The sequence below is a fragment of the Colius striatus genome, chromosome Z (genome assembly GCF_028858725.1).
Source record: "Colius striatus isolate bColStr4 chromosome Z, bColStr4.1.hap1, whole genome shotgun sequence".
In the NCBI taxonomy this organism is placed as follows: domain Eukaryota; kingdom Metazoa; phylum Chordata; class Aves; order Coliiformes; family Coliidae; genus Colius; species Colius striatus.
Genome location: NC_084790.1, coordinates 33,108,468 through 33,252,646, shown reverse-complemented (window position 1 = coordinate 33,252,646; position 144,179 = coordinate 33,108,468). Strand labels below are relative to the sequence as shown.

The 144,179-nt window shown below is 42.8% G+C and overlaps 3 protein-coding genes across 9 annotated transcripts; 2 read left to right on the top strand and 1 right to left on the bottom strand.

Annotated features, from left to right (window-relative positions):
• Window positions 1–54,573: 54,573 nt before the first annotated feature.
• GNE (glucosamine (UDP-N-acetyl)-2-epimerase/N-acetylmannosamine kinase) lies at window positions 54,574–95,152 on the top strand. Of its 6 annotated transcripts, none has more exons than XM_062018504.1 (12): window positions 54,574–54,679; window positions 69,377–69,585; window positions 75,644–76,095; window positions 77,175–77,327; window positions 77,761–77,973; window positions 78,628–78,715; window positions 81,196–81,406; window positions 84,886–85,015; window positions 89,261–89,482; window positions 90,456–90,638; window positions 92,070–92,186; window positions 92,820–95,152. In XM_062018504.1, exons 1-12 carry the CDS (start codon window positions 54,629–54,631, stop codon window positions 93,053–93,055), a joined length of 2,265 nt encoding a protein of 754 aa, XP_061874488.1. In that variant the 5' UTR covers window positions 54,574–54,628; the 3' UTR covers window positions 93,056–95,152. The 6 variants fall into 6 exon arrangements, with proteins under 6 accessions (XP_061874488.1, XP_061874491.1, XP_061874493.1 ...); XM_062018508.1 differs by lacking the exon at window positions 54,574–54,679 and adding an exon at window positions 63,403–63,493; XM_062018505.1 differs by lacking the exon at window positions 54,574–54,679 and adding an exon at window positions 66,041–66,105.
• A 6,545-nt stretch (window positions 95,153–101,697) lies between these two features.
• CLTA (clathrin light chain A) lies at window positions 101,698–116,678 on the bottom strand. Its single transcript, XM_062018563.1, has 5 exons — window positions 116,357–116,678; window positions 109,083–109,120; window positions 106,893–107,010; window positions 105,810–105,921; window positions 101,698–102,141 (listed from the first exon to the last, which is right to left on the bottom strand). The coding sequence occupies exons 1-5, from the start codon at window positions 116,571–116,573 to the stop codon at window positions 101,970–101,972; spliced, it is 657 nt and encodes a 218-aa protein (XP_061874547.1). The 5' UTR covers window positions 116,574–116,678; the 3' UTR covers window positions 101,698–101,969.
• Window positions 116,679–129,572: 12,894 nt separating this feature from the next.
• Window positions 129,573–138,204, top strand: NANS (N-acetylneuraminate synthase). 2 transcript variants are annotated; one of them, XM_010209274.2, is made up of 6 exons: window positions 129,573–129,733; window positions 130,852–131,067; window positions 133,321–133,420; window positions 133,660–133,814; window positions 134,771–135,037; window positions 136,129–138,204. In XM_010209274.2, the coding sequence occupies exons 1-6, from the start codon at window positions 129,602–129,604 to the stop codon at window positions 136,336–136,338; spliced, it is 1,080 nt and encodes a 359-aa protein (XP_010207576.1). In that variant the 5' UTR covers window positions 129,573–129,601; the 3' UTR covers window positions 136,339–138,204. The 2 variants fall into 2 exon arrangements, with proteins under 2 accessions (XP_010207576.1, XP_061875254.1); XM_062019270.1 differs by having other exon boundaries at window positions 130,840–131,067.
• Window positions 138,205–144,179: the final 5,975 nt, after the last annotated feature.

Genomic DNA, 144,179 nt, shown 5'->3' with positions numbered 1-144,179 from the left:
AGTAAGTTGACCTGCATAGTTGACTAAAGCTGTCCCCAAAGCATCTGATTGTTGCAATAACCATTGCAAATAAACTGCTGTTACTGGTAAGCAAATAAGGGTAAAATCTGACCCTGTCAAAGTTAACAGTCTCTGTCGAGCCTTGATAACAAGGGATGCAAACATTTCATGCTGTGTCGAAATAGTTTTTGTAGCTTGGTTGGGTAGAAAAATCCACTCAATAATTAACAAAGGGTCCGGTTTCTGGTTGTCCCACTGAAAGATTAACGCATGAGGTTGCTGCACAGGGTTTAGAATGATGAGTTGAAAAGGCAACTCAGGTGCATACCGCTGCGCTTGTCTGCTGGTAATTGCTGTGGCAACCTTTTGTAACGCATCCATAGCTGCACTGTCAAGGCTTCGTGGAGCGCACAAGTTTGTGTCCCCTTTAAGCAGTTGGAACAATGGATTCAAATCTGCATTTGTAATACCAAGTAAAGGCCGCACCCAGTTAATTGTTCCCAACAATTTCTGTATATCGTGTAAATTTCTTACATTAGCTCGTATCTGCAAAGGCTGGGGAACAACAGTCTGTGCCCTAATACGCCATCCTAAATATTTCCAAGGTGGTAACTTTTGTACCTTTTCTGGCGCGACACAGAGGTCTGCTGATTTTACAGCAGCCATGACAAGGGCTACGGCTTCCTCCATGATTTCCTGGCGCTGAGCGGCCACTAGAATATCATCCATATAATGATACATTAATACTTCAGGCATTACAGTTCGAACAGGGCTAAGCACTTTTGCTACAAACCATTGACATATTGTGGGACTATTTTTCATTCCTTGTGGCAGCACAACCCAGTGGTATCTCTGTAAAGGAGCTTGCATATTGATGCTAGGGACTGAAAAGGCAAATTTAGGGGCATCGTCTGGATGCAGTGGGATATTAAAAAAACAATCTTTTAGATCAATGACAGTTAAATGCCAATCACGAGGAATCATGGTTGGTGATGGTAGCCCGGGTTGTAGGGCTCCCATGTCCTCCATAGCATCATTAATTTTTCTCAAGTCATGGAGCAAGCGCCACTTGCCAGTCTGTTTTCGGATAACAAAAATTGGTGAATTCCAAGGACTCGTAGAGGGAACAATATGTCCCTCAGAGAGCTGTTCTGCAACTAATTCTTGGAGGGCGTGAAGTTTTTCTATAGGCAGGGGCCATTGATCGACCCAAACAGGAGAATCAGTTTTCCAAGTTAATTTTAGGGTTTCACGCCCTGCAATGGCCCCACCTAAAAAGGCTTTTGGGTAGTTTGAATAAACATTCCCCATTGAGATAACACGTCTCGTCCCCATAAAACCATAGGGACAGGCAAAACAAACGGTTTAACAGAAGCTGTTTGACCATTCGAATCCTGAATCTGAATCAAATCAGAGCTTTGTCGGCTAGTTCGATAGCCCCCTATCCCAGCCAGCGCCTGAGAAACATTTGCTAGTGGCCACTGTGGGGGCCACTTAGCTTGGGAAATGACTGTAACATCCGCCCCTGTATCAATGATCCCACTTAACACCACTCGGTGATTTCCGCGAACTAAAGTACAGCGACACATGGGGCGCTTCTGGGTGATAGATTGGACCCATAAAATCTCAGGCACTCCTGTAGAGCCAAAAGCTCCCTGTCTTTGTTTCGGCTGGCCATCAGACCGGAGGCTAGTTACTTTAGGGATTAAGATCAGTTGTGCTATTTTACTATCTTTTGGTATGGTACAAGGTGGAAACGGAGTCCAAACCATGATTTTAATTTCCAATTCACTATCAGAGTCAATTACTCCTGGCAATACAAAAAGACCCGACAGGGTAGCAGACGACCTTCCTATTAATAATGCTTGAGTCTGTGGTGGTAAAGGGCCAGTAACTTCAGTAGATAACAGATGAACAGAGGAATCAAGTAAAGTTACTGTGTGGGAGGTTGCCAGGTCCAAGCCGGCACTCCCTGGGGTTGCTGGGCAGAGGTCAGAAACCCTCCGGTCTCCTGCTCTCTCCCCTGCATATGAAAGGGCGCCGGAGCTGGTCGCGGAATTTGTGTCTGCACGCGCCGCGGATTCGCGTTCAGCTGCCGGTTTCCCTGTATGGGACGCCCATTCACATCAAACTTAGATTTACACTGATTAGCGAAATGCCTACCCTTTTGACACTTAGGGCAAACATTAGGCACTGAGGGTTTCTTTCCACTGCCGTTATTACGACAATCCCTTTTGATATGCCCTGGTTGTCCACAACCAAAACAGTTTCGTTTTTCACCTCCCCCAGGTCCCTGCATAGCTGCAAAAGCGGCGGCCATAGCCTCATATTTATGGTCCATCGTGCCAATCCTGTTACAAGCCTCTATCATTTCAACTATCGTGGGGTTTTGATTCGGGAGCGATTTTAAAAGTTTTTTGCAATCAGCGTTAGCATTTTCTACTGCTAATTTCAGCAATAGGATCTCCCGAGCTTCGGCATTATCTATTTGCCGATCTAGAGCCTGTTTCAACCTATCAATAAATTGCATGTATGGCTCTCGGGGTTCTTGAGTAATGTTAGTAAAAACCTTTTGAGGTTTCTCAGAGTCAGGGATTTTCATTAAGGCCCTTCTCGCTCTTTCTCGAATTGCTTCTAAGGCATCTCGGGGAATATTTCTTGCCTGAGTGGCAGGGTCTGCGTGTTGCCCTGTCCCAGTAAGGTGTTCTATAGTCAAAGCAGCTAGAGCAGCATTAGCATTTCCCACATATTCCCTTAATAGCGTTTGTAATGCCGTTCTCCATTGAGATTCCCACATAGTATATTGTGTTGGAGTTAACAGCAACCGTACAAGAGATTTCAAGTCATGCGGGGTCATAACATACGTATCAAACACAGAGGACAGCAAGCTTACAAAATAAGGAGAAGAGAGCCCATGCTCCGTAATCGTACGGCGCAGTTCCTTTATGACCGAGAAAGATAAGGGTTCCCATTGAGCTGCTCCCCCTCTTCCCTGATAGACTACAGGAGCCACTATAGTCTGAGCTATTTCTAATTCCCCCTCTTTCAGCGCCTGGCGCTTGATTTCTCCCCAGACGTCATGAGGATCGGGGGGGAATAGATCAGGCTCCTTTTCAGGGTTTATGGGTCCGGGGTCAAGAGGGTCATCCTCAGGCGGGCAACCCACAGCACAGGCAACTGGTGGTGAGGAGACTTGCGGAATCGGCACAGCTACAGACTGCGAAGCTGGTGGTGCAGAGGGCGTGGGGGGCTTTTCCTTTTCTTGACTCTGTGCTTTTATCGTTTCATAAATTAGCCTCCATCGTGGGAGCATCCGCTGAGCCTCCTCGTTTCCAGAGGTGGCTGCATCCCAAAGTTTCACTCCCACCTCATCCCAAGCGTCTTGAGTAAAGATCGAGGAGGCCGTAATAGTAGGAATTTTTACCTGGACCCACTTTAGAATTAGCTTAAGGTCCTGGCCTGAAATAGTCTTTTTGCCATGCTTTTCAAGCAGGGCTTTCATCAAGTCATATACGTCTCTTTCTGGGGAGCTCATCTGATTCCCCATTTCCCAGTTTCCCGCAGCTCACCTCTCGTTCCAGACGGGGGTGATTGGCCGGCCTCTCCCGCTTTGTTTCAGCAGCTCCTCCAGTTCTGCAGGACTCGCAGCCGGCACCGTAAAGGCGTTAATCTGTCTCCGACAGCGTCTTCACATGAATCACGTCGGGGTCACCATTTGCCGCGATTGAGAGACGGAGACATAGCTTGATGCAAGCAAATGTCCAATTTTATTGTACATGTTCGAGACATTTATACTTTTTACTGTCAACGCGTAACAAAATGATTGGTTACTAAAATAATCATCACATACATATTGCAAAAACTGAGCTCCTTATAGGTTGACTTAATTAGCTGATTTTTAACAAAAAGATCATTAATCTATAAGACAAGACAAGCCTCAAGATTTGTTTCTCAAGGTCATAACATCCTGTTAGTGAGCAGGCTGTTCTTGTTCCGCCACCGCAACTCCCTTGTTCTCTTGCCATATCCCCGCTTCACCACATGTACTTCTTCATATCGATAATTTTCCACTGTCCTTCGGCATTCCCTCCTTATCTTATCCTGTAGGCCTAAAAAGACTCAAATCCCACTCAGTCATTAACACAGTACCACCCACAGGCAAGGGGCTATGATCTGGTAGCAATTGCAGAGACTTGGTGGGACAGCTCACATGACTGGAAAGTGGTCATCGATGGCTGTGTCCTTGAAAGACAGGCCAGCCAGGTGAGGTGGTGGAGTTACTTTTTATTTGAAAGAGCAGCTGGAATTCTGTCCAGGTGAAGAGGAGGAGCAAGTTGGGAGTTTGTGGGTTAGAACTAAGGGTCAGGCTAGCATATGTGACATTGTAGTAGGTGTTTATTACAGGCCACCTGATCAGGATGGGCAAGTTAATGAGGCCTTCTACAGGCTGCTGGGAGCAGCCTCAAAATCACAGGCCCTGGTTCTCCTGGGGGATTTCAACTACCCAGACATCTACTGGGAGGCCTACACAAGTAGTCACTTACAGTCCATGATTTTCCTTCAGTGCCTCAATGATAACTTCTTGATGCAAATGGTGGATGTGCCAACTAGGAGCACTGCCGGATCTTGTACTCACAAACAAGCACGATCTGGTTGAAGTGATAAAGGCTGAGGGCAGCCTTGGCTGCAGCAACCAAGGGATGGTGGAGTTCAGGATCTTGTGTAGTAGGAAGAGAATACAAAGAAGGACTTTAGCAGATACAACTTTGGCCTTTTCAAGCAATTACTAGGGGACATCTAATGGGACAGGGTATTAGAGGATAAAGGGGCCCAAGATAGTTGGTCTCTATTCAAAGACCAGTTTTTCCAGGCTCAGGATCAGAGCATCCCAGCAGGTAAAAAATCAAGAAAGGGAGTCAGGGAATTGTTTGGTAAACTCAAGTGGAAGAAGAGAGTCTATAGATCATGAAAGGAAGGGATGGCCACTTGGGATTAATATAAGACTGTTGTCAGAGGATGTAGGGAGGCAGTTAGGAAAGCTAAAGCCTCTTTGGAGTTGTACCTTGCAAGGGAGGTCAAGGACAACAAGAAGGGCGTCTTCAAATATATTTCAGATAAAACTAACACTAGAGGTAATGTAGGGCCACTGTTGAATCAGACAGGTGCCCTGGTGACTGAGGATAAAGAGAAGGAAGAGTTACTGGTAGATGACCAGTGTTGGGGCAGTGCGTGAGGAGCTGCCCCCATGGGAGGCCCCATGCTGGAGCAGTTTGTGAAGCACTGTAGCCCATGGGAAGGACCCACTTTGGAGTATTTCCTGAAGGACTGTCTCCTGTGGGAGAGACCCCAAAATGTAGTGGGAAGTGTGAGGAAGCCTCCACCTGAGAAGAAGCAGCAGCAAGATCCATTCATCCACTGCACCTCTGGGGGGAAGGAAAGGTCTTGGGAAGAGGAAGGGATGGAGGGAGGTATTTTAAGATTGGGTTTTATTTCTCATCTCCCAGTTTTGATTGTTTCATTAATAAATAAAAGCGTTTCTCTCCAAGTTGAGACTATTTTGCCTGTGATGCTAATTGCTGAGCAATCTCCTTGTCCTTATCTTGACACACAAACATCTCATTATATTTCTCTCTTCTGTCCAGTTTAGGAGGGAGAGTGATATTAGAGCTTGGTGGGCATCCGGCAACCAGCCAGGGCTAAACCGCCACAGCATTATATGAGAAAAAACAATCCCTCCTGCAGTTAGTGAGAGCTTCTCTATCCACTTCAATGAGCTTTGAAGGAGAGTTAAAAGAAGTGAAAGATCTGATCCTGTTACCAGGAAAGAAACCCACAGTCAGCTGCCTTAGAAACCCTTAGCTTCTGCGCTACCTGGGTGTATTGAGTTTGTGGGGGGGTCATTTTTTGGTAACAAGGAGAGGAGGCTGCAATGGTGGCCTCTGTAAGAAGTTGCTTGAAATTTCATCTGACACTTAGATCCATCTCCGCAGCTGAGCCAATTGAGCACCATGGAGATCACTATTTTAAAAGGGGGTCTTTGCAGCAGAAGGGTTGGAAAGAGTGGAGTGTTACCGTCCAGACCTTAAAGGAAGGAAACAATGAAGTGTGCTGGAGCAGAGACTCTTTCCGACATCACATGGTGAGACAGCAGCTGTCCCCTTGCAGCCCACGGAGGGTCATGGTGGAGCTGAGATCTGCCTGCAGCTTGTGGAGGACCCTACAGCAGAGGGGATGGCTGTGCCCAGAGGGGCCGTGACTCTGTGGGGAGGTGGCATTGGAGCAGAATGTGCTTGGAGTTCTGCTACTGTGGAGGAGACCCTCAGGGAGGAGTCTGTGAGGAGCTGCAGCACTCACGAAAGACTCATGCCAGAGGGGCTTGTGAAGGACTGTACCCTATGGGAGGGAACCTGCGTTGGATCAGGAGGAGAATGTGCGGAGCCTTACTCCTCTGAGTAGGAAGGAGTGGTAGAGACCATTTGTGAGGGACTGAAGGATTATTCCATTCCCTGTTCCCTTCACTACTGATGGGGGAGGATGTAGACATGTGGGGAGCAGGGAGCTGAGCCCAGGAAGAAGAGAGGGGTGGGGTAAGGAGATCTTCAAGGGCTAGTTATATTTTTTTCATAATTCTAATTCTATTTAGTTTTCTGTCTGATCTGTTTCTAGTTGGTGGTGGATTAAATTGTATCTTGTTTTCTTCTCCAAGTTTAGTAGTCTTGTTTGTTTTGCCCAGGATGATTATTGGAGAGATCTCTCCCTTGTCTTTGGGGGTTCCATGAGGTCTTTGGTTATATTTTCTGTTCCCCATTCCAGCACACTGGGATGGGGGAGAAGACTGAGTGAGCACCTGCATGGTTCTTTGTGGCTTAAACCACAACAATGCTTCTGCTGTCTCTGAAATGTTACCTTATCAAGATTTAGTAAAGCCTTGTCAGCTGTGTTTATATGGTCACATAGGAAACTCAGCTTCACCCAGCTTCTAGTTAGCATAGCAGCTAGCACAAAATAGAACTCGGAAGCCAACAAGCTTCACACTACTGATATTTACATCTACATTGACATTTGAAAAAAAGTAAAATTGTTCCTGTCACCCACAAAAGAAGTTTGATACCTTAGTGTCCATGTCAGGGCCTTAAAGGCACCAGTGATCCTGCCTGATGCTGCCCAGTCCCCTGGGGCTCCTCCTACCTGCCCATGCCTCCCTGCTGGCAACAGTGCCATAGGCCTCTGCCCCAGTGACACCACAGCAGGATCCATCTTCAGCTCCTCACAGCCCTGCCTTGCCCAGACACAGTCTCCACTGTGGGCCCACCTTTAGGCCTATTATAGGCCTGTTCCACTGCCCTTGCTGCTTCTGGCTGGGGTAATGGGACAGGCCTGGCTACCAGGCCCTGCACTGCTGGTGCTATTAGGTCCCAGCCCCACAGCCCCAGAGATCAGCTTCCACAATGCTCAGGCAGTCTGCACAGGCAGGCATGGTGCCTGTCCCCTTGTCAATGCTGTTCTGGGCTGGGACTCACGACACCTGAATTCTGCTCTGAGTTCCTGAGCAGCCTGTGGTATGCTCCTGCATCCACACTGGAAAAAAACAGCATGGCCATCTGGTCTCCTCTCTATAATGTTCCAAGCTCTCCTATTAGGGGGGAAAAAAAAAAAAAGGCATGACTATTATCAGCTATTCTCTCTGGAACAGCCAGAAACAAATTACTCTTATTCTGTACCAGTGAGTCACCCCCTCCTTTGGATAGTGGTAAGCACAAGACAGAGGTGATGATGCAATCTCTAACTCTTTCTCATTTCCCATCTACTAAACAGAAGAAGGTAGATTGTAATGCTAGACAAAGGTTATGGACCATTTTTACAGGAAGATATCATGAGGGCAATGGTCACTGGCCTGTGGTTGAGCAGCCAAAAGGATAGAAGCCAATTAAATGAACACTGGGAGAGCACACAGAGCTAGACCTCTAATATGCAGTCCTGGAAATACAAGAGCAATCTCTGCCTGCCTAGGTAGAGATCTCTCACTGACGTCTTTGGCTGTGAAAAGGACATAAATAGACAAGGGGCTTGTTTCCCCAAAATCCTCCCAAGGGGCACCTCATCTTCTAGTCACAGAGAGGAAAAAATGTATTTGTAAAAAAGCATTTTCCAGAAATTGGAGAAAGAGCAAAAGAAGTAACTCAGCTTCAATTTATCTTCAAAATTAATAACTCTGTATTTGCAACAGGACTCTGTTTATATACTCAATAGATGAGTGAAGTTATTTGGACTCTAAAAATTAATCTAAGTAACTAATCTGTTATTTGAATGACCCAGAGCCAGAATAGATGCTCCTTTTTCAGTCTGCTTTCCTTCTCTTGATTTTCCCTTATACCCAGCAGAAAAACAGAGGGGAACAATAGTTAAAAGCCTTCAGCATTTGCCTGGACACACAAATGCAATGTTTACTGTCAACATATACTGAAAGCAGATGCCAGTGGGGGTGGCTGTAAACATGGTATTAGTCATATGTATATAAAGGTGCCACTGAAGGGGAAAGTGCAGTGGTAAACATGAACATGCCTTGCACGGTGCAAAACTACTAAGAATGTCTTCAGAAGGCCATAAGGTATATATTTCAATGCCTTCAGGAGACCTGAGGAAGGTCAACAGTTCTACAATTGACTGCAACTCATGACCAATAAGCAAATAACCTTAAGTGCCACTCAGAAGCTTTTGAGCTTGGGAAGTTCAGCGTTATCATTGGACTTGGCCTCTATGGGAACCTTCAGGCATTTCTCCACCTTATCTCAAACATAAAAAGTTGTGGTGGGTTCAGAAGTCTTTGCCCTTGCAGAACAGGTATGCAGCTCTGCAAGCAGAGCCAGGCAGTGATCAGGAAGGTAGCTCACCTAGACAGGAAGTGTTACCAACATTCAGGCAGCTAGGATCCAGTAACAAAACATCTACTACAAAGAGGAAAAACAGATGGGTCATCATCATAGGAGACTCTTCTGAAGGGAATAGAGGGGCCAATACACAGACCCAACACATTTCTTATGGAAGCCTGCTGCCTTCATGGCTGTCAAAAACATCATAAGAAAACTCTCTAGCCTGGTATATCCATCAGACTGTTATACATTATTGAAAATTGTGGCCAGAAGTCCATTGGCTGTCAAAGGAGACTTCAAGGCCTTGGGACATCTGGTTAAGGGATCAAGAGGTTATCAAGAAAGACAAGGTAAGTAACTGGAAGAGACAACAGTTCAATACGTGACTCCAAGCCTGGTGTTACTGCTAGAATTTTGGGGCATTTGATCATGGGGCAGTTTACAAGGCACCAGGGCTACTTCAAAGGGCTGTGAACACCTGTCACAAAGAGGGAAAAGAATCCTTGGACAAGAGATAGCAAGGCTCATTGGGAGAGCTGTAAACTAGATTTGAAGGGGGAAAGGGGCAAAACAAGGTTTACCAGAGAAAACCCTGAGGGCAGCATGCAGGCATCTGAGGAATGGTTTGCTGCCAACATCCTTGAATCTGCAGACTCAGTGAAAGTAGGAGGAGAACCTTGCGTCAGCAGGGAGGCAAGGGTCAATGTGTTGGAGGCCACAGAAAGGCCTGAAAATAGTCACACAGAGGTCAGAATTTCTTCCTCTCAGTGACCCATCTGAAGTGCATCTACACCAATGCACACAGCATGGGCAACAAACAGCAGGAGCTGGAAGCCATTGTGCATCAAGGGAAATGTGACATCATCGCTATTATGGAAATGTGGTGGGATGAGTCACATGACTGAGGTGCTGCAGAGGGTGGCTAGAGACTCTGCAGGAGGGGTTGGCAAGGGAGGAGAGGTGGAGGGGTAGCCTTCGGTGTTAAGGAGTATTTTGGCTGTTTTTGAGATCAATGATGACGATGATGATGTTTCTGGATAAGAATCACAGGCAAAGAAAATAAGACTGATGTCATAGTAGGAGTCTGCTATGGACCATCCAACTAGGTTGAAGAGGTAGTTGAAATATTGCATAAGCAGTTGGGAAAACTCTCAGGATCGCTGGCCCTCATTCTCATGGAAGGCTTCAACATACTGGATGTCCAATGGAAATACAGCAGAGAGGAAACAGTACAGGAGATTCCTGGAGCATGTGGAAGAAAACTTCCTGACACAGCTGGTGAGAAAGCCAATGAGGGAAGACACCTTGATAGACTTCATGTTTGTAAACAGAGAAGGTCTGGTGGGAGATGTGATGGTTGGAGGCCATCTTGGGTGTAGTGATCGTGAAGTGATTGAGTTCTTGATCCTCAGAGAAGCAAGGAAGGAGGTCAGCAGAACGGCCACTTTAAATTTTTGGAAGGCAGACTTTGACATGTTTAGGAAACTGGTTTCCAGATTACCTTAGGAGGCAGTTCAGAATGACAAAGGAGTCCAGAAAGGCTGGATACTCTTCAAGGTGGAAATCTTGCAGGTGTGGGACCAAGCTGTTCCCTTGTGCAAGAAGATGAGCCAGTGGGGCAGAAGACACCTCCTGGCTGAACAGGGAGCTTCTGCTGGAACTCTGGAGAAAAAAGAGAGTTTATGACCTTTGGAAGAAGAGTGAGGCAACTCTAAAGGGCTATAAGGATGTTGTGAGCTTGTGCAGGGAGAAAATTAGAAGGGCCAAGGCACATTTAAAACTTAAGCTAGCCTCTGTTGTAAAAGACAATAGTAAAAGTTTCTATAAATATAATAGTAACAAGAGAAGGGCTAAAGGGAATTTTCATGCTTTAGTGAATGCAGGGGGAAGCTTAGTGACCAAGGATGAGTAAAAGGTTGAGGTATTTAATGCCTTCTTTGCCTCAGTCTTCATGTTCTAATGCGTTATTCTCTGCGTATCTGTCCCATTGAGCTGGAAGAAATGGGCAGTAGACAGAATGAAGCCTCCTTAGTCCAAGGGTAAATGACATGTGACCTGCTCCTCCACTTCAATGCACACAAGTCCCTGGGGCTGGCTGGGATCCACCTAAGGGTAGTGAGCAAGCTGGCAAAAGTGCTCACCAAGCCACTTTCAAACATCTATCTGACCTGGCTTACCAGGGAGGTCCAAGGGGACTGGAGGTTGGCAAATGTAACACCTATCTACAAGAAAAGCCGGAAGGACGATTCTGGGAACTACAGTCCTGCCAACCTGACCTCAGTGCCAGTGAAGGTTATGGAAGAAATAATCCTAAGCACCACTGTGAGGAACGTGTAGGGCAACCAAGTGTTCAGGCTCAGTCAACATAGCTTTATGAAGGGCAGGGTCCTGCTTGACCAACATGATCTCCTTTTATGATAAGGTGACCTGCTTAGTAGGCTTATGGAGGATTTTAGTAAAGCTTTCGGTACCACCTCTCACAGCACCCTCCTGGAAAAACTGTCTGCCCTTGGCTTGGATGGACCTACTTTGAGATACGTGGAAAAAGGACTGGATGGCCATGCCCAGAGTGGTGGTGAATGGAGTTAAATCCAGTTGGCGGCCGGTCACCAGTGGTGTTCCCCAGGGCTCAGTGTTATGTTTAACATCCAGTGATCTGGATGAGGGGATTGAGTACACCCTCAGTCAGTTTGCAGATGACACAAAGCTAGGCAGGTGCATGGATCTGCTTGAGGGCAGAAAGGTTCTTCAGAGAGACCTAGACAGGCTAGAGCAACAGGATGAGGCCAACTGTATGAAAGTCAACAAGGCCAAGCACCGAGTGCTGCACTTGGGCCACAACAATCCCTGTTCGGAGAACAGAAGGCTGAAGGGAGACCTTATCACTCTGTACTTGAAAGGCAGCAAAGGTTAATCTCTCAGGTAATGAGTGATAGGATAAGAGGAAGTGACCTCAAGTTGTGCCAGGGGAGATTTAGATTGGATATTAGGAAAAACACCTTCACTGAAAGGCTGCCTGGAGAAACACTGTTTCAGACTGCTCAGGGAGGTGGTGGAGTCATCATACACGGAGATATTTAAAAGTCATGTAGATGAGGTGTTTAGGGACACAGTTTAGTGTTGGACTTGGTGATGTGAGGTTCGTGTTTGAACTCAACAATCTTAAAGGTCTTTTATAGCTGAAGTTATTCTAGGATGCTATATGTCTTCATATGGCTCTGATAAAAACTTCTAATCAAGCTGAAGCACTTAGCTATCTTCCACAAAATATTTGTCTCTGCTTATTACTGGTGCCCACTACTCCTAAGCCCTGGTCTTATGATTTGCAAGACTAGTACACTCTGGTAAAAGAACTGCCCATTAGTCATAAACTAACTGGTTACATACCTACTCCTCCTTTAAAGGTATCCTGGGCACTGGAACAATTAGCAAGACACATGAAGGTAAATGGGAAGCACTACATTGTGTGGGCACTGCTTACAAAAATGAACAGTTGCAAGTCCCAGGTGGAAATGAATTGAGTACCTTTTTCTATGTGTACATTGAGCTCGATTTATTACCAAGGTGTTAAAATGACACAGTCTGCAGAGAACTCAGATAAAATAAAGTTCTGATTATAACAAAAACTTAATTGTGTTATCATTCTATCAAGGATTCCTAAAGAATCTGCTTCTATCCATAGTGTTTTGTGACACTAGTATGACAGGAAAGCATTAAGAACCAGTAGGGAGAAAATTCCTTATTCTTTTGTATTGCTTTCCAGTGTGCTAGGAAAATAAATGGGTTTCCGCCTGTCACATCATGAACACTACTAGTGGAACAAAAAAATGAAAGCAGTTGAGATATCCTCTGAATTTGAGAGATTACATGAAGCATGGAAAGAAATGCACCTTCAGTTCCCCAACAATTTGCCTCAAGAGGGCTTGTTTAAAATGGAAACAGACAGAATACAGACAGAGATTAAAAAGACTAGGAAAATTTAATTTTCCCTACATATGCCCTGGGTTTCATGAGGAAAAGGAAAGGCTGTAGTATTCACCCTATAAACTCTTTTTTCACAGAATCTCAAGGGTTGGAAGGTGTGGAGGAGTGGTTAAGGGAGAATGGACATGGACCCCAGGGTATAATGTTAGGCCCGACGGGGCAAGGCAATCTGAGTTCTAGTTATATGAATTTAATGTACAATCAAGACCAGAGTCAGAACCATGGTTAAAGCAGTTGCTGTCACATAGTCAGTGCAGACAGCAGGCCGCTTTCTGCTCCTTCAAGGTCGGGCTGTTTTTAGCTAACAGCTCAAGGTCGGGCTGTTTTCAGCTAACGAGCTAACAGCCCAAGGTGGAAAACAACTTTGGGGGAAAAACAAGATGGGAAAGTGTGAGGGAGCTTGCTTATCGCAGAAACCGCAAGTAGGATGAACACAAGAATGTAATCTATTAGCTGCTGTTGCTGAGCTAGCTTTGAAGCTGCTGGATATAAGTTAGAGCCTGCTCTCAATAAAGCGAAGATTTCTGCTATCACTCACATTGAGTAGGACTGATTTCTTCCCACCCAGCTGAGAATCGGACCCTGGGTTGATCGCCGCATGAAGTAGGCTTGGAGCTGTTTTTTCAGGCTTCGAGCCTGGGTGTTTCAGGCTTCGAGCCTGGGTTTTTCAGACTTAAGAGTCTGGTTTCAGACTTAGAGTCTGGTTTCAGGCTTCGAGCCTGGTTTCAGGCTTTGAGCCTGGGTTTTTCAGGCTTCGAGCCTGGGTTTTTCAGACTTAGAGTCTGGTTTGCAGACTTTGAGTCTGGTTTTTCAGGCCAAGAGCCGAAAACTTCGCGGCAGGAAGGAACTTCAAAATATCATCTAGTTCAAAAGCCCTGCCTGTGGAGGAATGGTTAAGGGAGAATGGACATGGATCCCAGGGTATAATGTTAGGCCCGCTGGGGCAAGGCAGCCTGAGCTCTAGTTATATGAATTTAATGCACAATCAAGACCAGAGTCAGAGCCATGGTTAAAGCAGTTGCTGTCAGGTATACAGCAGGCCGCTTTCTGTTCCTCAAGGTCGGACTGTTTTCAGCTAAAGGTAGTAAACAACTTTGGGGAAAAACAAGATGGGAAAGTGTGAGGGAGCTTGCTTATCACAGAAACCTCAAGTAGGATGAACATGGAAATGTAATCTATTAGCTGCTGTTGCTGAGCTAGCTTTGAAGCTGCTGTGTATATAAGTTAGAGCCTGCTTTCAATAAAGTAGAAGATTTCTGCTATCACTCACATTGAGTAGGGCTGATTTCTTCCCACCCAGCTGAGAATCAGACCCTGGGTTGATTGCCGCATGAAGTAAGCTTAGAGCTGGTTTTTCAGGCTTTAAGCCTGGATTCAAGCTTCGAGTCTGGTTTTTCAGACTTCGAGTCTGGTTCATTTTTCAGGCTTCGAGCCTGGTTTCAGGCTTCAAGCCTGGTTTTCAGACTTCGAATCTGGTTTTTAGGCCAAGAGCCAAAAACTTAGCGGCAAATGGCGCCCGGACAGGGACCCTCACTGGGTGTTACCAGGTAAATAGCCTGCCTGTGGGGAGCTGAGACTTGAAAATCCAGAGGCAGAGGCAGTCGTCGGAGGTGGAAGCCTGCTGGATCCCAAGCAGAGGTTGCTGTACCCGGGGGAGTGACTACAGGTTGCAGTGAGATGAGGAGCCAGCAACATGGATAAGGAGGTAGCACTCTCACTTTTACATCACTTTTTAGAAAAGCGGGAGATGAACTTTAAACTGACTGATTTGTCTGGTCTACTTGTATATGGTAATTGTAAAGGCGTTTTTAAGGACTCTGAGAAATATTTTTATGAGGAGGAGTGGAGAGCATATGGGACTTGTCTTTGGGACTTGGTTATAGACGAAGACAAAACTGCTCAGAAACTGATAAAACCATGGAGAGAGGTCATTAACTGTCTGAAGAGATATAAGATGGAAAAGGATTTGGCTGCTGCTGTAACTCAGCAGCTTGATATGCCTGAGACTGTAGCGGAGCCGCTGGACTGTTTGGTATTGGGACTAATTATGTCTCACCTCCCTTTTCTGCTGAGTAGCGAGAAATTGGAAACCTTTCCTGGGAAGCCACTATTAGTGGTGATAAGGACAATAGTAAGATCAGTAAAGAATTAGGTCTCGTTTGGAGAGACGTGATAAATACTTTAAAAGAAATGCAAGCAGAACAGCGTGTGGCCATGCCTGCAGCCCAGGCGTTGACTGTTGCGCCGAGGCCGAAGGAGACAGACAGGGGAACGGACAGGCTCCTGCAGGAAGTATTAAAGAAACCGGAGCGACAAGAGACCATCGAGACGCCACTGAAAGCCAGCCCGATGCACAGCCCGTCGCCGCTGAAACACAGCCGGGTGCAGCCCGTCGCTGAGCGGGGCGTGCTGGGGGGGGGGGGGGGGGGGGGGGGGAAGAGTTCTCCTCTACACAAGAGTTTTTTGCAAATTCAGAGAGGCGAAGGGGCTTCGGAGCAGATCCCCCGCGGGAAAGCTGCTTCCCATTCGAGCCCAGCCCGCCGAGTTACCCCTGGGACGACTCGCAGAGGAAGCGGAGAGGAGTGGGAGAGCGCGACCCCGTGTTAGACTGGGCACCATCGGGCACGCGACGGAAGAAAAAGAAAACACGGGAGAGCGTAATACCGACTGCGCCGCCAGCGCCGGGGACGGCACGGAGTGAGCCAGAACCCCCCCGGCCCCTTCCATCCGCAGCCGCCGCCGCGCAGCCGCTTCCCGCGCCCGGTCAGTGTCTCCGGTGCCCCCCCACACACACCGCGCCGACATCACCGGCCCCAGCCCTCACGGGCCGCTGGGCTCGTCCTTTCCATCCTCAATCCGTTGCCCCAGAGTGTAAAAACTGTTGCCTGTGATGTTATGCATTTTGCTGTAAATGTGATGATGAACAGTGGTTTTCTTACAGTGGAAACTTTCTAAGGTGTTTTAGGTGTCATGAATGGAACTTGGAAGAAAGAACATTTTGGCATTGAGAAGCTAAAAGGTGGTTTGTATTTTAGAGTCATTGGTGAAGGATTTTTTTTTTGATCAGGAGTAAAAAAAAAAAATGGATTTTATCATACTGTTGATGCTTCCAATGATTGTGGTAAATGGTTTTAGGCAATTTCAACAACCCAAACAAAACATGTGGGTTACACTGGCCAAAGCAATCAATCAGTCTACAATATGTTTATCAATGGCCACTCCAGTTAATCCTTTTTCTACCTGTTTGGTGGGAGTTCCATCAGATGTGGCACAACGACCTGTACCAAATGCATTAAAAACAAATCCCTTAGTTAGGGGTAATGGCAAAGTTGACAACTGGGATTTGATCATTTCATGGTTGCCAACAATGACAACAGAGCCACAGGAGTTAGAATTATTGGGATCTATAAAGATGGATTTTTGTGTTATGTTTAATTTTACCAGCAATACCAAAACATTTGAGACAGAATGTGGATCCCATCCTGGGCGTGTATAAGAACACAACATCTTGGTGCAATTATACTTCACCAAAAAGATCCAGGTCTAGTCTTGTGCCTATTCAGTTACCAAAGGGAATTTTTCTGATCTGTGGGGACCAGGCATGGCCTGGAATACCCTCGAGATTACAAAGGGGACCGTGCAGTTTGGGACAACTGCCGATCTTGATGCCTAATCACACAATGATTTAGAAACATCATTGTCCAAAACAATTTGTATATGTATTTACTGGCAAATGTGATGACTATGTTACCTTCGGTCTCCCTCAGCAATAATAGCAACTAGTATATTTGCTCCTGGTGTAGGAGTATCTGCTTTATTAACTCAGCTATGCAAATTAGGATGCTGGCTTAGCAAACAAAGTAACCAAACCTCAATGATATTAGAAGGCTTGATTAGTGATGTAAGTAGTATTAGACATGCACTTGTGTATCATTATATAGATGATATCCTCATTGCTCAGGAGGGGGCATTTACAGATCAAGGGGGAGATCTAGAAACCATATTACAAACACAGGGATTTACTGTTGCTCCTGAAAAGGTACAAAGACATCCAGCATGGCAGTATTTGGGCTGGAGTATTACAGAGGCTCATATTAGGCCGCAAAAGCTCCATATTCATACCAAGATAAAACCGGAAATGATGCACAAAAATTAATGGGGGATTTGCAATGGTTGCGTCCTATTGTTGAAATCACTAATGACATGCTAGAACCGCTGCGCCCCTTGTTGAAGGGAACAGACCCGTCAGCAAAAGTACAGCCGACAGCAGAACAACTGCAAACCACCGCTGAAATTTCTGACCTCATTACTACTTGGCAAGTTGATCGTCGTGATCCAGATTGCCCCATTGATTTGACCATTTTGCAGGGCAAAGAACAGTTTCTTGGTGCATTAACACAGAGCAAAAAATAAAAAGAGAGGCTAGTCATCCTGGAATGGCTATTCACCACATTACAGCCTAAATGGACAATTGAACAAAAAACTGTGGGCTTAGCAATGCTTATTAGAAAGGGACGCACTCGAATTTTACAGGTGAGCGGCCAAGAGCCAGGAACAATATATGTGCCTATAGCGAGAAGAGATCTGAAATGGATCATAGCAACATCAGAACCTCTACAGCTTAGTTTATTGTCATCTGCCCAAAAAATAAACATACAGTCCCTAAAATCTAAGGTGTTGGCGTGGATGACACAACAACAGTGGATTATTCGTCCTAAGCTAAGTGAGCAACCTTTGTCAAACACCGTTACAGCATATACAGATGCAGGAAAGAAATCTCAACAGGCGCTAATAGTCTGGGAAGAGGCAGGACAATGGAAACACCAGCTATTACATGCCAGGGAAATGGACTCTTTACAGACTTTAGAACTTTTTGCGTTGTTCGGGCCCTTGAAATGTGGTGGTGTAAACCTTTGAATATTGTAACTGACTCTTTTTATGTTGCATGAGTTGCTCAGCAAATAGAAGATGCTCGCATTAAAGATGTGCGCAGTCGACGCCTTTTTGACCTACTTAGAGCCATGCAGGCCACTATCCGGCAGCGCACATCTCCATATTGTGTAATACACATCAGAAGTCATGACATTGGTTTAGGAGCAGGAAATGCTAGAGCGGACAAGCTGGTAGCTTTGGGAGTGCCTGTAAATAAATTCAATCAGGCAAGAGAAGCCCATGCCACCTTTCATCAAAATGCCAGAGGCTTAAAGAGAAGTTTTGACCTCTCAATAGAGGTTGCTTGAGCAATAGTGAGGGCTTGCCCACAGTGTAGCCACTACAGCCCAGGGTTAGGTCTGGGGGTCAACCCCAGGGGTCTGGGACCATTAGAATTGTGGCAGATGGATGTCACTCACATTTCTGAATTTGGAAGGCTTAAATATGTTCATGTAACTGTGGATACATTCAGTAAGTATATATGGGCAATGGCTCAAGCAGGAGAAAGGGTAACGCATGTAATCTGACATGCCACTGTCACACAGGAACTTGTCCAGGTGGGTTTTGAATGTCTCCAGAGAAGGAAACTCAACAACCCATCTGAGCAGCCCATTCCAGTGCTCTATCACTCTCACAGTGAAGAAATTCTTCCTTGTATTTCTTTGGAACCTCTTATGTGCCAGCTTATACCCATTGCCCCTTGTGCTATCATTGGATATCATTGAGAAGAGCCTGGCTCCATCCTCCTGACACCTGCTCTTTACATATTTGTAAGCATTAATGAAGTCACCCTTCAGTCTTCTCCAAGGTGAAGAGCCTCAGCTCCCTCAGCTTTTCATCGCAAGGGAGATGCTCCATTCCTTTCATCATCTTTGTGGCCCTGCACTGAACTCTCTCCAGCAGCTCCCTGTCCTTCTTTAACTGAGAGGCCCAGAACTGGACACAATATTCCAGATGCAGTCTCACAAGGGCAGAGTAGAAGGGGGGGAGAATCTCTCTCAACCTACTCACCACCCCTCTTCTAATACACCCCAGGATGCCCTTGGCCTTCTTGGCCACATTGCTGGCTTATAGTCATACTGCTGTCCACTAAGACCCCCAGATCCCTTTCCCATACACTACTCTCTAACAGTTAATTCCCCAATCTGTTAATTTTTCCCAGATGCAAGACTCTACACTTGCCCATGTTGAATTTCATTAGATTTCTCCCTTGCCCAACTCACCAGCCTGTTCAATGCCCTCTGTTCCCTCATTGAGATCATTAATGAATATATTGAACAGTACTAGTCCCAGCACTCATCCTTGATGGACTCCACTAGGTACAGGCCTCCAACTAGACACTGCCCCATTGATCACCATTCTCTTCCTTCTTCCCTTCAACCACTTAACAATCCACCTCACTACCTGATCATCCAGCCCACACTTTCTCAGTTTTGCTGCAAGACTGCTGTGGAATATGGTGTCAAATGCTTTACTGAAACCTAGATAAACCACATCCACTGCATTACCACCATCTATCCACCTGGTTATAACTTCTTAAATGGCAAGGACTTCCCCCAGCACCCTCAGCACCCATGTGTGCATCCCTTTGGGGCCCATGGATTTATGTACATCCAGATTGCTCAATTGATCTGTAACCCAGTCCTCATCAACCAAACAAAAATCCTCCTTTAACTTGACTTTTTCTAGAGTCTGGGGCTCCTGGGGACAGTCCCCAGCAGTTTAGACAGGGGCAAAGAAGGCATTCAGTAACTCTGCCTTCTCTGTATTCTCTGTCAGCAGGGCAGTTGCCTTATTCAACAGTGGGCCTACAGTGCCTCTAGCATTAGTTTTATCTGCAATGTATTTGAACAAGGTGTTCTTGTTGTCCTTGACCTTCCTTGTAAGGTACAACTCCAAAGAAGCTTTAGCTTTCCTAGTTGCCTCCCTACATCCTCTGACAACAGTCTTATATTAATCCCAGGTGGCCATCCCTTTCTTCCATGATCTGTATAGTCTCTTCTTCCACTTGAGTTTGCCAACAGTTCCCTGTTTAACCAAGCAGGTCTCCTGGCTCCTTTTCTTGATTCCTCTCCTGCTGGGATGCTCTGATCCTGAGCCTGGAAAAAGTTATCCTTTAATAGAGACCACCCTGTGATATGTGATGAGGACCATGGTGAAGCAAGTTGTCTCCCTACTGTCCATGGAGGGCCACCAGGGAGCAGAGTTCCACTCACATGGAGGACCCAAAGGCAGAGCAGGTGGATGCCTGAAGGAGGCTGTGACTCCATGGGAAGCTCACCGTGGAGCAAGTTTCTGGCAGGACCTAGGAGTCTGTGAGGACAGAGGAGCTCATGTCAGAGCAGGTTTGCTGTCAAAACTTGTGATCCTGTGAGGGACTCACGCAGGAGCAGTCAGTGCCTGAAGGATTGTTCTCCTGGTACATGACCGGTGTTGGGGCAGTGTGTGAGGAGCTGCCCCCGTGGGAGGCCCCATGCTGGAGCAGTTTGCAAAGAACTGTAGCCCATGGGAAGGACCCACTTTGGAGAAGTTCGTGAGAGACTGTCTCTCTTGGGGAGGGACCTCTCAGTGTAGCAGTAGGAAGTGTGAGGAGGCCTCTCCCTGAGAAGAAGCAGCCACAAAGTCCATCTGTAATGAACTGACCCCACAGTCAGAGAAGAAGGAGGCTAAGAGGTGTGCCAGACTAGAAACGCCCCTGCATCCCACAGCAAGAAGGCAGCTCTGGCCCTGCAACCCAGAGAAGGCACTGGTGAGACTGACACCCACCCACATCTCTGGGAAGACCCTACAACACAGAGATGACTGTGCCTGGAAAGGCCAAGGCTGTGTGTGGAGGAGGCCATGGTGCAGGCTGAGGTAGGCTGAGGGCTGGCCAGGAAGACCCACACAGGTGGTGGTGAGAAGCTGCAGCCTTGAGATTAACCCATGGTTGAGAGCTGCATGCAGGACTGCCTGACATGCAAGAGATCCTGTGCTGGAGTGGGGGAATGTGAGGAGTCCTCCTGTCCCAAGGATAAACAAGCAGTGCAAGCCATCAGTGAGGGACTGATGGCAACCACCATTCACTGCTCCCAGGGTCAGAAGGTGGAGATACTGGGATCAAGTGCCTGAGCCTAGAAAGAGGGGAGGGGAAGGTGGTCTTAAAGATCATGCTCTTCATCATTATCTTATTCTGTGTTGGTTCTTGTTTACTGTGCTTTTGATTGGTGGTGGCTTAAATTAATGTTGTTTTCTTCCTCAAGTCAAGCAGTGCTTTCTGCTTTGTCCGGGACAGTAATCAGTGACCGAACCCTCTTTGTCCTTGGGGATTTACCTGAGGCCCTTGTTACCTTTTCTTTTCCCCATCCCAGCATGGCTGATGTGGGGAGAGAGTGAACAAGTTGCTCCATGGTCCTTGTTCCTAGCTGGGCTGAAACTATGACATCAAGATAGAAGCTTGGAGGGACAGAAAGAAGCCCAGGAAATAGTATTGATAATCCCAAATCAGCACTGATCATGGTGTGATACTTCACAGCTCAAAAGTGTTTCACAGGCTTCGCCCTGTAACTTTGGGGAGTAATTGGGGATGAATACTTACACAAATGAAATGTTTTGATCAGTTTTGATCACTCCTGTGTTTGTGAGTCATAAATTAGGTGACCTAGGGGCCATCAAACTCACTCAGAAATTTATCTGACTTCTTTTGCCTCTCAAATCTGGAGGAACAAGTTCAGATATGTAGAAAGAATAATGTTCACTCCTGATGCAGGGAAAAAAAGCTAGGGTTGTCATTTCAGCTAGCAAGTATACTGAGGAAGCCACATGAGACTGGTAGCTGCTAATAAAGTAATCCCTCCATAGTCCTCAGTTTAATTCTGGAGTGTCACGTGAAGTGCTCACAAAACCTGGTATCTTTACAGACATAATTGATGGTTCAGCACCAGTTTATTCACCATTCCTCAGAAGACTGAGCAATTACTCTTCCTTTAAAGTAGGGAATTCCCTAAAATGCTCAACTTACTAGTGGTTTCCACAATGATAGAAGCTTGCGTTAAGAGGTAGAAGTTGAGCCACTCTTTCTTCCCTATGGCAATTTCCTGTTTTCATCTTCCTAGCAAGCTTCCAAGAATTGTAGAATTTTTGTGGTTGGAAAAGACCTTTAAGATCAAGTCCAACCACTATCCTAACACTACCAAGCCCACCACTAAACTATGTGCCTAAACACTTCATCTTACTGCTGCGCTGATGCTTAAAGCTGAAATTGCAATTTGAGTGTTAGTAGAATTCATTGCTGAAGAATGCTATTAGAGCAAAACATCATACATTTAAAGGAAAGAGCAGGTAGATATTTGCATGAGACATCATGTTCATGGAGTTTCCCTAGCTAAAAACAGCAAGAAGCTGGGTAATCCTCTCAAGAAATACCAGATATATGTGCCTGTTGTTATTCTTAGCGCATGCTTTGTACATGATTAAAGACAGACTGCCCAGCTAGAGGGGCCTTCATCTGAGGTTGTTCCTGGATTGTTATTCTTAGATTTGCAAGGAGAAATTGAATTGGTCTGCAGAGAGTAGACATATCTAGGAAAACTAACTCAGCTACAGTCAAAAAAAGAAAAAAAAATTGTACTAAAACAATTTCTAACAGAAAATTCTGGCCATGTCTATCAGCTTGAAGACATGTATCAGCAGGAGGCTACCACAGCTTAGCAACAATTATCAAAATGCTGGTCTTTCCACTGCTCTATGAGGATAATAAATTATGTGAATAAGACAAATGTTTTAGTCACCATTAAATTACATAAATTGTTACAGGAATGCCCTACTGTTCCTTCTAGAAAGACAGTAATTCCTGTTCATCTGAAAAACATGTAAAATTAGTAACACAGACTAGAAGGCTGGATACCTGTCTGTCACCAGTTCTCCTTTGTAACTGGCAAACTGAATAGGCTATTGCAGGCCTGATACAGGACTGAGGCTTCTACATCACTGCTCCCTGCTGTCTGTGTAGCTGATAAACAAACACCTGAACTCAAAAGCAACATGCAGCTTTCAACTATGAGATACTATCCCATCTCCACAACTGAGCTTCATTTCTAATGTATCCCACTCACAACAACTTGCACAGCAACACAGTGCTCACATAATTTGTGGGACAGTCACATGTGGGTTCATCATGCCTATCCCTAACAGTAGACAGAGTATTATGGCAGGTTATCCACTTGTAGTGGGTCTGGGATGGTAGCGATTTTCCACAGCAGCTCCTGCAGTGTTGTGCTTACTGTTGGTATCAATATTATGACTACTGCTCTCACAGCATCAGGGCTGTCCCTCCAGCATTCCTTCCCCCACCTTCACCAATAGCTGTGGGTGGGCATGATCTTGGGAGGGACCACGGCCAGAACAGCTGACCCAGGCTGACCAAGGAGATATTCCATACCATATGACATCAGCTCAGTAATATAAACTGGGGGAGAGGAGCAGGAAGGGGAGGCGAGATTCATTTCTGGCCTTCCCAAAGCAACCGCTACATGTACTGAAGCCCTGCTTCTCGGGAGGTGGCCAGACATCATTGCTGATGGGAAGTACAGAGTAACAGCTTTATCTGCTTTTGCTTTGCTTCCCGCGCACGCGGCTTTGCCGCTTATTTATTAAACTGCTTTTATCTCAACCCACGAGACTCCCATCTTATTTTCTCCCCTTCCCTGGCTTGCTGAGGAGGTGGGGGATAAAGCGGTGTGGTGGGCACCTGGCATCCAGCCAGGCTCAAACTACCACACCACTAGAAATTCCTGAGTGGATGTTGACTCTGGAAAAGGTACCAACTCCCAGATGAATGACTGAACATATCAGACAGTCCGTAGAGCATTCATTGCAGCCTCCCAATAGCACAGTCCTGAGAAGGATCAGCACGTGGAAAGTCAGTGTTTTCCTCTGCCTTCGTTTGAGTCAGTGACCCAGTTACCTTCTTCATTCACTTGAAATGCTAAAAGATCAGGGCTTCAATATCCTATTTTGTAAGGCAATGACCATGTACAGGAAGTAAGTATAGGCTACAGACAATCATAAATCCAGCCTCTCCACAAATGATAAGATTACAGTGTAGATATAACATCACAAGCAACTCAGCTCATTCCTCATCACTTGCTACATCCCCAGAATTATATGGAGTGTGACTCAGAGCTCCGCTTCTTATGATTAAAATACCTGGTGCTGGTATTTCTCAAGATCTGCTATAACCATCCAAGGGAGGAGAGATGGGTTTAATGGAACATTTTCCGTCTGAGCTCACTGTGATAGAGAAGCACAAGGATTCCGTCTTAACACTGAGCCCAGCACTGTCCTGTTAAGGCAATACTTCTATTTCTGTCACTGCTTCAAGGTCACTTGAAAATTAAGATGAGAAACAAACACCATGATGGCATTTCCTTTGCCTACTCACTATCCCTTATCCCCATGCTCAAAATTTGTTCTGCTTTGCAGATTCCAGACACTATTAGAAAGGACACAGCACCCAGCTGTGTGTTATTCCAGTTGCAGTGAAACACTATGAGAATCAGCTCTGTGGAGGAAGAAGGCACAAAGCAAAATCAAACAGTTCAAGCGGTATCAAGACTACAAAACAGAATATAAGTTCTAGGAGTTTAATACTTCATACCCTAGAGAATTCCCAGTAGAGACTCTTTCTGCTATGATAGCAGCGCAAACATCCTCTGAAACCAAGTACAGGAGTAAACAAAATCATAATAGCAACTTCTAGGTCACCGAGGGAAAAAGAAGAAAATTGTCCACAGTATTCACTAACTGCAGGACAAATAACTAAATATTCCTGCTTATTGCAAAAGACTGCGTAGAAATCTTCCTTCTGCTGCAGACTTGGATGTGACACTCACTGTGTCATGGGAAACAGTTTTCTAATAGATGGCTTTTGTTGAGTAACTATGCAGATTTATTTGCACATGGAGGACAAAAGAGCAGAGAGGCAGTTTCCATATAAAAGACAGTTGTGGACTTAGCAGGCTGAATGACTTCACTTTCGAAACATACCTTTTCAGAAATAAACCGTGTAAGTGGGTGTGTTTGTGTATGTGCATATGCCTGTACACACATACGTGCATACTTAATTGAAAAGACACATAAGTACAAAATTTGGTAGGTAGCCAATCACCTGTTCAGATGACTTATCAGCATATATACCTGAGGTAAATTTTCAGAGGAAAGATGTTTCCTTACCTCCTCCCAGTCCCAACAGGTTCTAAGAAAAAAAAAAAGGGGGGGAAAGGCCTTATCATAGATCTTCAGCTTGAAGCTATCACCTCCACATAACTTTCCCTACTTAAGTATTTCTTATCAGTGAGAAAGTAAATTTTCCACTTTCTCCTTAGTGTACTCCAAAACTCTTCTGAAAAGTACTGTCTTCTGCGCCAGGAAGTCCTTACCACTTATATATTGAAGGAACAGGAATACATTGATCCTGTGCAGTCTAGAAGGAGTGAACTGGTTGTACCATGACCTCTACTTCCTAAACTCATCTGTATTTTTTGTCCCATGTGTACTCACTTGTGGCATATGTACAGAACTCACAGCTGCCTGTGCAATACAAACTGTTCTGGAACAACAGCTTAGAGGGGCAGAGATGGTGCAGGGATTTTTCTGGATCTCAGTAAGAAATGCCCAACAATAAAGGATGTAATAAAACAGCTGTTTCAATAATAAATAGAGTAATTAGAAGAGGAATAAAGATAGAGAGTAAATCTTACATACCTTCATTTTTTGAGAACCCTGCATTCGTGCAGAATTGAACGTACTATGGGTGGGTTTTCCCACTGCCCACTGTGCAGATCACATCCAAGGAGAGTTTTTACATTCTTGGTCATTTAAGAACTTACATAATTTTCTTACAAACAAAAGAATTCTATTTGTAAAGGATGTTCTCATGAGAACTTCTTGCTGCTCTATTAGTTAATGGCAGGTCCATGCAAATCTAGTAATCAGTGGTGTCAAGTGTGAGCTGCTTGCAGTTTCAATGAGCTGTCTGAGTTTATCCTGCAGCCAAGGGATTGGGCAGCACAACACAAGCATGAAGGCCAAGCTGTATGTGTTGTACAGCACAACACAGGGCTGGTGTGCTTAGGTTAACTGTACTGTGGATCACTAATTCTTCAACATACAATCAATGGTCATCTGACCAGGATCAATACATTCCACCCCTTGATCCACACATAGTTTACCTTTCTCAAATGTTTTATAACTTATGGATCAATAAGATGTTCAGCTGATAGAAAGTTTTCCAACAGGTTGAGATGTTATCTCTGTCATAGTAACCACCCATATATAGCATAAACTCAGCACAGGACATTGGTGCAGATTTCCATACTCTACGCAAGCTAGTGTACAGACTGCTCAAGCCCAAGCTACAAGGCCCAATAAGGCAGACATGGTCTGTTCAAGATCATCAGTTCCTGAAACACAGTGTCTTCTGCAGGGTTCCCAGTAAACCATCTAGTCCTGATACCAGCTCTCCACATTCACCTGTCTGTTTCAAGTTCATTGCTCTAGTCAAGCCTTACAGTTCTATATCATATACAGGTATGTTGCTCTATCTCTTGCTTATTACCCATATCCTCATTATCAGTTTCCATAGAGACACAAAACTCATTCAGTTGTTTTGCTTCAAAACTCCTAAAGCATCATGGCTTCTAACCTCAGATGAAGGTAAACTAAATTAAATTTTCAGGATTCTTATCACCTGATAGGATATTAGAGTTCAAAATAGTCAGGCGATCTTTTCTATCTTTCTATCTTTCCAATGATTAATATTTTGGCAGGCCTTTAATCATCAGACACTTCACCTCCCTGTTGACAGCCTCATTCCACACACTGAAGAGCCTTCTTTGTCTTCCCAACTGAGTGTAAAAACATCAACAGTCCATATTATCAATTAATTACTATGTTATAGCCATTTCAGACTAGTATGAGCAACAGTATAACAGAGAACAGAGGCACAAATGCAGGTATCTCAACAGGGTTTGGGGTCATACTAAAGGAAGGAGTCAAGATCTTAATATCACAATCTCCCCAGTTTTGTTCAGCAGAATTATGAAAATATATCTCAGAAATTTGTGTTTTCTGCTTTAACAGAATGGGTTTTTTCTGGTCAGATCTGCAATGGCCTGCCACTCCTTTATATCGGTTTCCACTACGTTAATTTCTTCAGTTGCAAACTTTCTGTCAGAGCCTCATCTGGACTGAGCATTAAAAGCTTGTATCATCTTGTAGACTTTCTAAAAGAATTAAGACTTTCTTGTAGACAGCCTAAAAGCTGTTCATGTGGAATGCTCTTTCCTCCCTTTTTCAGCAAACAATCTATCAGGAGAAAAATCAGACAACTTCTCTTGAGAGACAGAAGGAGTAGACATCCCTGCCCAAAGCATAAGTCTAAAGCCTCGTTCCAAAAGGAGTTCTTTCTTGCTCTCTCTGAAGCAGACTCTTCAAATAGAGATGTATGCTTACTATCAGTTTGGGTAATGGAGTATTTCAGGGAGGGTCTCAGGGCAGCAGCTTGGAAAGAGTGACTGCACAAGTGCACAAACACTTTTGTTATTCTGCTGTACATCATTCTGGGCTAGGCATAAATACCTACAGCTTCACCAACTCCAAATGGCCTTTAAAAACCTTAGTTAAGGTGCTGTCTGATGTTATAAAGTCGACTTTTCCTTCCTGAAGGACACAGGAAGCCAGCTGGAATGGGTGAGGATGGACACTTCACCAATGCACGCAGCCTGGGGAATAAGCAAGAGGAACTAGAGATCTTGACCGGCTTGAGAGTTGGGCAGAGAGGAACCTCATGAGGTTCAACAAGGACAAGTGTAGAGTCCTGCATCTGGGAAAGAACAACCCCCTGCACCCGTACAGGCTGGGGATTGACCTGCTGGAGAGCAGCTCTGCAGAGACCTTAGAGTCCTGATTGATAATAAGATAAACATGAGCCAGCAATGTGGCCTCGTGGCCAAGAAGGCCAATGGCACCCTGGGATGCACCAATAAGAGTGTGGCGAGCAGGTCAAGGAAAGTTCTGCTCCCCCTCTACTCTGCCCTGGTGAGGCCTCATCTGAAGTCCTGTGTCCAGTTCTGGGCTCCTCAGCTCAAGAGGGACAGGAAAGTGCTGGAGAGAGTCCAGCGCAGGGCCACCAAGATGACCAGGGAACTGGAACATCTTTCATACGAGGAAAGACTGCAGGAACTGGGGCTGTTTAGTCTAGAGAAGAGGAGACTGAGGGGAGATCTTATTAACATTTATAAATATCTAAAGCGTGGATGTCAGGAGGTTGGGACATCCCTCTTTTCTATAGTAGATAGTAAGAGGACAAGGGGTAATGGGATGAAGCTGGAACACAAAAAGTTCCACTTAAACATAAGAAAAAACTGTTTAACTGTGAGGGTAATGGAGCAGTGGCACAGGCTGCCCAGAGGGGTTGTGGAGTCTCCTTCCTTGGAGGTCTTCAAGACCCCCCTGGACATGTTCCTATGCAACCTGATCAAGGTGAACCTGCATCTGCAGGGGTGTTGGACGAGATGATCTGTAAAGGTTCCTTCCAACCCCTACCATTCTATGATTCTATGATTCTATACCACTCCCTTCCCCTTCTACTGAGTATCATTTGGTTTCCTCTAGGAAATATTTAACACACATGCAGCGCCTGTAAGCCCTATAGTCTCCAATGTTCCTCTGTGTCAAAGATGTGATGAGTGAGAAATTACTTGTCTTATTGTGCTGTTTCACCCAGTGCTAGTGAAAAGACAAAAAGAAGCATGAGCTCAATCCTTCAGAATTGTTTTTCTCTTCCTGAAGTCATCCTCAATATCCATGTCCTTTCCTATCAGAGATCTAGACAGGGATGTACAACAGGTTGTCAGCATGTATAGAAGCAGCTGCTTCCCAAAATAGCCCCAAACTTAAACATTTACTCATGAGTTGCCTTGGCATTTGACTTCCAAACCACACAGTTGGTCACTCATATCTACCCGTCTTTGCAGGATGGGGAGTAGAAACAGGAGGAAAAGGTAAAACTTTTTGGGTTGAGATAAGGACAATTTAACAGAGCAGCACAAGGAGAGAACAGGCAGCTACAACAGGAGTATAGGAACATACAAAATGATGCATGCTGTCACTGTTCACCATCCAGAATCTGATGCTCAGTCCTGATTGAACAGCTGCAGTTCCTGGGCAGCAGCTGAGCATGACATCAGCATGTCATTGGCCACAGCCCTCACTGTGTCTCTTGAGAATTAATCCCATCCCAGCTGAACTCAAGACAACCTGGAACAATTTCTCAAATAGATGGCTGTCTTATCGAAAACAAAAATTGGAGAAAAAGTACAAGACAATAGGAAATCAACCTAAGCAAGAGAAGGAAGCAAGACCTCATATGATGACGTAACGATCAGGAAGGGCTTGTTTAAAAATTGAGCCTTTAATGTAGTTGGAATTCAACAATGATTGCTATTCAACAGATTCCAGTTCTACAAACTAGCAACCTAAAGATGAGGCCAGATCTCTTTGGGTATACCTTTCAAGTGTACAGAAAGAAGAGACAGAAGTAACGTAACCTCTCTGATTGTGAAAATAAATCTTGCTGTCATAAGGAAAACATACCACCAAATCCCTTCTGCAAAACTACAGAAGAGAAATGAGTCCTATCGTGTATTTCACCATTTTCTCAGCCATGATCACAGTATCAAAGAACTGACAAATTGTCACAAGACATTGCTGAGAAAACAGATACATTTGGTTCAAGTTTTTCATCACAGTCAAAATCTGATCAGAGGCAGAAATGAAATCTGGTTTTGAAATCATCTAGCAAAATTGTGGCTTCAAAAGAAACTATCCATTTTCATCTTCCTCTCCGCCGCCAATGTCAAAATTATCTTCTCTGTTGTACCAGCAAAAAACATGCTTTCAAGCAAATGGAAGACTAACGTTATGAGAGTGGTTTTTGTCTTGGACAACCGCTTGAACTTAGAGCCCCAATCTATACTAGCTTAATATGCTTGTGAAACTACAGCCTCCACATACCATGGTTTTACCTAGTATAAGAAAAGTCTGTAAGAACACATTGAACAACAGGAAAAACAAGACAGAATTGAAGCTTCAGTAATAGGTGGATTAAAAAAACAATTCACTTTTAGAAATTCAGGTGCAAATTTCAGACATTTCCTGGTATGTGATCAGGAGAACAGCTGAAGACCATTTCCAAGACAATGAATATCCTCCTAAAAGGAAAGGAAATCTGGTTGTAGATTCCCAATGTGCTGTGTTTAGGTCATTCAAACCACACCTTCACATGGAAAGTGGAAGCAAAGGATCACAGAACAAAAGTTTCAAGAAAATGTTTCTCCATTTGTCTGAGATCTTGAAGGCTTTGATAACTTTTTAGTTATGTAAACTGCATGCAGCAGTTCCAACTATGCACTCTAGCCTCTTTAGATGAGTTAGCTTTATGTCATAAATGAGTTAGTTAATTGTATCACTTTTCAGTAGACTGCTTCTTAGCTTTATCGGATGTTCTGTACTGGGAGAGAGATCTTTTGCTTCTCAAAGTCCATTTTGACGTTGCCAGTTTTTGTACATTTAAATCAGATGCAACATCTTGCTCCTGAGTATCCTGTTCTTCCTAGGCCTTATGTCTTTAATGTAAGTAGTTCAACTGAAAAAATTTTGTTTTGCTTTCCTATGTGTTTAAAATACCCATGACTATGTCATTACATTGTACTGCACTTAGCCAAGCAGAGTGTGTGAGGAGAAAAAAGTATCTTCAATCAAGCCACCCAGCACAGGAAATAAAGAGGGGTTTTTGGTGAGGAGAAGAATCCTTCCTTCACAGTTGAGGAGTCATTTAGAGATGAAAAGACAGTGACAGAAACAGGAAAGGGAAAGAGGGGCAGGAAGGGCAGTTAATGAGAGGGAAAAGAGAGAGGAAACATGGGTTCCCTCTGAGAGTCTGACAAAAGAAACAGAGAAACACAGTTAGAAAGAGTCAATGGAGGAAAAAAAGATATACTTCTGGAGGAGAAGGGCAGACAGCACAAAGAAGAGATCCAGAGCAGGAGAGAGGGCAAGACAGCAAGTTCCCTTTTTATCAAGTAATGTTATATCTAGAATTTGTCCACATTTTATCATAAATGCCTGAGAGTTTGTTATTCTAATTATTTCTCTACATTTCAACATTCTTCTACAATAAATACTGTATAGATCTATTAAAGTTCAATTTCTTTTTCCACAAATAGTCCTTTTCTGACTTATGTAAGGAGTTTTATTTTTTTCTTTTACATGTAAGGATCTAATTTTAGTGCCTTTTTCTTCTTAGAAATCAAGCATAGTATCTGAAACTCTCACAAACTCTATTCATTATTTTAGTCACCTAAGAAACCAACTCAAATAGGAGCACAAGATCCTGAGAGGAATGAACAGAAAGAACAGAACTACAATCCCAGACATTAGAAGAACAGAAGTAGAACTGTTTAGAGACCTGCTTGGAAGAATCTCAAGGGAAATTGCCTTGGAGGTTAAAGAGGACTGAGAGAACAGTTTCATCTTCACATCCAGCCTCCTCAGAGCACAAGAACAATTCATCCCAAAATATAGAAAACCAAGCAAGCATGGCAGAGTGCTAGTATGAGTAAACACAGAGAAACTGACTGAGCTCAAACACAGAAAGAAAGCACACAGCAGGTAGAAGCAAGGACAGGCTACCTGGAAGGACTGCAGAGACATTGCCCACTAACATAGGTATGGGATCAGGAAAGACAAAGCTGATCTAGAGTTTGAAGGCCCAGAGGAAAGGTTTGTATAACAAAATAGCCAGCAAAAGTAAGATTAAGGAGACTGTGAGCCTTGCTTAAGGCAGGAGATGTAATGAAAAAGGACACAGGAAGTGAAGTACTCTGTGCCATTTACCTCACTTCTGCCTGGTAGAGCTTGTCCTTATGCCTCTCATTTCTCTAAGCTTTACAGCAGAGCCTGTGGGAGAGAAGCAGTAGCCATAGAAAAGGAAGATAAGGCTAGATGTCACTTAGGCATAAACGAGTGTATGAGTCTATATGTAATGAAGGATGCAAATGTCATTGCAGGCTAACTATCACCTGAATTCCCCATTACAATAAATATTTTGCATTCTGGAAGCAATCCAATATAGGCTGCTAGAACTGTCGAAGAGTTGAGTTACATGGCATACTAGAAAATGTTAAAGGAACTGGATTTGTTTAGCCTGTAGAAGTGAAAGTTGAAAGAGAGGCTTCATTGCTATCTACAACTACAAGGTCAGAAGGTACAGAGAAGATGGATCCAGACTCTTCTCTACAAACAGTATTGAGCACAATTTGGAATGGGAGGATTCCATGGGGTGGGAAATTCCAGTCAGATATTAGGAAAAAATTATTTACCATAAAAGTGGTCAAATATTGAATGACACCCATAGAATTTGAAGGATCTCCATCTTTCATGGTGGTCACAACTCATTTGGACACAGTTCTAAACATTTGGATCTGTTTAGAGATATTTTGAACAGGCAGTTGTATTATATGACCTCTGGAGGTCTCGCCCAACCTTTTATTCTATGGTTCTGTGATGCAATTGGCCATTAGAAGAGATGTAGATAATTCTTGTAGATAAGGTCAGAACTGAATTCTCCTTACTGGGAAAAAAACCAAAAAAACAAAAAAACAAGCCAACATTTTGGCTAGACTCACTCCATATTTACAATCAGTCCTGACAAACCCAGCCCTCAGAAAATACCCTTCCCTTTAGTGTCCTCACCAAAACTGCAGTAGGGCTTGACTTACCGTGCTCATTAGGGTCATTTAAGAGCAAAAGTCCTTGAGATCCTCTTAAGTGGTTACAGATTGTATCTTCTAGACAGAGTTTGGGGAAAACTTGCCACCTGTTTTCTTTTCAAAGCCTGCAGTTTCTTTCTCCTCTCTGGCAGGGAATTATCTGACTTTCAATGCAGCAGGGAACCCTCTGGAATTCCAATGTGTCATGCCTACCTGAAGGAGTGTTCCCAAGGAGGCTATTTCCAAAAGTACACTCTAGCATTTTAATCCTTTCTGCTTATTTGCCTACTATTCATTGCACCTAAGACTTAGTTGATCACTCAAGGGCTCTATTGCAGAAACACATGTGAGCAAATATTGCTTCCCTTACGACCAAAGTGAAAACATGAACAAAGGAGCAAGTTGGCATGTTGTTTCTCTACACAAATAAGTGAAAAAATAACTTGTTATTGCAGCTCATGCTATTTGCTTTAGTATTATACTCTTACAAGTACTCCTACTTGAATTGTACACTAGCCATCATACAAAACCAGAAAAAAATCCCACTCCAATCCTAAAGAGCAATGTTTAAGCATAAGGCAAGAAGCAACCTGGAGAAAGAAACAAAATGGTTTTAGGTAGTCAATGTGAACAGGTGTGGGCTCAGTACACCATCAGCTTCATCAGTGTCAAATGTGTTCATTTTGGCTTCCTTCTGAGAATGTGAAGAAAGATCCTCTCTGGGAATGACTAGGAACAGAAGGAATAGTGACCATGGAAGAAGATACAGATGTATGATCATTCAGGGATGAGATTAGAAAAGCTAAAAACAGCTAAAAGCTAGTGAGGAATCTGATGAGCAATAAGAAGGTATTCTACAAGTACATAAATGAAAGAAATGCTAGGAAAATGTGGACTTGCTGTTAAATGGAGTAGGGAGTCTGGTGTCAATGGAAAAGGTTCTTAAATACATAAATAAATAAATACATCATGAAGGGAGTGCAGAAGGTCTTTTCAGTGGTTCTAAGTGACAGGACAAGAGGAAATGATTACAAATTAAAATACATCATATTTCATGTGCACACAGTAACAGATAATTTTACTGTCAGGGTATTCAAACACTGGGACAGATTCCCCAGAGGTTGTGGAGTCTTTTCAAAATCTGACCAGTCTTGGGCAATCTGCTTTACCTGACCCTGCTTGGGCAGAGAGTTTGTACTGGATGGTCTCAGGAGACAGCCTCCACATTTCTGTAGACAACTATAAGCTAGGGAGGCTGCACAAACTCTGTGATCTTTGTAATTTTTTAGAAAGATGTTTACCTGCTTGTACAGAACTCACAATTTTCTCAAAGCGAAAAGCAAAAGAGATAAAATCTACTGATGATCAGACTGTGATCAAGTACTTGCATGTCACTGCAAGGATAAACTGATGTGTGTCCATGACAGTCTTGTTCCTGTCTTCCTTAAGGTTCACAAAGATGCTTTGGGCAGCCCTGGGTACATTGTAACAAACTACTATTTCAATTGTCTTCTACTTGCTAGGGATTATAAACTGGGTAAAGTCGATTTAGGGGAGTAATTATCTTTGCACACACTCTTTCTAGGATATGATCTTTCATCTCCCAGAAGCATTTATTCTTGTGTAGAGCAACAAATACAGCTGGAACTTGATTTCCCAGTTCTCAGGAGACCAAAAACATCTGTTACTCTCTGTTTGTCTTGGGTGACTAAGAGAGGTGTGAAGGAGCTGAATGAAATTGTATACGATGTTTGTGAGAGACATCTTACTGCACCCTGTATTTAATGTCCCAGCAAACACACCAAGCAGGGAGGGGAGGAAGGTAGAATTCAGGTGACAGTGACTTTCCGAATTTAACGGCCACCGGGTGTCACTGCTACTTCACAAGAGGCCTACACAGTAATGAGTACTGTTAATTTCGGTCTGGAAATCCAGCTGTGCTTCTGTTATCAGTGGCAAAGTCATCAGGGAAGAGGCAATTCAGAGAATTCTACACTTGCTTAAAGCAGGTACCTCTTTTTAAAAGGACTGTGACAGCTCGATGAGGGATGACAGTGAGTAGAAAAGGAGTATGACCTTACAAAGTACAGAAGTTCCTTATAAAGTAGAAATGGATTAGAGGGATTCCAAAATCACACTGAAGTTCAAGGTGGAATAAATGTTAACCCCAGTTTAGGATTTCAAGCAAGGCATCAGAAGAAAAGCTGTCTCTCTTCTGTGGAAGGAAGGGCAATTCTGGAGAGACAAACAGGGAACTGCAGCCTTGCTGTTAGCACGGCTTGCATGTCCCATGACAGCACAGGCTCTGCAAACACCCATACAGACTGCAGCCACATTATTGCTCCATTTGGCCTCTTCATTAGTGAGAGACAGCCTGGGTCTCCTCAGGCACAGCTCTAGCCACTGCACCAGCGTGGCTAAGCCATGGAGCAAATGGTGATTGCTGCTGAAGACCTCACAAAATGCTTCCTGGTATTGTTATTTCCTCATTCCTTGCCTTAAGCCATGTATTACACAGGGGTGCTCAGGACCTTGCTATGTCTTGACAGCGAAGAGATTGCAACGGTCTTGACATGCCCATTACTCAGATGAGAGTGACACTGACAAATTAAGTGTAATGGGATGCAGGACAGCATTCCTGCAATAAATTTTTGTATTGTTTTTGTACCAAAGCAAATCTCAAAATGGCATTCAGTTAGAGTGAGAGGATGAAATTAGCCTAGGTGGTGAATGAATTCAAACCTGGGTGCTACTTCTGAACTCCATAATATGAGAAACCCAAAGTGACTGAGACTGGCATGTACAGTGGAAACTCTTTTCCTCAGAACAGTTCCACCTCTGAAAACCTTTTTTTTCTTTTGGAAGACAAAGGCTAATAATCTAAAAAGTAAGACTGAAATTCTTGATGGAACACTTAGAGCCCACTTGTCAATCAACATGAGCCAGCACGACTTCAGATTTCACTAGTTTGAGTTAGCTCAGCCTTTCACTCCAGCATTTCTTCAGTTTTATTTATGTACAGTATCTGTTTGTCTTAACTAAGGAGTTAACTAGACCATAATGGAGGGTAAGAAATGGGAATATTAACATAAATCCCTCACCTCAGTCAGCTGTTGAACTATAATGTCTCAGCTTCTCACTTTTCCCCCAAGACGGGACTCTGTTCACAGTTCTGCCTTTCCAAGAAATTGCTGCCTGGGCTGGGAATGTGTCTGGGGTGGATCCTCCATGGATGTTCCAGTTTTCTGCCTGCATAAGGGAGTGTGAGGTTGTCACACAAGGATAGTGACCAGAACTGTCCAGACAGTCAGCCTAGCATGGTATGTTGTGGGTGACTCACTGCTAAGGGGCACTGAGAGACCCATCTGTGGAGCAGGTAGGGAGTCAAGAGAGGTGTGCTGCCTGCCTGGAGCCAAGATCAGGGCTGTGGCCAAGAGAGTGCCACAGCTTGTCAGAGATTCAGGCGACTACCCTTTACTTGTATTCCATGTAGGTATGCATGATGTCATGAGGCATGACAGGATCTCCAGGATCAAGAAGGATTTTAAAACCTCGAGGGAGGAGTTAAAAGGTAGAGGAGCTCAGGTTATTTTCTCCTCTATCCTGTTCACTAGAGATAAAGGGGGATTCTGCAATGGAAAAATCAGCCAAGTGAACTCCTGGCTGAGAGGCTGGTGCCAGTGGGAAGGTTTTGGGTACTTTGACAGTGGATCCTTCCTTACGGACTACAGCTTCATAGGACGGGATGGGATTCATCTGTCCCGTAAGGGCACTGGAGTAGGCCTGTCCTAGGCCTCTCCTTTGCTAGCCTATTTGGGAGTAGGCTAGCAAACTTAATAAAGAGGTATTTAAACTAAGGGACTTGGGGAGTGGGGGGAGAAGCAAAATACAACAAGCTGTCCCCTCTAGCTGGGAAACAGGGCAGGACAGGGAATGCAATGACAAATGCCCTTCATCTGCACACTGGGCTGGGATGAAAAAGGCTGACCACCCTGAGGAAGAGCCAAACTGGAGAGTAACCTCCAGCACCTGTCCAGGGAAACCTGTGTGTTTGAGTAAGCCCCTGCGCTGCCTCTACACCAATGCACACAGCCTGGGGAATAAGCAGGAGGAACTGGAGATGTGGGTGCAGATGCGGGGCTACAACCTCATTGCGGTCACAGAGACGTGGTGGGACAGCTGCCATGACTGGAGCACAGCCATGGAGGGCTATGTATTGTTTAGGAAGGACAGGCTGACAAGGTGTGGAGGTGGAGTTGCTATCTATGTGAGGGAGCAATTAATGTGTACTGAACTGTGCCTGGGTGGGGATGAGGGGTAGGTTGAGTGCTTATGGGTAAAAATTAATGGCCAATGCAAGGCAGGTGATATTGTTGTAGGAGTTTGCTACAGGCCACCTGATCAGGAGGAGCATGTGGATGAGGCCTTCTACAAACAGTTGAGAGCTGCCTCACAATCACAGTCCCTGGTCCTCATGGGGGACTTCAACCACCCTGATACCTGCTGGCAAAGCCACACAGCCAAGCACACGCAGTCCAGGAGGTTCCTACAGATTGTTGATGACAACTTCCTGTCGCAGGTGATCGAGGAACCAACAAGGAGGGGTGTGCTGCTGGACCTGGTACTAATGAATAAGGAGGACCTGGTTGGGGATGTGAAGGTTAGAGGCAACCTTGGCTGCAGTGACCATGAGATGGTAGAGTTCAAGATCCTGTGTGGAAGAGGCAGGACACAAAGCAGGACTGTGACCCTGGATTTCAGGCAAGCTGACTTTTCAAAGATCTACTTGGACGGATCTCATAGGATATGATTCTAGAAGACAGAAGTGCCCAAGAGAGCTGGTCAATCTTCAAGCACCACTTCCTCCAAGCCCAAGATCAGTGTGTCCCAGTGCACAAGAAAGCAGGAAAAGGAGGTAGGAGGCCTCCACGGATGAGCAAGGATCTGCTGGGACAACACAGGCAGAAAGCAGCCATCTATGAGAGGTGGAAACGGGCTGGCTTCTTGGGAAGAGTATAGGAACATTGCCAGGGCATGCAGGGGTGCAACTAGGAAGGCTAGAGCCCTTCTAGAATGAAATTTAGCCAGGGAAGTTAAGGACAGCAATAAGGCATTTTTCAAGTACATCAGCAGCAGAAGGATGGCGAGGGGTAATGTGGGCCCACTGCTGAACGCAGAGAGTGCCCTGGTGTCTGAGGATGCAGAGAAGGCCGAAGTACTGAATGCCTTCTTTGCTTCAGTCTTTACAGCCAAGGCTGATCCTCGGGAAGCCCAGTCCAGCAAGGATAACAGGATGGCCAGGACAGCAGAGGGCTTGCCCTGGGTGGAAGAGGAAGAGGTTAAAGACTTGTTGGCCAAGCTTAAGGCTCATAAGTCAATGGGTCCTGATGGGATGCATCCTAGAGTGCTGAGAGCTGGCTGATGTGATTGCTAAGCCTCTCTCCATCATTTTTGAACAATCATGGAGGACAGGTGAGGTGCCTGAGGCCAATGTCACTCCAGTCTTCAAAAAGAGCAGGAAGGACAACCCAGGAAACTACAGGCTGGTCAGCCTTATCTCCATCCCTGGAAAGGTGATGGAACAACTCATTCTGAATGTTATCACTAAACATATGAAGGAAAAGATGGTTATCAGGGCAAGTCAACATAGCTTCAACAAGGGGAAATCCTGTTTGACCAACCTGATATCCTTCTATCAGTGCATAACCAGCTGGCTAGATGAGAGGAGAGCAGCAGATGTCATCTGCCTTGACTTCAGCAAGGCTTTTGACACTGTCTCCCATAACATCCTCATTAGAAAGCTCAAGCAGTGTGACTTGGATGAGTGGACAGTGAGGTGGATCGAGAGCTGGCTGAATGACAGAGCCCAGAGGGTGGTGATCAATGGCACAGAGTCACATTGGAGGCCTGTGGCCAGTGGAGTTCCACAGGGATCGATTCTGGGGTCAGTCTTGTTCAACATCTTCATCAATGACCTGGATGAGTGGACAGAATGTACTTCCCCAGAAGGCTGTGCTGCCATTCAACGGGATCTTGACCAGCTTGAGAGTTGGGCAGAGAGGAACCTCATGAGGTTCAACGAGGACAAGTGCAGAGTCCTGCATCTGGGAAGGAACAACCCCCTGCACCCGTACAGGCTGGGGATTGACCTGCTGGAGAGCAGCTCTGCAGAAACCTTACATGAGCCAGCATTGTGGCCTTGTGGCCAAGAAGGCCAATGGCACCCTGGGATGCACCAATAAGAGTGTGGCGAGCAGGTCAGGGAAAGTTCTGCTCCCCCTCTACTCTGCCCTGGTGAGGCCTCATCTGAAGTCCTGTGTCCAGTTCTGGGCTCCTCAGCTCAAGAGGGACAGGGAAGTGCTGGAGAGAGTCCAGTGCAGGGCCACCAAGATGACCAGGGAACTGGAACATCTTTCATACGAGGAAAGACTGCAGGAACTGGGGCTGTTTAGTCTGGAGAAGAGGAGACTGAGGGGAGATCTTATTAACATTTATAAATATCTAAAGGGTGGATGTCAGGAGGTTGGGACATCCCTCTTTTCTATAGTAGATAGTAAGAGGACAAGGGGTAATGGGATGAAGCTGGAACACAAAAAGTTCCACTTAAACATAAGAAAAAACTTTTTCACCTTGAGGGTGACAGAGCAGTAGAACAGGTTGCCCAAAGGGGTTGTGGAGTCTCCTTCCTCTTCAAGACCCGCCTGGACATGTTCCTGTGTGACCTGATCAAGGTGAACCTGCTTCTGCAGGGGTGTTGGACGAGATGATCTGTAAAGGTCCCTGTCAACACCTATGATTCTATGATGCTATATTCCAAGTAACATCTGGACAAGGAAGCCCTTCAGAATAACCACCACAGCAGGGAGCCCAGGTAATGAAGAGGCTTTCCAGTGCACCAAACTCTCTGCTTTCTATATTCATTTTGGCTTAGTGCTTGTCTCATTGCACTTTCCCAGACTCTGTAAGCTGAACCTTTCTCTTCCTTTTGGCTGCAGAAATTATCTTTTCTTCCTCTTTCTTGCTGCAAGTCAAATAAGCTATCCCCAGGCTCAGTGTGCCAAGGGAGGTTCCCAACTGGCAGGAGCAGAGAGACTCTTATTTTTCCTTGTCTGTCATAAATGCACAACACTTCTCCCAGTGTCTCATTGCTCTGTCCCACCCAGTTCTTCTCAATGATTTACAAGTTAAACTCCAGACATTTTCCATAGCATCTCATCCTGGCTGTGTAATCTCCTTGTTATTCAACGCACTCAAGGATAACTAATGCTTGGAGGGAACAAAGCCTCCTTTCCAAGTCACAGAACTAAGATACACAGTACTGCTTGGGATGACCAGAGCTTTCTCATCTCTTCTCCCTTGGCAGGTTGTAGCTGTCTTTGGAAGTTCTGAGCACAAGGGCTCTTCTGTTTTTTCCACTAAGAGAGGACTTGTCCTTGCTGCAAAAAGGACTGGTGCTTTACCTCCCTCTCAAAATAGGCCTTTCGTTTCCTCTCCTTTTTGTGCTCTGGCAGGTATCTCCAGAAGCCACACAAAGTACTGTCCTCCACCTTCCCTTTGGCTTTGTAACAACAGGAGCTGTATGCATCAGTGTGGCTACACTCAGACTAGACTAGCCACCTTCTCCTGGTGCACAGAGTCCAGAAGTAGAAAAGGTGATTGAACTGTGGAGCTGCAGAAATAAGAGGAGGTCAGCTGTGAAAATCTTGTACTTCTAAGTAGAAATCTAGTCCCATGGGGCTGGCAGCAAGGAAAGTAAACTAGAAAAGCTAAGTTCAGTCCTGAACTTAGCCTCTGCAGAAGTGACTAAATTCTTGTCCCTTTCTCATAAGTAAAATGTTCTGGTAGGGCCTTTCAGTGCAAGTGGGGAGACTAGTCTGTGTGATTGTGGAACATATTCATCTTGTCTGGCACTCTAACACAACAGTCTTCAGCTGTCTGCAACTGGTGTCACAGTTACTGTGAATTTTTAAGAAAATCTCAGGTCCCATTTGGAGAACAATTCTGCTTCCTTAATTTAAAAAAAAAAAATCTAAATTAAAAAACTCACAAATTTTCTACAGCTTGCATTGGAGAATAAGTTTCCAAGGGATCAGAATCAGGCAAGATGAATGTCTGTTTTGAGTACTCTTCAAGTTTTTTTGAAAGCCTGAGGTGGGAGGAACTATGTGTTTACCAGACAAGCAGGAAGACAACTTTCCCAAAACAAAAAAAAACCAAACCAAAACAAAAAATCAATATTGTCAAAAACAAAAACAATCTTGACTCCTAGTAACAAACAGAAAAGGCAAGAAGCAGATTTGCAGTCAGCCAAACTGTCTCATTTTGCTACAATTACCCCTTTAAATTCTTTCAAATTCAATTTATGCACATTGAAACAATCTTCTTGAAGAAGGGACCTGAGAAATCTGTAAAAATGCTCTCTTTCCCTAGTTGACAGCACAGAGTTTTGCTGGCTATTTCCCCATAGTTCTATAGCATTTTTCAGGTCAAAACCACAGTGAACTGATAACTCTCCACAACTTTTGAGGTCCTTTGCACTCAACACAGATGGTTTCTAACTCTTATGTGCCTTCATGGCAGGGATCTGTTCATGTCCTCATGATGACAATGTGGCCTAAATGAGCTCTATTGCCTCTAAAACAACATCCAACTCTCAGAAAACCAGAGCAGCGTTCAGGAGCTTGTGCAGTTTCCACACGCTTGCCAAACTGAAGTTTGTCTCCTCACCACATCCTGTTGTCTTTCATGTGTAGAGAAACATTTGTACTTACATATGGGCAGCTAATGGGCATCTCTAGTGGTACCTGCAAAATTAAAAAGGGACTGACTTATACTCACACAAGGAGAAATCATTTTGTGGGGAAACACCACTGTCGTTTCTCTCTCCTTATGTTGGGACATTCACTGAGAGGCAGGCTTCCATGAGTCTACTTTCTTATAGTTACTCTCTCATTTTTATTAGATTAAGAAAGGGTTAATGGTATCAATGATGTCTAAAACTTACACCAGACCATCACAGACCAGTTGAGCAACACAAATCTAATATGGCAAACACAGTTGTCTGATGACTTAGAATGAGAAATAAATGGCAGAAAAGGGTGAAGAAGGAAGACAGTATCACTGAAAACAGGAAAAAGAAAGATAACATCATTACCTAACTTTGGCAACATTTCCTTTTTAAAATGTGGGTATTTTCATTGCAGAATCCAGTTTATGGCAAAAAGGTCTAGCATGCCAAGGACATCAGATGTTTAGAAAGAATCTCAGTACTCCGTTTAAAAAAGGAGCAGGAGAAAATCCAGTGAAAATATAGATAACTAGCACCTCTAGTTTTCCACAGGAAAAAAGCCACAAGCATAAATACCTCTCTTCCTGCCTAGTCAACACAGGGATGTTCATCTGGAAACAACATAACATTCCTAAAAGTGAATGTGATTTTAGTGGTTTCAGAGACAACCTTAACACAAAAACATGGGGTAGCATAGTTCAACACAGAAGGTATCAACTGAAGTCTAGCAATGCAGTACATATGCCTGGTGCAATCACTAACTTTTCATGCAAGCTATTTAACCTCTCTGGCTTCTGCTATTCCTCTTCTTTTTCTTCTTTTGAAGCAAAACATGTTATGAAAAGGATGGTTATGCGTATCTATAGCATATAGTACAATAATGACAGACTTCTGTTGTACTTCTGCCCACCATTCCTAGGCTATATTTGCAACAACACAGTACACAGGGGACAATAACAGTGTAATTACAGGAATGAGAGTGAGCTTAGAGCAGTAGATTGCTGTCTTAGCTGATGTGAAAATGTACAAAGGAAAGCTGGCACTATTGTGCAATTCCTCTTCAGACTAACAACAGGACCACCTGAGCTTTTTCTTCTGTGAATGCTGGGAACGTGGCAGAGTTTGGTTGCTTTTTACTACAGTCAAACAGAAAACTCTCTCTCTTGTATTAGAAGGAATTCTTTGTGCAGGGTCACTTGATTTGTGGTTTACACAACTGGCTTGTGAGTCACGTTGCCAACTGAACAGAGAACTCACACTATTCAAGAAGCCCGATATGGAGCCTCAAATATGTGGTTGGTACTGTTTGAAGACAGAAGATTCAACTAACTATTCTGTTAAGTCTGTAGTTTTGCCTAAAGTCTTAGCTCTTGAAAGTCATACAATCTGACTTGCTTCTTATTAACCAAAAATTAAGGTTCTGACTTCCACCACTGCAGAGAAAATGTTGGAGAATAGGGTACTTAAAAGACTCAAAGACCCAAAGAAGACAGTAAGAAAGCAAAACATATTTCTTTATAATTTTAAGTAAATATCAAAATTTTTTGAATGCAGAGGATTGGAAATACTTTTCAGAGCAATGAATCTAAAATTGCTTCACAAAATAACTGAAATTTTCTGAACTCTTGCAGATTAGGGGTGCCCAGTTTTGCCCAATTTCTTCTTAGTAGGAATTGAATGATAAGTTCCACTAAGAAACTTTGTAAACAGATTCAGTTTATGGATAATGGTTTCTAAGTTGAGTTTGGTGATACTGTTTGAAAAGAACATGAGAAGGAAGCACAGTTTAGATGCCCTTTCCACAGTGCTTTTGAAATCTTTCCTTTGCTGAATGATGAACTACAACGCATTCACAAACTTACAGTATTTTGCGATATGTGTTCTTGGGGTTAATTATCAGTTGTGAATGTTCTTGGAGCATCTGACATGCAAACTAATCCTAAGACTAAAGAGGTATAAAGTGTAGCCATGTTTAGCCAGGATTTGACTACAGGAGAAGGAAGGAAAGACCCATGGGAGTATCCTGGCCACATAATACCAAACCTCCCATTCTCAGACACTGAAATTTTCTCTAACCTCTTGCTATCTCACTCTGTAGCTGGATGTCAAATCCTACAACTGCATAGGTTTGATTTGGTTAATTACATGTGTTCTTTTCAGTGCTGAGAGAAAGCTTTTTATCTTTTCATGTATTCAAGGACATCACCCTCCCTGAATTTACAGAGACTAGAATACAGCTCAATAAGCCAGATTTGTCATGTCAAGCAGGATTTTAGCAGCAAGCAAGACGGAGCTCATAAATGTTTTCTTAAGCCCCAACTGAGAAGTGGAGTGGAATCAAAAAATTCAAACTTTTTTTTTTCCTAAGGAAACTATTTCAGTGAAAGAAATCATTTGCTTAAATATCTATCTGGTCAATAAGAAATGTTTTGTTTTCCTCTCAAAATGTCAGATATTCATCTTTAAAAAAAAAAATTAAAACTTTTCCTTTACAATCTGTAACAAGAATTCATTGATTCAATTCAGCTGAATCGTAAACAAACAAAAATATGCTTTGCTTTTGCCTGAAACTTTTCTATCTTGAACAAAACTCTTAAGGGCTTTGGATGGCTAGCAAGACAGAATTTTTTATTTAGTTGATGAGCTTATAATAAACCAAAAAGGAAAATATTTTTCAGCTTGGTTGTCATATTAAATTAAAAACATTCTGTTGATTTGAGAGGATGAGTAGTCATTTTGCTATGAAATACTTTCTAGCAACATTCACCAGTCCCAGGTCCAATATAGTTGATCATATACAACTTTGCAAGCAAAAAATAATTTGCTCAGGCTTAGGTCTTCATTCTAGTAACTCCCAGAAATACTATGGGGACATCAAAGGAGCTGGAGTGACTACAGTGAGGATTCAAGTGTGAACTCAAGAGAGGCCAAAAAAAAAAAACCAAACTCAACAAATGGAGAACCAGCCATGCATAAAATAGATGGAAAGGGGAAATACAGACACTGGAGCTCTAATGATATAGACTCAGATAGCTCTGAATACCCCACCAAGTTGTGATCCAGACAGCACAGAAAAGAAGCAACATCCAAATTTCAGTTTTTGATTGGGACATGCTAACCTACATGTTTCCACGGCACAGTCAGCCTGCTGCTGCATTTGGCCCTTATCTCTTGCTCTGATCAGCGTAAGAGAGGAGATGTTACACTCCTGCCCTCCTACCTCCAGCTCAGGAACAAGATGTGGGATAGGACTGCTGCTTTGAGGCTAGCACAGGCAAGCTGAGAGCTGAGATTCTGCTGCTTGTCTAATACAAGCCTGAAGATAACATTTCTCTCAGAACAGACAGAAAAATGCTGACAAAAGACCAGGCTCAGAACCAGGAATTAAACTTCTAAACAAACATTTGCACAGAATTAATGACCTTTAAAAATCAGCTTGCATAGAAAATGTGCATGCACGACTGCCATCAATTTGAGAAATACCTTTTAGTCACCATATTTAAACACAAGATGATGGTCTTAGAACCACTGCATTATGTTCAATAATTGAACAGAGTTCAGCAATTTGTAGATGACATCCACTGCTCTCCCCTCATCTAGCCAGCTGGTTATACACTCATAGAAAGCTATCAGGTTGGTGAAACAGGATTTCCCCTTGGTGAAGCCATGTTGACTCCCCCTGATAACCACTTTTTCCTTCATATGTTTAGTGATAACATTCAGGATGAGTTGTTCCATCACCTTTCCAAGGATGGAGGTGAGGCTGACCAGCCTGTAGTTTCCTGGGTCGTCCTTCCTGCCCTTTTGAAGACTGGAGTGACATGACACCAAACTGGGAGGACTGGCTGATTCCCCAGAAGGCTGTGCTGCCACTCAGTGGGATCTTGACCGTCTTGAGAGCTTGGCAGAGAGGAACCTCATGAGGTTCAACAAGGACAAGTGCAGTCCTGCATCTGGAAAGGAACAATCCCATACACCAGTACAGGCTGGGAGTTGACTACTGGAGAGCAGCTCTGCAGAGTGAGACCTTAGAGTCCTGATTGATAATAAACTAAACATGAGCCAGCAATGTGTCCTCGTGGCCAAGAAGGCCAATGGCATCCTGGGATGCACCAATAAGAGTGTGGACAGCAGGTCAAGGGAGGTTCTGCTCCCCCTCTAATCTGCTCTGGTGAGGCCTCATCTGGAGTACTGGGTCCATTTCTGGGCTCCTCAGCTCAAGAGGGACAGGGAACTTCTGGAGAGAGTTCAGTGCAGGGCCATCAAGATGATCAGCGGACTGGAGCATCTTCCTTATGAGGAAAGACTGCAGGAACTGGGGCTGTTCAGCCTGGGGAAGAGGAGACAGAGGGGAGATCTCATTAATACTTACAATTATTTAAAAGGTGCATGTCAAGAGGACAGGACAGCGCTTTTTCCTGTAATCTCCAGCAATAAGTAACAGAGTAATGGACAAAAGCTGGAACCCAAGAGGTCCACTTAAACAGTTCACTGTGAGGGTGAGGGAGCCTTGGCACAGGCTGCCCAAGGAGGTGGAGTCTCCTTCTCTGGAGTTTTTCTAAACCTGCCTGGATGCATTACTATGTGACCTGATCTAGATGAACCTTCCAACCTCTGGACCTCAGGTCCCTTCCAACCTCTACCATTCTGTGATTCTGTAGCCAGAACAGGACATTTGACCACAAGCCCTGCCCTTTGACTTACTCACTCCCGAATAAAGTATGTTCTGGGAGTTTTTTAATTATTCTCATCTGTATTTTTTCAATAAGGGAAAGATTGGTCTGTGTCAGGTGATACATGCTGCAGATTCTAGCGAAATACTGGTTTTAGCACTAGGCATGTCATTCCCACACAAGTATTACAGATTTCCCTCCCTGATTTTTGCCATACAGCAATACTGCTTCTTCATTGAGACACTATATGCACTTGAGTTTTGTAGCTTAAACAGAATTCTAAGAAAAGGCAGTCATATGGAAACAAATCACATAGACTCTTCTTTACACCATTAGACTAGCTGCAGTGTGCTAAGCAGCAACAATCTGCCATGCAAACTACTCAGTGTTGAGTGAGACTAAATAACCAAGAGGGTGGAGATTGGCTTTGGTAAGAGAACTGTACCTATTTGCTAAAACAACTTTGTGACATAAAGGGAAGAAGGAAGAAAAAAAAGTACTGCTCACTGTGCACTGCCTCCTGCTGTGCCACACCTTACAGTCCTCTGACACAGTGGAAGAGACAACAGTCCACCCTTTGGCAAGTCTCAAAGTCCTGTGGGAGGTTTGTTAATGCTTTTCCTACCTTTTGCCATGCCCAGAATGACTGCTTTCTAATTTTAACAGTTTCACTGTTTTGCTTTGCAAATATATTGTGGTCCCTAAGGATGAAGGAAGGTTTTGGTTGAGTTAGATCCCAACAGGCTAGGCACTTGAGGGAAGTAGAGTTTTGAATCTCAGTATCTTCCAATGCATATTCAAAAATTCCAGTGGTGTCTTTCTACATTTTAAGTGCCAAAGTAGATTTAAAAATGTGCCCTCCCTCAACTAAAATTCAGCAAGACCTAGCTGTTAAAAGTAGCATTCAAAACTAGGTCAAGAATTCAACTAGGCCTACTATGTGTTTCAGCACCCCTGACTTTCTTCATTGTGTATGACTTGCTGGAATAAAACATCTTTCAGTCTGAAATGTTCTGGTCTACTCTCTCAAAGGTGATTTATCTCAAACATGCTCTCCTTAAAACAAGACTTCTATGAAATATTTCAGTTTCACTATTTGGAGATTAAATACAAAGAAAGTTTTTTAAAAACTTTTCAGATACAAGAAATCCTATATATGAGTAATTGCAAAACACATGAAGCACTAAAACTTTTCAGTAAGTTTAATGCTAGGAATGCTTGAAATGTGCACTCTACACATGATTTCTTATCCTTTCTAGAAGTACGCATGGCATTTATGAAGAAGGACACCTTGGGACACTGGGAAAATTATCTCTCAAGTATTTAGAGAGAGATTTAACTCAAGATTCTCTTGTGCTTGGATATGTACAGCAGAGAATGTCAGAGAAGCTTGGGGAAATAAATGAAGTAAGCTTTCACTGCAGAATTTGTGAAGAGGTTTCATTTTTACCCTACGTTTCTGTTTCCTAAACCTTCCCTCAACACTAGGCTACTGGCTTCACCTCAAGGACTCTGCTAGGATCCTCACTTAGGCTAAAAACTCAATGAGGACATAAACCAGACTGTCCTGCAGAGCCTTCCTGTCTGTCTGTGGCAAAGACAGATACCTTCCTCGGTGAGATCTCAGCAGTGTATAACCACAAAGTAGCTCAACTGCAGAGCTGGGATGTCTTCATTTCTGTCTCAGGAACAGATTTCAATGGAGATTCGGAGGAGGGGAAGGAAAGCATTGGACTGAACTACTGCAATGAGGAGCTGTAGTGTCAGTTTCTGACATAGGCTTGCACATGAAGAACCCAGACAGAAGCTTCAGTACTTCTATCAACACAGGTCTGAGGGACAGCAGTGTGCAGAAGGGCAGTATTAACAAAGCAGTTCTCACACATACCACAAGGAGTGGTTTAGCCGTTTCACAGGCCTGGGTCTTTATTGGGATACCATGTCTTGCTATTGGAGCAAAAGTAATGCAAGTTTACTCACATAGCTGCACTGTTGCGAATGTGCTTTGCTGGTACAGCATTCTGTAATTTCAGGTAAGTGAAGTGCTGAGATAAGTAAGGACCTCACTTGTTCTTGAGGTGAACTCCAAAAACCTAGCCTTGATATTTATGCAAGTTTTCTCTTTTTGTTGTAGAAGTATCAGGCACACAGTTCATTGCCAGTACCTTTGCCAAGAACAGAAAGACCCTCTCTGTCCCCTGTTAATCTCAAATGTAAAGTATGAAGTCACCTTCAGGGCTGCTCTCACACAGTATAATCAATGTTGCTACTTCTCCATTTGTAAGAAGATAGCTCTGCCTTTCTGTCTTTAAAGGAAAACTTCATAAGTACTCCTTTCAGTGTGGCTTCATTTTATATTCCCTTCCGCCTGGTGCTCACAAATATGCTCACTCTATTCCTAATGTACAGGAAACACACATAATCTAGGGCTTGTTTTCCCACCCCTGGATTTTCAAAGGTCTGTTGGAGGTGTAGGTACAGTATATTTCATATCTAACACAGTTCAGATTCTCGCCTAAACTCTTATAACAGAATTAGGCTTTCCGCATTCAGGATCGATCTAACAGTAAAAAATAGTCATGAAAGCAAAGCTGTTCTGTCAATCATAGCTTGCAACAGGAAAAACCCAAATAAAGATCTAAAGAAGAATCCAGTACAATCATGTCTGTTCAAGTAGCCTTCTCTTTTGGTCTAGCTTACAGCTAGAAACAAGTAGAATGAAATGGCATGTGATCTAGGATGTGCCTGTAGGCAGCTGTAGTACCATCCTGAAAATTTTCCCTTCTCAATAAAGGGTTTTTTTTCCTGCTATTCAGCACACCTCAAATCCAAAATGAGCCTAGTCCCTAAGCTTAAAGACAGCTGTGCCCAACTCTGATTTCAGTTCTTCTGTCAAAGTCTTATAGGCCAGACCTTCTCTTCAAGAGCACTGAGTCTCAGGCACTTGTCTCAGAGCCACCAAGACTGAATCTCCACCTCTAGAGTATCAAGCAGCAAGGCCCTGATCTACAAGTTAGTTATGCTCCCAGACCTTTTCTACCATGATACTGGAGGCCAAATATTTCAAATTATCTCTTGCTGGTATAAAACCTAAACACACACCTGGTCTTACAAGCACCCATACCAAAAACAGAATAAAACCCGACCAAGAAAAGAAGAACAAAGTAAAATCAACACTGTAAAAAAAAAATCATGCTTAGGAAAAAAATGCAAGAAATTCTTCAATGTGTCATTTGACACACCAAATAAGCCAACACCTGTAAGTCAAACATCATCTTCCTCTTCAGCAGGATCCATATCCTGCCCTGCCCTTTCACAGAGAGATCACCGAGTGGAACAAATTTGCTTTCCGGAGAAGTTACTGCCAAGACACGCTTGAGGATTAATTCAGGTGTTTAAAAACACAGCTGTCTGATAGCACTTTAGAGACCTTTAATCATTCCTCATGGTCTTCAGCTGCCAGGATGTGACTGGTATGATTTTTTTGCATGTCTTCAGTACTTTACAACACTAGTCACAGAATCATGGAATGACTAAGGTTGAAAGCAATCCCTGAAGGTCATATGGTCCAAACACCCAGCTCAAGCAGGGCCATCTAGAGCTGGCTGCCCAGGGCTATGTCCATGTAGCTTTATAAAATCTCAATGGAGATGTTACTCTCTAGGCAACCTGTGCCAGTGCTCCATCACTCTCACAGTAAAGAAGTGTTTCCTGACATTCAGAGGAAACCTCCTATGTTTCAGGTTGTGCCCCTTGCTTGTCACTGGGCACCACTGAAAAGCACCTGGGTCTCTCCTCTTTACATTCTCCCTTCAGATATTTGTACATATTGATGAGATTCCCCACTGAGCCTGCTCTAAGAGAGTACTAACTTTCTCAGCTTTTCATCTTATTAGAGATACTTCAGGATTTTAATCATCTTTGTGGCCCTTTGCTGGACTCTCTTCAGTAGTTCTGTATGTCTCTAGTACTGGAGAGCACAGAACTCAATATAGTTTTCCAGATGTGACCTTAACAGTGCTGCATAAAGGGGAAAGGTAACTTCCTCAGCCCGCTGAGCCTAACGTAGTTCAAGATATCATTTGCCTACTTTGCCACAAGCACATGTTGCTGGTAAACGTTCAACTTGATGTCCACCAGGACCCCAGGTTCTTTTCTGCAAAGCTGTTTTCCAGACAGATGGCCTCCAGCATATATTGGTGCATGGAGTTACTCCTCCTCAAGTGCAGGACTTTGCAGGCTTTTAATGAGTGTTAGCCATTCACTCTATATCACTAGCTATAGAAACTCAGGTACCTTTACCACATTAACACCCTTGGACTTTTGGACAGAGCTTTGATCTTTCTTGAAATATGACTGAGCTAATATTCACCATCAATCTGAACAAGATACTGGGTTTACTAAGCCTGCAAGCCTAGGAGTTTTCTACACTGAGCTTTCTCATTCACCCTCCTTTCAACCCAGAATCCCCACTGTTGTGGGCTCAGGATCCCCCTTCTATTGTCATCAGACAGTCTGGGCAGGCTCTTACATAGGGGATGAGAAGGAGTCCACAGCCCCCCACCACAATGCTAAGCATCATCTTTTTCTATAATTCTGGAAGTTCAAACCCTTTCTGCTTTGGCATCTTCGCTGTCCTAGTTGTTTGTCAGCCAACAACTAAGCACCATGCAGCCACTCACTCACTCACTCTCCTCCCACCCAGGGGGATGGAGAGAAGAATCATAAAAAACAAGTAAAGCTCATTGTTTAAGAAGAGTTTAATAACTAAAATGATATAAAATATCATATTAAAAAATAATAATTGAATTGTAATGAAAAGTTAATGTAACAAAAAGGAGAGAGAAATAAAACACAAGGGAGAACACAATAAAAACCAAAACCCCTCAAAGTCTAAACAATCAAAAAAACCCCAAATAAGTGATGAACAATGCAATTTCTTACCACCTGGTGACTGATGTCTGAGTAGTGATCTACCCCTGCCCTATATCTAACCCAAGTTTATATACTTGACATGGCATACTTTGGCTAGTTCTTGTCAGCTGTCCTGACCATGTTTCCTCCTAGCTTGTTGTGTCCCCTAGCCTACTCATTGACAAAGCAATGTCAGCAACAGAAAACACCTTGACACTATGCAAGCACTTCTCAACAATAACCAAAACATCTCTGTGATATCAACACAGCACAAATTCAAAATATAACTATTCCAGCTGAAACCAGAACATTGTTACACTGAATTCTTGCAGTGTTTGCAGCCACAGTTTTGTAACTGAGCTTGTATGAACTACGTAAGAGTTTCTGCTCTTTACTGAGTGGATTTTGTTTACATGATATTTTCACAGTAACACCCTGAAGGCAAATAAAGGGACAAAGAGAAGAGTAGGACAAGAAAAGCTAGTATAGCAAGGTTAATTGTTTAATCAGAGGTTGTTTGAAAAATGCCTTCCATAGAAGTACACCCTAGAAGAGGTCAGAGGTTAACATTTACAACTTCTTGCAACATCATCCCAGGCCTCTGAATTCCCAACATAAGAGCAGAAAAAAACACTTGCAAAACTTCCAGGTCTACATTTCAGTTTCCTCCATGCCCAATGCCTCCTCAATCCTCACAAGGCTGGGCAGAAGACTCCAGACTATAAACTGCAAAATCAAGATCAAGTGAATCTGTAAGATGTTACTGAAAGACCAGGCAAAATTAGCTTGGAAGGGGTGGTGCTTTCTGCCTTCCAACAGGAAAGCCTTTTGGAGAGATGTGGAGAAAAGGCATGAATGTTTGAAGCCCCCAGTGTATATCCTATATATCAATAACTATCCTGCATTTTAATATTCCAAAGGCAACTGAACAAAAGCAAAGCCTTTTTAAATCCCTTCTCACTACCAGACAGCAGAGCTGCTGTCAGCTGTGTGTCAGCTGTCCAACATGGCCAGCACACTTTGCATTCCCCATGTAGCTTGTTCCTTGGAAGGACACTTCTGCTCACTAGGGTAACCCCCATCCTCAAGCTACTTGTCTAATCAAATAGAAGAAAGAGTGTGAAGAATTAAAACCTGTCAAATTGATTTTTAAAAAAATTTACCAAGACTTATTCACTAAAGCAGAGGCCAGAAGACAAGGCCTTTTGGCATGTGAAGGTCTGTTTTTGTGTGAGAAGGTAGGCACTCAATTAACTTGAGCATATTTAGGTGACTCGCAAGCCCAGTCAAGATTAGGGAGAATACAACCCTCTCCTATATTTGTCATTTGAGAAAAGGAGGAGTGGTGGACATAGGAGAGAAATTACCTGGGCCAAGGCAAAAACCTTGTCAAAAGTTCACATTTTGCAGCCACCAGCCTTACACTTACACATTGCCACAACTATACAGTTAAGTCCATAGAGCCTGTCTAAGAGTAACAGCAAATCTTTCAGCTAGGGAAGCCAAGACAAAGGCATATTACACTGAACTGTTCATACTACTTTGGTGCAGAGCCTCAAAGACCTCGGGAGTTCTTCACTGCACATTCAAAGCCTGTGGTCATGTTGAACACTGGGGAAACTACCAGTACAAGTCATATGGCACAAGAATCACAACAAGGACTAGATCAAGAACACTTTACTGTCCCTACAAGCACTCAAGTGTGCTCCCTTATCTGATGGCATTTGGTTAGTTTTCAGACCAAACTAACATGGAAGTGGCCCAGCAGAAAGAGTCTCTGGCAGACTTAAATTTTCCACAATGCTACATAATACAGTACTAAAGGAACAACTGAGTTAAATAAATGAACTTAAATTAGTGTCAAAGCAAAATGGAGGAAGCAGATTGTGAGTGCAGGAAGTAAAGGTCCCATGCCAACCAAATGATCAGTGAGATTTGGAGAAGCATATAGATATGAATAATGAAGCTCTGGAAGAAAAATATCAGTTAATCAAATGTTTCAGTGCTGAGAAACAGTAAGAGCTGCAAACACATGTGTGGTGGATGTCACCAGTAGAATAGAGTGTAACATGGTAGTTTCAGTTCAGATGGCAGACAGAAAAACTAAGATATTTTTATAAGACAACGCAAAGAAATGAACAGCAAAAGAACTCACAGTTAAAATACACTATGAAAGAAAAATCACACAGATATGTAAGCATGTGGATAACGGAAAACAGTGCAATATACACTTCATAGTAAACTAACATAGTACCCACTTGTTCTCTGATGCTACAAGTGCCTACTTTTTTTAAGTCTTTTGTTGCTGCTTTGTTGTTCTGTCTTTTCTTCTGATTATTTATTTAGTGGTATGCCTTGTAGATATATAATAGGATAAAATAAGCAGCTAGAAACACGCTGTGCTAACACAATGCAAAAAAATTACAAACTGCCATGGCTATAAAGGGGTGAATTAAAACAGACAGCAGCACAGCACATTGCTCCCAAGTTTAAAAAAATCTCTCAGCAATAGTTACGGCCACTACTTTTGAATTGCTTATGTAGAGGCATAAATTTGGTCACAAAGGAAGTGCCAAACAGTAAAATCTACAGGTGCTGTACACTACTCTGCTTACTAGAGTTCTTCTGCTATAAATTTCTGTGTTAGGTTGAATGTGCATGTTTCAAAAAATACAAGCAGAAAACAACAGAATGGCTGAAGACAATTTTTCTGCAAACACTAAGGCCCACATATCAGAAATCAAAAGACAGGAAAGAACTGCAAGTACCCCAAGATGACCCTGAAAGTCAGGCAGATGCCTGCAGCAGCTCGAGATCTCCTGTGAGAAGAGTGACTGCAGGGGTCTCTTCATATTCAGCAAGCATGCAGGCCCTAGAAGCTGAAAAGTCCAGACCATAGAGCTGTAAACAAACCACAACAAAATACAGCCTTTAAATGGTGTATGTGAAGGTAAGAAGCTGGAACTGGAATTCTTAAGTTCCAACTGCTGCCATCTTCCAGACTTGTTCTTGGAAGACTTGCTTGATACAGGTGACATACATGCCTCCCACGCTCAGTTGCCTTAAGACAGCTGCAGTTTCCTGCAGTTTCCTGCAGACCTTCTGAGAGATCTGGGTAGCCTCGGCAACGTTAAAAACATAACGTGCCATTGAAACTAGCAGATAATATCCAGAGTAGGCTTAGCAGCAGTAAGGTTGCCTGCATCTCCTAACTGTTGTAGGAGCACTGGTGGCAGCTAATAGGGAAATCACGCCCGAAGAGACCGGAGCAGACCAGCTGGAAATACTATCCAATAACTGGGGCATCCTAAGTAAAGACCACTGTGTCCTACACTGCCCTGCAGAGATACAGGTTCGGCCTTTGCAACATGTAGTGCTCGCGGCATGCCCTGACGACCCCCGCGGCGATGCGTCGCAGGCTCGTCCCAGACCACCGAGAAGCAGCCGGTCGGAGCCCCCCCCGTCACCTTCCACCGCCGCCTGGTCCCTTCCACCTGCGGCCAACGCACGCCAACGGACGGAGGCGGTGCTTGCGGCGCGGGGCGGTGTCGGCGTGGTCTCGGCCCCGGGTGCAGCTCCCCCGGCGGCCGCGGCTGGGCAGCGGTTGTGGCAGACGGGCACGGGAAGCGTCTCGGCGTCGGGGCCCCGCTAGCTGCCATGGGGACCAACGCGCCGCAGTGCCGGGAACCGCTCGCCCGCGGCCCCCACGTAAGTCAGTGTTTTCGCTCTTCGCCGGCGGGGGTCCTGACAGGGTAGGGCACGGCGGTGCGGGCAGGGGGCCGCCTGTGAGAGTGGCCGCGGCTGGGGAGCCGCCCTTTGTCAGCGCCCTCACCCAGGCGGGCAGGCGAGCGAGCTGGAGCGGCGGGGTCGGCCGGGCGGTCCGCGCCCTCCTCGAGGCAGACAGCGCTCCGCTGAGCCCCAGCCTGCTGAAGGTACGGGCCAGGGCAGTCCTGCGGGGTAGTGCAAGTTGGTACCCAGCGTATGGAGGGAGGGAGGAAGTTTTCTCGCCCGCCCGACGAGGATGTCACGGCAGGTGCCGCCTCCAGGGACAACGCGGGACCAGTCTCGGAACCGCCGTTTCTCCATCCGGCACGTGGGGTTTGCGGCCGTGCCGGATAATACGATGGATACTGAGAAGTTCTCCAGAGAGAAAAATGGTTGCCCATTTATGCCTATTCTCCCCAGGCTCTCTTTTCGTTATTCAGTCTGCAGCACACTATGGGGAGCTGGTGAGGTTCCCAAAGCCAGCATTCTGTTCTTTGTCACTGTGACCTCCTTGTCTGTTATTTGGAATGAGATGGATTAGGGTTGGACTCATCCATGTTGAGGTACTACCTGAAGAGTGGTCTTGGCAAGGTTTTAGGATTATTCATCAATTTTACTTTGCTGATATACCAGTGACAAGGAGGATAGGCCCAGTGAATGCTGGGAGTTATACAGGCTGAAGTGGGAAGGCGTGAGAAAGGCATGAGGTCTCAAAGGATTCACATACAAGCAGGCTGAGAGAAGAGACATGAATGCATTCATGGTAATTAGGGACTTTAGCTCGGGGGGGGTAATTTTTTACATAGGTTTTCTCAGAAGGCATTCAGCAAATGACTGAAGTGAATGCAACATTAAGGGGAAGACAAAAGAGAGGCATAGCGAGGAGGATAGCAAGTCCAGACAGTTTGGGAAGGTGGCACTGAAGAGAGCATTAAAGAGCTAGACAGGCACATCCTACCCACCCCGCCCCTCTCCCAGGGATGGTCCTAATTCCTTGCCCTTTGGCCAGCACACTTAGTGCAGGAAGTACTTTTGCTGATGCTGTTGCCCGAAGCTGTTCACTTGGCTATGAGTAGAGCCGGTTTTCTGGCTGCCTGTCAGCTGTCCGCTGTGCCTACAGGAAGGGTGTGGAATAGGCATCAGAGGTAACATCTGACAAAATACAAAACAAGAGGTGTGTGCCTATTATGCAAGGAAACTTTATTCCATTTGAATCTGAATGTCTTACCACTTCAGCTGGAAATGTCTTTCTCTGAAGTATTTCTTTACATATCCTCTTGCCTCCCAGCCAGCTTTGACTTCAGATTTAGCTCCAGGTCTCCCTGAATATCATCACCTTGGATACTCTCCAATGAAGGCATCTATCTAGGACTCAGATTTAGGCTTTAAAAAAATGGATTTTCAACAAGTACTGAAAATGTGTCTATTGTTTTTAAGTGAGAAATTGACTTTTTTGCCCTCTTGTAGCAGTGTTTGGTGCTCTAAGTCCAAATGTGACACCACAGTGTGAGTACATCACATGATAAAGAATAAACCAACTTAGAGACAGCAGTGAAAAGTAACAAAGCTTCCCATTCATATTAAGGAAATCAGGAGCACTGAAAGAAACCATAGAACATTTATATGTCTCCTAGGGTTTTAAATTAAAACATTAGGACACAAAAACTAAATGGATATTTTCACTTGGGAGCGCTCTTCTTCCAGATTTCTCATCTCAGCTGCATTGCCTCTTTTGCATACCATACTTAACAAGTCTACCTGCAGCTCGATAACCTTAGCTAATAAGAGGGCTGGCAGCCCACTCTAGGGGAAATTAAGGAAACTGGATTCCCATCAGCACTGTGCTGCTTGGGGAAAGGGATTTTTTTATAATTTATGTAAAACTGAGACTAGGGCAGAGTCAAGGATCTCTGTAATCTTTTCCATAAATCATCATGATTTCATGTATCTAAAGCCAATCATAATGATTTTCACTCTAAATACTTAGCTTTTAAAATACAAAATGTCCTTGAGAAAATCATGTTCAAATTGGATGCTTTTTTGTTTAATTTCATTGTAAAAGTTTGAGATAGATTATAGAACTTTGTATGAGAAAATACAAAATACATTGCTTCACAATGTTGGTGTTTTATAACTGCTACACTTCTCATTTTATGTCTTTCGTCTCTCAAAATTTCCTCATGTCTTTGAACCTGTAAACTAACTACATACTTTGTACTTTACAAAAACATTGTCTTCTTTCATTACATTTTTTTTGTCTTAATGCAATTAATAGCCAAAGTCTACAAACTACACACAAAATGAAGGGTTTTTAAATCTTGAAAAAAGGTATAAATACATGTTTACTGATATCATTCTTTAGTCCTGACATTAGACCTTGGCTTAACATATTCTTTTTGGTAATTATTTAGTAGCATTATTACCTATTAAAATTATAAATTAGGATTTAACAGTGAAAACATAATATTTCAAATTTTTGTCATCATCAGTCACATTGAAAACACAGCTGCATGCAAGTAGAATGCCATAGAGCCTCAGAAGTGATGAGAAAGATGTTAAAAAACAGATACTAGTTGGACAAGAAGAGCAGATAGGAACCTCTAGACCTGTTTGTAAGGCGTGACATTTTTATTAGTGGTGACAAGAGGACAGAGTTTGATGCAGTATTCCTCCCTACTGCCAGCCATTTAACTTTCTTTTCCACAATGCATGTACATTCTAAGTGGAAAAATTAGGCAGTCTTATCACTAGGTGATGGCTTCTGGCTCCTCCTCCTTTTTCCTTGGCTTATAGCTTGTTGGACTTCCTACTCAAAGAGAGCACAGCTCTTGCATCTTTGTTAACGTTTACAAGCCTCCAGGTAATCACATGCACAGCTGCTCCTCTCTGGACAGACAACACAATTCACCTGTAATCTCTTTGCACACACTGAACTGGAGATTAGAAGGAGGGCAGAGCACTGCATGGTGCAGAGCAGAACACAAGATTAGAACCCTAGCACTACCTATAATTTTAGTATTTTCTGTCTTTAAAAGTGTTAATACAGTAGGAATGACATGTTTAGCTTCCTCTGAAAGCTAGAAAGAGAATCAAGCTCAGTCTTGCAAACTTGCCTCTTTAAAGGAATATGTACAACTTATTGCTGTGATAAAAGTCCAAAGTGACCAGATCTGAGAAAGCTTAATGGAACTTGCTTTCTGGTCTTTCAGAGGAGCCTTCTGCATACAGATTGGCTGTTTGTTCTGCATGATTTCCTTGACCAGGTATGTGTAACAACTTCCACCTGTAGCAGAAAGTGGAATGTGGTATTTGAGTTTACCCACTGTTCTTACTTACTGATGACAACTTCCGAACAAGTTCATTCCTAGCTGGCTTTTGTCCAAATACTCTGAGTATGTACTTTGTTCATTCCTGTTTGAACATGCCCCAAATTGATGATGTAACAGGTGATCAAGGGGTTTGGATAGCACTTCAATGTCCTTGTAGAGAGGGGCCCAAAAGTGGACACAGTATTTGAGGTGTAGCCTCACCAAAGCCAAGTACAGGGGAATGACCACCTCCCTATTTCTGCTGACAACACTGTTCCTGATACGGGTGCTGGAGTGGATCCAGAGTTGGGCTAGCAAGCTAGTAAAGGATTTGGAGCATGTCTCATATGAAGAATGGTTGAGGGATCTGGGGCTGTTTAGTCTGGAGAAAAGAAGGCTTGGAGGTACCTTATGGCTCTCTACAACTACCTGAAAGAAAGTTGTAGTGAGGAGGAGGTCAGTCTGTTTTCCCTGGTAACAAGCAGTAGAATGAGAGGAAACTGCCTTAAGTTGCACCAGGGGAGGTTCAGGCTGGATATTAGGAGGAATTTCTTTACTGAAAGGGATGTCAGGCATTGGAATGGGCTGCCCAGTGAGGTGGTGGAGTCACTGTCCCTGGAAGTGTTTTAAGAGACAGTTGGATGTTGCACTTAGGGAAATGGTCTAGTGGTTGATAGGGCTAGGACAAAGGCAGGACTCGATGATCTTAAAGGTCTCTTCCAGCTGAAATGATTCTATGATTCTAACAGTGTCATATTCACCAGTAGATGTTTGCTGTGTGTCAACAATCAGCAGTAGCAATCATGTTTGTTTCAGCAGGACTGAGCAAGAGTGGAGCTCCAGAAGAAACAAGACAAACCATAGCCTTAAAAGTTTTTAACCCAATTAAAGAAAACAGGCCCTTTTAAAGCATAAAAGAGATAATAAATGCAGAGTCAATCACATGATGACAGATAAAGGTGGACTAGTTCTATTATTTCATTTTTAAAGAGCAGGAGTGGGAAAGAAAAGTATTGTGGGCTTTTTGAGCTGAAATTATAGTAAAGGCTCAAGTTGTTAGAGATTGAACGAATGGGGAAAAAAGTCCTGTTGAGGTTTCCAGTACTTATTCTAGTGCTTTGCATGGATACTATCTCACCCCCTCCACCCCTGACCAAGGAATCCTCTAGCAAAGGAGTTACTGTTCATACAGTGTCTGTATTGCATCCTACAACTCTAGCTACCTACTGGAAATTTGTCTCAAATTTTATAGGATATAGGCAAATGCAATTCTATCATAGTACACTAGGCATCAGCATATGCCATCTTTCCCGCAAGAAAGAAGATGCTGTTAATCTGTTATAGACCACTGGCAGCTCTAAAGAAAATCCTGTGATATTTTTTAGCTAATTCGTAGTTATTTCAATGAGATTCACAACTGTGTTGGTTACCTGGGGTTTTGATGCACCTCATTTTAACATAGAACCATAGAATCATTAGGTTGGAAAAGACCCTTACGATCATAGAATCATAGAATGTTAGGGCTTGGAAGGGACCTCTACAGATCATCTAGTCCAACCCCACTGCAGAAGCAGGACAACCTAGATCAGGTTGCATAGCAGCATCTCCAGATGGGTCTTGAAGACCTCCAAGGAAGGAGGTTCCACAACCCCTCTGGGCAGCCTGTGCCACTGCTCCGTCACCCTCACAGTGAAATAGTTTTTTCTTATATTTAAATGGAACTTTTTATGTTCCAGCTTCATCCCATTACCCCTCGTCATGTTGCTAGAAGTTGACCACTAAACTGCATCCCTAAACACTTTAACACTTCCCTGGGCAGCCTGTTCCAGTGCTTGAAAACTCTTTCAGTGATTTTTTTTTTTTCCTAATATTGAATCTAAATCTCACCTGGCACAACTTGAGGCCTTTTGTTCTCATCCTATCATGTGTTACTTGGAAGAAGAGATTCACCTCACTACAACCTTCTTTTGGGAAGTTATAGAGAGCAAGGTCTTCCTTCAGCCTCCTTTTCTCCAGGCTAAACAATCCCAGTTCCTTCAGCCACTCTTCATAAGACAGCTCACTTCATCAGTTTCATTGGGACACATATCCTCCCCAACACAGGAAAGAGAGTTTCACATCTCTCTTCCTTGGCTTGGAATTCTGTGCCTAACAATCTAATCTATATGCAGGTCCTCTTTTTCTGTTAATGAGCAAATATGTGAGAGTCCTATGTTGTGGTGAGGAGACAATAAATTCCCAAATTTCCCTTTGCAAACATGAATGTCTTTGTCTTATCTTCCACTTCTCTTTCTCTAAAACATCATATATAAGCTGCAAATCCCAACCCCAGCTGATGGCCCAACCACTGCAGTGCTTGTCTTCAGTCACTGGTAGTTTTAACTGAGAAGTACAAATGCTGTAAGGTAATGACTTGATATGCTTTCCCTGCAGTGTGTATCTGTTTGTATTTTCCTTATATAAAGGAGTATGTGTTGCTTGGTCTGTTCCTACAAGGGATATTTACAATGGTGTGCATTCACAGCAGCTGAGCACTGCTATACCAAAATCTTAGAAGTTATTAGTTTGGCTGCGTCAGAAGGGCCTGCTTTTCTGAAAACACTATGACCCTTACCTTTAAAATTCAAGCTGCTTTCAGGTGTTTTAGGCTGGACAGTACAGAATTGGCCTGGACAGCTGCTTTTAGTTACTTTTGAAAATCTCAGTCTAAGTTTACACTTTCTTACACTCAGCAGCTGGTCTTGACATTAAAAAAATGAACTTAAATGAATAGTTATGGAAGGAAGTAATTAAAGCTCAGTCTCGTGTAGATGTTAATTTGAAAAGACATATTCCTTTGCTTTCAGGAGGGAATAAGTAATACAGTGCTTAGCTGCAGTGTGGAAGATCATAGGGCTACTGATTCTGTCCACATTCTCCATCTCTTGGACATAGTCATATACTGACAGATCCCGTGTCAGACCAGTTTAACCCCTTTCACCTTTTTCAGGATAGGTTTCCAAAGATTCTGATCTTTGAGACAGCTGCCAAACAAACGAGATCGTCTTTCTGTTCAAACCTTAAGCAGCATGACTTTTCTAGAGAGAAGCAAGCTCTTCATATCCAGCATTTCTCAGCACTTTGGTATTAATGTCCGTTTAGTCCCTGTAGGACTGTTAGCTTGTCTGCATAGCTTTTCAATGAGCAGGGGGACAATGAATTAATGTAAACACTGAGGTCCTACTTCTCTGATGAGCCCAGGGGAGGCCATCTTCATGGTGTCATTAGAGATTTTGTGCAATAAACAGTAAAGCTGACTGGAACAGGCAGGTTATGGACTAAGGCTTCTCCTCCAATCTATCTGGATAGCATTTGTCTCTGGTGCAGAGACTTGGGGCAGGGCTCTGTCAATAACACAAGATAATTTCATGTTATTTATATAATATGTGAGATCTAGGGGGAAGAAATAACCAAAAGGAGCATAAACTTTTCCCCCTTCTTCTGCAGCTTATGTTGCAAGATTCAGAAACACTATTAGAACATTTCTGGAAAAACACACCAAGAAATGCATTGATGCTGTTGTAAGAATAATTAACTCTTAATGCAGTTGCTTCTAGTTGCGTAAGTATTTGAATAATTCAGAATTTCTAAGTATGTTCATACTTCATGATCAATATGATTCAGACTCCTCAGCATTTCATTTCAGTGAAACCTACTGTAGATACACTGGTGAGATTGTCGGAACTCAAAAGCATTTACAGGGGATAATTCTAAGTTATAATGCAATGTGCAATATGAGAAAGACAATCTAGCAATGCAGTGAAGTGGGACATGAACAGAACCTAAGGTGCCTACCAGTTGCTATTATGACCTCTGGTCCCCATTTAAGATTCCTCGTAATTTGAGAAGTGGGTGTGCTACAATATTCTCAAAACACTGAGGCTTTGAGGAGCCATATGACTCATTGGACAACAGCTGTCTGAGACTTTTTGAATAAAATATGTTGTCTGCCTCTTGAGAGACAGTCAAATGAATTTATCCCAAAGGCAAGTCTTAAAAGTTTTTTACTTTACTTTTTAAGTACACTGCCATGCTTCCTATTTAAGATCTTTCTTTTTAGTTGAAGATTTCAGTATTTATTCCCCAAAGCCCTTCTAAACAAATATTCATCATGGCTGGAAAAGTCAACTTTTTCTCCCTGGTAAAGGAACGCAACCATTCCCATTCCTTGCATCTCTTGTCTTTTGTCAGCCACAGGAGTCACTATTACGGCTAATTTTTCTGAGAAGTAAAGCACAAAAGCAGAAGGGATTTGAAACGCCTCAGATATTACACATATGAACAAAGATGCAATTTGGACTGAAAAATTATGTCAGCATGCAGGTGAATGTCAGACAGGTTATCAGTTGGAAGGCCCTACCACATTAGACTGTCAGGTTTCAGCCACACAAATATGACATCTATCAGTGAGAAAAATGGGTGAAGAATTCTCATTTTACTAGGATTATGTGACATCAGCTACCAAAATGTTTGATTTAGGTGCTTCCAGAGGAAAAAAGTGGGTAGAGCTTGCTGTTGTGATTATTGATGCCTTGACCTCAAAACACATCTGGTGTGACAAAACAAGACACATCTCAGCTGAAATGCAAAGATGATCAATACTTGACAGCTGGTGTAACAGCTGTTTAACAGCCAGTAAAGTCAACACAATTTGAAATGCAGACATTCTTTGACAAATTGACACCAAAGTCATAGGATTCTACACCATGCCCAGAAACTCTTCATGAGTGACAGGCAAGTGCATAGAAAGTCATAGTTCCTCATTATCTGCAAGATCAGGCAACTGCTCAGTGTCTCCAACAGGTAATATAGTTCTCAGTTAATAGTTTTAAGATGGCCCTCATTTTAAAAGATCTTATTATGATGGTAATCACTGAAGGTCTAAGATCGTTTAACAGTTCTAACAGGATTTCTCTAATGCATATTGCCTCAGGTTATTCCGTATGTAAACCGACAGTACGAGGCTGTCCTTGCCACGAGGATGCGGTTCCCCATAAAGCAAACCAGTACATGATTGTACAGTCACCGCCACAAACAGCCCCACACTCAGGCTTTCGTTAGGGAGATTGTCCAGCTCGACCGCTCACAGCTCCAGCCCCATCACTCTGCAGATGCCCGCAACAGGAGGTGCATGGTGCCTGGACCTGGTGCAGGCGCAGGGACAGTGCAGTAGCCCGTTACATCCGACACATCCCGCTTCTCAGTGGGGCCCGGCTGCGCCTCCCCGGCCCTGCGCGGAGGCAGACGGGGCGGCTCCGCCCCGCCCTTCTAGGGGCGGCGCCTTGGTGCCGGCTCGTCTTTTGATGCGCTCGGGTAGGGCACTGTTGCTGCGGCCTCGGTGCAGGCTGAGGCCACCGCGGAGTGGGGTGACGGCGAAGCGGAGTCGCGTTGGCTTGGCCCAGCCCAGGCGGTACGTATGGGCTGCCGGAGAAACCGGGCCGCTTAGGCCGTGCAGCCAGGCGAGGACGGGCGCGGCACCGGGGAACGGCCTGGGCGGGGGCTCACGATCTGCAGCGCGGCGGGGGGCGTCACCGGGAGGGAAGCGCCGCGCCAGGAGGCTCGGGGGCTGTCTGGCGAGCCACGGCCAGCTCAGGGCTGGGGGCGGGCGCGCATGCGCGCCAGGCTCCTGCTGTGCGAGTCGGGGCAAGACGCTTGGAGCGTCCGAGGAAGCGCGCACTTGGGCGGCTGGGGGCACATGAGCGGGGGTGGCGGTGGTGCGGGATGCAGGGTGCGTCCTGCGCACGGGTGCGTGAGGCTTTTGCAGGCCGGTGGGGGGGATGGCGGTAGCGCGGGTGTACACGTGCAGATCGCCGAGAGGGGAAGGGCGGGCTGTCCACAGAAAGGAAAGGCACAGTACGGAAGCGCAGCTGCGTGCTTGGAGATGTGTTGAGGGACTGGCGCAGCAGGTACAGATTTGGTAGGCCTATAGAGGAAATGACGCGATGCCTTGTTGTGTGGCAGAAGGGTTTTACATGTAGAGGTGTGTGCCAGTGTATATTGGGGGTGTACAGTAAGAGTGGTACTTTGCAGCTTGTGGGAGTAGGGAGGTGCAGAAAGACAGACCCTGTGCTTGTGTTATTTAATCTATCTGTATACTTGAGAGACATTGAGGGAGTGGTCCGACATACACATGGAGGAGGAAGAGAAAGAAGAGAATGATCCTGATTGGAGGGGGAAGTGGTTGGAAGGGCTTTTTACCTCAGCACAGGGTAATATGTGCACAGTGATAAAAGAAACATGCAGGGTGACAATGAGAATACTTTATCTAATATGTGGTCACCTGCTTAGGACTGCCGGAACAGGCCTCAGATATGTGTGCATAAAGGTGATATAGAAACAATGACTATATAGGTAAAGAAGGATGGTGTGGGTACACGTAGTGGTACATGGTGTTGGAAAAGGTTTGAACAGAATAACCTGTATGCATAGTACACAAATGAAAAGATCAAATGACCTCACAAGTATATGCAGAATATAGTTGTCAAGAAAAGTATAGCAGGGAAAATCATCACTTTAGAAACATGAATGTAGGATATACAAGTGCTATCATTTACTTATGAAACATTGATAAAGGAATGTCTCATACCCTTGAGATTGCTAACAGAAATAGTAGCTGCTTGTATGCTGTAAAATGTGGCCCAGATATTCCTAGTGTTAAAAAGTCCTTGAGCCATTAGTAGTCTAAAAGTCTTAAGATGGGATATGGAAGAGCAGTAGACCAAAACAAGTAGAGATTAACAATTTAAAGTAGTCCTTCATGTAGCATTATTTTACAGGTACTCCTTTCTATTTAAGACTAGTAGTGCCAGCAAGGTGGAAGAAGTAAATCATGGAACAGGAAGATCTCAGACTATATAAGTCTATGTAGAGTAAACTCGGTATATCATCACACATATAGAAACTAAGAGGCAACTCTTGGTAATTTTTTAAAAGAATTTCCATCAACAGTTCTGAATTAGATTATTAGCCTACAACGCTTGTTAATAAATTCTAAAATCATAGTGGTAATCAACTTAAAACTATATTTTTTAAAACTAGGATGTTATGGTTCTACTTGAAGAAATATACTGTTAATAGTTGATGGGACTTTGTCATTAGTTGTTGGCTATATGCCATTTGAAAATACAGAATTGTTTTTGCATTTATAGGCTCAAAGTAGATTGGAGCAATACATCACATGTTTTTTAACTTGAAAAGAGTAAACTGCTTTCATTAGTGGTAAACTTCCCCATTTAGTTAACACTTGTATTGGATTCTTATCAGTCCTTCTGCTAGGGTAAATATTTTGATTCTTAGAAAAACACCTATTAAAACTGACAGCAACAGAAAAAACTCTTGTCTGCACCAAGGTCTATATGTGGCTCACTTGCAAAATTTTGAAACTGCTATGTTACAGAGGTTTACAGGAATACTAAATATAATTCTGCTTTTGGGTTTTCTGAAACCGAATAGTAACAAAAGCTGAAATGCACAAGTAGTATGAATTGTTTTTTATTCTGGTCAGTTCATATGCTGTTGAAATATTTTCAAGAGACTGTTATAGTAGCCTATAGCAACTGTCAATAAATCTGATCTGTGTGGACAGTCAAGTTGGCGGCCTGTAGCCAGTGGAGTTCCACAGGGATGGGTTCTGGGGCCAGTCTTGTTCAACGTCTTCATCAACGACCTGGATGAGGGGACAGAGTGTACCCTCAGCAAGTTCCCTGATGTCACCAAACTGGGAGGACTGGCTGATTCCCTGGAAGGCTGTGCTGCTATTCAGTGGGATCTCAACTGGCTTGAGAGTTGGGCAGAGAGGAATCTCATGAGGTTCAACAAGGACAAGTGCAGATTCCTGCATCTGGGAAGGAACAACCCCATGCACCAGTACAAGCTGGAGGTTGACCTGCTGGAGAGCAGCTTTGCGGAGAGAGACCTGGGAGTCCTGGTTGATAATAAACTAAACATGAGCCAGCAATGTGCCCTCGGGACCAAGAAGGCCAATGGCATCCTGCGATGCATCAAGAAGAGTGTGGCCAGCAGGTAAAGGGAAGTTCTGCTCCCCATCTACTCTGCCCTGGTGTGGCCTCATCTGGAGTCCTGTGTCCAGTTCTGGGCTCCCCAGCTCAAGAGGGACAGGGAAGTACTGGAGAGAGTGCAGAGCAGGGCCACCAAGATGATCAAGGGACAGGAGCATCTTTCATATAAGGAAAGACTGCAGGAACTGGTGCTGTTCAGCCTGGAGGAGAGGAGGCTGAGGGGAAATCTCATTAATACTTAGAACTATTTCAAAGATGTATGTCAAGAGGATAGGGCGGCACTTTTTTCTGTAGTTTCCAATGGTAGGACTAGAGTTAGCAGACAAAAGCTGGAACACAAAAAGTTCCACTTAAGTAAGAATTTATTTACTCTAAGGGTGACAGAGCATTGGCACAGGCTGCCTAAGGAGGCTGTGGATTCTCCTTCTCTGGAGATTTTCAAAACGTGTTCCGGAGTGATCTGATCTAGGCAGACTCGCTTGAGCAGGGGGTTGGAATACATGATCTTTAGAGGTCCCTTCCAACCCCTACCATTCTATGATTATGACAGGATGTGTGGTCAAGTAAATTAATTTCTGGTAGATCTCCAATTATTATGAACCATGAAATTATTTTAACAGGTTATGATTTTATGAGGTGGTATTTTCTAGATTTGGATTGAAGAGTCCTAGAATTTTAGACACTGCTTGAAGATCTAGGAAGACAGAAAAATACTCTGCTGCTTGAAATATTGCTTTGCATGAATGAAATTGCTTTTTCAGAGGAGAACTGACAGATGCAGCTCAGGCAGGTAACTTGGAGTAAGCAGACTTTGGATCATCTCATGTCACTTCTTTATTTTGTGCCCTTTTATTTTGGCTTCTCAGTTTATATAGAATATATATGAAGCAGTGGCTGACTCGAAGAGTCTTGTCAGAGCTTTGTTTTTAACTATATAGTAACTTACAGTTAGTTTTGAAACATGCTGTTTCAAAGACAAGCTTACAGAGATGTCAGAAGTGGCCTTCATATCTTGAATGTGATTTTGTTTGAATTAGTGACTGATTTTACATATGCAATGACAGTGTCTTCTGCTCAGAAACATCTCCAAAATGAGGTGGATTCAGAAATAAGAAAGCAGCGGTTCTGTGTCTCTAGGTAATTTGGTTTCAGGTTTTACTTCATGATACAGGATAACATGCCGCCTGACCTACCTTTATACAGTATCTAAAATCCTGCAAAGTGTTCCCGCTACATTTTCAATGTGAGGTACTGAATTTCTTACATATATTTGAAGTATTTTAAGTGTATCAGACAAACAAAAAGACAAGATTAAATTAAAACAGCCATTGTATACATATGTAGTTGCAGATGTTTTCAGTATGAGGAAATAATTAATTTGCCTGGAGAATTGTCATCTGACCCTTTGAAAATGTAAAGCAGTAATTAATGAATTAACATAGTACTTTGAAGTAAATTCAAATGAAGGGGCTCAATGTAAACCAAACTATATCAATTACTTTATGGCTGAATCCATACAACTCAGCTTAATTTGTCATGACTAATCAAATGCTGAAATTCCAGGCTACATCTATTCTATTGAAGTTGGTTAGCATAATCATAGCTGCTTTCATTGACTAAATGAGAAGTGCCATTTCTAACAAGCTTAGTCATCTTTGCTTTTTACCACTTGAGTTTTATTGTGGAAGCTAGTGTAAACTACTGTCTCAGGAATCATGGTTGTTGAAATTAACTTGAAAAAAAACATCACTGCCAATCATAATTTTCCAGAGCGACTTGGCTTGCAAGTGGAGACAAAAAAAGTCTCTTACTTTTGACAACTTGGGATTAGCCTAACATTACTACTGTACCAAAACATTGGTTTTTTAAGTGTGAAAAAAACTATACCACTTTGTGTTAAAAATAGGGAAATCTTGGAAAAAAATATTAATTTTGTACGCTTTGTAATAGTGGGATGTCACAATAACCTTTCTTTTAAAAAAATACCAAAAAAAAAAAAACCCCACGAAATTGAATGTCAATATTGTCATGCTTACATAGCAGCTGCTCAGAAAGAGCTTTCCTAGCTGTCAAAATCGGTAGAGAGGCTGATACTTCTGAGAGTGAGAGATGAGAAATCCTTGTGCATTAACCTGTAACAAGTTTATTTGCCATTAAACTAGAGTAGAAATCTTTTGTATCATTATATTTCATACCAAAAGGATGCTACTTACATAAAATACAGTCATTTTGGGGAGAACAACAAAAATCTGACAAATATTTGGACTGATACCCTCGACTTGTGAGGAGAAGACAGACGTATTATTTTGAGGGAATCATTGCTGTATTTTTTAACAGACTGTTTCTCTAAAATGTTTTTCCAATTTCTAAATTAAAAAAAAAACCAATAAAAACAGCAAGGCAAAATGGTAAACAGAAAATATGTAAACCTTAAAAATGATTACACAGTTTAATTGACTACTATGTAAGAGGTAAAATAAGATTAGAGAAAACATCTTGTTACAGTAACTGTTGATGTTGCTTGTAAAAATACTGAGTTTCTGTGGCACTTCAGTTGTCAGAAACCTGGGACTTTTTTATATAGCCTCTAAATTGCCTGATAATAATCATCATCTGTACTTATCTCCAAAAATTATTGGCCTACTGTAGCTTAATATTGTATTATTGAATATCTTGATGTACTTTGGCCTGCAAAACAGTATGGAAGGTTTTCAAAGTTAATGTTTAACTTAAACACCAAATTATGTTTAATAGATACATAAAGTGACTTAGGCAAAAATTTTCTCTTTGTTCACAGAGTCTGTGACTGGATATATCTTTTAGCAGTTTGTTCCATTCTGTGGTATGGGAACATGAGATTATTTTCTTTCATTTACTGAGGCATCAATAATTTTTCCACTTACACAGCAGTTTCCACCAGACCAGGAAAAAGACATTTTACTATTGAACACATTACATTGAACACATTACAGTTGAATTTCAAAATATTTAAATATTGTTTATATCAAATTTTAATATATTATTTCTAGAAATCTAGGTCTTAAGTGAGTTTTAACTAAAAATATAAACATAATCTGACTTTTTCTAAAGTCCTGTAATGATAGGTACTGTAAGCTACCAGTTGCCTGTTATCAGTGGATATATTAGTATGTGGGCTGAACTTGTGTATGCTGTTCATAAAGTATACCATTTACTTGCTATAAAGATTATTATTAAAGCTTTTGGTATTTTTTTTGTTTTTTCTTACTCTTCCCTCCCACCTCTTATTATTTCAGGAAGTGTATTTCAAGAATCTTTCAAAACAGAAACAAAAGGAAATCATGGAGAAGAATGGAAACAACCACAAACTTCGTGTTTGTGTTGCTACTTGCAACCGTGCTGATTATTCAAAATTAGCTCCCATTATGTTTGGTATTAAGGCAGAACCACAGTTTTTTGAGCTTGATGTTGTAGTGCTTGGTTCCCACCTGATTGATGATTATGGGTAAGGTGAATTTTTTTTTCTGTGCTAATCATCTTCTGGGGTGTTAGCGATAACATTATGAATGTTAGGTAACAAAACCCCTGTCATTGTGAATGTAGACACAAAAATTTTAAATGCTTTTTTAAACATTTTATTTAATTTTGCATCTCCTTCCAAGACTGCATATTTCTTAGGGTTTTTTCAAAGCATCTTGGAATTCTAGGAAGTTTTGTGCAAATGCTGTAATTGAGATCTTCAGCAGGATCACAGACTATGTGATGTGAGAAACTGAGGAACTTGGTTCCCTAAGAATCTGGTGATTATCAAATGAAAATGTTCTACAGTTTTTAATTTTCACAGAGAAGGAATAATCTTCAGTCATAAGTTTCTTCCACTTTGCATAGTTATTGGAGAAAGTACTTACATACTGCACATCCCTGGAGAATACTGTTAGTTCTTACTTCCTGGATTATGGAGGAAGGACAGGGTGGTTGCCTCTTTCTGACAAAATTAAAAACTGACAGATATATTTGGCTGGAGACATTAATGTCTCCTCCATAACAGTCTATATGTAAGCAGTCAGATCACCTGCCTGAAAGGATGGAATGTTGTGGTCCAAAGTCTTTCCTTTGGAAGGAGTTCCCGCATCCCAGGTGAATATTCTCATGTTTGCTAGGGAAAATTCAGAAGAAACAGCATGCTTATGCTTGCTGGGGTTGTGGTTTGTTTGGTTTTACTCACGCTGCATTTACCAGACTAGGCCTGGTAAGTGAAGTAGATAGGAAAACACTTACTTTTCAAGTCAAAATGAGGCTTCAGCATAAGGTGTGCAGCATTTCAGGATTACCGAACTTTTAGAAATGTGTGTTTTTCAAATAAATACACTTTTTGGACTTCTCAACAATAAATTTTGGCACTTTGTAAGCTAGGATATGAAGAAGCTATATTCTCTAAAATTTCTTGTAGAAGCTCCACTGCTGTCCGTTCTCAGTATAATGCCCTCTCTGTTCGTTGCATTTTACTGAACATTGTTTCCATCTAATAACATGGCAAGGTGAATTCAACGCAGAGCTAACCTGATTTAAGAAAAGAACCAAAAAAAAATCCCCCAAAAAACCAATGAAACTTCTTCCTAGGTTAACATATTGTATTAAATCCTGCCTGATTAAGGTAATCCCATTTCATATGCCGAAGATGAGAAACATGGCCCTGGTTTGTCTGTTGTCCTGAACCCTTTGCTGTCTGCAAAACATGTGCAAAGTAATAAGAAATACTACTTTTCTAATTCCAAGGTATTTAACACCTGTCTCTCTGATACAAATTATTTGTAGTGTAGAAAGCAATAGAGATTTTCATAGAACCATAGAATGGTAGGGGTTGGAAGGGACCTTTACAGATCATCTAGTCCAAACCCCCTGCAGAAGCAGGTTCACTTAGATCAGGTCGCATAGGAACATGTCCAGGCAGGTCTTGAACACATCCAAGGAAGGAGACGCCACACCCTCCCTGGGCAGCCTGTAGCAGGGCTCTGTCACCCTCACAGTAGAATAGTTTTTTCTTATATTTAAATGGAAGCTTTTGTGTTCTGGCTTCATCAAATTACCTCTTGTCCTGTTGCTAGTTACACAGAAAAAAGGGATGCCCCAGCTCCTGACACTCACCCTTTAGATATTTGTAAATATTAATAAGATCCCCCCTCAGTCTCCTTTTTTCTAGACTAAACAGCCCCAGTTCCTGCAGGCTTTCCTCCTATGAAAGATGTTCCAGTCCCCTGATTGTCTTGGAGGCCCTGCACTGTACTCTCTCCAGAAGCTCCCTGTCCCTCTTGAGCTGAGGAGCCCAGAACTGGACACAGGACTCCAGACGAGGCCTTACCAGGGCAGAGTATAGGGGGAGAAGAACCTCCCTTGACCTACTGGCCACACTCTTATTGGTGCATCCCAGGGTGCCACTGGCTGCCTTGGCCACAGGGGCACATTGCTGGCTCATGTTTAGTTTATTATCAACCAGCACTCCCAGGTCTCTCTCTGCAAAGCTGCTCTCCAGCAGGTCAACCTCCAGCTTGTACTGGTGCATGGGGTTGTTCCTTCCCAGATGCAGGAATCTGCACTTGCCCTTGTTGAACCTCATGAGGTTCCTCTCTGCCCAACTCTCAAGCCAGTCGAGATCCCACTGAATGGCAGCACAGCCTTCTGGGGAATCAGCCAGTCCTCCCAGTTTGGTGTCAGCAGCCAACTTGCTGAGGGTACACTCTGTCCCCTCATCCAGATTATTAATGAAGATGTTGAACAAGACTGGCCTCTGAATCCATCCCAGTGGAACTCCACTGGCCACAGGCCTCCAACTCGACTTTGTGCCATTGATCACCACCCTCTGGGCTCTGTCATTCAGCCAGCTCTTGATCCACCTCACTGTCCACTCTTCCAAGCCACACTGCCTGAGGTTTCTGATGAAGATGTCAAAAGCCTTTCTGAAGTCAAGGTAGATGACATCCACTGCTCTCCCCTCGTCTAGCCAGCTGGTTATGCACCCATAGAGGGCTATCAGGTTGGTCAAACAGGATTTCACCATGGCAAGTCCATGTTGACCCCCCCTGATAACCATCTTTTCCTTCACATGTTTAATGACAACGTTCAGCATGAGTTTTTCCATCACTTTTCCAGGGATGGAGGTGAGGCTGACCAGCCTGTAGTTTCCTTGCTCATCCTTCCTGCCCTTTTTGAAGACTGGAGGGATACTGGCCTTTCTCCAGTCCTCAGGCAAATTTGATCTGACAAATGTTGTTGTTATTCATTGATTTGTGGTAACTTTTCTTAAACCCTGGTACTGCTTGGAGATTTTTCATGACCTGTTTGTCCACTCCTTAGAATCATAGAGTTGTTTTGGTTGGAGAAGACCTTTAAGATCATGAGTTCAACCACTAACCTAATACTGCCAAGCCCATCACTAAACCATGTCCCTCAGCACCTCATCTACACAACTTTAAAATATTTTCAGGAATAGTGACTCCACCACCTCTCTGGGCAGCCCGTTCCAGTGTCTAGCAACCCTCTCAGTCAAAAAGTTCTTCTTAATCGCCAATATAAATCTCCCCTGGTGCAGCTGTTCTTCTTGTCCTATCAATTGTTCCTTGGTAGAAGAGAGTGATCCCTACCTCACTACAGCCTCCTTTCAGGTAGTTACAGAGAGTGATCATCTCTCCCCTTAGTGTCCTTTTCTCCACCCTAAATAATCCCAGTTCTCTCAGCCACTCCTCGTAAGACTTGTGCTCCAGACCTTTCACCAGCTTTTTTACCCATCTCTGGACTCACTGCAGCACCTCAATGTCTTTCTTGTAGTGAGGGGCTCAGAACTGGACACGGTATTTGAGGTGTGGTGTCACCAGCACTAAGTACATAGACATAATCACTTCCCTGGTCCTGCTGGTCACACTGTATCTAATACAAGCCAGGATGCTATCAGCCTTCCTCCCCCCACCCCCCCCCCCCCCAGCCTGTAGCATTGCCTGGGGTTTTTTTTTTGGCCCAAGTGCAGCACTTGGCCTTGTTAAACCTCATCTAATTGGCCTCGGCCCATCCATGCAGCATGTCCATGTCCCTCTGAAGAACCTTCATGTCCTCAAGTAGATCTATGCACCTGCCCTGTTTCGTGTTATCAGCAAAATGACTGAGGGTGCATTAGATCCCCTTATCCAGATCATTGATAAAGATGTTAAACAGAAGAGGCTCCAGCACTGAGCCCTGGGGAACACCACTGGTGATTGGCCAGCAACTGGGTTTAACTCCATTCACCACCACCCTCTGTGCCCAGCCATCCAGACAGTTTTCTACCCAACAAAGAATACATCTGTCCAAACTCTGGGTAGCCAGTTTCCCCAGGGAAGACAATGGAGACAGTGGGAGATGGTGTTGAAAGCTTTACTAAGGTCCAAGTGGACCACATACACAGCCTTCACCTCATCAACTAAGCAGGTCACCTTTGTCATAGAAGAAGATCAGGTTAGTCAAGCAGGAGCTGCCCTTCATAAAACCATGTTGACTGGGCCTGAACCAGGCTACAAAGATGATCAGGGGACTGGAACTTCTCTCTTATGAGGAAAGCCTGCAGGACCTGGGGCTGTTCAGCCTAGAGAAGACTGAGGGAGGACGTTATCCAAATACCTAAAGGATGGATGTCAAGGGGATGGGGCCAGTCTTTTCTCTGTAATGCCCTGTTACAGGAGAAGGCTTAATGGGCACAATCTGAAATGCAAGTTCCACTTGATCAAGTTCCACTTGATCATGAGGAGAAACTTCTCTACTGTGAGGATGAGGGACCACTGGAACAAGCTGTCCAGGGAGGCTGTGGAGTCTCCTTCTCTAGACGTTTTCAAAGCCCACCTGGACATGTTCCTGTGCAACCTGATGGAGGTGAACCTGTTTTAGCAGGGAGTTGGACTGTAGAGATCCTTCTAACCCATACCATTTTGTGATTCTGTGAACCTTTGGTTGTCCTGCATGTGCTTCATGATGGCACTCAGGATGATCTGCTCCATAACTTTCCCTGACACTGAGGTCAGACTGACAGGCATAGTTCTCAGGATCTTCCTTTCTGCCCTTCTTGTAGATGGGGGTCACATTTGCCATCCCCCAGTCCAGTGAAACCTCCCTGGTGAGCCAGGACAGCTAGTAAATGATGGAAAGCAGCTTGGCAAGCACTTCCGCTAACTCAGTACCTTCAGATGGATTGGGTTAATCTGGAGGATCCCAGAGAATCAGTGGGTCATAATGTGTTCTAATAATTTGAGTAGGGTAATCAACAGAAGCAGAATTCAAATTATAGTCATCCTGTGAGATGTTTCTTAACTGAAAAGTTTAGAGGATAATAAACAAAACACCAAAAATGCACAATTTTGTTCCCTATATTTTGACCATTCAGAAGGGAAAGAATATAGAAAAGGTTTTTTTAGATAAATGCATGTAGTGAGGAAAAAGGCAGGTCTATGAATGGTAATTGTAAACGGAGTTAGAAATGTAATGCAGTTTATGCTGTAAAAATCTGAGCTGCTTCACTCAGTCACTTGCCTTTTAAAAAAAATTGTTATTTTTAATAAGTCTTATGTGTTACACCAATGAGAATTCAATAGATAGGGTTTTCTTTAATTATGTACAATGGAAATTGCTGCTTTACTTGAGCTGAATACTGAATGCTGCCTTAGCTCAGCTTGCAGATCATGAGATTTTAACTCACAGAATGCAAGTATTAGAATGGATTTAAAGAAAATGAAATCCAATGCAAATTAGTTTAGAAAGTGTAATCCTTTCAATAAGATACTCAATGTGTCAGATGAGTTGAAGACAAAAGTGGCTTCTGGTTATTTTCTCTTATTTCAGACAGAGTGTGCAGACTACTGAGATTGGGTTTAGTGAATGCGGAAGACAAGTAATCTCATCCAGATGTGTGATCTTTCATATTTCAAATACAAAACTGTAAACAATAACAATTCTCAGTATTCAAGGAAAGTTGTAACTTTTTCAGAATGGAGCTGGTAGTATGTGTGGAAAACCTTTTCTTCTTTAGTATGAAGTCTGTTTTCTTTGAACTTTTTGTGCAATGATTTAAGTCTATATTAGTCTTGATACAGCTCAAAATCTAAATAGTGAATGGTAGCTGCAGGATATTTTCCTTGAACACACAGGACTCAACTTTGCATCTTACCTGTTGTATTTACACATTTGTCCAGCAAAGTCAGTATATTGGTGAGGAGTCAACATACTTTTCAGGAAATCATGCCTGACCTATTCTGTGAAAGGCTCGGAAAACACATGAACAAACAGTTTGATTTCTGAGGATTTCAAAAACACACTCAGCAAAGCTCCACATTAAAGATGTCTATAAAAAATTGATGCTTGGAATGAGGGAAGATCTCAGTATGGATGAGAACATTCTCAAAATTAGCTTCCCCAATGAAGATGTGATAAGTTAGGCCTTTATTCATACATAGTACAACTATTCTAAGAGGCAGTTATTTTGTAAATTTCTATTGCCGTAAACCCAAGTGCTGTAAAACCAAGTTATATTTAACCCTTTTTCTCTTCAGTAATACCTATCGTATGATTGAACAAGATGACTTCGATATTCATACAAGATTGCACACCATTGTGAGAGGGGAGGATGAAGCAGCTATGGTGGAATCAGTGGGCCTTGCACTAGTCAAGTTACCAGATGTCCTGAACCGCCTGAAACCTGACATAATGATAGTTCATGGGGACAGATTCGATGCTTTGGCCCTGGCCACATCTGCAGCCCTGATGAATATTCGCATTCTTCACATTGAAGGTGGGGAAGTCAGTGGTACCATTGATGACTCTATCAGACACGCCATAACCAAACTGGCCCATTACCATGTGTGCTGTACAAGGAGCGCAGAGCAGCATTTGATAGCCATGTGTGAAGACCATGACCGCATCCTTTTAGCAGGCTGTCCCTCATATGACAAGCTTCTCTCTGCCAAAAATAAGGACTACATGAGTATTATACGCGTGTGGCTAGGTGAGCAATCCACTTATGTTTTTCATATGACTTTAAACACTAAACAAACTCAGTAACTAGGTTATCAGCCTGTGGGATCTGTTGACTAGTGACTCTGAAAAAAGTACAGGAAAGATGGACTCCTTGCTAGTTCAATTAATTGGAGGTTATTACCAACCATCAACCTGCATTGTCTAATATATTTGCTAATAGTGTCTCATCTGTCTTCGTTTCTTTATGCATTTTCTTCTGTTTATAGCTGCAAAGCTACAGATATGTCCTAGTAAACACATGAGATCCTTTTACCAAATTAAAAAAAAATCCCTCCTTAAATGGGTAATTTCTCTGTGCAGAAAAATTAAAAACCAGAACAGTCTTATATGAACAATTACTTGAGTGTAAAGGATGTATTTAAACAGAATAAAAGCTGTTCAGGGCTAATCTAAAAAAAAACCCAAGGGAATTTATATTACAAACATTCTTTTGAGGAATATACTGAAGGCTTTTGGTTGCTTCATATTCACTTACAAACAGTTTCTGTAAACAAAGGTGTTTTGGTTTTGCTTTTTATATTTGACAAAGCAATCTCCTATATAGTACATTAACCTGTGTAATTGGAAGCTGGAATTCAATAGGTGAATATTTTGCAGAAAAATTTTCTTATCAAATATACTAAGACAAGTATGACTGACTTTTTTTAAGCAATGGGAATGAAGCCTTTGCTTGAGGACAAACAACTTTGCTTGAAGACGGAAAACCTGAGCAGCTTCAGGGAGTTTCATGTTATTCCAGATTTACACTGGTATGAGAACAGTCTCTTGACCCTGGTATAGTCTTGCAAAGATTCAAGTGTAGGTGTGCAAATTAACAGTTTGTTGGGGTTTAGGTAGTAGGATACTTGCTTAGAGAGGCAACTGACAAGCTAGATCTTCCTGTTACTCCCTTGAGTTTTATTGTAGCATTGAAACTTCTGTGTTAGATATCCTATTCAGTGCCTTGACTCTTCAGGCTTTCACATCAGTATTTCAAAAAGTATGTTCTTGCTTCCTCTTACTCTTCTATGCCAATCAAAAACTTTTCCTTGGACTGCATTTGGACAGGTGAAGATGTCAAAACCAGAGATTATATCGTTGCTTTGCAACATCCTGTAACCACAGATATTAAACATTCCATAAAGATGTTTGAGCTGACACTAGATGCACTCATCTCCTTCAACAAGAGAACACTTGTTCTATTCCCTAATGTGGATGCTGGTGAGTAAAATACCTTCATGACAGAGGGACACATAACACAGATTGTCTTTAAAGCATACTTTGGTTCTTACAGAGTACTTTTATCCAGGAGTGGATGGTCCTCAACATCACATGTACATCCACTGCAGGTCCATGTTCACATTGCTGGAGAACAATTCAGCTTTTTAGAGGGGAAGAAGATGAAAAGAAACCATGTAAAATATAGAAGCAATATTAGTGCCTCTTAACTGTTTTTGCAGTATATTTTGGGATCACAAGATCACACTTGGGCGTTTGTGCTCAGTTCTGCAACTTACTCTGTGAGGATAAAAAGAGAACAGAACCAACTCAGAGCTGGCAACTCAATGAAGAGCTATTAGCGCCTTTGCATGTTTGAACTTTCAGTTTAACAAGAGAATTTGAATCATTTATTACACTGCTTGTTTTTCTGTAGGAAGCAAAGAGATGGTTCGGGTCATGAGGAAGAAAGGCATTGAACATCATCCCAATTTTAGGGCAGTAAAGCATGTCCCATTTGACCAGTTCATTCAGCTAGTTGCTCATGCTGGTTGTATGATTGGTAACAGTAGCTGTGGTGTCAGAGAGGTGGGAGCATTTGGTACACCTGTCATCAACTTGGGGACACGTCAGACAGGAAGAGAAACAGGTACCTGTTTGTTTAACTGCTTCAATTTTCTCATGGTTCTGAGTTTTTTTCTTCCACAGGATAAAGTCAAATGATGGAGGCAATCTTGCAGTATCAGTGAAACATAATTTTTGACTCATTTTAAAGCTGCACTGGCTATTCCTGTATCTGTCATGTTAGTGCTGCTTGTGTGTTTTATGTAAGATAATGAAGTTTTTATCTATACACAAGTTATATATCTCCATTTGCAGTGGATTCCATTTATCAGACTAGACAACTAATTGTTTTCCTTTGTAGCTATAGTTTGATGTTTGATATGTATTAAAATTTCACTTTGAAAACTCCTCACTGTTTCAGGAAGTTAACTATTTTGTGGTATTTCACAGATATGCAGATCTGTTAATAGATTTACCATTTGTTTTCATTAATGCGTTTTTAATTTAATTATAGAATATGAAAGCTATAGTGTTTTGTAATGCATGACAGCATATCAACAGGAGTTACCATTCATTTATTGGGAGCAAGATGAGGCACATAATTCATCAAGAGTGATGTCCATGTATCTGGAGTCTTTCCTGCTCAGAGGAAACAAAAATATTTATTTCCTAACTTCTGAAGCAGTTTTTCTCTTCTAATTTAATTTGAGGAGCTTAACTGTTAACTTTTGTCATCTAGGTGAAAACGTTCTTCATGTTCGTGACGCTGATACACAGGATAAGATTCTGCATGCTCTACAGCTGCAGTTTGGTAAACAATATCCATGGTAAGTACATACATTTTGCATCATTGGAGGGAATGTTAAACCAAGGTAATTTGTCCTGAGGTAGTTGATCCTATTTGATTGGAGTGCTTTGAATGCACTGATCTGGGGTTACTTATTTTTCATTTCACATACCTTACAATTGTAGTGCAATATCCAGTATGCAGATTAGTATTTGTAGAGCAAAGTATTACTAGTAATGTTTTGGTATAACTGGTAACTTAAAATCCAGCAAAAATTCAAAAGGACACAATTCATGCTAGCTTAGATTAGCATGATTTAGAACCTGTTCCATAGGAGCAGCATGGGGAAAACATCCTGTCTGCTTACCTCTGACTCATGCGTGAAGGACACACTACTTTATAGCATGCTGGGATTCCAGTTGGGACTGGAATGAGGAAATTTCATATGAGGAAAGGGTGCGGGAACTGGGGCTGTTCAGTCTGGAGAAGAGAAGACTGAGGGCGGATCTTATTAATATTTACAAATACCTAAATGGTGGGTATCGGGGGTTGGGCTACTCCTTTTTTCTATAGTAGTACATCAGCAAGTACATCAGCAGCAGAAGGATGGTGAGGGATAATGTGGGCCCGCTACTAAACGCTGAGGGTGCCCTGGTGTCTGAGGATGCAGAGAAGGCCGAAGTACTGAATGCCTTCTTTGCTTCAGTCTTTACAGCCAAGACTGACCCTCAGGAAGCCCAGTCCAGCAAGGATAACAGGATGGCCAGGACAGCAGATTGCTTGCCCTGGGTGGAAGAGGAAGAGGTTAAAGACTTGTTGGCCAAGCTTAAGGCTCATAAGTCAATGGGTCCTGATGGGATGCATCCTAGAGTGCTGAGAGCTGGCTGATGTGATTGCTAAGCCTCTCTCTATCACTTTGGAACAATCATGGAGGACAGGTGAGGTGCCTGAGGACTGGAGAAAGGCCACTGTCACTCTAGTCTTCAAAAAGGGCAGGAAACTACAGGCTTGTCAGCCTCACCTCCATTCCTGGAAAGGTGATGGAACAACTCATGCTGAATGTTATCACTAAACATATGAAGGAAAAGGTGGTTATCAGAGCGAGTCAACATGGCTTCAACAAGGGGAAGTCCTATTTGACTAACCTGATATCCTTCTACGAGTGCATAACCAGCTGGCTAGATGAGAGGAGAGCAGCAGATGTCATCTGCCTTGACTTCAGAAAGGCTTTTGACACTGTCTCCCATAACATCCTCATCAGAAAGCTCCGGCAGTGTGACTTGGATGAGTGGACAGTGAGGTGGATCGAGAGCTGGCTGAATGACAGAGCCCAGAGGGTGGTGATCAATGGCACAGAGTCAAGTTGGAGGCCTGTGGCCAGTGGAGTTCCACAGGGATCGATTCTGGGGCCAGTCTTGTTCAACATCTTCATCAACCACCTGGATGAGGGGACAGAGTGTACCCTCAGCAAGTTGGCTGCTGACACCAAACTGGGAGGACTGGCTGATTCCCCAGAAGGCTGTGCTGCCATTCAGTGGGATCTCGACTGGCTGGAGAGTTGGGCAGAGAGGAATCTCATGAGGTTCAACAAGGACAAGTGCAGAGTCCTGCAGCTGGGAAGGAACAACCCCACGCACCAGTACAGACTGGGGGTCAAACTGCTGGAGAGCAGCTCTGCAGAGAGAGACCAGGGAGCCCTGGTTGACGATAAAGTAAACATGAGCCAGCAATGTGCCCTCGTGGCCAAGGCAGCCAGTGGCACCCTGGGATGCACCAATAAGAGTGTGGCCAGCAGGTTGAGTTAGGTTCTTCTCCCCCTATACTCTGCCCTGGTGTGGCCTCATCTGGAGTCCTGTGTCCATTTCTGGGCTTCTCAGCTCAAGAGGGACAGGGAAGTGCTGGAGAGAGTGCAGAGCAGGGCCACCAAGATGATCAAGGGACTGGAACATCTTTCATATGAGGAAAGGCTGCGGGAACTGGTGCTTTGTAGTCTGGAGAAGAGGAGACTGAGGGGTGATCTTATTAACATTTATAAATATCTAAAGGGTGAGTGTCAGGAGGTTGGGACATTCCTCTTTTCTATAGTAGATAGTAAGAGGACAAGGGGTAATGGGATGAAGCTGGAACTCAAAAAGTTCCACTTAAACATAAGAAAAAAACTATTTCACTGTGAGGATGAGGGAGCAGTGGTACAGGCTGCCCGGAGGGGTTGTGGAGTCTCTTTCCTTGGAGGTCTTTAAGAGCTGCCTAGACATGTTCCTATGCGACCTGATCGAGGTGAACCTGCTTCTGCAGGGGGTTTGGACTAGATGGGACTAAAGATCCCTTCCAACCCCTACCATTCTATGATTCTATAATTCTATCTGTTATGTCCCATGACAGGCTTGAGTAGTGTGAGGTGCAGTATTGTTATGGTAACCATATCATACTTTCGTAATCACAGTGTTACAGCCTTCTGTCATACAAGCAACTTTATAATCACAGTGTTACTTCCAATTAATTTTTTTTTTCCTATTACAGCTCAAAAATATATGGAGATGGTAATGCTGTTCCACGGATTTTGAAGTTCCTTAAATCTATTGACCTCAAAGAGCCACTGCAAAAGAAATTCTGTTTTCCTCCTGTCAAAGATAATATATCTCAAGATATTGACCATATTCTAGAGACACAGAGTGCTCTGGCTGTGGATTTAGGTGGAACAAATCTCCGAGTAGCAATTGTCAGTATGAAGGTATATAGTCTGTTGTGCTCTTACATATTCTAGAAACTCCATAGGACTTTGTGGTTCTCTTCCTACAGTGGGGATCTGGACGACTTATGCAAAATAGCTCCAAAACAAAGTGGTTGTACAAGCTTTTGCTCTTAAGGGATAAAGTACATTTTCCCTCATTTGTCACACCTGTCATACAGCCTTGATACAACTTGCATGTTGGTTTGCTTTTCTAAGACTGCTGTTAAACTACCAAAGCCCATTTGCTTGTGCTTGGTCTGTCCTATCTCCTCCGTCTCTGTGGGAAGTCATACAAACCTCAAAGAATAGGACAACTTTGTGTTGGCTGCCTGTAAAAGATGACTTGATTCACCCTGCAACTTTTTATATGGCAAGCAAAAATATGAAGGTACCAAGAGCAGTCTTTCTACTTCACCACTGCCTTACACAGCCATGTAATGGACACAAGCATTTTGAACAATAAACTACATCTAGAACCATTTTGAGCAACAACCAGCGTCTTAGCAAAGCAATTTACAGAGTGTGAGCAGTGGGTTCATGGTGGGTGGGCATTTTGCATCTCTTCTACCAAAAGAACAGCCCCAAATCAAAAATTCTTAAGTTATCTTCCTGCATAGAAGAAAAATCAGTAAGACAGTACTGAGCCTCACCTGGAACAGTGTTCACTGTGCTGTCTCACACCATAGAGATGTGGACCAATGGAGAGAGAATCAGGAGGAAAACCAACAAGTACTATTACCAATATGGAAAACAGGGAAATTTGAGGAAAGTAGAGTTGTTTAGTCTAGAGAAAAGGTAAAAAAAAAAAAAAAAGCCTTCAGATGTGTACCAGCCTCTTCCTTGAAGAGAAAAATCAGATCTGCTTGTGCAAGAACAAGTAGTGAAGTATTAAAAAAATGGAAGGGAAAAGTATTTTTAAAGATGTTTTTCTTATTATCTACCTTAGCTGTCTACCTTTGCAAGAGAAGACTGGAATATGTAGTTTGGAAGGTTATGGTATCTTCATTGACAAAATACAACTGGCATCAAGAGGTTTCTTAAAACCAGCTGAGTTGTGGTTTCCCAGTCTTGTATTAGGAAAGAGTGGTGAATGAGTTGCATGATGATCTTCTAAAATTTCTATCAGGTTCTGGATATTTTTTTATTGTCTTGACTGTGTCTTTTGATATATGAAAAGAGGTGCTCAATGGTTTACTGCCATCATTGGAATAAGCAGAATTTGATACATACACTAGAATTTATAGAGATTTTAAAGATTTATTGAATTTTGAGTCTGAAGTACCTCTCTTCCTGTAAAAGTAACCCATTTGAAATAGGCTTGGAATCAACAGCTTTTTAAAGGCTATAAGGAGAGAGGTTCAGATGTAGGGATACTGTGTGGTTTAATGGTCTCCATGCTTAGAAGTTTCTCAAGCCATTTCTTTGGTGATGGCACAATGGGAAGCTTTCCTTTGCTCGTGTCATAGCACTAATCACTGTGCATTGCTTGCATAGCTGTGCCGGTCGTAGATATTACAAATGTTTGACAGCTAACTTAAAAAGATGCAAGCTTATGTTTGGCCAACATAACAAAACCAGAAGTCTTAAAAAGCAGCAAGTGAGGCTACGAAAAAGGAATTACTATCAATCTGCTGCGAGATCACTTGCAAAGACATCTTACAGTGAAACAAGACCATCTCTCAGTTATACAGATCAATGAAAAACCCTTGAAATTTCTAAACTTGTGACCTTCAAGCTTATGGATAAAAACTGCATGGTGATGTTGTAAATATATTTGAAATAAGTCTTATGTAGATTGATAAATGAAAGGATAGTTACAACTGAGGAATTATAACTCATGTAAATATCTATCTTCCTGTTTGAGAGGAACCACAAAAATCCTGAACTCTTTAGAACTTGAAAAATGTGAAGAAAACTCATGTTGAGAGATCTTTGGCATTTATTCTCAAGGGTAGTAGGCAATTACTCCTACTGTTACACTGCATGTTTCCAGATAACTAGATTAGTTAGACATAGTTACACAGAATGAAAATTAAGTTGCCTGCAGAAAGATGAAGGGCTACATAAATACATCAGATATGGTCTAGAATTTTGCATTCATTTAAAAAGACATATATAACAGATCTTTAAAGACAATTTTTAAAAGTTTAGGGTTTTTTTAGAAGGGAAATTGACACCACTTTGTCTGCCATCATAGCTGGTCCATTTTGCAAATTGTAGCTTGAGGTGGCATTTATGAAACTTGGTATGTTAGTGAATCAGAGTGAAACGGATCAGACTTTCATAGTAAAATTCACACAAGAAATGTAAGCATTTAACAGAAAATAGCAGAGATGAAGGTGCAGTTTTCATGAAGAAAGTAACTGAGTTTTCAAAGATTGTTTCAAAAGCTGTTCTGTCTTCTAATAGTGTTTGCTGTAGCCTTTACTCAAATTCTCCTCCCCTTCTGAACAGAAGTGAAGAGGAAACTAAACATAAAAATCCCTCAACTCTGTTGGTGATCTGATGCTGAGATGGTGGGATCTAATATTCAAACCATTGATGTCTTGGAATTTTCTAAATTATTTAGGCAACAGTTTCTCAGCCATGTTGCATATAGACTCTTTGTTACTCCTTTTTGCTTAGTTGTATTCATGCAATGCTGTTCATTTAGTTATATTGTAGAGTACAGGGAATTAATAGGGAGAATATGTATTGCTAAGCATCATACTTTCTGCAGCTTCCTGGCCTAACCCTGCAATATTAACATTACATTAAGAGTACTTCTTTAGTGCGCACAGGTTGAGGCATGCATAATGAATGTTTTCATTATCACTGCATGACTCCTAGGGTTAAAAATAATCCCTTTGTCCTAGACCCTCCCTCCCCCATACAACATCCATCACAGTAGATGGTACTCCAGAAATATTTCAAGTGACTCAGATGTATAACTATTTCTGAAATGACAGTGAATTTTGCATTGAAATTTCTAGCGTTTCTCTCTGGCTGATGACTCGTGTTGGTGAAATAGCACTTTCTGTGACACCGTAAAAAACTTTCATGTAGTCAAATTGGAAACATTTTCTTTTTAAAGCACTAATAGCAATTGCAACTCTTTATTTATTTTTTAGCACTTTAGTCTTGACCTTAAGTGCATTGCTCTATGATGGTTTGCTCCTAACAATGGTTTCAGTAGTTCTTGTTATATTACTTCACAAAATCCATGTGTTCATTAGAATTTATTTCAGGCAGGGGAAGTTGTTTACAGAAGCAGAACGTAATGTCTTACTTTGCAAATCTGTCCCCCAGATTTGTTGGGAATTTTACACAGAATGGCCTGTAGGACCAAAATCTAAGACATGCAACTGTTTTGGGATATTTTTTTAAAAGAGAAAAGTTGTGATTGCCATTTTCAAGTTGACGTGTAGTTTAAATTGAAGAGAAATTTCATTGTGAAGTTAATGAATTTCTGTGGGGCGTGTTTTCTTTCTAATTTTTAGGGTGAAATAGTTAAGAAATATACCCAGCTCAACCCTAAAACTTATGAAGACAGACTAGAATTAATTCTAAAGATGTGTGTAGAAGCTGCATCAGAGGCAGTAAATGTGAACTGCAGAATTTTAGGAGTAGGTAAGTTAACAAATATTAACTTTGTTATTTCATTTCAGTTTTTCAACATTAAATGCAATCACTACAGATTAATTCAAAACACCTTTCTAAAACAGATCTTTTGTATTTTAAGATCTTAAATTATATTCCTCACACAAAAAGTTTTTTAAATGTCTCTGAAAATGAGCAGCTGACTGTGAAGATTGAAGTTTCCCCAGTTTGTAACAGCCATGAAAGCAGTCTGCTAAGTTATATCTAAACTTTATCTAAAATGTGTGTGTCGTGATTTTGCCCAGCTAGCACAACAGCACCACAACAGTCTTTCGCTCGATGCCCACCTTCACCCCCACCCTCGTTAGGATGGCAGAGGCCCCAGCGAAATGGGAGTAAAAAGCAAGGTTGTTGTGGATTAAGACAAGGGCAGGGAGGGCTCGCTGCCAATTACAGCTCTGGGCAAAACAGACTCCAGTACTCAACTTAGAGAGGAAAGTAGGAAAGTTAATTCTACACGAAACAGAACGGAATAAAAGCAAAAAGGGAGTAGGATGATGAGAAAATTACAACCAGCACTTTACCCCCATCCCTCCTTTCTTCCCGGGCCCAGCTCACTGCTCCCGATATCTCTACCTCCTCCCCCCTCAGCAGCTCAGGGGGGCAGGGAATGGGGGATGTGGTCAGTCCCTCACAGATGGGCTCTGCTGCTTCTCTTCTCAGATGAGGATGACTCCTGGCATTCTTCCCCTGCTCCAACACGGGGTCCCTCCCATGGGACACAGTCCTTAACAAACTTCTTTGGTGTGGATTGTTCCCAGGGCAACTACAGCTTCTGCCGATACAGGGTCCCTCACACAGGACACAGTTCTTAGTGAATATCTAAGGCATGCGTTCTTCACCACGGTTGCAGCTTATGCAGATATAAGGTACCTCCGTAGGGACACGATGTCTTCTGGGCTTAAGTTTAATGAGCTGCTTTGTCGTAGGTTCCTCCCCACAGTTACAGCTTCTCTGAATATTGGGTCCCTTCCATGGGACACAGCCTGCTCCAGCCATAGTTTTAAAGAAGAAAATCACTGCCCCTGGCTTAAGAGTCTATAGTGAAGTGATTGGGTCCCTCCTGCGGGACACGGTCTCTTCCGGCCATAGTCACTGTCCCTGGCTCAGGGCCTTTAATGAAATGAGTCACTGCCCCTGGTCCGGGGCCAGCTTTAGCAACATGAGTCTCTGCCCCTGATACGAGCTCATTATCAAAATGAGTCTCTACCGCTGATGCGAGGTCTTTAAAGAAATGAAAATAAATCTCAGCTTCACCAGTTCTCTCCACAGAATGCAGGGGAGTCTCTGCTCCAGCACACCTCCTCCTCTCTTTCATCACTGACATGATGTCTGCATGCTTGTTTCTCTCACTGTTCCTACTCCTTGCACCACCACCAGCCAGAAGAAGAAAAGGCATAAAAAGGAAGAAACAGGAAGAAGAAGGAGGAAGAACCGTACTCTTCTGGCTTCTTAAAAAGTGATCGTGGAGGTGTCTAATTGGCTCAGCCCCAGAAGTGGGTCTGGCTCAGAGCTGGGGAGAGTTTTGAGCAACTACTTACAGGAGCCATCTTTACAGCCCCTTCCCCCTTACCAGGAACAGCTGTCTTGTCAAACCGTGACAGTGTGGTACATAGATTTTTGTGGATTTTGAAGCTCCCTGCAGTCTCAGAATTGTAAGTCAGGTGCTTAATGTATATCAAAAGAGCTCTCGAAACAACTGCAGCCGAGTCAGATTTCCTCTGCGGATTGTAAACATTTTTTTTTATGGCAGGACCAACTACGCATCAGAATTCTCTACACTACAGAATACACTAAAACAGACTAGTTAAGATTAATTTTGCAGCTAACAGAGACAAAAGCGTCTTTTTTTTGTGGATTTTCAGTTTACCTACAGTATTCCAAGTTAATCTGTGTGTTTATAACCAGATAGGACTTCTTTGGTTAAATGATGACTGGGAGCTTTGGTCTTTAGGTATTACAGTTATTTTTGAAGATGTCAAATGTGTCCTGAATTTTTAAGGAGCACATAAGATCCTCATTCTTGCTGAAAAATACTCCAATAGAAAAGTATTTGGCTTCAGATCAAAACTTCCTTGAAGTTAATTTGAACTTCTTTTAAAAGCATTTTTCAAAACAAATACACAAAGCTAAAAGAAAAATGTGTCAGACCTTCAAATGACATCTTTCAGACTATATGTTGTGTGATATATATGAATAAAACACTCAGATTAATTTATAGTGGTCACTATTGCAAGTATCTAGGAACGGTTTACAATCTGTTTCTTAGAATTAAAAAAAAGAAACTGTTTACATTTCCTCATATACAGGGAAAAAACTTTCCTTTTGTGTGTCATTTTACAGGAATTATATTCTTAATTATTCTACAGCCCCCTTACTTCTGTGACTGATCACCTACTGTTCAATTTCTGAGTAATGAGGGGAAAAGTTATGCTGCAGAAAAAGAAAATTCTTACGTGGCTATTTTTTTAGCAGTTCAGACTCATAGTTTAAATCAGAATACTAGCTGAAATTGAAACTTCTCTTTAGATAATGACATATAATTCCTAGGGTAATAATTACTGTATTAGATTTATGTAATTTCCTTAAGGCTAATAATCTCAATGTGCAGAGTTATTGTAACATTGGAGAATTTTTTTGCAAGATTGAGCAGAAGGGCTGGACTTTTTATCAGTAACACTGATCTTCTTCCAGCTACCATAGGTAAGGGTAAAAGCAGTAACTTTTATATGAACAAAGAGAAAGAGTTACTAACAAAAGCAATGAAAAAAAGTGTTTTCATCCTTTTATGAACTGCTGTCAGCACTCAAATACTAGCTGCATGAGCATAACTTCAATTGAAGAACTCATACTGATACAAAACAGGTTTGCAGAGTGATTAAAAAGTGGAAAAAAAATTCCAACATCGTTTTGTCTTGATGAAAAAATATGTTAAAACAGCTCTATAGTTAGTTTCAAATTTATTATTTTTGTTGCTTTTTTACTCAAAATGGAGCATTTACATTAAAAACAGCTTTATACAATTTACTTTTCCCAAAAGTAAAGACTATGAGGTCCACAAAACACTAGCAGCTATTACTGAAATATATTTTTTACTTTTACAAACACAAGTTTGTAACCAACCCAGATCTATTCACAAATGTTGCATAGAGTACTTGTGAGAGCTATCTAATTACTGCTTTTGGGCAGTATTCTGAAGCTGACAGTACAGAAATGAAGATGAAGCTTCTAATAATTCCCATTGTCATTTACATAATTCTGTAATTGATATAATTTAGAAAAGTACACATGTTTTACAAAGCTATTGCAGAGATGGCAAGTGAGTATTAATTAAGGTTTTATAATGAAAATGATAGAGACCTTTACAAACTGACATTGGGAATGTTGTTTCTATTAGGTACTTGCTAACAGGTTCACTGATGATTTGTTCCATATAAAGTGAGATTTTGGGGAAGTCTTACAGTTTTAATATTCAATTCAGCTGCTTCTCTTTTAGCTTTTGTGGCTGTTTTCTATTATAATGTTAACCCTGGGACTCCTTCTTTTCTGAATGTCTTTACATAAGTGACACAATTATATAATCTCTGTACAAGAATAATAGATAAAGTGTTCAAACTTTGTTGTCTAGAACTAAATACCTCTGTAACAAACTGCCCTGCTTTTCAAACGTCCTGACAGAGTCCATCAATGTTAGAAGTTTCTCCAGGTAGAGAAAACTGGTTTGACTAATAGTGCCTATTATTAGCAATTTACCTGTTCATCTGGAAAAAAATCTCTGAACATAGACTTGATGTTTTTTAGAAACAGTTCAGTGATTATTTGTAGTCATTCTAAATCTTCAGTGTTACAGCAAATGTCAGGACAATTACACTGTTCCAGGGTTTAAACAATTTCTTTTGTACAGTCTGCTACTGTGTGTCTTTCACATATGACTGGAAAGAAACACAGGTACAAAGTAATTTGCCACAATCTTGCCTGTGACTCAGACTAACCATTGTGTATCTAGTTACTCTTATGACACTGGTTGCATTGGTGATTAGAGAAATGGAGTTCTACGAATTATCTTTTCATGTCAGGAATTGCACTGCCAGTAATGCTTCAAAATTTTTCCTTCAAAGCCTAGAAATAAAAATACTTGTCATTGCAAAGATCTCTTACTTAAAGTACTACAGAGACTTAATTTTCATTTTTCTCTCCTGTGTCTCTGGGACTTAGGTATTTCCACAGGTGGACGGGTAAACCCTCGAGAAGGAATTGTGCTTCACTCTACAAAACTCATTCAGGAGTGGAGTTCTGTGGATCTCAGAACTCCAATATCCGATGTTCTGCACCTGCCAGTCTGGGTGGACAATGATGGAAACTGTGCTGCACTAGCAGAGAGGAAATTTGGTCATGGAAAAGGCATAGAAAATTTTGTAACACTTATTACTGGTACAGGTAGGTATATTATAGTTCAATGAAACCCAAAGTCAAAATAGCAGCACCATCACTCAGGCTCAGCTGATCTTAAAGCATAAACATCCCCACTGTGCTTGGAAAACTCTAATATATTAGGTTCCTTTTGACACTACATTTCTTTGTTTCTTTTAGGGTACTTTTTAATTTATTCAGGCAAATTAAACCTTTTACATAATGTAAGTTTCTCAATAAAAGAAATGCTACAGCTATGCAGGCAAACCACTTTTTCAGAATAAGAAAAATCTGACCAACTTTAGCTGGAATAATTTTGCTTTTTCTCAGCTTTATAGCTTAAAGCATTTATCTCATCCAGATGCAGAAGTACTAGTCAGATCAGGATATGCATCTAGAAGATAAGCAACTGAATATAAGAGATGATGCTTACTATGTCTCAAATACAAAAGTAGGGTACCTTCTCTTATCTTTTTAAGTATATAGACCTTTAGAATAGTGGCAATAATAACTAGCTGATAAGTCTTTACTTAGAGTTTGGGAAGGAACAGCAGAGATTTGGAGATTTAAAATTCTGGTTCTTCAACACACACATTTAGCTGTCTAAATATAGCATTAAAACATCTCCTCTGAAATGCAAAATTTTAAAGCCATTTAAAAGGTTAGTTTCATACATGAAGAGCATGACTCACAAGCTTAGAAGATCTGTCGTAGTTTAGAACCATCCATAGGCTTTTTAAGGAAAGAGAAGCATTATATACCATTTTGATACATAAATGAATAGGAGGAAGCTATGAGCTTGCTTATTAGGTGTGTTGAACAGAGAAGAGTTCTTCAGTGATTTTTGGTTTCCAGTATAGAAGACCACTGATGTGTGTAGTTTATCTTGTCTGTATTAGAATAAGCAAACGTCTGTGTCCTGCAAAATCAGGACCTTTAAAACCTGTTTGGCTTTGTTGAGTGGTTTCTTTTAATCATAGAAGTTTTTATATCTTTGCAGGAATTGGAGGTGGAATTGTTCATCAACATGAATTGATTCATGGCAGTTCTTTCTGTGCTGCTGAGCTCGGGCATATTGTTGTATCTTTAGATGGACCAGAGTGCCTGTGTGGCAGCCAAGGATGTATAGAAGCATATGCCTCTGGAATAGCATTACAGAGGGAAGCTAAGAAACTGCATGATGGTATCTATGTACTTCAGTTTTGAAAACATGCTTACTAAATTACAGTATAGGAAGAAATTTACAAAGATGATACTAAGAAAAATAGACCTGCCATCTTTTTTCTAGGAGGAGGTGAAAATAGGTGTACAGGAACCAGACAGGATTCCTGTGTATGGCCAACCCAGGAGCCGCCAGAACCTGTGTAGTACAATGCTTTTTCAGTGACGGCAATACATTCAGCAAGCTACACGTGGAACAACTAGTCTCAGAATTTAGTCTCTTCTCAGAGTTTAGTCTCTTCTTTCTAAGTGTCCTGTCAGGTAATCTGAGGCATTCAGTGAGGTTTGGTTTCACAGTGATTATCTTTCAGCAGTAGATTGTCTTAGATAGGTTTGAGAACATTTTACGTTTCTACAATAAAGCTGTAGCTTTTGGAGCTGACTAGTGAATTACCATACTACAACTGAGTTTGGTGCCTCACTTCTACAAGTAGTTTCATGAATAATATAGATATAACTACTCTGCCTAAACTCAAGGTTGGACAGATTGCTCAGGACAGGGCAAAGAGGAATCCCATGACGTTCGAGGACAAGTGCAGAGTCCTGCACCTTGGAAGGAACAGCCCCATGCACCAGTACAGGCTGAGGGTTGACCTGCTGGAGAGCAGTTCTGCAAAGAGGGACCTGGAGATTCTGGTGGACAGCGAATTAAACATGAGCCAGCAATGTGCCCTTGTGGCCAAGAAAGCCAACGGCATCCTGGGGTGTATTAAGAAGAGTATGTCCAGCAGGTCAATAGTGTTTCTCCTTCACCCTCTACTCTGACCTGGTGAGGCCTTGTCTGGAATCCTGTGTCCAGTTTGGGCTCCCCAGCTCAAAAGGGACAGGGAACTTCTGGAGAGAGTCCAGTGCATGGCCACCAAGATGATCAGGGGACTGGAACATTTTTTGTAAATGAGGTGAGGCTGTGGGACCTGGGGCTGTTAAGCCTAGAGAAGATAATACTGAGGAGGGACTTCATGAACACTTAAAGTGCTTAAAAAGTGTATGTCAAGAGGATGAGGTAGCACTTTTTTCTGTTGTTTCTAGTGACAAGGACTAGGGGTAATGGAAAGAAGCTGGAACATAAAAGGCATAAGGAAGAACTTCTTTACTGTAAGGGTGAGGGAGCCCTGGCACAGGCTGCCCAGGGAGTGTGTGGAGTCTCCTCTGGAGGTTTTCAAAACCCGCTTGGACGTGTTCCTGTGTGACCTGATCTAGTTGGACCTGCTTTGGTATGGGGGTTGGACTAGATGATATGTAGAGATCCTTCCAACCTCTGCCATTCTATGATTCTATGATTCAGGCTTTAGTATGCAAGTGGAAGAAATGTAAAGATCTTAACTGCCTGTCACCCTTCATTTCTTGACTTACGCATCACCTTATCTTTCTTTTGGCTTTCTCTCTCCATCAGAGGATCTTCTTTTAGTAGAAGGAATGTCAGTGAAGAAAGAGGAGGTTGTTAGCGCTGCACATCTCATTCAGGCAGCCAAACTTGGGAACACAAAAGCAGACAGCATTCTCAGAACAGGTGAGAACACACGCCAAAGTCTGGAACCCTCCCATGATTGTATTTTTGGGAGATACAGAAATGGTAATGCACTTTTACACTACAAACACAACTCTACATGTTGAGGTCCTCTCTATAAGAAAATTAGTAATGGTGATGAAGTGAAAAATATAAACATTGGTGGAAATGTGTGCGGAAGCATGTCTTAAGTGCCTGATATAATAAATAAGAATATTAAAATCTTTTGCAAAAATCAGTATAAAATAAGTGATGTCTCAACATTCTCATACTGGAAAGTCTGGGAATATTTCATTGTAGGCACGTGAATGGTTAATCTGAGCAAGCAAAGGCAACTTACATATTACTTTACGTGGGATATTTTACTTTTTACTAGCTTTAAACAGTCTTCTTATACATAGCTGACAGCAATAGCATGGTAGAGTAATGCTTTCCTATTTTCTCTTAGCTTACAACTGTGGTAATGCATTACTTTGCCTTTTTCACATTGTCTGATAACAAAGTCAAAACCATGTGCCATATGGAACAGAACACTTTCCTGTCAGTGTCAGTTACTGCTAACAGACCTGTTTCTACTACTGATGCCTGGACTGCTTTGAGTATTCTGTTTAATTTCTTTTGATTTTATCTTTTCAGCTGGGACTGCATTAGGCCTTGGAGTTGTGAACATTCTGCACACCATGAACCCCTCTCTTGTGATCCTTTCTGGAGTTTTAGCTAGCCACTATGTTAATGCTGTTAAAGATGTGATAAATCGACAGGCTCTAACCTCTGTTAAAACTGTGGATGTTGTGGTCTCAAATTTAGCAGATCCTGCCCTTCTTGGAGCTGCTAGCCTGGTACTAGATTATACTACACGTAGAATATACTAGGTACCTGGAAGAATTACAGAAAAGGACTATTCAGATTCCTAGTGGATGGAGGGAATACTTGGCCCCCAGTTTTTCTTTAACGGTGGCTACTGAATCAGATGGTTTTTTAGTAGTTAGTGACTACTTTAGCATTTCCTATCATGTATTATTTTCTTGTATTTTTCCTAAATTTCACCTGATTAAGGTGCAATTCTGTTTTTAATCACCTCTATTGGTAAGCCCATATGTTGCTTTAAATGTAGCTGAGTTATTTGTAAGCATGGTGAGGAATATATGTGTGGTGTGTGAAGTTATAGCTTATACTTGGGAATCTATATCTCATTTCCCATGTAAGTGAAATGAGAAGTCTACTATGTGACCAGCTTTTCACTTTCCAGGCTTCCACTCACACAGTAAATATGATACAATCATCAATAGCAGGTAGTAATTTGAAGGGGTGGAAATGAGGCAGCAGATCTAAAAGGCTGCATCTAATAGTTGTGGTTCATGAATGACCTGGTGGAGATGGTTATTTATAACATCTTTAGAGGGCAATGTCCCACTTTAGCAGCTTTGTATATAAAGGAAAAATTAGTGAGCTTATAGCCTACACAGCAGTCCAAACAAACTGAAAATCTATGAGCATCTTTCTGTTCTGGCTATGGTCAACAGTAAATTACTTGAGGATTTCTCAAGAGACTTAAGTCTACTACTTTGTAGAGCAAATAAGCAGAGGTAAGACATGTTTATTCTTTGGTAGCCAGTTAGCTGAAATTCATAAAGACTCTACCATTCAAGGACACTCTCCCACTGCAGTGACACAGTGTATCTCCTCAGCAGTTCTGGTCCTGCATTCACCATCAGTTTGCAGGATGGAAAGTCAAATCTGAGCCTAATCTTCTTGAAGACATTCAGAAGCCTGTGAACAAAGAATGTCAAATACCAATGAAGGCTTGCCTAGGTAAACCATGGTCTTTTTTTAAGTAGTCCTTCTTGATATGTAGCTTTTTAGCACACTTTCAGGATACTGTAGTAGTAACTATTTGAGACATGGCAAAACTGAAAAGAAGGCCCATCTAAGTGGTCAGCTATCCCAGAAAGAGAATACCTGTGGAGGAACTGTCACAAGACCGTCCTCTGTCCTGCATTTAATGGCATATTTTGACATCTAATTTGTCCACTTACAATATACTCAAGAGCCCAGTAATGTACTAGTATAGAGGAATAAATGGGGCTATTTCCATACTCAGATTTCTTTTTCAGGTGAAATAAAACAACCTTCTGCAACCACTATCTGTACAATAATCAAGGACTGAATACCTGTTAGTATAGTGAACCGCTCTACTTGCTAATTCTGGGATATAATCTCTAAAAGTTGCCTTCATTTCAATCCTGTTTTTGACAAGGAGTTCTTACTGAAAGATCACATCTTCGTAGCAAACTTTAGAAACACCACCACATCTTCTTGTTGTCTTCAGGAGCACTTGTGCAGCCTCTGTACCATTTTTTTTTCTCAGAATTAGCAAATACTGGCTCTTAATGATTTGCAAAGTCACAGTGCTCTTTATGTCACCAGGGGCTTTTAGTTCCTTTTCCTATGTGTCTTAGTTTAGTTTGCTTGGTGATTCCCACTAACTTCAATACCAGAGTGGTAGCATAAGTAGGTCAAAAAGAAATCGGCTTTGCTCTGTGATGACAGTAGTTCAGGTCAGGAGTAACACCACTGAGGTTCTGAGAGCAAAATGCCCTGTCATTTGATCTTTCCATCCTCTAACATGGCAAAGAATGCCTGACTAAAGGCTTTTGCTTTCCAGATCTCCTGAAGCTCTGTATTTTTGGTATCTAGACTTCAGGTATGTTTTTCCCTAGCTGCTGAAGGAGGGTGTTGGCATACAGAAAACATGAAAGACAGAAAAGATTTTAAAAACTTGAACACCTTTAACAAACACCTTGTCTTGTTAAGCAAATCATTCTTCAGATGCTTTTGAAAAAGTTTTTTTCTGTCAACTGGACAAGAACCTGCTGCATATGTGCAAATAGTGCAGAAGTTTGTGGATGTATAAAATATAAAAATTGTATACATTTCATAAAGTATTAAAAAGTGTAGCATAATAGTGATTTTATTTGTTTGTTTCTCCTTCCTCCCCTGTTCAGAAACTACCTTTGCACTTCAGGGATATTATTTTGGACCAGATGTTTTATGGACATTGCTTTCACTTGTATCCAGTCCTAGGGGGAGCAAACATCAGATGTTCACACATTTGCAGTACTGTGGTAGCTGGTTACTTGATGCTGGCCTTAAGCCCTTTAGAGCAGCCCATAGCATGAAAATCATGACCTCCAGTGAGGGCAAAACAGCCTTTATATTCACTATTGTGAGGGAAGAAGGCGAGCAAAAGCACAAGAAAACTGCTGAAATCTCTTCAGCTAATACCAGCATTGCAGAGCCTGACGAAGCAGTGAATTCTTATTACCTGCACTGGCAGCATAGCAGTGCCTCTGGTAAGTACATGCAGTACCCCAACTCCTGAAGCCTTAGCCTTACCAAGAATGATGCTGTTCAGCTCCCTAAGCTGAAGTGCATATGCCACTCAAGGACTTGGGCAGGAAGAGATTTCTTTCTCTCATGGACATGCATGAGCAAGCACCAACAGTAAGCAGCAGGGTGCTAGAAGGTTGAAAAATAACTTGAAACTGTTCTTAGTGCTGTAGCTTGTAATTCATGTAACCAATCTAAGAACTCTACCAGTCCCTGATACTGCATTGCCCCTCATCCTTGCATCTGGTGGAAAAAGACTCCATTGTCCACAACACCTCTTCCTAAGCATAGAAATGCAACCACCCAGGCTCCATGGAAGCCATGGGGAGGCCAGTTGAGAGTTGCTAGCTCTCTTGTTATAGATCTTTGCTGATGCTTTGCAAGCCACATAGCTAATCAGTACAGCATCAAGGTTTGGAATTTATTTTCAGTCTCCTGAGCAGCATGTTTAGTTATTTTGAGTGTTTGATGTGCCCTCCAGACACCCAGAATGAATAAGTGCATCAGTCTTCTGGTGGTGTTGAAGCACCATCCTTCCTCCATTTAAATGTATCAAAACTGTGATAAGCTTTGCCATATTACCAGTGGAGGTAATGTCAAGTTTGATTGCAAAAACACACCACAGACAATAACATGGAGTTTATACTCAGATTCCGTCTGCATCAGTGAAATTAGATTGCTCTGTCCTTCTGAAATGCTGTAGAGAATGCAGAGACATTAGTAAGGGCAAAACACTTAGACTGTACATCCTTGGGACCACTGCAGATGATTCTCAATTATGTGCCTTTGTGATCAGCGTTTAAAAAGGAGGAATTGGAACACAGGAGTGGAGGCAGTAGGAGGAGTGGGATGACAGAGAAGCGACCATGCAGACCTCAAGGTCAGTGAGGGGGAGAAGAGGAAGTGTGCAGAGCCCCTGGTGAGACACCAGCTGTTCCCCTGCAACCCACAGAGGGTAACGATGGAGCTGAAGTCTGCCAGCAGCTTATGGTGGACCCCACAAGAGGGGGTGGTGTAGAGGGGGTCGCTGTGCCCAGAAGGGCCACAACTCTGTGGGAAGGTGGCATTGGAGCAGAATGTGCCTGGAGTTCTGCTGTGGAGGAGACCCATGGGGAGCAGTCTGTGAGGAGCTGCAGCCCAAGTGAAGGACTCACACCAGAGGGGTTTGTGAAAGATTGTACCCTGTGGGAGAGGGTACACATCCACATTGCAGCAGGGGAAGAATGTGAAGAGGCCTCCTACTCGGAGGAGGAAGGAGAGGCAGAGACCATCAGTGAGATACTGACCAAAATTGTCCTTCCCTAGCCCCTTTAGGCAGGTAAGGTAGCAAAATCAAGAGCAAGTAGCTGAGCCAGGATGAAAGCAGTAGAGGGGGAAGGTAGTCTTACAAGGACAGGTTGTATTTTTCTCATCATTCTACTCCAGTTTGTTTTCTGTTCTGGTTTCAGTTGGTGATAAATTTTATTTTCTTCTCCAAGTGGAGTAGTCTTGTCGGTTTTGACTGGGACCAAAATAGGTGAGTGAGCCCTCCCTGTCTTTGCTTCAATCAGTGAGGCCCTTGGTTATCTTTTTGTCTTCCCCCCTCCTGAGGATGTAAGCAAATGGCTGCTTGTGCTTTCTTAGTGGCTGGGCTTAAACCACAACAGTTGGTTTATCTGTCAAGCTCACACAAACCAAGATAAAAATATACTCCAATGTGTTGCCCAAACCCCTCACTGCTTGTACACTGCTTGATATAAGATACAAATTGATAACTGATATAAAATCAAAGATGGCTGCTTTTTCAGATTAAGCAAGGCAATGAGAAGATAAGTAATACATCTGGTTCTTTCTACTGCTGTCATAATTCATACAAATCTGAGTTGTAACCTTAACAAATCACAAATTACCCTTAGGCTGTTAAAGGAAGCTTTGCATGCATGAAAGCACGTTTAATGTGTAAAACCACTCCCCACACCACTTTTGGCTTGCTAGACCACCATTGTTTTAACTCTGTATCTGCAGGTGTTCTGGATACTGAGTCTTCCAGCTTTTTTTGCTTGAAGCACATTAGACAGAAATTTATTTGCATTTATAAGTGCTAAATTTGTGCTTAAACAGAACATGGATGAAGATTTAAGGTATTTCAAATTTTGAAGAAATATCCTGATTTTTTTTCCAAAGATTCCTGTATTTATAATTTCCATTTTGCAACCCTGTGGTAAGTATGGATACAGCACTTTTTAAAAAGCTAGTAAGATTTTACTTCATCCATAACTTCATGCATTGAGACAGGTAAAATATCTGGATATGGTAAGCAGCTGTGACCAGTAAACTGACACATGTAGCAAAACTCTAGCCAACAGCATTGCAATGCTGTAATAACATGTAATTGTCATTGTATTACTGATGCAAGATCTAAGGATGGACTCTCCTGTGGAACACTGTTCAGTAACCTTTCTCAGACTAGAATACACCAAACACTCAAATGAGCCATCCCCTTTAAAGACCACAAAGGCTTTGTAATATCTGAGGATCCTGCAGATCTGGTGCAGCCCCAGATGCATTGTTACCTAGTGCCACAGTGTGCTGCTGCAGAGGGACAAACTTGCCCACAAGACACTTATTACTGAGGAATTCTCTTTTGGCAGATAGCAGAGACTCACCTTTTCCATTCTAAAATACAAGCCACTAAACTGTACAGTTCCCTTTTTACCAGCTGCTCAGGAGAAAAAAAAAAAAAAAAATATCAGCAAGACACAGGCGAGCCATAGCATGTTGGTTTATGGCTACTTAAAACTATTACCCCACAAGCTTCAGGTTAGAGGATGAAGGTACAAGCTCTGTAATTTTCAGGGTCCTTGCTTTATGAACCTATGACCTCTCCACAGTCCTTGCTCTCTACCAATGCTCATTATTATTTCCAACTGGTTGGTGCTGATCACAGTTTAGGAAATGCAAGATCTATACCAGGATGTGTTCAGCAGAAGTCTCCAACTTCCCTGTCAGTCCTGCACAAGATCTTTACGCACATGTACTTGGGATTTTGTCTGAAGGATGAGAAGTATCTGTTTCTTTTTTCCAGATTCCACTGACTCACTCAGTTTTCTGCATTAGCTATGTGGTGCAGAGATATACAGCAACAGTGAGACATTAAGGACAGTAACCCAAGGAATGAATACACTTGACTAGGCCAGAGGCACCACAGAACTGTCGCAGGAAGTCACAAAATGAAGTAACAGATGCTGACCTCTGAAGAAACTCTGTATTAGAACCACAGATAAGCCCAAGTAAAGCTGAGTATTCTTTTGCTCAGTATCACAAAGTCTAAGTATCTAAAATAGTTCTTCACAGAATGAGTACAGTACTGATGAGGCCACATCTGGAGTGCTGTGTCCAGTTCTGGACTCTAGTACAGCAGACAGGGATACTGCAGGGAGTCAATCGATGATTAAAACAAACACCTTTCCTATGAGGAAAGGCTGAGAGAGCTGGGACTGCTCAGCCTGCAGAAGGCTCAGAAGGAATCTTAAATACTTGAAGGGAGGGTGCAAAGACAACAGCGCCAGACTCTTTTAAGTGGTGCCATGACAGGACAGAGGCAGTGGGCACAAACTGAAACACAGGAGGCTCCTGCTGAACACCAGAAAACACTTTTTCACTGTGAGGGTGATGGCACACTGTCACAGGTTGCCTGGAGAGGTATTGGAGTTTACTTCTCCTTGAGAGTCTGTTAAATGCTGACTGAACACCCAGCTCTAGGTGACCCTGTGAGTGTAGGGGGGTTAGACAAGATGACCTCCAGAGGTCCCTTACAATTTCTGCCTTTCTGTGATTCAGTGGCAGCACAAATACAGGAGGAAGGGGGGGAAGACAGCAAGTTAGCATGCTTCAATGTAAAATTAAGGAGAAGAGAGATTTTAAAAAAAGTCTCAGCACAAGAGCTAGAGGAAGTAACAAAAACCCACGAAGCTTTTTAAGTGTTCCAGCTAGATGGTACACACAAAAAAACCTTGCCGAGACATTGTTGGCCCCTGCAAATCCAGCTTGTAAAACACTGCTTTAACTACCACAACATTGCTTTGGCCTTGAATTTCAATGTCTTTGCCTTTTTCTTGGATTGCAGCTGAAAACCATACCCTAAGCACAAAACATGTCCCATGAGATAGGATAATGCAGTGATTAATCAGTTCAATAACTCAGTGTGCCGGAACCCCTGTAACTTGCTATCTCTCAAATTCCAATAAACTCAAATTAACATTTGTGGTGGTTTAGCCCAATGTCCACCCAGTCAAAAAAATCACTCCCCCTCCTAAAATGAATAGGAGAGAGATATAACAAATGGCTTGGGAGTTGAGATAAGGATGGAGAAATCACTTGGCAATTAGCATCACAGGCAAAACAGACTCAGGGAGAAAAAGGTTTGATTTATTAAAGAAACAATAAGAGCAGGGAGATGAGAAATAAAACTGTCTTAAAAACACCTTCCCCCACCCCTCCTCTTCCTAATACTCCCTTTCCTCCACCCCCAGTGGTGCGGGGGATGGGGGTTCTGGTCAGTTCGTTACAGACAGACTTTGCCACTGCTGCTTCTCAGGGGGAGGCCTCATCACACTTCCCCCTGGGACACTGTGGGGTCCCTCCCACGGGAGACACTGCTTCACGAACTCCTCCAGCATGGGTCCTTCTCACGGGCTGCAGCTCCTCACACAGTGCCCCAGTGTGGGTCATCCACCAGGAGAACAGTCCTTCAGGGACAGACTGCTCCAGCCTGGGTCCCTCCCGGGATCATGAGCCCTGAGAGCAAACCTGCTCCAGTGTGGGCACCTCCCGCACAGACTCCCAGGTCCTGCCAGGGACTTGCTCCAGGATGAACTTACTACGGAGTCACAGCCTCCTTCAGGCATCCACCCGCTCCGACATGGGCTCCTCCACATGGGCTGCGAGTGGATCTCTGCTTCCCAGTGGTCCTCCGTGGACTGCAGGAGGACAAGCCGCTTCACCATGGTCCTCACCACATATCACAGGGGAGCCTTTTCAGTGCCTAAGCACTCTCCTCCCCCTCCTTCTCCACTGACCTTGGTGTCTGCAGAGATGTTTTCACATTCTCCCTCCCTGTTGCTGGCTGCTGCAGTGTAGCAACTGCGCAACAGCTGCTTCTCCTTCTCAAATATGTTATTCACAGAGGTGTTACCTCCATCACTAACTGTCCAGGCCAGGGTCAAGCGCAGGGTCCAGCTTAAAATTGACTGGCCCTAACCCTGTGAGCTACAGGGGAAGCTTCGACAACTCTTTTTGTTTAAAGAAGCCACCCCTGTAGCCCCACCCCCTCCCCGCTACCAAAAAAACCTGGCCCAGGCAAAACCACTACAACATTTTAAACATTAATTACAAATTCATTTTAGAAGCCCCTGTGAATGCTGAGTGAGATTAGAGAGACAAGGAATCATAACAGAGATTTTCTGAATCGGCTTATTCCACGTTCGACCACCTTGGCAGACAAAGCTCCTACTCAGTAGATAAGCAGCAGTTAAGAGTAAGTCTTTTCTTCTCTTGCTCTCCAAGTCTCTAGTCCACCAGCCTGGTGGGAGAAAGTATCTGCAGGAGTCAGTAAGGACAAGGACAGTTCAAGAATAGCCAAGCAGCCTCTGCACAACAGGACTTTGCATATGAAGCCAGCACTGAATACATGACAGAAAAGAATATACCAATAGAATATCAAAACCTTTAACTACTCAGTACCCCGTATTGTATTTCTAGCTTAAGATGGGCAGCTGGAGTGACAGCAGAAGACTTCACAGAACTGCTTACCTGCAGAAGGCTGTGTCCTCAGTCTGCTGAGTGACAAGTGAGATATAAGCTCCTTAACAAGCTTGCTGTTCCAGTTTCCTAGAGCTTCTATCTTGTGTGATAAATTGGATATGGAAGCAGGTTTTAAATTAAAGCTCTCAAGACCCTTAAGAAAGCTTATAGAGACAAGGACAGCCTCTCAAAGAGAAGAGGCACTGGTGGCTGGTCAATCACGAACAAGGTGAAGTCACTATCAATGAAGAGAAATGTTTGCTCATACTCAGTTAAAACTGTCATACTCAAACACACCTGTCAAAAGTGATTAGGAGACCTTAATTCACCCAAAGTCAACACATTTTGCTGTTTAACAGATCTTTAATAATGAGGGAAGTGACATCTCGGTGCACAACAGCACAGATACTACAGTTTTGGAGGCTCTCCTATGTCTGACACAGAAAGGAAACATGAGGAAGAACATGCAATCAAACAATGATCAGCTCTAGATACATCATTACATTTGGTCAAAAAAACAAAACCCAAAACATTGAAACAATCCAATTACTGCAATACAGCTTCTCTGAGTAAGGTTAAGATACTGCATTTGTAGTGTTTCCATTGTGTGTTCCTTCAGCGAACCAGAGGAGCCTGCTTGAGTGAGATGAGGACTGAACGCATGCGGGATACATCTTTTGCCTGCTTACTAGACTTGGGATTAAAGTCACAGAGCTGAGCCACACGTTCCCACTCAGTGCCTGGAAAAATGTCTTCTGCATCATTCACAAAGGCTTCTTCAGCTGCCCTAAAAGCAATGCAATGCACCTTGTGTTAATGCCCCACATATAAGGCACACCCTCCCTCTTAACAGGATGCAGTTTCTTTCAGCTTGGTTCATAAGAAATGTGACCTGACAGCTGCTTGTGAACATTATGGCTACTTAAGCTCCCACTGCCCCAGTCCTGGAGATGAAAATAGGTTGCAGTAATATGCTATGCACAAGCAGTGCAGAGGATTTCTGTGTAAAATGTTGGAATACAGGTGTTTGGTTTTAAAAATAGTTATTAAATTTTGCCTAAGGAGTCCACCACACAAACTGTTAGGAAGTAAGGTACTCCTATGTAGGCAGTTTATTTATGGAGAAATGCCCCAAGTCTTAACTAGTTAAGCCTCTGCCACTTGATGGCTTATACTGGACACTTGCCAACTGTAAATATAAAACTCTGTGCAATCACAGATTTCATTTGGGGATTTAAGTTAGCCCCACAGCCTACAGGCCATCTGCTAATGATTCCCAATGCTTTAGTGAAGTAGCATGAAACAAAAAGGAATTTAAATCACAAATCCTATGCTTTTTGGTGCTATAGACTAAAGCATATCTTGGCAGATGGGATGATTCATTTGAGGTCAACTCATAGTATAAATACATTTCCACTGCTTTCACTCCAAGATGACTAAGAAGGCTTTGTACATTATGTATACATTAGGGCCAGTCACTTCCCAGCTATACCCTTTTGGCATTACTATGCTGCCAACAACATTCAGTGCAATGATAAACTACATGCTGGAGTGTTACATGAACTGTGAGGCCCTAAGTGCCTGAATGCAAGAGCAGTAAACATCAAGAGATCAAAACATCAAGAGATCAAACCAAATCCATCTACTCCAACAAGCAGTACAGAAAAAGCAGTGAAGATGACTCTTCCATGAGGGTTCAGCACTGTTCACAGGGATAAGGTTACAGACACCACTGAAGACAAGGGTCACTACAACACTGCTACTTTGTGACATGACACTTTTAAGGGGCAGTGAAGATTTTTTTACTTAACTGTTCTAGGCTGTAGCAAGGATGATTTATGTTTGTGCTTAAAGGTGAAGAGAAGAAAAGAAACGAGAGAAAGTTTAAGTCAGATATAGAAAATGAGAATGAGTTTAATGCAGATGATCAGCTGGCTGAACATGCAATAGTAACTTAGCCTACATCCAGGAAGCAGGCTACCAATATTATTCTGCAGCACATACATTGTACATTTGCATTGAATATATGAAAATAAGAATTTTATTTAAAACCGAAAATCTATCAAAATCAACTCCAGGAGACTTCAGAAAAGTCAAACACCACCTGTAAATCCATCATTTCACAGTATGGGTTCACATCCACCTACAGATAGGTAATGAGTTCCACACTGGACCTTCAATATTAATGCAATCAAAGCCACATCATGGCTCATCAATACACCTTCTAAAAGTGTCACCTTACAATCTGTGAAATGTCCATCCTTCAATTCAAATCTAACAGAAGGAAATAAAATAATGAACAAGCTCATGAGTATTGCTATTCTTCACCCCAAGGCTTGAAATCATGACTATATTGATCCATCAGGCTGGCAAAATGCTTATACAGAACTGCAGCTAAATCTTCTCTCAGCAGCTAATGCTGCTAATGTTTCAATACCAGCTTCTTGTACTTTTCATCTGTTCTCCAACAATATCCTATTTCTCTCAGCACACACCTCTTCTACCCTGACTTATGGTAGATGATTCTTTTACCTTCCCTGGCTTGCAAACCTTCATATGCAAGCATTGCTTGAATGTTTTTCAGATTATGAAGGCAAATGAGCACAGACTTAGAGCTCAATGTTTGTTACAGAGAGGAGCTGAACACTCTGTTTGTCTGTGAAATGACTAGGACTAAACATAGCACCCATGTGAGACTGGAGACACTAAATGACAAACTCGGAAAAGCATCTTGCTAAGCCATGTTCACTGTCCTAGAAAAAATGTTACATCTGAAGACTACTGTCTGCCAAAATTTCAGTGCTATCTACTTAATCTGAAAGTGCTGGGAGTTGCACAGTGTATGGGATCCTTAAAGAACAACTGTTCTTAATACTGCAGAGCACAGTCAGTCCAGAAAGTAACAGCTATTTACTTATATTAGTTTATACTGCCCTGAAATATTTTGAAATCACCTTCAGACATGCAGCACTATTTCCAGTCATCCTCATTATCTAGTTGACTAGCAAACAGAATTAGTAGTTAAGCAACATACACATAACCAATCACATCAGCGAAGGGTTGTTTGTAGAAAGCTTCATCTGCCACCCTAGGTAGCAAGTCATCCAATAGGCAGGCAAGCAGACAGAAGAAAAGAGATAAGGATGAGAAGTGCAGAACACAGATGAAAGCAGTTTTAACAAGCATATTAACCTTGTGTCGCCTAGACTTAACTGTAACAACAAGGTAGCTACCACACAGAATATATAAATTAAAAGCCATTGACACAAAAGCTCTACTACATCTAGAAGTTCTGACCAGCTGGTTGAGGACTAGAATCCCAGTGTCAGCATCAGTCTACTTCCAGTGGACAGAAACTACCATTAGGAGAAGCTGATAAGAATGCCAAATGCTCCTTTTGCTCAACATTTTTTAAGTGGATCCTGCTTGAGAACGCATACCCTGCACTCAAATACTGGCCACAACAAAGCTATGAGGGTATCACTAGGTCTGTTCTCCAACCAGAAGAGTGACAATCCTGTTTACCTTTCTTGGCCCAACAAAAACACTCTACCACAGTGAATGGAAATATGAAATCCATAATTCTGCAGTAAGTGTGGGCCTCCTTTCTCCCTTTAGTAAGGACTAAGTAGACTCTACTTACTCAAGACAAACCTACCACCAATTTCTATAGGAAGAAATGTTTTAAAAATAAAAATAACCTAACCCAAATGTTAGTCTTGAAGTCTGTGGGCTCACAACGTATAAAGCAGCCCTAATGATTACCTGGACAGAAAGTCACTGGCAATCCTAGGTTGCAAGCAGAGATCACATTTACCGTTTGTAGCTTAAAGTCAAAATTACACTTTCTTAAAGGTTCCCTGTGGAAGAGCTTACAAGACTAGCTGATAAGCCATTAGTTTCTGCCCCTGGGCCCATAATTAGACAACTCAAACACAACACAGATCAAATCAGCATTTAGTTCTTCACTAGCAGAAATGAGTTAGGTTCTCAAACACTTCCAAAAGGAACAGTCAAAGGTTTTAACATATCTAATGAAACAGCTTGTATCAAAGACTAACTAGAAGGCAACTTCCATGTGTTCTAAAGATATCAAGATTGCTAGTCCCAAAGGTAGGTAATTACAGTCACTGAAGACCTGTGCAGCTAGGAGCATACAAAGAAGTACCTACTAAAAACCTTTCTGTCATGTTCAAACTTCATGTCTTAAGGAATCTTCAGTAATTCCGTTTTGTTATATTAATGCTTTTGCTTGCTATTCTTGGACATTTAAAGTAGACTGTAAGAAAACTTTAAAAGATAATCTACCACTGGGGACCCACTTCTTAGTAGGACAGGCTACTTTAACAACCTGAAGGACTAGTGCCTTAGGACATACTAAAAGTGTCTAACCTCCCTCCCTCTTCACTTTCATATCCAATATCGTAACTCTTCACGTAGACGGAGAAACCTTACCTGTTACTAGCTTTGGTTTTCTGGAGTTTTTCATCTTGCCTTGCATACCACTCCTCCAACTCCTTTATTGCTTTCTCTTTCCATTCTGCTTCCTGCTTTCGTGAGTTTGCATCTGAAGATTTAATAATTGATTTGTCAGTCACATTTGTTCCAGCTGCATCTTGTTTCAGCTGATGCCTCAGGGTACACTCTAGCAAACAGTTGCTCTAGCAAACAGTCTACTCAGATAAGGGTTAGGAGATTTCCTGATGAAGCCATAATGCTAACTACTGTGATTGTTCAGAGGATTAGCTGAACAAAAGGCCTGTGACAGTCCACTTCAGTTTAGGAGAGGCTTCTGTAGACTAATTCAGATTTAAGTGTGCTGCTATGTTATTGTTAGAACAAAGCTCAGTGAAACCTCTGTGCTTAGACAAAGTGATGGAGCCTGGCATTCAAAATGCTTTTACACACAGCCTACAGTTCAGGATAAGATCATTTGCTGTAACTAGACCCAAAGAGGAGCAAGTGGTTCAGCTCTATCCAGAACCACATTGTACAGAAGGCTCTGTCCTAACAATTTCAAGCAATGTCTCTTCCCTAATGAAAAGGGAAAGTATACCAGTTTGTAGGCTCTTAGGAGCTGTTCACAGGTAGGAATCTGCTACATTTGATGATAGCTGTATTTCATGTAGTTACTAATCTAATGTTTATGTTAAATAAAGGACTAAGATCTGTATAACAACAGATGGCCTCAGCAATTACAAAATGAGCAATCTTTATTCTTTGAAAAAAGTACTGATAGCTGCAGCATTTATGCACTTTTTTCTACTGCTAAAAGTTGTTAATTTTATGTCAGTGTATTTGTCAATAAAGAGTTAGCCACATACTCCTAAAGTTCAGAGAGCCACTCGCTTGCTGACTCCTATACCACTATTAAGCCTACTTTCTGCAAGACTCATCCAGACTTGCAGACTTGCAAACTCAAGAAGTATATTAGATTCCCAAGAGCCAGAAGCCATGGTTGAGAATTCTGCTGCTTAAGAAGTTGTCACTAAGTTACTCATAAGCAGGAATACTAATACAACAAACATTCCTCCTTACCAAGTTGCTCCAGGCGCTGCTTTTGCTCCTCTCTCCATTTACGAATACTCTCTGGTTCTGACTGCAGTCGATCTACTTGGGATATAGCAGTATAGGAGTCTGTTGGACCATTACTCTCCTTAAAGGGAAAAAAATAGTAATGTCATTTGACAATCACATGACAACCAAGTATTTCAGATAACTCCCTGCAAGCTACATAAGATTAGACTCTATTTGAACTAAGCACATAACCACTTTCACCTGACATTATACTGCATTTTCACCATTAATATAAAAAAAGGTCTTGCACAAATTACAGCAGGATTGAAGCAAACAGGACTGCTTCTAGCCATTGGGATCAAATGCAAATTCAAGTTGACTCAGAAGTCAAATCATGCCAAGGCTCTATGCCTGATGAAAGCAGAAGACAATATTGAGCAACTCACTATGCAGTTGTAGGCCTAGAGATCCTTCAGTTCATTTCAACTTAAATATTTGTTGTGAAAGTAGTTTCTCTAATAGTTTTGTGCACAGAAGTTCAAAGTATTCTCTGTAACTTATTGTCTACTTCAGAAAAAATTACAAACTAATACTAAAAGCTAACATTCTTTAAAGACATCACAGAGGCAGGTACAAGAGGCATTTCAACATGTAAGCATCAAAACACTGTAAGTATTAGCATATTTTTTTACTATACAACAGATCAAAGAGTTACAATGAGTAAAGCTATCACAAATAAACCAGACTCACAAAGTTAACAAATATTGTGCTGCTTTTCACAGGGGATGCTCCAAGTCAAGCAAATTTTACTGCTCTACTCTACTCTTAACAGACCTAAGAAACACCACTCCTGACAGTACCAGACAGATTTGTGACAGATTTGGCTGTGCTTTGCCTCTCTTTTGGCCTCCCATAGCCCTCAATGAAGGAACAATGCAAAGTGAAGGAAACAGTACCAGGCTTCACATTCAATCCAAAGCAAAATAAACTGGCCAGTTGCAAGCCAAACTAGTCAGAGGCAGCTAAAACAAAAGTTCAAGGCTATTCTTCCTCATTGAGAAAAAGTGCTATAAACCAAAGCAGCTTGTCACTGGGAATTGCAAACACAAAATCAAGACATTTAATCTACGCTCTGTTGTATCAGGAAGCACAGAGGGCCAGTAAAATAGTTTTCCCATCAATCTCACAGTAATTGTAGTAGCAGTGACAGTAGTACCAGGGAAAGCTGTTTGCATCTCTGCAGTTCAATGTTCACTTAATGGTGAAATAGCTCATAAGGAGCTTCCCAAACATTTGTTTATTCAGGGTTGTATCACAAAAGTCTGCTATCAAAAAACGACAATGCCTTAGACAAACCAATGTGAAATTCAGTTACAACATAATGATTGTCTTAGCATGCCTCATTCCTCTCTGACACTTAAAAAGCAATACCTCCTTTTGTTATTACCAAAGACCTAGTGCTTTTCACCCTACACAAAAACCACAGGCTACAGGCTATTAAGGGGGGATCTGATTAACACTTGAAAGTATTTAAAAGATGTATGTCAAGATGGGGTGGCACTTTTTTCTGTTGTCTTCAGTGACAGGACAAGGGGTAATGAGCATAAGTTAGAACACAAAAGGTTTCACCTAAAGATAAGGAAAAACTTTTTTACAGTGAGGGTGAGGAAGCCCTGGCACAGGCTGCCCAGGGAGGTTGTGGAGTCTACTTCTCTGGAGGTTTTCAAAATCTGCCTAGACAAGGCCCTGTGCAACTTGAACTAGCTGGACCAGCAGCTAACTTACAACTTAATGTCACTCAGTAGCCTGTGATGTTTTCAGTCATCTCCTTGTAAGACTAATCTTGACAACCAGGATGCAGGAATTACCCTTAAAGAACAAGCAATTTAGAACACTTTTTTAAGCTAGGTAGTCGGAGCATGCTTTCAGCTCACTACCCAGGCGCAAGTCAATGTTAAGTCATATCACAGTATATGTTAGTCTGTTTACAATGGTTACGTCCTATTAAGCTGTAATTCAAAATGGACTACTGTTTTCAGTTGCCATTAAGTTCAGGATTAAAACCATTTTTGAGATGAGCTATCACAACAGAAGCTCCTCTTCAGAGATGACATAAAAGTACCTTAGACAAGAAGGAAGTATTTGTCTAGATTGAAGGAAATTTCTCAGAGTAGAATGGCACATTCCAAGTACAGAACACTTCCATCTTACCTGATAAGCATCTCCATTGACCACTCCATCAACAGCTCCTGTAAAGAAGTGACTATAGTTTAGCCATTTGAGAAAAAAAACCCACCAAATTTATTGATTCCAGTAACTTGAATGGAAAGCTTTACTAATGTGGGAGTTACACAAATCACTGTTATGTGATACTTTGCAATCTCTCTTCCTTTATCTTCCTTATTCCTATTGGCACAAGAAACAAAGTGAGCTTTTTTTCTGCAAAACAAATAATACAAGGTGATTTCTTCATCATGAAATCATCCTTCAGGCTATAGAAACAATAGAGCTGATAATGCTGAAAAGCTGCTATAGATGATGTTGTAAAGTTACTCCCAGTTTCTCCTCCCTCTTAGACACTGACTACTAGGCAACTGTTCAGAAGTTAAGAAGTCACTGTTTTAGACTCCACCTGGAAGACGAACAATCCTGCAGTCAACATTTAGTAATTCTTATCCTTATCCTATTGATTACCTCCTAATTCCTTATCAGCTCAAAAGATATAGCTAACATTCCTAGAAAAGTCACCTTTCTGCTATCTTTGGTAGCATGAAATTATTTGTTTAATAACTTTCTACACAGATGCAGCATTATTCTCTCTGATGCAACACTGGCACTGGAACAGCTAGGAATCTTTGCCACAGAACCTTAAAATTTCATCTTATTAAAACACAGCCATAGCAAATGTATGGCAGTTGTGAGACAAATGTTTTGAGTTTGTGAAACTTGAAAACTCCAGACTATGCAAAACACCAAGATTTTCAAGACCTGCCAAATCTCAGCAAGGTATCTCTCAGGAACAGTGCTATGGAACATCTGCCTCTGTGATAAGTCATGTTGCTACTTTTTTCTCACCCATAATGCTACATGCATAAACTTAACACCCGTGTTTCCACCATGTTAATATACCAAGTAAAAGAAGAGACTGTACCAAAGTCACTCAATACTAAGCAGAAATCAAATTATTTTGCATCACCTCAAATAAGCTAGCTAACTCACTTAACACTTCTAGTTATTTGTAGTTATGTACGCCCATTTCACAGTAGTAGTGTTAACTGCACTCACAAGCTCTTCACTTGCCTGGGAACTAGGCAAGTATTATTAAGTGCTTAAATCTGAGACCAGAATAGCTATCATTAATGTTATGTTGTGGTTTAGGCCCATCTAGGAACAAAGGACCATAATAAGCCATAAGTATCAAGGACCTCTGCAATGCCCTGAGGACAGGGAAGGCTCACCACTGACAGTCCTGGGCAAAACAAGCAAGACTACAGGATTTGGGGAAGAAAACAAAAATTTCATCTCCCACCAATCAAACACATAACAAACAGAAAACACCACAGAGTGACAATATGAGAAAAGCCCTTTAAGACCATCTTTCCACCACTCCTCCCCTCTTCCCGGGCTCAGGCACCGGATCCTAGTGTCTTTACCTGCTCCCACTCTGAGCAGAGAAAGAGTCAGGGAACCGGGATTTCAATTTTTCTGATGGTTCCTGCCACTTGTTTCTCCTCAAGGCAGACAGGCACCTCCCAAGGTCTCCTCACAGGCCAGGCAGCCCTGCATGGGCCACTCTGATGTGTTCATCCCAAGGGCTATGGCTCCTCTCCACCTCCTGTGTGGGGCTGCTCTGCGGCCCACAGGCTCTCCAGAATGGCCTGTGCCATGGCCACCTCCTCACACAGTCTCTTGCCCGTCTGGGCGCACTCACCCAGAGCTGCTGGTGGCTCTCGGTCCTGCCATTTGCCCTCCGTGGGTTGCAGGGCACGGCCTGTGTTCTCACCATGGCTTGCAGAGGGGTCTCTGGTCTGTCACTCCTCCTTCTTTCCTCCTTCTCTGATTGTGGGGTCCACATGGTTGCCTCCATCTTGTACCACTCCTACACCTTCTCTTCCAGCTCAGATTTTACTTCTTGATCACAGAGGCACCTGACTGGCTCTGCCAGGCTGGAGGTTGGGTCCATCTCAGAGTTGGGGAACATTTTCAGAATTGCTTATGGGGACCAGTACTGCAGCCCTCTTCCTCTGTCACCAAGAAAAAGCAGCTCCCACACAAACCCATGATAATGTATTAGGTAAAACACTGTAAAATCATCAGTTCAAATCTAGTAAAGTTGGAAGACATTAGTCTCCAAGAACATAGTTACTAACTGCAGTAGGGAAAGACTCAAGCTAACAATAACTATTTTTTCTGAGAACATGGTATTTTACAACTAGACTCCTATATCTGAAAGGTGATTGCTTCTTTGTCCAATTGCTACTCATCTGTAAGTTACTGAAGCCAAAAATAACTGGTTTGAGAAGCACATACAGGCAAGAGCATCTCTCTGCTTCACAGCAGCTAACCTGTGCATCATTTGACATCAATCTGGAAGTTCCAAAGAAGCAGATTTGTAGAGAAAATATGCTGACTTGGGCAGATAACTACAACAAACAGTTCTGCTGAACAGGTTCATGAAGACTAAAGCCCACAAAGAAAACATACTTACATTTCACTGTCCTTCAATTTAACTCCATATCCACTGCAGACACATGCTGCAGCTATTCACCTGGTTTTGACTAGGCTGGAATTAAAGCAAAGCCAGAGCCTTTCACTCATTGATATTTACAGCTTGAATAAGACAGCTGCCCACTCTGCCTACCTTTGATGAGCAGAAAGCAATTCAGATGTTCAATCAAACTGAAGATATAGATTCATTGCTACAATACCCAAGAGAGGCCAGCCTTTGATTGTATGTAGTTTTCTTCTTCAGAAGGAAAGCAGTTGTTTCATGAGACTTCAGAAGCACTGACTTACCAGGTAGGTGAGAGGTCTAAGAAGGCTTGAAGGTTCTTCCAAGAACTGTGATAATATGCTCAAATTTTCTTGTTACACAAAAACTACTCACTAAGATCTGAGTACTCAAGCTAGTAGTCTCCAGAGGTAAAAGGAACAGAGCTATTGCACAGAGCTATTTCCAAAGTGCACCCAGGTCAGAAGCATTAAAAATATTAAAACAAACTTCCCATCTGTTTTGAGCTCCCTACAATTTCTGATCAAGATACAGAGTCAGCACGCTGACTGAGAATATGGCAAACAGAAGAGGAAACGGCACTGTACCAGCATGTTAACATATGCCGATACAAGTATGCTAACTGAAACAAGACCAATAGTCTTTCTCTCATTTCAGCTCTCCAGTCTCAATGTATGTATAATTCAGAATTAACTCTAGAAAAAACTATCTGCTTGCTAGCCTTCATATCAGTGATAGTTGTGTATTAGTATTCTTTGTCCACAGAAACTTGTCACTTTGTACCTGATTTCCCACATAAAAAGCCTAAGCGCTGTTACTGCTACCACTATATTTTCATTGGCCACAAATTAGAGCTCTCTGCTGGCTTCAGAGTCCCTCCAGTTCTAACACAGTATGGCTTACTGAACCCCCTGAAGTTAACGTCCCACAGTTTGAAATATCCTCCTTAGTAATAATCCATCTTCTTTTGTGTTTGCTTTTGAACTCAAGGTAAAGATTTCTAAGGATACTGTTGCAGAGATCATGTTCAAATATCTACAGTTTCGTAACACGTGCTGACAATAGGTTAATAATGAACTTCCACCCAGCAAACCAGATATTTTTAGAGTCTGGAAGGGTTTGGAGAGCATAAGCCATACCAGTTACCTTGCAATCACAGGAGAGAAACAACAGCCAAGATTGCCAGAAACAGCTTAGAATCGGTGCCCTCCACATGTACTACAGTTTCAAAAAGAAAGGGCTGGGTAGCTTGAAGATTTTTGACATCTTGAGGTGGTATTTTTGTCACTTCAGTCCTACAAGTCAATATACGGTTTCAGAGGTTTATCACAATAATGAACAACTACTCTGAAGACAACTACTTGCATTAATACCAGACTCAATACTACTTGGCATAAAAGGATATTTGCTTAGCCTCTCTGAAGTCTTAATGAAAAGACAATGGCTATCAGCAAGGTAGCTCTTCTAACACAATTCCAACCATTTCCTAATACAGGGATTATGTTCTCCTGAGGTCTTCCTATACAGCTATGTTTTGGACAATATTCTTACGCAGGAGACATGAACTTCAACGTGACCATAGATAAAAGCATTTTTTTTTTATGAGCTACATTCAGCACTTCTTTTAAACAATAAGTACTCTACCTCTTCATTGCTACTTTGAATGAACTAGTAGCTATAGTCAGAGCTACACAAGAACATAACCAAGTTTAACGTATTTTGGTATAAGGTTACAGAACTTCACCACTCAAGGTCTAGCTTCCCATTCTTTTTCTTTTGGTTACAGATCATACTTGCTATTCACCTACCTCTCTCATCCATAAATAGATAAGAAAGAAGAATCTTCAAAGTTGTTTAGATAGCTACACAAGAAATTGAGGAAGAAAGTTTTTCTATCCATAAATAATTATCATGCCTTCATGCCAAATCTAGGCAAGTAAGTCAGGGACAGTGCTGCCTTCCTGTGTTCTAGCCCTAACCTACTGTCATACCAAAACCACCATTTTCAATATAATCACTAGACTAGTACTAGACCACACCTTCCTCTCTCTGCAATGATGGTGTGCCACAAGAGCTTCTGTAATTTCCCAACAGATGTAGCATTCTCTTGTAAACAGAAAAATATTATTTTTCTGCCCTGAGTATCACAGTAATGCATTATCACCACAAGACAGCATATGTAAATTAAACACACACCCTCCCTTTATTATATCTCTCAGTGCTCTGAAGCGTGAAGGTACCGATTGCATAGCAAAACCCAGAACAGTGTCATATGCAGTTCTTCAACAATTAAGAAGAAACATAAATCATCAAACAAGTAACTCATTCTGTCTGTTTTGTTAATACAGACACAAGAGGAAACAACTGTTTCATATTCAGTCACTGAAAGGCTAATAAACGTGGTTTGTGGGCAAACCATCCAATGCAATTAAGTTTCTTAAGCTCACAAGCCTCTTCAGAAGATGAAGAAACATCATTCGTTCAAGTTCGAACAAAAATGACAGAGCTTTAAACCATGAAGGCAACGTTTGAGATTAAATAGCCTACACTAAATGTGTGACTATTTCCATGGCTGTTAACACAGAAAATTCCTTGGTTTTAATGCAATTCTCTCTAACAAGCTAATTGACAAACTGTCACAAGGGTTTTATATTGGCAAACAGATCCTAGAAGTCACACACTTCAGCCTGAACCTTCTCCCTTGCTCAGAGAGGATCAGTTTCCCGGATATTGACATTAACAGTTCATGGAGCTCATTACTGCCCATGTATTTGTCTCATCATCTTTTTAAGAGGCTGAAACTTAAAAACTATTGCATGAGACACTTTGTTTCTCACTACATTTGTAGTTAAGATCTTCAGACCTCAGAACTGCCCGAGTTATGACTTTTGGTTCAGTATTTAGAGAGAACTCTTATCCCACAGACCTATAAATAAGGAGTTCGAAAAAGTAACAGTTAAAAAAAGTAAATCCACAAATCCCTGACTACAGTGCTTAAGGATTTGTATGGGCATTTCTATTATTTCAAGAAGGAATTTCCACTAACCTATTTAATTTTATTACAAACCAGTTTAGTAAGCTAGTATGTACTAGAGACTAGAACTATCTGATATTTGCTGAGATATTGATCAGACTGTAAGAAATCTCAAACTCAAATGACAAAAGAAGTCATTAGATCATTTGGCACCATGCCTAAACCAGTACATTTTGCACTGCTTCAGTCCACAGTTTTTAGCACAGAGAGAGTGAGTATAGTCTCCAACAATCAACAAGTGTATGTTATGTTAAAAATGGGACCACCATTTGTTCTGGCTACTTAACAAGTCAAAGGACAAACACAATCCCAGTGCACACAAGCAAGCAAGATAACGCACAGATCACACCTGGAGCTCCTAGATCTTTAGATCATATTATCTTATTCATTATTTTATTACCTTCTTTCTAGAAAAAGTTCTCCAATAACAGTTTTGTGTTCCACAACAAGTGGAACTGTTTCTGCACTATACAGACTATGGAAGTCAAATTATGCCTGATACCAAAACAGGATGGTGTTCTGACAGTGATTATCCTCACATTCTTCAGCAAGTAAATCTTCCACAAACTCTCTTTTTGCAGGACTTATGTAGCCCATATGTTTCTGACTCTATGGGCTGCGTTACCACTATGCATGAAGCAGCAGGTGTCCATTACTCAGTTTCTATGGTTGGGCTTTTTTTCAAGAGATACTATAAATCTGCATCCTTATACCTAACATATGTCATTAATTTTAGAAATCATAAATTTAGAAACTCACAATTAAGACTTAATTACAAAGATGTTCCAACAGTGAACTGGAGAGGATGTTACTCAATTTAGCCTGAAGAAGATAGGCATTTTACTGGAATGACAAAGGAGTATCACAGGAAAGCAAACGTGTTCCTATGGACCGAGTAATAAGTAGAAATTCTTCCAACAGCACTGAAAAAGCAGTTAAGCACAGCATCGTTCTACATTCACAACTCCTCCCTATTTAAGACTTCAGTTAATAACCCTAAACCTTTTGTAATGAAAAGTGTTCATTCTGGGCTGCTTCAGCTACCATTAGAATGAGAACACACTAACCTCTAGTTTACAACGTGCCTGGCCACTCTACCCTGAATGTTCAACAGTATCAGTTTTCTCACATTCAGTACAAAGGTTACTGGGGAACAAAGCTTAATAAAATTAAATATTATCTCGACTGCTAGTATACTTGAAGCCTCTGAAGACAGAGACACGAGTGGCAGAACACAATACAGTGACTTATCCCACTTTCAGTGGATCTTCATTTCAGTCAGGATCCTGGACTACAGATCCCATTTACTCGGCAGTGTTCTTCACAGAATAGACTTCTGCAAGCCGAGCCACCCAGGCCATCTTTAGGCGATATAAACACCACCCCTCTGACAAAGTAGGGAGATAACTTAAAACAAAGCAGAGCACATCCAAGAAGACGAAGATGGCATACCCGCATAGACCAGATACAGTCCCGAGACTATCGTCGGCCAGCCAGCACCGCTCACCAGCGATACATGATCGGGGCAGAAAGCCGAGGCTGGCACCACTCCCTTTTCGGCCGTGGGATCTCTCAGGGAGAAGAAAGCAAGCTGCCTTAGGCAAGCTGCGAAGCCACGTCAGGCCAGGACTCCTCTCCTTCCCGCCCCACTCGCCGGGCACCGCACCTCTCTCACAGGGAGTGGCGGTGAAGCGGGGCCCACTGTCCCTTCGCACTTACCTGCGTCGAGACCCTCCGGACCCTGCAGCGCCGCCGGCACCTCGCCGTTCTCGAGGATGCCGTAGCCCTCATCGTTCTCGATGCCTGCAATCTCGTTCTCCTGCTGCGCCAGGAAAGCGGCGGCAGGATCCTCCTCGGCGCCGCCCAGTGCCCCGTTATCAGCGGCAGCGGCCGCCGGCTGCTGGTGCTGAGCACTGAAGAGCTCCAAGTCGGCCATGGGGGCGAAAATCTGCGGAACCACCGTGGCGCGAGCAGCTGCGGTTTCCGCAGCTGCGCCAGAACTCAGCGCGGAAGAGGAGGTGACTGCCTGTGCCAATGAGAGCCCAGCACCTCCCGGCGATACCGCCAAAACGCGGGGCGATGGCGAGGCGTCTTAGGCTCGAGCCAACCGCTGCACAGCGCGTCTGTGGGAGGTGGATCTCGTATTGCGCCGCTGTGGGCAGGCAGGAACCTTGGCCGTCTAGAGGCTCTCCGTCGAGTCTTAATGGCGCGGCTGGGCGTGCGCTTGCGACACTGCGCCGCCGCGGTAGCACTGGCTGGTGCCGACAGCCTTCTTTTCGGCCTCAGGCCGCCGGCAGCGGCTCACTGTCAGTCGGAGCAGTCCCAGGCTCTCCAGTGTAGGGTAGACAAGATAGCGATGGAGCGTGAATGCCAGTGCCAACACAATGTGGCATCTTTGAGACAAATGTGAACCAGCGGAATAAGTCACTAAAAACATCAGTTATTTTCTGTAGAGGTTGTGTGTGATATTTGTATGTTACCACAGAGTGTAAATTATCATGACTTCAAGTACCATATATTACGTTAACCATATGTAGTGTGTGTGGCCAGGTTTTGGTACTGGAGGGCTACAGGGGTGGTTTCTTTAAACCAAATGCTTCTAGAAGCTTTCCGTGTATCTGACACGGCCAGTGACAGTTAGGTTTGAGATGGACCTGCTGCTAACCAAGGCCAAGCCAGTTAGTGATGGAGGTAATGCCTCTGTGATTAACGTATTTGAGAAGTGGAGGAAGTTGCTGTGCAGACATTAAACTGCAGCAGCAGAAGGGAGTGGGACTGTGAGAATAGTATCTCAGCAGACACCATAGACAGTGCACAACGAGAGGGAAGAGGTGCCCAGGCACTGGAGCAGAGATTCCCCTGCAGCCTGTGGTGCAGCCCATGGTGAGGCAGGGTCTTCCCTTGCAGCCCATGGAGGCCACAAGGGAGCAGAGATCCATTTGCAGACTGTGGAGGACCCCACATTGGAGCAGCTGAATGCTTAAAGGAGCCTGTGACCCTGTGGGATGCCCACACTGGAGGCAGTTCCTGGCAGGACTTGGGAACTTATGGAGACAGGAGGTCACACTGGACCAGGTTTGCTGGCAAGACTTGCGACCCCATGGGGGACCCACACTGGAGCAGTTAATTTCTGAAGGACTGTTTTTCCCCATGGATGAGACCCATGTTGAGGCAGGTCATGAAGTGAAAGGGTGAAACTTCCTCCAATCCTGGCAGGCGAGCACCCCAAAGGAAAACGAGGGACCGGCTTGTTGCAATCACACAAGGCAGGCTTTACTTTGGAGCTCCGGGCCGTCTCATAACTCACGCAGGAGTTAGAGGAGGCGACCCCATACTCGGTAAGCAAGGGATTTATATATGTTGGGGTACAGGCAGTGGAAAATTCCACTCACGGTTACAATTTCCTTTATCTGATTTTCCTTCAACCTGACCATCCTGATAACATGAGGTGGGGGTAATGTTCTTGGTTTTCTGAGGATTGTTTTTCAAGTTCCTCTTCTGAGAAATGTTTTTCTCTTCTTGAAGGTTGCTGATGCAACCTTCAACCAGATTTTTATCACCCTTAGGCCTCAGTTAGCTTTAGCCGACTTAACATAACTTACGCCATGTTTGTTACCTGAATTCTTGTTTTAAGTTTCCTTTTTTTATTTTTCATTCCCCACTCCTTCTTGTTACTAATTCTAATCTTAGAATTGCATAATTATAAGGATGATGGGTTAACTGGGTCATAAGTAAACACACGCTACAATATATTCATCAATTTGCTGATGCGCCACCTCTTCTTGACACTGGATCTTAGATGATCTTCGTCCGCAGGGGTTCATGGGAGGCACTCCATTCTTTCGTGATTATTCCTAAAATACACTTATACGACATAAAAATTAGCCCGAGCATAACAATGATAACAATAGAATTTTGTATTATCGAGGAGACCCATCCTGAGATGTGGAACCCTAGAGAATTAAATATAGCCCCAACCCAATTCTGTTGTGCCTCTTTTTCGATTTCTTTGGTATCAGCTTCTATTTGTTCTAGTTTTGATAGGTCATATTCCACCGCATCGGTCATATTGGGAATATGTATACAACAATGGTCAATTTTCTGGTTTAGATACCCACAAACCCCGTGTTCCTTTAGAAGCATCATATCTAAAGCCATTCGGTTCTGTAATGCCATTTTGCTAGTTGCTTGTAGCTGAATATTCATATCTTTAAATCCTTTTTTAGTTGCCGCAGCTAATCTAGCAGTTTGTCCTAAAAGCTTATTTAACATTTCCCTATTTCTATATGAGGATATTTGAGGAAAAATTGATTCCAGAACCCAACCAAATTTTACAGCGGTACTGGGTTCCTGCCACTTGTCATCAAGAATTTTGTCCTCCGTATCTCTCTTCCTTCTGGGTCTTAGTTCTCCTAGCCCAGACTCTTTCCAGTAGGGGCATAATGTAGGGACCCCTAGAGTGATTTGTGCTGCTGGGCCATCAATAGGCACGTGTGTAGTCCATTTCCCATCACTCATTACTCATACTAGGTTACCTGGGCTCTTTATAGTTGTATATTTGCAACTTTTCATTTCAATCATATTGCTCTCCACTTCGTTTGGTATTGTATGCTTATAACCACGGCACTCACATCCCCATTTGAGCAAGGTCCTCACAGGGGGGAATCCAATTTCAACTTCTGGAGTGTCACAATCATAAATAGCCGTGCAATTCCACCCAGGGATGTGATTACCAAGTGTTCTTTCCGAGGTGCCTACATTAGTTACGGTATCATGGGTTTGATCCTGTTTCCCTTTGAACTGCACACACCAGTTAACTGGTCCCAAATAACTGAAGGTTTCTGATATACTAGGCCCCCACACAGAGTCCCATTCTGGACCTTTGTTAGTTACATTCTTCATTCTCAGTCGCTATTTCGTTAATTGTAAACCTGATACAGCTTTTTGTGGCTGCCTCTGGGGGTGAAATAAGGCACTTAGCTTCCCGGTAGCCACAGATATAGGGGGGATCGGGGGTGCAGTCTAGATACCGACCTATCCATTCAGCCCATTCATAAAATCCTTTTTCTTTCTCGCATTCTGCCTTTGTTATGGGGTCAAGTATTCGGCAGACTTCTTTCCCTACCAAATGTTCTTTAGATTTTGTTTTGCATATTATGGTAATGTTTACCCGTGATAAATTCCCTATGGGGATTATTCCCCATGGTATAGGGTCCCCCGCCGCATGTGGTAGGGGCAAACATGCAGTAATAGTAGTGGCGTTCTGGATCTGGCCAAAATCACGGATCAACCCCACCACCAGGGGTTAACAGGGGGGAGTACTCATCCTGTTTTCCGCCGCACGCGAAGCTTAAGAGGATTACTAGTTTTCTCCACAGTCCACTCATCGCGTGTAATTCCCTCCAGGGCCTTCTTTACGTGTGCCGAGTGGATCCAAGCAGCGATACCGTCCACCTTCACCGCAGTGGGAGTAGTTAACAGCACTATATAAGGTCCTTTACACATTGGTTCGAGGCTATCAGCCCGATGTCGCCTCACCAAGACTTCATCTCCGGCTTTAAACCAGTGAGGTACAGCTACTTCACTTGGAGTGTAGATGCCCTTCAGCTGCTCCCAGATTTCTTTCGTAACTACTTCCAGTGCTTTGAGCCGTGCTGCGAGAGGAAAAGGGGGAACAACACTTTCATCAATTCCCAATGTTTCCGTTAGAGGTGGAGGGGCACCATACATAATTTCAAAAGGGGTGAGTCCAGTAGTGTCGTGGTTTGGCCCAGCTAGCACAACAGCACCACGACAGTTTCTTGCTCGATGCCCCCATTCACCCCCACCCTCGTTAAGATGGCGGAGGACCCAGTGAAATGGGAGTAAAAAGATAAGCAAGGTTGTTGTGGATTGAGACAAGGGCAGGGAGGGCTCACTGCCAATTATGGTTCTGGGCAAAACAGACTCCAGTACTCGACTTAGAGAGGAAAGTAGGAAAGTTTATTCTACAAGAAACAGAACGGAATAAAAGCAAAAAGGGAGTAGGATGATGAGAAAATTACAACCAGCACTTTAAGATCTCCCTCCCCCATCCCTCCTTTCTTCCCGGGCCCAGCTCACTGCTCCCGATATCTCTACCTCCTCCCCCCACAACAGCTCAGGGGGGTAGGGAGTGGGGGATGTGGTCAGTCTCTCACAGATGGGCTTTGCCGCTTCTGTCTTCTCAGATGAGGATGACTCCTGGCATTCTTCCCCTGCTCCAACACGGGGTTCCTCCCCCGGAACACAGTCCTTAACAAACTTCTCTGGTGTGGGTTGTTCCCAACAGCTGTGGCTTCTGCCGATACAGGGTCCCTCACACGGGACACAGTCCTTGGTGAATATCTCTGACGTGGATTCTTCACCGCGGTTGCAGTTTCTGCAGTTGCAAGGTCCCTCTCTCGGGACAAGGCCTCTTCTGGGCATAAGTTTAATGAGCTGCTTTGTCGTGGGTTCCTCCCCACAGTTGCAGCTGTGGATATTGGGTCCCTTCCTCGGGACAGGGCCTGCTCCGGCCATAGTGATAAAGGGCCCCTCCTTCGGGACAAGGCCTCCTCCGGCCAAAATCACTGTCCCTGGCTCGGGGCCTTTAATGAAGTGAATCGCTGCCCCTGGTCCGGGGTCAGCTTTAGCAAAATGATTCTCTGCCCCTGATGCGGGCTCATTATCAAAATGAGTCTCTACCGCTGATGTGGGGTCTTTAAAGAAATGAAAATAAATCTCAGCTTCACCAGTTCTCTCCATAGAATGCAGGGGAGTCTCTGCTCCAGTACACCTCCTCCCTTTCATCACTGACCTTAGAGTCCGCATGGTTGTTTCTCTCACCGTTCCTACTCCTTACACCACCACCAGCCAGAAGAAGAGAAGAAGGGGCAGAAGAAGGAAAGAAGATGGAGGAAGACACCTCCCCTTCCGGCTTCTTCTTAAAAAGTGATCGTGGAGGCGTCTAATTGGCTCAGCCCCAGAAGTGAGCCTTTTCTGAGCTGGGGAGAGTTGTGAGCAACTTCTTGCAGGAGCCATCTTTGCAGCCCCTTCCCCCATACCAGAAAAGGCTGTCATGTCAAACCATGACAAGTAGGTCCCGGAGTGTTCCGTACTCGGAATAAGGCTAAGGAGAGAAAGACTGTCCAATCCCCCCCGCCGGTCTCTGTAATAAGTTTCGTCAATGTTTCTTTCAGAGTTCTATTCATTCTTTCTACCTGCCCTGAACTTTGGGGATGATAAGCACAATGAAGCTTCCAATCTATCCCCAGTTGCTTTGCTAACGCCTGACTTACCTGGGCGACGAAGGCTGGTCCATTATCGGATCCGATTACCTTGGGTATCCCGAATCTGGGTAATATCTCTTCTAGGATCTTCTTAGCTACTACTTGTGCTGTCTCCTTCTGGGTCGGGTGTGCTTCCACCCACCCTGGAAAAGTGTCTACAAACACCAACAGATATTTATTTCCATATCTGGCCAGTTTTACCTCCGTGAAGTCTACTTCCCAGTATGTTCCTGGTCGATCACCTCGCAATCTCGTTCCTTTTGAACTTTTACTGTGACCTGCGTTTGTCAATGCACAGGCTGTACAGTTTTGCACTACTTCTTCTGCGACTTTCCGTAGGCCTGGGACTTGATACCGGGACTTTCTGGCTAATGCAATCAATTTTTCAGTTCCTAGATGAGTCAGTCTGTGCATGCGGTTGATATAGGCCTTCCCTTCTTCATATGACAGCGTAGTTTCCAGCTTTGGACAGTCCTCATGTTCCTCGTCTTCCTTTCTGGCAGTTAGTATCATAGCCCCTTGTGCTGCCTCTTTGGCTGTTTTGTCTGCCATCTGGTTTCCTCTTGCTACAGCGTCCTGTCCCTTCTGGTGTCCAGGACAGTGCATTATGGCCACCTTCTTTGGAAGATGGACAGATTCCAAGAGGCTTAATATTTCTTCCTTATTTTTGACCTCCTTTCCTGCAGATGTTAGCAGACCTCTCTGTCGATAGATCACCCCATGCACATGTGCCGTCACAAAGGCATATCTGCTATCAGTGTAGATGTTTATGACCCTTCCTTCTACTAGTCGGAGGGCTTGTATTAACGCTATTAGTTCAGCCTTTTGCGCAGAAATTCCTTCTGGCAATGCGGTTGCCCATATGACCTTTTTCCCATCCACTACCGCCACCCCCGCCTTTCGTTTACCTTCCACTAGGTAACTGCTTCCATCGGTGAACCAGGACTGGACTCCCAACATGGGCTGGTCGGTCAAATCTGCGCGAATACCGACCTCACCAGCCAGAATTTCTTCACAATTGTGGACTGGCAGGTTTTCCCCTTCTGGTAGTAGTGTGGCCGGATTCAGAATGGCTGGGGGAGCAAACTTGATGCGCTCCGTTAAAAGCAGACTCTGGTAATAGGTCATCCGCGCATTGGTCATCCACCGATCCGGGGGCTGGCGGATTATGCTTTCTAGGGAATGTGCGGCTATGATGGTCAGTTGTTGTCCAAAGGTAAGTTTGTCTGAGTCCTTTACCAACAGCACTGTAGCGGCTATTGCTTTGAGGCAAGTGGGCCACCCACTTGCTACCGGGTCTAATTTCTTGGACAGATAAGCCACCGGCCGCTTCCATGGTCCCAAGTTTTGAGTTAGGACCCCCCTAGCAATTCCTTTCCGCTCATCCACAAATAAGGTGAACGGCTTTGTCAAGTTTGGTAGTTCTAAGGCCGGGGACTGTAACAAGGCTTTCTTAATGTTCTTGAAGGCCTTGTCATGTTGTTCAGTCCAGACAAAATCCCCAGATCCTTTGGTCAGAGGGTACAGGGGTTCTGCCAACGTATCAAAACCAGGTATCCATAATCGACAATATCCCGCAGTCCCCAAGAATTCTCGTACCTGTCGCGGTGTTGTCGGGGTTGGGATTTGGAGAATGGTTTTTTTTCGGGCCTCCATTAGCCACCTCTTCCCATCCTTCAAGGTATATCCCAAGTATACCACCTCTCTTTTGCAAATCTGCGCCTTCTTTGCAGACACGCGGTAGCCCAGCCTACCTAGTTCGAGTCGCAGTTCTTTGGTTCCTTGTAAACAACTCTGTTTACATGGTGCTGCCAACAGTAAGTTGTCCACATACTGGAGCAGGGTTACCTGTGGATTCCATGTCCGATAGGACATGAGGTCCCGATGGAGAGCCTCATCGAAGAGCATTGGTGAGTTCTTGAACCCTTGGGGCAACCTGGTCCAAGTGAGTTGTCCCACTCACCCGTTCTCAGGGTCTCTCCACTCGAAAGCGAACAGGAGCTGACTGGCCGGGTGTAATTGTAAGCAGAAGAAAGCATCTTTTAAGTCCAATACTGTATACCAGGTTCGTTCTGGTAGAAGGGAACTGAGAAGGTTATACGGGTTTGGCACCGTGGGGTGCAGGTCTTGGACCCTTCTGTTTACTTCGCGCAAATCCTGTACTGGCCGATAGTCATTTGTTCCGTTTTTTTTTACCGGTAACAAAGGGGTGTTCCATGGGGATTTACAGGGGACAAGGACTCCTTGTTGAATTAACTTTTCTATGTGTGGCTTAATCCCCTCCCGGGCATCTTTGGATAATGGGTACTGTTTGATTGCCACAGGAGCAGCTCCAGCCTTTAGTTCTACTACAATCGGTGAAACGTTTTCCGCTTTTCCCATTCCCCCTGTTTCTGCGCAGGCCCGGGGGTATCGTTGCAGCCATTCATGCATTTCTCTTGACAATGTGCTCTCGGTTTGGTAAAGCCTATACTCTTCCCCTAGGTGCACAGATAGGATACAAGTTTCGGGCTTTTCTTTTCCCCAAACACATTTTGGCCCAGTTGGAGTAAAGCTGATTTGTGCTTTTAATTTTGTTAGTAAATCTCTTCCCAGCAGAGGGGTCGGGCACTCTGGGATTATTAGGAATGAATGAGACACTCGATTTGTTCCTAAATCAACAGTCCGATTTGTTGACCATGGGTACTTCTTCCGTCCTGTAGCCCCTATGACCATGGTCTGTTCATTTGTGATTGTCCCCAAAGGTCTTTTCAACACAGAATATTCAGCCCCTGTATCAATTAAAAAGTCCACTGGGGTCCCCTCCACGTTTAATATTACCCTAGGCTCGGGGAGGGGAGCCGAGCCCCATCCCCATTATTCGTCGTCTTCTTCCAGGGCCAGCACCTTTGGTCCCTTTTTCTTGGGGCATTCCCTTGCCCAGTGTCCTTTTTCTCTGCAAAACGCACACTGGTCTTTCCCCAATCTTCTGGATCCACGACAGCCTCTGCCGCCCAGGTTTCCTCCCTGCTCAACTTGCTTTTTCCCCTGACGCCTCCCTTCAGACATGACGGCGGTTAGTATCCTAGTCAGATTTCTGTCCTGACATTTTTGTCTCCTATTCTTCTCCCGCTCTCGTTCATTTTTCTCCCTTTCCCTCCTTTCTTCCTCTGTCTCCCTCTTATGATATACTTTCTCTGCCTCCTTGACTATATCCTGTAGGGTATAGTCCTGTAGCCCCTCGATGTGCTGCAATTTTCTCTCGATATCAGGGGCAGATTGTCCAATAAAGGACATGATAATGGATGCCCGCTGCCCTTGGGACGCTGGGTCAAAAGGGGTATATATACGGTATGCCTCCATAAGTCGTTCTAAGAATACTGAAGGAGGCTCGTTTTGCCCTTGCATAATTTCCCTTACCTTGGCCAGATTAGTAGGTTTCCTTGCCACCCCTCTTAACCCTGCTACCAGAGCCCGGCGGTAGATGGACAGTCGTTCCCTACCTGCAGCCGTGTTATAGTCCCATTGCGGTCGTGTCACAGGGAACAGTTCGTCAATTTCAGCCATGGAGCGTGTGGGCTGTCCAGTCGGCTCTCGAATAGTTTTTCGCGCTTCTGTCACAATTCTTTCTCTTTCTTCAGTGGTGAAGAGAGTATGCAGTAACTACTGACAATCGTCCCAAGTAGGTTGGTGAGAGTACATTAGGGACTCAACCAGACCTGTGAGGGCAGCAGAATTCTCCAAAAAAGAGGGGTTATTGGCTTTCCAGTTATATAAATCAGAGGACGAGAAAGGCCAGTATTGCAATACTTGCAATTCATCTTGATCAATTGGGGCCGGTCCCACCGCACGGAGGGGTAGCGCCACAGTCGAATCTGGGCCCTCCGCCAACAGCCCTTTATTACTATGAGTCCCCGCGGACGGACCTGCGGTAGGTACAGGAAGGGATGGTGGATTATAGGGTGGTGGAATTCCGGAGCCAGAGGGCTGAGGCTCCATCTCTGGGGCTGTGGGTAACCTGCCCAACTCTCAAGCCAGTCGAGATCCCGCTGAATGACAGCACAGCCTTCTGGGGAATCAGACAGTCCTCCCAGTTTGGTGTCATCAGCCAACTTGCTGAGGGTACACTCTGTCCCCTCATCTAGGTGGTTGATGAAGATGTTGCACAAGACTGGCCCCAGAACCCATCCCTGTGGACTCACATTGGCCAAAGGCCTCCAACTCGATTCTGTGTCATTATTTCTGACTTATCACCACAAACAAAAATAGAATATTATTATTTAAAACGAAAAGCAAATCTAGTTACTTGTCTTAAAGGCAGGGATGAAGGCATAAGAAATATAAGGAGAATAATAAGTTTGCAAATGGCCCAAGACAATTATTGTCCATATTCTATCAGCATGGGTAACAATGTTTTTGGTTCTGGATACAAAGGGAATACAATGAGACATTAGAACTTTTGTAGTGATGAATTCCAAAATTTGTATGTATCTATAATTCGTGTGCACCATGACATACATTTGCAGTATCAAAGCTATTATTTTTTTTTTCCTGTTTTCTCACTCTGCAAAAGACAACACACCACCTTTTCTAAAGGCAGATGTCACAGCTTGGAGACCACTAGAATGTAAGACTAGTACTTATGCCGCTTCTTGCATACCACAGTCAGTAGCTTGTACTGGTAACAATTTCCTGTAGTCTGCACATCTCAATCATATCATAGAATCATAGAATGGTAGGGGTTGGAAGGGACCTTTAGAGAGCATCTAGTCCAAACCCCCTGCAGAAGCAGGGTCACCTAGATCAGGTCACATAGGAACATGTCGAGGCGGGTCTTGAAGACCTCCAAGGAAGGAGACTCCACAACCCCTCTGGGCAGCCTGTGCCACTGCTACATCACCCTCACAGTGAAATAGTTTTTTCTTATGTTTAAGTGGAACTTTTTGTATTCCAACTTCATCCCATTACCCCTTGTCCTGTTGCTAAATACCATAGAAAAAAAGAGATGCCCCAACCTCCTGACACCCACACTTCAGATATTTATAAATGTTAATAAGATCACCCCTCAGTCTCCTCCAGACTAAACAGGCCCAGTTCCCACAGCCTTTCCTCATATCTGGAACATTAGTTTGTAACTTCTGGGGTTTTTGATTAAGCTGTTACACCAACACATAGATTTGCATCTCTCCAGCAGCCTGTCTCAGGTAGCCACTACCTACTTTCCCTGTCCTTAACTCACCACCAGCACATTAAGAGGGGAATACCTCAATGATGTCAATAAGGACCACATGTCCACTGGAAAGATAGCTTGCTAAATGACTTTATGTAGCTGGTTCCCTGATATGTGGCTACTGTTTGATGATATCACATGCTGCTCTTGAGTGTTTTACAAACTATGTTCAGAGTCCAGGGGTTTTTTTTTCCCATTTGTTCTTTACAGGTGTGTGGGTTTTTTTAACCTTTCAAAGTCTGGAAAATACATTGGAGGAAGACAGAAAGTAAACCATATATGCCCTGAAGGAATGATGGGTGTGTGGAACAGCTAACCATGTGAATACCTTGAAATACAGAGTATTTCTTTCTTCAGAGCTGTTATCTCCTCGGTTTTTTTTCTAAGCAAAGATATATATTTCTATTAATGGAAAAACCTCTCTAAGTAATCTAGGTAAACAAGCAATTAAATGTTTTCAATCTTTCCAGGTTCAGTCAAGAGAAAATTGGAAGGAAAAAACAATTTATCACACTTTATTTGAGATCACATTGATCTCTGAGCAGACTTTGTCCTCCCAGTGTAGCCTGATTTGGTTTAATTCTTGACTGGTAATATAGTCCTTGTTTTATTTTTATTGGAGGTAAAATGTAGTTATACAATGGTTTTGGTCAATAAACCCCTATATGCAACAAATGCAAACAGACTGTTCAGCAAGCATTGTTCATATAACTGACCTGCAGAATCTGCTTTCAATTACACTGCAACTTGCTTCTCAGGCTTAACAACCAATTTTTGTTTCACATTTGTAATTTTTTATTACAATGTTCTTTATCCTTAAAGCTCTGGAAGAAATTAAACATGATGTTGGGCAAAATGTCACAACTAAGTTGTGGTAGTTCATGAGGAAAGTAAAAGTTTGAGTGGGAAGAAGGGACATGCATGTAGCATTACTTAACATTGTTGTTACAATGTTTTTCTGTTATACAATGGTGTTTGGTTGAAGCCACAGCAATACATCCCATTTTGGGTCAATTTTGCTTCAAGAAAATAAAGTTGTTTTTTTTTTTTTTACCCACATAGTCATTAGAATTGTAGATTTCTGTTTTACAGTTTTAAATTATTTTTGCTTTACAGTCTTACTTTGCTTATCTATATACTTAAGGCGAGATCAGAATGTAGTCAGCTAGAACATTCTGAATATTTTTGCTGTGCATCTTCGGGAAAAATATGTAAAGCTTTATTTTCTATAAACAGAAATTCCACAAGGTGCAACTCTATGTGAAGAAAGAAAACAATCAGTAGGTTAGATAAAGAACCTGTAATTATTAATACCTGTTTGGGGGTAAATATATAAAGCAACCTCTGCTAGGGACACTTCTATCCAATTATATCCAGCACAGTAACCTATATAAATCATCTTTAGATAATCAACACACTTTCCATCACAATCTATTTTTGTTGTCACAGCATAAACCAAGAAACTCACCTTGTTATAAAAAGCAAGAAGCTGAAAGGGTACACTGCATAAGGAATTTTTGCAACCCTGTGGCCAAGTGTAATGTCTGACTTGTTTCTATCAATCTATTTAAAGTCATTAAATGAGTAACACATTGATACTCTGCCATGTAAGTTTCATGTCCATGCTGAGCTGAGTGGGCTTTATGAAGACATGGTAGATGCAATAAACAGGTCATACCGTGTGGCACCTATGCCTTGGCTCAAACACACTGCTGCACACCTTACGATTTATTTTGGTGCGTCATTTCAATTTTGTTTAAATTGAAGTAAGTCCAACGATTACGAGTGTCTTAGGTAAGGCACCCAGAGGTTTGTTTCCGAGAAACAGCGTTCTGACACCACTGAAAACGCATCTTTGGTGAAGCTGGAAATATCTGACCAGCCGCTTAGGGAACAACGATTTTGCAGCAGGCTTTGCCCGGGCCAGGTACACGGGCGAGCCCTTCCCGGGCTCCAGGGCACATTGCTGCAGACTCCGCACTGCTGCTAAGCGCCTTGTAGGGCAGGAGGTAGGAGCTGCCGGCAGCTGCATGTCACCGGCACCAGGCTGGAAACGAAACCACCGCCTTTCCGGGCACAGAGACTTAGCAGCCAGGCCCTCGCTGGGCACTGCCCCCGCCCCTCAGGTGCCGGACTCGCTCTCTCCAGAACACGGATGTGGTCCCGGGGCGCCCAGGGAAACCAGGGTGGGGATCAGACGGCCCGGGACCCGGAACCGCCTCTGGCTCCGCCGTCATTCATGCCTCTTGCGCGCCCCGCCGCGGCCTCCCTGGCACACTCCCAACGCGACGGCGACCCCTGGCGGCCCCGCCTTCCTCCCGTAGATGCCCAATGGGGAGCGGTGGCTGCCCCCGGCCCCGCCCGCCACAGCACGGATTGGCTGCCAACTACAAGCCTGGGCGGGGTCTCGCCGCGGGTTTGGGTGCGTCGGCGCAGTGGCGCGAGGGTGGTGGGGAGTCCGTAGTCATGTCGCGGGAGTTCGAGCTGTGTCCCGGGCGCCGCGTGGGCGGCGAACAGCCGTGCTTCATCATCGCCGAGATCGGGCAGAACCACCAGGGCGACATGGCCATCGCCAAGCGCATGATCCGTATGGCCAAGGTGGGCGCGGGGCTGCTCTGCCCCCGGTGGGTAGAGTGGCCGGGGAGTCGGGACGGTGGCCTGGTCGGCGGGGTGACGCAGTGGGCAGGACAGCACCTGTCGATCGCTTTGGTGAGCGAGAGCCCCAGGGCACCGGCAGGGGCCAGAAAAGCCGGGGGAGGATGTGAAGCCTCACACCCTGGCTGCGGCCGGAGAGCGTCGTCTCTGGGCGGTGGCACCGCGTTAGCCAGGAGTGCAGTGATTCTCGGGAGGAATTCTAGAAATTAGGTAGCTGCAAGCAGATATTCGTGGTGGTGTCTAAGAAGGCGAGTGGTCACATAGTACTCACCTTCAAGAAGCTCCTACCTCGTTCATGGCGCGCATGCGTGCGTTTATACAAACACGGGCAGGTGATGCAGTCTGCGAGGGGTTGCATCAGTACTCCAGCTGTCTCACAAGATAACTGTGACTGTGGGAAGGGTCAGGTAGCAGCTGAACTGTCTCTGATGAACCTCTACTTTGACTTTGATTGCATTAGGAGGTTTTTTGTGTGTGTCATCCAATAAGATGGCTAAACTGTTTTTAAAATGGCTATTTATATACATTAGATACACATATGTTAGAAAACAGCCTGTCATCAATGAAGGCCAAGTGAAGTCATAATGCACTCAGACTTGTGACTATGGTGAGAGTGGAAAATGATGTAGTGAGAATTTAACTTCACGATCTGTGTCACTTCAAACAAATTTGAGATTCATACTCCTTGTTCTGCAGAATCCTGTCACTTGTTTTCATGTAAAATTATCATGTGACATCTGAACTTGGAAAGTACCATAGAAATAAATTCTTCAAATAAGTGTAATGCATAGCAAGAGGCTGTTCATGTTTTTTTGTTTGTTTTAGTATGATTTATTTCTGCACTGCTGCTCTGCTGATTATAATGGCATTTTGAAATAAAAGGGCTCATGTGTGTTCAGATCTTCTGTCACTCTGTGTTCATACTATTCCTGTGATTGCTATGATGGTAATGTGAAAACACTGCAAACGAGTACATTAGTTGTGTGATCCTTCACTTCAAACTTACAATAACTGCAGTTTCACTTGCACATCCACTCAGTGTGCACCAGCTTGTTTTGCAGGACTGTGGAGCAGACTGTGCTAAGTTCCAGAAGAGTGAACTGGAATACAAATTCAACAAGAAAGCCTTAGAAAGGCCCTATACCTCTAAACACTCCTGGGGAAAAACCTACGGGGAGCACAAACGCCACTTGGAGTTTAGTCATGACCAATATAGAGAGCTAAAGAAATATGCAGAGGAGATTGGCATTTTCTTCACAGCTTCTGGCATGGATGAGGTACGTAAGCCAGCTTGAATGACAGGCAGAGTCCAACTGTTGTGTCTGTTGGTTATTATTTAGGGATAGTAATTGTTACATAAAAAGAATACTAAATACGTGTAGACATTGAATTTATAAATGAGGAAACTGGAGTAATTCTATTTCTGCCAGTTAGTTGGCAATGGGTGAGTAGATGGTTGCTTTGCTCTGTTACTCCTGAAGTGTTTCCTTTTTTTTTGTCAGTGGGCTCTTGGAACAGTTATCAGGTTGTAAACTCCCATGAAGCGTATCTACTGCTGTTCTCATTTAAGAGATGTTTAACTTTTGCATGTTGCCTGTCTCAAAAATGTGTTAGTTACAGTATTAACAAATGCCATGTACAGTTTGAAACCTATAAGCTAGAAAGATCAGGTAACAGTTAAACCTCCATATAGATCAGAGAATACAGACTTTTCTTTGTGGCCTAGAAATAGAGAACCAAACTGAAAGAGACCTTCCAGAAGTAAGCTAGCCACTCGTGCTTAAGACAGGCACAGCAATGTCCCTGTCTTTCTCCATGTAGCCTTACTCAGGTTAGGACAAGGATGTGATTTATTTGATGTTTTAAGGTGGTCTATTCAGTGCCTCACTCTCCTTGCCATAAGAAAATTCTTAATGTTTCAGCTTAATCTCCTCATAATGTTTTGTCCTGCTTCATCTGATATCAAAGTTCATACTTCCATCTTCCCTCTGTGTATTTGAACACCATTATCACATATCTTTTCTGTTTGCTGCTCTCTGAACTAAACAATTTCAATCCTCAACCTTTTTCTACTGTCTTTTCTAGCCGTCTGGCTGTTCTCACTGCTTCTGTCAACTTAATTGTCCTAACCTTGAATTATTTGGCCCCAGCTGAGATGGTATAAGCTCTAAATACCATTACAAATTACATCAGATATCTGACAGACAAAAAGCTGTTTAACGTGTATTGCAGTAGCTCACTGCCATGGACTCAATCCATGAAAAAAGAGTGTTGTCATGTTTCTTTTATTGTTATTGTCATGTCTAGGAGACCTACTGAACAACACATAAAACTCTTTAAAGGAGTCTTTAAGAAAAGAGTTATTAAATCAAGTAGCATTGGATGTCTGTATCTAGGATCTTGAAGACCCATATGCCACTGGGGAAAAAAATCACACTCTTGATTTTAAAACCTCCAGCTTCTGAAGGCTATCGTGCAATGCAGAACATGTTTCATATGCTGTGCTCCTTTGTGTGTGGCCTCATCAGCCAATTACCAGTACTGATACATGTTTGTGCTATCTTTTTCTGAACAGTAATTACATTGTACAGCTTCTAAGATTTATGATGATATTTCTGCAAGACAAGGGTTTGGACCTTATGGGAAACATTGAATAAATTCACATAGGTCTTTGAGAATACATTAACTTCTGTAAATAAAACATCCTATCGGGAACTCCAGCTGTGTCGAAGAGGTTAAACTATGTGTTTAACCATATGAACAAATCAATGAACTGATGTGTGAAGTAAATATAAAGGTTACTCATAACTCCTTTATCTACTCTGCTCCAGTGTGTACTGGAGACAAAACAGGATTCTGTTGAACCACTCCCATTAATGTCATCCCTATTATTTGAGCTGCCGTTTTTCAGAGTCACAGATCTATTGAGGAAAACTACCTGTAGTTTTAAACACTTGGTTTGTGGTGTCATATTTCAGACCTGCAGGAAGTATGTGGCAGGAAGACTGTCTGTGTGCCTGCAGTACCTTTCTTCTTCAGCAGGCAAGCTCCCATCTGCAGTGTCTTTTTTTTTTTTTGGCACTCTTTGTTAGTGAGAAAAAGATAGCAGGCCCACAAGCTCATCTTGAAGTTACGAGGAGCGGTAGAGTTCACCTGTACCTACAGCTGGCTTGACCAGCTATGGCTTGGAAGATCAAAGAGACTACTTTGAGACAGAGATCCCAGTCACAAACATGTGAAATTCTGGTTTTGTAGTGGAAGTATAAAGAAGGCCCCTCAGTAATACTTCTCCTGGAGGGAAGTCAGAAGCTAATATCTTTCAGATACTAAATGTTATTTCAGAAGCGGTGTATTTAGGGGATTTTTTTTTAAAAAATAGATTTTTTTTTTACTATCTCTATATATGACCTATGTCTCTAAGCTTTGGTTTTGCTGTTTTGAAGTGTTGTTTATTTCCCTGTATGGTAGTTTTTTATCTTTGATCCAGCTAAAGTGGGGTGTTAAAATGCAATGATTTCTTTTTCTTGTAGATGGCTGTGGAATTTCTACATGAACTGGATGTTCCATTTTTCAAAGTAGGATCAGGAGATACAAACAATTTTCCTTACCTGGAAAAGACTGCAAAGAAAGGTAAGCATTTTCTTCTGAGCTGTGAAAACATCACTGTGTCTTGCTAGATCAGTTATTAGATCTTTCCTCTGATTGATTTTGGTAAAGTACCTTTAGAAGAAAATCACCATCAGACTTGGAAAAATAACTCCAATTCACCCATCTTCCTTTTCTAGTTAAACTGAATTAATTTATTTGTTTAATCTTATACAGCTTTCTTACAGACATAGGACAAAATGTACATGTTTTCTAACATCTAGGTCGCCCAATGGTGATTTCCAGTGGAATGCAGTCAATGAACACAATGCGTCAGGTTTATCAGATTGTGAAGCCCATCAATCCAAACTTCTGCTTCCTGCAGTGCACCAGTGCATACCCACTTCAGCCAGAGGACGTCAATCTCCGTGTTATATCGGTCAGTGAATAGCCCAGAGTATGCCATGGGTAGGATACCAGAGAAGGGTTTTGCACTTTTATTGATATATATTTCCAGATCTTGGGCATGATGGAATTTATGTCGAGAAGTTAAAAGATTTTTCATGTTCCTCTAATTGATGCACACGTTGAAATAAAAATAAAATGTCTACTGGAAGCTCTTTTAGCAGAACTCAGCCTTAAGGAATATGATTCAGAGGTTAAGTTTGTGCTTTGTAGGGCAAATTAAAAATATGTAGACTGTTACCATTAAGAAGGTGCATGGAATTGAGAACATAATTCTAAAACTGCTTCATGTGAGTATTAGAGCAATGAAGAAAATTGGTTAGGCCCTTTGTAGAAAAAATATTACTTGGATATACCTGAAAATGCTGAAAGAGAATTTTCCTTAATTGGCCAGCATGCAAGCACTTGCTTAGTTTTATGCAGATGTGGTATGTTATTTTTGATAGAATGGTACATGAGTGCACTTAATTGCTGTTGGGATTTAGTGACTGTCCCCTAGGTATGGCTGAATGCATTGTTTCCCATTTTAAATATGGAATTGAAGACATTTGCTTTGGATACAGGTTAAGTTTAACCAATCCATAGTGTTCTTGGATAAAAATAGAGCACTACTGTATTACTGAAAGGCTTTGAAGACCTTGAAGAGTACAGCGGTATTAAGAGGAAAAGTGTAAGAGAAGTTGTAGATTAGAATGTGCCTCTTCTTCTTTGTCAGTATGGATAATACTAGTGAAACTTGTAGAACATGGTGGTCAGTAATGTAGTGTGACTTGTTGAATAGAAAGAAAAATGTCACTCACAAAATAACCAACTACCTGTGTTGCAGCACAGTAAGTGTCTGTGGTATTTATTGCAGATATCACTGTTAAATTTGCTTTGTCTTTGAAATTGCTGCTTTGGTAATTCAGACCAACTCTGTCATGATTCAAGGCATATCAGTCAACTTTTCCTGATATCCCCATTGGCTATTCGGGGCATGAAACTGGCATAGCGATTTCAGTGGCAGCTGTTGCTATGGGTGCTAAAGTAGTGGAACGCCATGTGACTCTCGACAAAACATGGAAAGGAAGTGACCACCAAGCATCTCTGGAACCAAATGAACTGGCAGAGTTAGTGAAAGCCATCCGTACTGTGGAAAAAGCAATGGGTTCTCCAGTCAAACAGCTCTTGCCCTGTGAAATGGCTTGCAATGAAAAGGTAACTTTTGCTTTTATTTTGTGTATGGTTGAAACTCCTTTAGATCTATAGCTAATATTGCAGCAGAGTTTCTGCCTTTGCAGTCAAAAATTTCTGCTACGTAGTGGCATGCAGAGTGTTTAGGTTGAGCCCACTGTAATATAAACCTGTCATTTTCTATAAACTGTTATTTCTCATAGTCAGCAACTGTTTTTATTAAAGCTTAATGCTGGCAATTTTGAGTGTAATAGAGTTTTATGTATATCATCCAGTCCCTTAAGATCAGTGCATCCAACCATTAACTTACAACTGCCAAATCCATCACTAAACCACACTCCTAAGCACCAGGTCTACACGTCTTTTAAATAACCTCCAGGAGACGGTGACACAGCTACTTCCCTGGGCAGCCTGTTGCAATGCTCGATAACCCTATCAGTGAAGGAAATTTTCCTAATATCCAGTCCAAACCTATCCTGGTGCAACTGGAGGCTATTTTCTCATATGCTGTTACTTGAGAGAACAGACCTTCTTTCAGGTTTTGCAGAGTCCGATAAGGTGTCCCCTCAGCCTTCTCCAGGCTAAACAGCCCCACCCAGTTCCCTCAGCTGCTGCTTACAAGGCTTGTGTTCTCTAGACCCTTCACAAGCTTCATTTCCAGGCTCTGGACACACTCTGGCACTTCAGTGTCTTTCTTGTAGTGAAAGACTCAGAATTGAACACAGTATTCAAGGCACAGCATCACCAGTGCCAAGTACAAATACTCGGTTATAGTAATAAGAGTAATAGATATCTATCTTGTATACAAGCTGTTTTTACAGTAATCTGGAATACTAATCAGTCTAATCAGATTCTGTCCATTCTGATTCTGAAAAATTCCAGTGAGTCATTAATCTGATTCAAGAAAGGATCTGGATGTTGCCAGCAGCCTAGTTACAGTGAAGGTTTCCATGTGAACTCAACCTTCATTTCTAATAAGAGGTAATGGGAAGCGCAGTTCCACACAACCTGTTCCCAAATAACTGCAGAATGTTTTTTAGTTGTTTTTTGGTACACTAAGCCTAGGAATGTGTTTGAGTTAAACGTTTGTTTGTTTGTTTGTTTTTCCCCTGTAGCTGGGAAAGTCTGTTGTGGCAAAAGTGACAATTCCTGAAGGCACAGTACTGACACTTGACATGCTGACTGTGAAGGTGGGAGAACCTAAGGGATTTCCCCCAGAAGCCATCTTTGATCTGGTGGGCCAGAAGGTTAAAAGAAAGATTGAAGAAGATGAAACCATTACTGAGGAAGCAGTGGAAAATCATGTCAAAAAAGTTAAGTGCTAAACCAAAGCACTGTACTCAGTATTCCATGATACAATACTGTGCTACTGCATATCATATTTATGTATAGCCGCATGGTAGATTAGAAGAAAGGGGTATAATTATGAGGACGCAATCAGGTTAGGATTTTCAGTTCTCATTGGCAAGAAGTCTCTGAAGCAGAGCGATTTCGTTAGAAACTGTATAATATTGTCTTTAGAAAATATCATGTTCCTTCTTTTTGTATTCCAATTAACCTAGATCAGTTTGGAGTTTTGTCAAATCTAAGACCACAGTCTGCTGCTTTTCATCTTCCTTTTTCTGGCAAGAATACAGTAAATCACAGTAATTTTGTCTACACTTTTAATGGTTCTAACCCCCTGTATCTTTTGATGTCCCTCTATGCCGTTTTACTCAACCTTTTGATAGCAGGATGCTAGTTGCAGTTGAATGCAGGTAAGTGGAAGTTCACATGCATGGAACAGAAAATTACACATGCAACCTGATGGATTTTGCTTAAGATGAAAGCTTTTAGATAAGTCTCAGGATAAGGCAGTGAGTTGCAGAAATCTGTACTCTGGGGAAAAAAGGCTCCTTGAGAAAGCTAGTACCAATAAAGGAAGCAAATTGGATACATAGAAAGGTCATATTTAAGGGGTAAAAGAAAGAACCTTTGTACTTTTTGTGAACTGATAGGCAAGAGGGCAAGCCAGACAGATTAAGAGGGAACAAGCAGATCTGAGGTAGATCAATGGAAATAAATTTGACCTGTGCTTCAAAAAAAAAAGTCAAAATAATTTGTTGTGATCTGGGTAAAGCCTGGAATCTTAAATCAATTTTGCAGCGCATTTGGAAACCTCTGTTGGTACCTGGGGGAACTTTTCAGCTAGGAAGCCAAATGCTGGTGAAGATTCAGCAGCCTCTTTCCTGTACTAACAAGAAAATAATTACTGATCATTTACTAGTGATGATTATTTGGAATGTGCTACTTCTTGGTCATGAATTGTTAAATTATGTTTAATCTGGTGGTGGTGTTTCTGTTTACTTTCAAAATGTTTACTCGTCTGCAGTTCTGAAGAAACTATTAATATCCTTAAACTGGGAAGCAGAGATTTCTTTGAATAATGACTGTATGTGAGCTCCAATTGATGCAGTATGCTTGCCTTACATACTACTTATATTACTTACAACTACTTACATATTAAAAGATTTTTTTTTTAATTTTCAAATTTGGAAAATAAATTAAACTTATAAAACAAGCTATTGTTGTGATGTTTTAGCCAGTGGTCAGAGCTTGCCTTTGACAGCAGTGGTGATGATTCCAGGGCTTTTAGTTACTTGAACACCACAAGATTGCCTGACCTCCTTCAAGTCAGAGTGGTTTTTCACTGTAGCAGGGCTGGTCCCAGAGGCTGCTGTAAATATAGGCTCCAGAAATTTCTAGGACTTTAAAGATATAGGGAAAAAACCCAGATTATCCCTATGCAGAAACACAAGTTTTCTCTCCCAGTGTTACGTGAGCATACCTTTAATCAGCAGCAGTTAAAGAGGTTTTACAAGTAGGACATCGAAATAACTGAAGCACAAGTGCTTCACTGACCTAGTGGTATTATTGCATCTCTGAGTCATCCAGACTTTTCATCTTCTACTCAGGGAACTAAACAACTGTTTCTTATGCTTCCACTCTGTGTGGGAAGAATAGGGCCACCTAGAAGCTCATTAAATGTGTTTGTCAAGTGAGATGAGCTAATGGCTATTAAGTGGTGTTACAGAAGCTCCTATTTCAGCTTCACTTGAATGCATTTTTCTCATGTTCCTGATTTGGTTTTGTTTTCACTTCGATCTGATTTTGGTTGGTGGCTGATTAAACTGATCTTGTTTTTTTTTCCCCAAGTTGAATAGTCAAGTATGTTTTGCATGAGACTAAAATAGGTGAGTGAGGCCTTCTCCTTCCTTCAATCCATGAGGCTCTTGGTTAGGTTTTCTATTCCTAATCTCACCACAGCACATGGAGGTGTGTGGGGTGGGTGAGCAATCAGCTCTATAGTGCATCCTTCCTTCCTGGGCTTACATCACAGCAACCCTAGCAATCATTGGTCAGCCACTGGATTGCAAAACAGTCTATAATCAAATCAAGGAAAAAAAGCAGTCTATAGCCAAATCAAACAAGTTTGAAATGACACAATCACCAGGACAAGTAAAAAAGCTACAAGATATTTAAGATCAGATTATTTTCTAAAAATGCTGTACAACTTTAATTGCTAGAAGTCTTAGAAAAGTTTTCATAATATACTCTTATCTCAATGTACTGTGTTAAATTTTCTGTTTTCGTATTCTAGAAATTACAAAGATACTCCCTTTGAAAATAGGATCTGACATCCTTCATGCTTGGTAAACTCAGTGTAAGACTTGGGTTCCTAAAAGAACATACATTGTCATGAATTACAGTATTTTCTAGTGTACTGGTGGTAAGATGAAAATTTAACTGGTATCTTAAAACTATTCCAAATAAATAAGCACATGTATTTTTTCCTTGTAAATGAAGAAGACAAAGTAAAACAGTATATTCACATGAGAACTGAACAACAGTGCACTTGCAATGAAGACTGGCTGAGTGATTTTTCACTCAATTCAGAGCTGGGCTTTTTTACCTGAATATTATTTTAATCTTAGTCTAGGTAAACTTTGAAGCTTAGATGCTTTTAATACCAGATGACAAAAATGTTTAATACTCTGAATCTCCTTTCCAGAGTGAGAAAATTCCTTTTTAATAAAAGTTAGAGAAACAAGGGAATAATACTTCCAAAATGCAGACTGCTTTGTTTTTTCTGCAGTGTTGGAAATGTGAACTACATGTTTGCACCTGTGTTTTCTCAGAATACAGTCTTTCTCTGTGTGTTACAGGCAGAATAGTACTAAGTAGTACTAAGCACAAAGCAGGGCAACAGACCCATTGAAACAAGTTCAATATTGTCATAGAATCATAGAATGGTAGGGGTTGGAAGGGACCTTTAGAGATCATCTAGTCCAAACCCCCTGCAGGTCCACCTAGATCAGGTCACATAGGAACACGTCCAGGTGGGTCTTGAAGACCTCCAAGGAAAGAGACTCCACAACTCCTCTGGGCAGCCTGTACCAGTGCTCCGTCACTCTCACAGTGAAATAGTTTTTTCTTATGTTTAAGTGTAACTTTTTGTGTTCCAGCGTCATCCCATTACCCCTTGTTCTGTTACTATCTGCTATAGAAAAGAGGGGTGTCCCAACCTCCTGACACCCACCCTATAGATATTTATAAATGTTACTAAGATCTCCCCTCAATCTCCTTTCTCCAAACTAAACAGCCCCAGTTCCTGCAGGCTTTCCTCGTATGAAAGATGTTCTTTACCTGTGATCGTTTTGGTGGCCCTGCGCTGGACTCTCTCCAGCACTTCCCTGTCCCTCTTGAGCTGAGGGGCCCAGAAATGGACACAGGACTCCAGATGAGGCCTCACCAGGGCAGAGTATAGGGGGAGAAGAACCTCCCTCAACCTGCTGTCCACACTCTTATTGGTGCATCCCAGGATGCCATTGGCCTTCTTAGCAATGTGGGCACATTGCTGGCTCATGGTTAGTTTATTATCAATCAGGACTCCCAGGTCTCTCTCTGCAGAGCTGCTCTCCAGCAGTTCAACCCCCAGCCCGTACTGGTATGTGGGGTTATTCCTTCCCAGATGCAGGACTCTGCACTTGCCCTTGTTGAACCTCATGAGGTTCCTCTCTGCCCAACTCTCAAGCCAGTCGAGATCCCACTGAATGGCAGCACAGCCTCCTGGGGAATCAGCGAGTCCTCCCAGTTTGGTGTCAGCAGCCAACTTGCTGAGGGTACACTCTGTCCCCTCATCCAGGTGGTTGATGAAGATGTTGAACAAGACTGGCCCCAGAATCAATCCCTGTGGAACTCCACTGGCCACAGGCCTCCAACTCAATTCTGTGCAATTCTCACCACCCTCTGGGCTCTGTCATTCAGCCAGTTCTTGATCCGCCTCACTGTCCACTCAGCCAAGCCACACTGCCCGAGCTTTCTGATGAGGATGTTATGGGAGACAGTGTCAAAAGGAGTCAAGGAGACAGTGTCAAGGGAGATGACATCCAGTGCTCTCCCCTCTGCTAGCCAGCTGGTTATGCACTCATAGAAGGATATCAGGTTAGTCAAACAGGATTTCCCCTTGGTGAAGCCATGTTGACTCCCCCTGATAACCATCTTATTCTTCTTATGTTCAGTGATAACATTCAGCATGAGTTGTTCCATCACCTTTCCAGGGATGGAGGTGGGGCTGACCGGCCTGTAATTTCCTGGGTCATTCTTTCCTGCCCTCTTTGAAGACTGGAGTGACATTGGCCTTTCTCCAGTCCTCAGGCACCTCACCTGTCCTCCATGATTGTTCCAAAGTGATAGAGAGAGGCTTAGCAATCACATCAGCCAGCTCTCAGCACTCTAGGATGCATCCTATCAGGACCCATTGACTTATGAGCCTTAAGCTTGGCCAACAAGTCTTTAACCTCTTCCTCTTCCACCCAGGGCAAGAAATCTGCTGTCCTGGACATCCTCTTATCCTTGCTGGACTGGGCTTCCTGAGGGTCAGTCTTGGCTGTAAAGACTGAAGCAAAGAAGGCATTCAGTACTTCGGCCTTCTCTGCATCCTCAGACACCAGGTCACCCTCTGCATTCAGCAGCGGGCTCACATCCTCCCTTGCCATCCTTCTGCTGCTGATGTACTTGAAAAATGCCTTATTGCTGTCCTTAACATCCCTGGCTAAATTTAATTCTAGAAGGGCTCTAGCCTTCCTAGTTGCACCCCTGTATGCCCTGGCAATGTTCCTATACTCTTCCCAAGAAGCCAGCCCCTGTTTCCACCTCTCATAGATGGCTGCTTTCTGCCTGAGTTGTCCCAGCAGATCCTTGCTCATCCATGGAGGCCTCCTACCTCCTTTTCCTCCTTTCTTGTGCATTGGGACACACTGATCCTGGGTTTGGAGGAAGTGGTGCTTGAACATTGACCAGCTCTCATTGGCATTTCTACCATCTAGAATCATATCCCATGAGATCCATTCAAGTAGATCTTTGAAGAGGCCAAAGTCGGCTCGCCTGAACTCCAGGGTCACAGTCCTGCTTTGTATCCTCCCTCTTCCACACAGGATCTTGAACTGTACCATCTCATGGTCACTGCAGCCAAGGTTGCCTCTAACCTTCACATCCCCAACCAGGCCCTCTCTATTCATCAGTACCAGATCCAGGAGTACACCCCTCCTTGTCCTTGCTCTTCCGTGTTGAACTTAGAAATGAAAGATAATTATTACAGCACATTACTGTGTGAGAGAAATCTGTTTGCAAACAAATTAATTTGTTACTCATCCAGCTGTTCCTATGTTCTCTCTTATGTTCTCACATAGAACACTGTCCTGTAAATTAAACATGTCTAATTTGGACTAGCTGGTGTATTCCACAGTCTAAAGCCCAGAAGGTGTTTTCAATCCTCCCCTCTGTATCAAAGCAATGCATAAATCACTCCATTCTCTGTTGATCATTACTCTCCGACCATTTCCTGTCATGAGCAGGAAAGGCTGAGTAAAGTCTCTTACAATTCACTCTGAAAGAGTGCCAGCTCTGTGTCACATTACACTGCCCACAAGAGAGAAGAAATATCTGTCCATTCTCTGCACAGTTAATTGCACAAATATTTATGTCTTATACTTTTCTGCAATGCAAAGTGTCCATTTGACCACAGTCATAGGCCTCACTGTGCCAGATCCAGACCTTCTCTTAGAACAGGTCCTTGTTACTAGGTACCATGTTAATACAGAATGTTACAGCTTTGAAATTAAGAACAGCTACAGTCTCATCTGCAGGCCATGGGAAAGGCCCGCTATTTTCCAATAGGAGAGATGAAATAAGTCACTGTACATCTTTCATACTAACACTAAAGGATCACTTGCAGACTGACCCTTAACACATTTCGTGATGCATATGTAGTTAAACACAGGCAACAATGACCTAAATTAGCCACTAGTTGATTGACACACTGGCAGTTCTGAATCAAAACAGAATCAAGATTTCACTGTCAGAAAGTAAAATTTCTTTCCCAATCTGAGGGCCGTGACTTCCGGGGCAACACTGAACACTTGTTCCTTGCAAACAGTGCAAACATCAGAACCCTTTTAAGATAGTGGCAGCACACACCCTTTGACTGTTTCAGTGATTAAACCATAAAGCATTTGGAGTGCTTCTAACATACTTAGGTCTTAAGAAAAGCAATCAATCAACAGGACACATGGTTTTCAACACACTCCCAGTCTCGCTCTTTGCAGTATACCTGGGCAGAAATGAAAAGGGAGTCTGCCAACAGAAGAACATGGCTGCGCTGTCAAGAAGATTTTAAAAATAAAACACCATGGGCAGTTTTGCTAGAAAGAGTATTTGGGTTTTGCCTCCTATTGGTATGAATTCCTCCCATATCCTAGGGAAGCTTATTCTGTCACACTCAATTTTCCAGCTTCATTAGACAAACCACGTTACTTTTGCTAGGGAAGAGCTGCTCATTCTGTATGCTTCCAAGCTTATGCTCTGTGGATAGTATTGGAGCTGATGGATCTCAATCCTGCCAAGGAACTACACAATTGAGCACAACTCCAAGTAAGCACTGTCTGTTTCTCAAAAAGCACTCCTCTATCACATGAGAACAGACACAGATTGCTGAATACATGGCACTTGCATGGTACTTTCTAGCAATTCACCATATATCTTGTAACAGCCCTTCAGGTCTGGTCTGACCATTTTTCCCAACACTCTGCTATAATATTCTTGGCAGCAACATTCAGAGAAGGGATTATTAAAGATAGTTGGGGGATACATGATGTCTGGAGTTGTCCTGCTCACATAAGCAGCAGGCCTTCCCCACAGTTACTTGGCTTTGTGGCTCTGTGTCCCACTAGGAAATTCCTTGCCTGAATCATGCCAAAGGTCACTTAAGGATGAAATGCGAGCTCAGAGAGAAAAGGAGTTCTAAGCAGAGCACGTTAACACACATTTAAAGAGCAGTTAAAGAGATTTTTTTCACACTGCCTGAAACAGAAAGTTACACTTGGTACAGGTACCTGATGTTTCATGCCTGCCAGATATCCTGTGAGAGCACTGCCAGTGACCAAAAGGATTTAAGCAAGATAAGCTCTGCAGGAAGAAGGAAACTAAACTGAAATAAATGATAGAGCTGGAAAAAACCATCAGACAAACTTTAAGGCACAAAAGGCCATTTCAGAGGTGAAAGAGAAACTTTTTACGTTTCTAAATCACTAGAGTGATATAGCAACATTACACCAATGTTGTCAGAGAACAGTACTTACGCCTGAAAAGTTCCTGTTTTCTCCAGCTGGTTTCATAAGAAGTCCTGCTCTTAATCACAGATCACTTTTTATTTAAAGGGACTGCAACAAAAAGCAAAATTCTTTAAGCTGGGCTTCTAATGGTGTCTGTAGAATAGACTGAAGAATTGTCACAAAATGCTTATAATGGTTAAATAGATTCTCAAATGACAGAGATACCTGGATGCCAATGTTCTAAAAGGTGCCTGGGCTCCTCCATTTCCTTCTCAATTTCTGTGTACTTCTGAGGGAAGAAAATTCTTCAGTTAGGAGAGACAGTAACATGAATAGACTTTTCCCTCCTAGCTACCACACAGAGACTCAGTAAGGATGGTTCCATCACTAGGCAAACATATAGGCCTTGATGTGTTCAGACTACCTACTATCTCATTAGTTTACTTGTTAGCTCAACCTGCCAGTGGAGCCAGAGGCTATCTCAGAGATGACGAACTCAGCAGTCATGGTTAAAA

Coding starts and splice junctions, on each gene's coding strand:
- NANS (XM_062019270.1), top strand. CDS start 129,602: ATGTCGCGGGAGTTCGAGCTGTGTCCCGGGCGCCGCGTGGGCGGCGAA. Junction 131,068..133,320: donor CAGCTTCTGGCATGGATGAG/GTACGTAAGCCA, acceptor TTTTTCTTGTAG/ATGGCTGTGGAATTTCTACA. Junction 133,421..133,659: donor GGAAAAGACTGCAAAGAAAG/GTAAGCATTTTC, acceptor TCTAACATCTAG/GTCGCCCAATGGTGATTTCC.
- CLTA (XM_062018563.1), bottom strand. CDS start 116,573: ATGGCCGACTTGGAGCTCTTCAGTGCTCAGCACCAGCAGCCGGCGGCC. Junction 107,011..109,082: donor TCAATGGAGATGCTTATCAG/GTAAGATGGAAG, acceptor TTTCCCTTTAAG/GAGAGTAATGGTCCAACAGA. Junction 102,142..105,809: donor AAAACCAAAGCTAGTAACAG/GTAAGGTTTCTC, acceptor CATTGCTTTTAG/GGCAGCTGAAGAAGCCTTTG.
- GNE (XM_062018504.1), top strand. CDS start 54,629: ATGGGGACCAACGCGCCGCAGTGCCGGGAACCGCTCGCCCGCGGCCCC. Junction 78,716..81,195: donor TTTGGTAAACAATATCCATG/GTAAGTACATAC, acceptor TTCCTATTACAG/CTCAAAAATATATGGAGATG. Junction 85,016..89,260: donor CTGCAGAATTTTAGGAGTAG/GTAAGTTAACAA, acceptor TCTGGGACTTAG/GTATTTCCACAGGTGGACGG.